This window comes from Pinus tabuliformis, chromosome 5_1 (genome assembly GCF_031772625.1).
Source record: "Pinus tabuliformis cultivar Carrire ecotype Pingquan chromosome 5_1, CPIR1, whole genome shotgun sequence".
Lineage (NCBI taxonomy): Eukaryota > Viridiplantae > Streptophyta > Pinopsida > Pinales > Pinaceae > Pinus > Pinus tabuliformis.
The window spans coordinates 99378804-99516808 of record NC_142305.1 but is presented as its reverse complement, the minus strand read 5'-3'; the positions used below and the strand labels follow the sequence as shown (position 1 = coordinate 99516808).

Here is a 138005-nt window from a genome sequence, read left to right as displayed (position 1 = left end):
TGGTGGCTTGAAGTCAAAATGGGGAGCTCAAATCTCACAGAACTTTAATGAGGACGATGAGAATGGTCATGGTAAAAAATGAGGAGAAGACCCTCTATTTATGATAAAATATTAGGATAGATAGAGATTTAGGATAATAATAAAAAATGTTAGACAAAATCAAGATCTAGCCATTGGGAATATTGTATTATATTTTAAAGAGGGAAGATTAATTGAAATGATCAAATACCGTTTAAAGTAATTAAAAAATACAAGATGGACTATTAATTACTTTATGGGGATAAAATCAAAGATGAATTAAAAATAATGGTTTAATAACTATGTTGCATGAGTTTTTGGAATGTGGGAACGTTGGGAACTTGGGTATGAGTGTCGAGAACGGCTAGAGGTTTCCCCAAAATTTACAAGAAATGGCTAATCGGGAACGGTAATATTATATAATAAAAAAATAAAAAATATATAATTATATAATAATCAAAATTAATATTAAATCAAAATATTCAAATATTAAAATCAATTTAAATATATAATCTCTCTTATATATAAATATATTCTCTGGGTGTCTCTCTTCCTGAGTCTCTCCCTTTTATATATATAAAATATTAAAATGTCAAGATCATTATCAGTTCTCTGACACATGACCAGTGTTTGAAACAATCTGCCTTAAAAATACAAAGGAACAATTTTACCTATGTTTCCCTAGTTATTCTTATGAGAAAAAGTAAAGCGACTCTAATGGTTAAACATTGACTGCCACATACAATATGCACACAATCTTCTGCGATACATATACATAAACAAAAAAATAAATACTCATCAGCATGACATCCCAGATATTGCCCTTACATTGAGGTGTCACATGCTTCCTTAACCCATCAAGAGATTGCTCTAGTTTCTCAATTAAGGATATCGGTGTTAAGGATGTCTTTGGCCTTTCTTCCTGCAAAGGTTTCAACAAAGCTTCATGTTTTGTGGGAAGTTCAACATATTTGTCTACATGCTTTGTATTCCCCAACCCCAGGGAACGCGTGAACTCCAAAAAAAACAGTCTTCAAAGCTCCCGAAACTTTCCCAAGCTCCCATTGCAGCTCTCACAGAAAAGGGAACATTCCCATACAATGCCAGAGCTTTCGGGAGCGCAGGAACCACTGGAACGAGTTTCCCACCTCTAGGGAGCAGTTCCCATGTAACAAAGTTTAATAATTATCTAATGCGAAACATAACGGATAAAATTATGAAATAATAAACAAATAATGATTTATTTAATTATTCCAGAGTGTGATTAAGTCAAAAATGGTTGGAAATAATCATTAAATAACGATTTCTTTTTGTAAGCTTGGTAGGCCTACATCTTCATCATGCCCAATATATCACCCCGATTGGGGCAGGGAATTGAACTGGTGACTTCACATCAAGGATTGTCTTAACAGAGCACACGATCACTGTCTATCCAAGACCTCCTGGACCATTAAATAATGATTTAGTAATTATTTTGAGAGAATAATAAATAAATAATGATTTATTTAATTATTCTCGTGGGGTTTTTGGATTTTAAGGAGAACTAATTTAGGAAAATGGTTTACTAAATTATTTCCTAAGGTGAAAGCAGGTTTTAATATGTAAAAACCCATTCTACATGGTGTATTTCGATCAACCTAGTAAGAAATGGGTAGGTGATCATTTTTTAGGTGATAACAATTTTGGAGCTAGTGTATTCAGATGTATGCAGGCCCTTGTCTTCTCCAGATGAGACATAGGTATTATGTTACTTTCATTGATGATTTTTTTTTGAAAACTTGGATTTATATTATCAAAAAGAAAGATGAGGTCTTAGATAGGTTCATGGAGTTTAAGGTCTTGGTAGAGAAGCAGACCGAGAAGAAAATGAAGCAATGAGAAGTGACAATGGTGGAGAATATATCTCCAATGCCTTCAAGTAATTTTGTGCAAAGGAAGGTATTAGGAGAGAGTTGATAGTACCTCACAACCCTCAACAGAATAGGGTGGCGGAGAGGAAGAACAAGAGCATTTTTGGAGCAACTAGGGCTATGTTGCATGATCAAGATGCCTAGGTTCTTGTGGGCAAAAGCATGCAACAATACAGTATTTCTGCAGAACAAGAGTCCACACAAGGTGCTTGGATGAGTCACACTAGAGGAGGGCTTTCACAGGCAAGAAGCCCGATGTTTCACACTTCTGAATCTTTGGCACAAAGGTTTACTGTCATGGGTCCAATGATAGTAGGAAGAAGTTGGATCCCAGAGCAGAAAAAGGAATTTTTGTGGGATATAGTATGAGCACAGGCATATAGGGTGTATCTTCTAAGACTCAATAAGACAGTTCTCAGGCGAGATGTGAGATTCCAAGACGATCAAGCTCTGAGGGTTTCCTTAGAGTGTAAGAAAATTGCAGTACCTGAGGAGGAGCTACTCACTCCCAAACAGAGGTCACAGCTAGCACCTCAGAGTCAGCCACAACCACAGCGTAGTGGCAAGAGGGTGTTGGGAATAATACTGAGAGGGGGGGTGAATTAGTATTTACAAATCAATAACTTTTTCATTTCCATAATCAAATTTACATACGCTACTTCAGTGAAGGGAACTCGCGTGTCCACGCAATTATTCTTAAGGCAACCAGCGTATATCCAGCAAGCTTATGATTTAGTTAATTCATCATATGTTGATCTTTAATCAGTGCATAAGTACTTTATTTAAACATTAAACAGTAACCATGTACAGTAATAACAGAATAAACCATCACACATAAGCAACACACATGAACACCAAGATTTAAGGTGGAAACCCAATGCAGGAGAAAAACCACCTATTGTTGTTGTCTCTGTCTTCTTTTAATATAAAGAATAATTTGTTTACAATCTTGTACTGGTGTAGGCTCATACTAGTACGCAGGGACCCACCTGCAAAAGGCTACAACCTTCTCTCATTTTCCAACTTCTACTGGAAAGGAGCTACAACCCCCTAGCTCTTGTACTAGCCAATCAGAAGGTGTCAGCCTATAGAAGGCGCATTCACTTGTTCTCCAACTGCTATTGGAAAGGAGCTCCAACCCCCTGATCAAATCACCAGCCACTATTGGCAGGAAGCTTCGACTTCCTCACTGAAGGTTCCAACCCTCAGCATCCTCCAGGGACCATGTTTCATCAAATTTTCATACTGGACCCATCAGTAACAATAAAGCTCAAAATAAATCACCACTGCAATACAACCATCAAATACATCTGCATCAACCAATCACTGAAACCCAATCATCAATCTCTGATATCACTGAAACAATCAATCACTGACACCTCTGACATACTGAATCAAACAATCATTGAACCCCTGACACAACTTAATCAAACAATCATTAACCTCTGACACAACTAAATCAAATAATCATTAAACCTCTGACACAACTAAATCAACCATTCATTCAAACTTAATCAAATTCAACCAATCAACTGGAACAAACATATCATTGTAACCAGTACACAGATCTGAACCCAGAACACTGCATCAACAACGAACACTAACTGTAACCTCAAAAATCATGTGTCACAATGTACAAGCTCTTTCAATGAAGCCAACTTGCGTGTATATGCTACTTCCTTTAGCTCAACCTGTGTATACCTCTAAAGATACTGAATCATAAAACCTCTGAACCACAAATTGTACCAATCTGTGACATTCTGAAGATCCACTGTCATATTACAGAGTTCTAAACGGATAGCAACAAGGATCACCCTTCTTTCTCAATCAATTTTAATTTCACATCTAATGAAGACATCATTGACAAACAACAGTAAAACAATAGTACTGATCAAATCGATCAGTGATCTCTAAACAACATACTTTTCTTTTGCATACGCTACTTGGAAGAGTCAAACCACCGTGTATATGCAACTTCACCAAAGCAAACCAGTGTATAGATCTGCAAATACTTACTTATAACTTTGCAACCATTCCAGACTCCAGACATACCCAGATCATGACATATAAAGGATAAAACATTTGTTAGCTTTCAAATCTAGCCTATCCATTATCAGATCACATAAGATAAGTCATTATGATCATGATCCATTCTTAGATCCCATCCATCATCAAACACTCAGGTGCACACTTAGTTCAGATCAAAGCATTAGAAACCCATAACATGCTTTTGATCTAACACTTCATCAAATATTCATTACTTGTGTGCTTAGCCTTTTGATCTTCTCCTTCTTATATACTTAAATCCTTTGTCAATACCTCGGACCAAATACCTCGGACCAAAAACCTTGAATCAAAACCTCGGACCAAAAACCTCGAACCAAAACCTCTGACCAATACCTCGAACCAATACCACTTAGGACCTGTGGTATTCTTAGACGAGATCAAATAGTCGTTACTCCACTCAATATTGTGGGCTAATACCATGGTATTGACCCCTGGTATTGTCTCCTCTTGAATTTCCTTGATTTTCCAACATATAGGCACTTTTCTTCTTGTGAAAATGTGTGTATACATATACACTCTTTTTGTTCTGTGAACCAACGTGTATACGTTGCTTTGACTAAGTGGCCCTGTGTATACTTCTTAAACTGCTTTACACCATCCTTTTCTTTCAACTTCTTTATTCTGATCAGTATATCTTAGTTCCATCTTCCTATTCTTCTATGCCAATGCCATGTTACCTCTGAATAGACCTGTTACACTAAGATTTGCCATATAACTTCTGAAATGATTCCTTTGAACTACACTGCATTTTGTCACTTTTGTAAACACAACTGTCATGCATTCTGTCACATCAGATATATCTCTTGTAGATTCATCTAGTTACGTAGATTCATCTAGTTACCATATGCAAGTGAGTTGCTCTGCTACAAGTGGGTTGCCATCAAGTACAACACATGCATCATAATGCCAACAGGATTCACAACAAGATGAGGAGGAGAAACCAGGCCGAGAGCAGACAAATCAATCAGAACCACCCACCATAGGGAGGAGGAAGGCCAAGTGGGTCGGGAGGTTGATTCAGGAGGCTCAAGAGCAGGTCGAGGCTCTTAACACCATGTTTAGGCAAAGTCAACAACCACAGAGGTACACAGGTTATATGGCACTGATGACAGAGTTGGTAGACATTGAGCGCTCTTCTTATGAGGAGGCAACTTCTCAGCAGGTTTGGCAAGATGTCATGGTGGAGGAGTATTCCTCTATCATGAAGAATGATGTATGGGAGATTGTTCCACAACCTGAAGGGAAATCAGTTGTTGGATCGAGATGGGTGTACAAGGTGAAGCTTGGAGCATGTGGGAGTGTAGAGAAGTGCAAGGCCAGGTTTGTGGCAAGGGGATTCTCACAAATTGAGGGCACAGAGTATGAGGAGGCATTTGCCCCAATAGCACGGTATTCATCCATTAGGACTATTTTGGCACTTGCAGCACATATGGGGTGGAAGATCCACCAAATGGACGTGAAGACACCATTCCTCAATGGAGTGATTGAGGAGGAGATCTATATGGAGCAGCCATCCGGGTTTGAGCCGTTCAACATAGACACACGTGTGCAGGCTAAAGAGAGCTCTTTATGGGCTCAAGCAGGCTCTGAGAGCATGGTACACTCGGATTACCTTCGAGGATTGGACTTCGCAAAGAGTGAGGCGGATGCCAACCTATACTCAATCATGGTTGAGTGCTTCCGCTCGTTCTAGTTCTCTATGTCAATGACCTTATACTGACTGGAGATGAGAGCTTAATCCAGGATTGCAAGGAGGACCTTGCAAGGGAGTTTGAGATGAAGGATATGGGGCTTATGTACTATTTCCTTGGCTTGGAGGTTTCGCAGGGTAATGGTGAGATCTTCGTGGGACAAGGCAATTACACTACAGATATTCCTTGGAGATTTCATATGCAAGATTGCAGGCCCATGGCAACACTTGTAGTCACAAACTAGAGGAAGGTGGATGCTAGAGAGGAGAGCAAGTGGATCCTACAGTATACATGCAACTCATTGTGTCGTTGATGTACTTGGTCAACACACAACCTAATATTTGTTTTGCAGTCAACCAGTTGAGTCAATTCATGGTGGAACTGACCAGAGTGGATTGGGTTGCTGCAAAACATGTGTTGAGATATTTTAGAGGCACAGCGAACTACGGATTTGTGGTACACCCAGGCCAATGGAGTGAGGCTTGGGAGCTTCACAGATGCAGATTGGGCAAAGAGCTCCACACACAAGAAGAGTAATTCAAATGACATTTTCAGCATTGGGTCAACACTTGTTTCCCGTATACAGGAAGCAAAGATCAGTTGCACTCAGTTCAGCACAGGCCAAGTACATGCCTGCTAGTCAAGCACCTTGCGAGGCTATTTGGATGAGGAAGTTACTTGTGGGACTTTTCAAACGAAGGATGGAGCCTACCGTGATACATTGTGATAATCAGAGTTGCAGTAAGCTCTCTGAGAACCCAGCGTTTCATGATTGCTCAAAGCATATCGAGGTCCAGTATCACCATCTTATAGATTGTGTGCAGAAGGGGATAGTGAAGCTATCGTACATTCCAACAGGGGAGCAGACAACAGACATCTTGACCAAGACATTGGCAAGAAGTAGTTTTGTTCATCACATAAATAAATTGGGAGTTGCACAAAATCCCTTCCTTGCTAAGAGAGAGAGTGTTGAAAGGTAGCAAAGGAATGGATTCCCTATTTGTACCTTAATGCAAGGAATCGAATTTGTGTGCTCCTTGGTCATGTACGAGTTCCAGTGATGTGGACGAGTTCAAGAAGGAGTTTGACTAGTGTGATTTTATGGAAGACCAAGTTAATTGTCTTCTAGTGTGAGTTGGCTTGGGAACTAAAAGAATTTGTGGAGTTAGCCTCCTAAATTTTAGAAGACCTAGTTAACAAGTTGCGTTAACTATTGTTAACTAGAAAAGCACTAGTTCAACTTTCCAAACATAGAACTTACTAACAATAGCCTATTCGGAGTGCTTATAAGGAGATCGAAGGCACACCATGTATTCCTTCTTGAGCACGAGTTTGTGAGCCTGTGAAAGGAATGAGCCAAGAAGGTTTCCTTGTGCGAATTATTGGAGGAGAATTTCCCTTGGGAAGTGTGCACAAAAACAGGAGGAAATTCCTATTTTATAGGAGGTCGAATGCGCTAGGAAATAGCAGCCTATTTCCTAAGGAATGCGCAAGGATTTCGGGCCTTTAGTGTGGGCTGGTTGAGGGAAGCAAATCAGCATTCTCAGGGTTGTTTCAAGCCTAGTTCAAGGCTGAAAGATCAATTTGTATTCTCTATTGAAGCAGGGTTATTTGTAAGAGATCTGTAGATTATTTTTCTTCAATAATATTCTCAAGCAAGCGAGGCTTTTCCCAGTTGGGTTCCCTAGAAAAATTGTGTTGTTCTATTGTGTGAATTGTGTTGAAAAGTAGCAAAGGAATGGATTCCTTGATTTGTGCCTTAATGCAAGGAATAGAATTTGTGTTCTCCTTAGTCGTGTACGAGTTCCAGTGATGTGGACGAGTTCGAGAAGGAGTTTGACTAGTGCGATTTTATGGAAGACCAAGTTAATTGTCTTCTAGTGTGAGTTGGCTTGGAGCTAAAAGAATTTGCTGCAGTTTGGTAGAGAAATTCTGCATTTATGTGAAAAGAAACTAGTATTTCAGATTGTTCACATTAGCAGATCAGAATTTTGTGGATTTTCTACAGTCTGTTCTCATTCTAATCCAATATTTAATGTAATTCACCCCCAACTTTAGCATACTGATACTGACACTTGATACCATATGTAGCTCAACCTGTAAGACCACCCTGAGTATTTCTATTGTGTGAATTGTGATTTTATTTTTCTTCCTATTCGCCGCAGTTTGGTAGAGAAATTCTGCATTTATGTGAAAAGAAACTAGTATTTCAAATTGTTCACATTAGCAGATCAGAATTTTGTGGATTTTCTACAGTCTGCTCTCATTCTAATCCAATATTTAATGTAATTCCCCCCAACTTTAGCATACTGATACTGAAACTTGATACCATATGTAGCTCGACCTGTTAGACCACCCTGAGTGTTTGCCAGTTCAAGCCATTGGGCAGCAGCTCATAAGTTGGCTGTAGTGTTATTTCTGGGTAAATTGGAAGTGCCAATCTGCTCGCCCAAGGAGTGAGTGCTATCATAATATTCTCCTCAAAGCAGTAGGATTTTTCCAGTCATAATTGAAAAGGGATAAAATACAGGTATCTACTATCAACCCACGTGGTGAATAGGTCTTTCTGTTTGAAAAGAGTATGCATTGTCAAGATTGATTTATATCACAGAAGTAACCAAATGGGTAGATAATACCTGGTTAGAAAAACAATACCCTGGCTGTTTGCAAGCTCTCAATGAGAGTGTAGGCAAACACAATATTAATTAGATAACAAGGTGTTCAAACTCTACGAAATGAAAGAAAGAAGATCCAAGGAGAGGAGAATATAAAGAAAGGTAAATAACTGTAGGATGACATTTAAGAAAAACATAGTATCACTCATCAAGCAAGCATCAATAGCAAAATTGTAAGCACATGACAGCTAATATCTTTTTGTTAATTTTTTGCTACTTAAGGATCTGGGCAAATTCTTGATGAATTCACACGTCAAGTGTGTATATACAAAATGTGTTTGCTTTTCAATTATGAATGAAAATACAGTTTTCCTTCCTGGGGAAAAAAGAAATCATCAATAGCAACAGATGAAACTGAGAACTAATGAGTACTCACTCACTTTGAACATTTGAATATTTTGGATACTTGGAGTACATATACTCGAAAAGAACAGAAACATATAATATATATATATATATATATATATATAAATATATATATATATAATTATTATTATTATTATTATTAAATAACTGAATGATGATTACAAATGTGGGAGGCCCTGCTTAGATACTGCCTTGGGTGCCTCTTTGGATGGGCAAGATATTTGATCATGCCCTTTGCCTAATTAATTAATAATTAAAGAATTGATTAATTTTTATATAACATTGTCTTCCTCTTGAAAAGATGCTTTGTCCTCAAAACATACGAATGACAGGTGTTGTTGACGAAACACTTTTGTCTTCCAAGAAGCTTCTTCTTCTGGTAAGTCCTTCCACTTGATAAGGTATTCTTTGATTACTCGTGATCGCAATTTTTTTCCCTAATGGAGATAATACCTTTTGGTTCTAGAATGACCCTTCCTTCGTCATCTCGGAAGTGTTGTTTGTGTAGATTGATGTTCACCAAGTGCCTTTTAAAAGCAAGATACATGGAAAACATTGTGAACACGACTTTTATCAGGAAGGCTTAAACTGTATGTTACTTGGCTGATCTTTTTGTTGATCTGGTACGGTCCATAAAACCTTGCTGCCAATTTGTTTTTTCCCTTTTGCTTTAAGGACAATTGCTTGTAAGTCTAAAGTTTAACAAATACCCATTCTCCGACTTCAAATTCTCTCTCTGTTCTGTTTCGGTCAACTTGTTGCTTCATACGATTTCTTGCATTATTTAGATTTTCTTTTAGAGTTTGGACGACTTTTTGGGTTTCTTCTATCTGGTCTTTAATAGCTAGAAGTTTTGTCTCAATGATAGCAAAGTCCTTCCATTTCGGAGGTTCGTAACCATACAGAGCTTGAAATGAAGTCATTTTTGCTAACGTGTGATAAGTAGAATTGTACCACCATTCAGCGAGATCTAACCACTGAACCCACTTATTTTGTTTGTCTGTAGCATAACTTAGGTAGGTTTCTAAACATTTATTGACAACCTCTGTTTGGCCATCTGTTTGAGGATGGTAGGCTGAACTCATGTTGAGGTAGGTTCATATACGTTTCAAAAATCCCTTCCAAAAATTACCCTTGAATTTGGCATCTTTATCGCTCACAATGACCTTAAAAAATCCATGTAATTTGTAAACATTTTTGCAAAATACCTCAGCAATTTGTTTTGTTGAGTCTGATTTCTTCATTCCAATAAAGTAAGCATACTTGGTGAGTCTGTCGACTACTACAAGAATTTTATCCTTACCATCAGACACAGGTAAACCTTCGATAAAGTCCATTGATATTTCCTACCATTTCTAATTTGGGATATTTAAAGGATGAAGTAGTCCAGGTGTCATAATATTTTCGTTTTTATTCCTCTAGCTTTTATTGCATTCTACTACATATTTTTGAATATCATTATTCATTCCCTTCCAAAAAAATGACTGGTGTGCATTATAGTAGGTTTTAAAGAATCCTACATGTCCAACTAACAGTGAATCATGCGACTCTTTGAGAATCTTGGCTTTAAATTTGGAATTTTAACTCAGATAAATTCTTCCCTTGAACCAAAGAATATCGTTTTTCCATTCAAATTTTGAATTATGGGGAAGGTTATTGATTATAGCACTTGTTTCTAGATCTTTTCCATATTCACTTTGAATCTCATCCAGCCATTCGGGAACAACAACTGAAACTGCGAGTAATGACAATTCTTCGCCTTTCCTGGACAAAGCATAAGCTACTACATTATCTTTGCCTTTCTTATGTAATACATCCATGTTGAAGGCAGTGATTTTTTCAATCCATTTTTGTTGTTCAGTAGATAGCATTTTCTGCTGAAGGAGACGCTAAAGACTATTATGATTTGTTTGTATTAAGAACTTACTTCCCAAGAGATATTGTCTCCACTTGGCTAATGTGTGCACAATAGCAAGCATTTCCTTGTTGTATGTAGACTTGAGACGTTCTTCTTTATTGAGCTTCCTACTTTCAAACGCAATTTGGTATCCTGCATTAGTATTTCTCCTATGCCAAAACCCGAAGCATCACACTTGAGACGTTCTTGTTTATTGAGCTTCCTACTTTCAAACACGATTGGGTGACTATCCTGCATTAGCACTGCTCCTATGCCAAAACCTGAAGCATCACACGCAATTACAAATGGTTTTAAGAAGTTTGGAGTTGCCAATACAGGGGCATTAGACATAACTTCTTTCAAGTCTTCAAAACACTTTTTTGCTTCATCATTCCACCGAAATGAGTTTTTCTTTAGAAGGTTCATTAGGGGTGCGGTTATATGGGCATAGTTTTTAATAGATCTTCGATAGTACCCGGTCAATCCTAAGAATCCTCTTAGCTTGGAAATATTAACTGGTTTGGACCATTTCTTTATAGCCTCGATCTTATTAGGATCTACTGTTACTCCTTGGATATTATATGTTTGAGATACTCTACTTCTTTTTTCCCAAAAGTGCATTTGGACTTCTTCGCATAGAACTGATCCACTTCTAATATAGTAAGAACTTGCTCCAAATGTTGTAGGTGCTCCTTCCATGTTTTACTATAAATTAGAATGTCATCAAAGAACACTAACACAAACTTCCTTAGATATGGATGGAATAGCTCGTTCATAGTAGCTTGGAATGTTGTTGGTGCATTGGTTAAACCAAAAGGCATTACTTTAAACTCATAATGACCTTCATGTGTTCGGAACGCAGTTTTCGCTATGTCTTCCAACCTTATTCTGATTTGGTAATACCCTGACCTTAAGTCCAATTTTGAGAAGTATTTAGCTCCATGTAGTTCATCCAACATTTCATCGATAAAAAGGATTGGAAACTTGTTTTTAATTGTTATTTTGTTTAACATCAGTAATCAACATATATTCTGAACGAACCATCTTTCTTTACTAATACAATTGTGCAGCATACAAACTTCTACTTTTTGTGATAATGCCACATTTAAAAGATCCTGGACTAATCTTTCAATTTCGGTTTTTGATGATGTGGATATCGATGCCGTTTTGATGTTGATGGGATTTGATCCTGATTTGACTTCGATTGTATGCTTGATTTCTCTTTTAGGAGGCAACTTCATTGGATGGTCTTGGAACACCTTTTCATGCTTTTGAATTAGTTCTTGAACTTCAGGTGACTCTTCGCTAATCATAGTTGAAGTTAGCACTTCTAATTGATGACACGGCACTAAATAAGTCGGTGCTCCCTTCCAGATCATTTTCATCATCTGAGATGATGATACAATTTGATTCTCAGGGGGCTAGAACCCATATAACTTGTATCTTCTGATGGTTGGCAGAGTAAGTGCCTAGGGTTTGAAGCCATTGGATACCTAGGACCACATCCACTCCTCCTAATGGTACAGTGTAGAACAAGATTCTAGATTAATTAATTTGAATTATGGCATTCCCTACTTTTTCAATTTTCTTACTGTCGGCTAACATAACCTCATGTTGGGCATGGAAACGTGAAAATGTTGAGTCTTTTCGCCATAGTTGAGTCCAAAAAGTTGTGGGTGCTTCCGGTATCGATCAAAACCATTACGTTGCACTTTTTGATGTGTCCTTTTAACTTTAATGTTTGGGGTTGAGATATACCTGTCATAGCCAATAATGACACTTGCGGAATATTCTTGTTATCTGGTTCTGAAGAATCTTCAATTTCTTCTACGTCTAATTCTTCACTGTTTGAATCATTAGTTGCTTCACATTTATACAGGTTCTTGGTTTTTTTCCTTTAGCACATCTATGTTTAGGGTCCCATTAGGATCTACTGTTACTCCTTGGATATTATATGTTTGAGATACTCTACTTCTTTTTTCCCAAAAGTGCATTTGGACTTCTTGGCATAGAACTGATGCTCTTCTAATATAGTAAGAACTTGCTCCAAATGTTGTAGGTGCTCCTTCCATGTTTTACTATAAATTAGAATGTCATCAAAGAACACTAACACAAACTTCCTTAGATATGGATGGAATAGCTCGTTCATAGTAGCTTTGAATGTCGTTGGTGCATTGGTTAAACCAAAAGGCATTACTTTAAACTCAAAATGACCTTCATGTGTTCGGAACGCAGTTTTCGCTATGTCTTCCAACCTTATTCTGATTTGGTAATACCCTGACCTTAATTCCAATTTTGAGAAGTATTTAGCTCCATGTAGTTCATCCAACATTTCATCGATAAAAAGGATTGGAAACTTGTTTTTAATTGTTATTTTGTTTAATCATCAGTAATCAACATATAGTCTGAACGAACCATCTTTCTTTCGAACTAATACAATTGGTGCAGCATACAGACTTCTACTTTTTGTGATAATGCCACATTTTAAAAGATCCTGCACTAATCTTTCAATTTCGGTTTTTGATGATGTGGATATCAATACGGTTTTGATGTTGATGGGATTTGATCCTGATTTGACTTCGATTGTATGCTTGATTTCTCTTTTAGGAGGCAACTTCATTGGAAGGTCTTGGAACACCTTTTCATGCTTTTGAATTAGTTCTTGAACTTCAGGTGACTCTTCGTTAATCATAATTGAAGTTAGCATTTCTAATTGATGACACTGCACTAAATAAGTTGGTGCTCCCTTCCGGATCATTTTCATCATTTGAGATGATGATACAATTTGATTCTCAGGGGCTAGAACCCATATAACTTGTATTTTTGCCCTTCCCATTTAAATTTTATAAATTGCTTCTGATGGTTGGCAGAGTAAGTGCCTAGGGTTTGAAGCCATTGGATACCTAGGACCACATCCACTCCTCCTAATGGTACAGTGTAGAACGGAGATTCTAGATTAATTAATTTGAATTTATGGCATTTCCCTACTTTTTCAATTTTCTTACTGTCGGCTAACATAACCTTCATGTTGGGCATGGGAAACGTGAAAATGTTGAGTCTTTTCGCCATAGTTGAGTCCAAAAAGTTGTGGGTGCTTCCGGTATCGATCAAAACCATTACGTTGCACTTTTTGATGTGTCCTTTTAACTTTAATGTTTGGGGTTGAGATATACCTGTCATAGCAAATAATGACACTTGCGGAATATTCTTGTTATCTGGTTCTGGAGAATCTTCAATTTCTTCTACGTCTAATTCTTCACTGTTTGAATCATTAGTTGCTTCACATTTATACAGGTTCTTGGTTTTTTTCCTTTAGCACATCTATGTTTAGGGTCCCATTTTTCGCCACAACGTTTGCACTTGCCCTTTTTCATTCTTTGCATTTCCAAGTTAGATTTTTCTCCTTCACAAAGATGTGGCGGAACATATTTTATGTTATCCGTGTTCGCGGCTTGGGGAAATCTTTGTCTTGAATATATTCTTTCAACTTTTGGCCATTGCATCTTTTTGTGCTTCTTTTCAGTAGCTTTTGCCTTCTGTCTTGCTACTTCTATAGATGGGGTTTAAGTCTTGTGGTGTATGATTGAATGAGACGAGTTTTTGATAACCGAGGTACTCATGTAGCTAAAGTTTCCCATTCTCGAGTGTATTTGTCCACATCTCCTTTTTGTTGCAGTCTGGTGAGTGCTAAGAAAACTCTTCTTCCTTGACACCTTGGAACCTTTTAAAGAATGCATTTTTTAATTTCCTCCAACTGATAGCAAGTGTCTTTTTCCACCACATATACCAATTATATTCTTCGCCTCCCATTTGCATGGGGATGCATGCCTTATCTTCTTGTCATCATTGTCAATACCGTAAATCTCAAAATATTCTTCTGCTTTATTGAAACATGCAACACTACACTTCTCGTTACCATCAAATTTGGAGAGCTCAAGATTTGTTCTTTGTTGATATGTAGCAACTGGTGGGTGAAGAAGGGATATTGATTCCCAAGCTACATATTTGAGTATTGATTCCAGCGCTACATATTTTGAAAATTCGTGTTACTATTTTGTTGATGGGGCATAGACAATGCTTTTAGAGACTCAGGTTTCTCATGTGAGTTTGACAAGTTTGATGTATCCGGAGAATTGAGATGTTGAGTAGCTTCATTATTTTGCGGTATTTGATCGGGTGTAATCTTCAATTTGTCACAAATATAGGTCAACATCACCATTGTTTTGCTCAAGCTGACTCTCTATTCTCTTTGATGTATCTTGGAGCGCCTTGATTTGTTCGCCATGTCCAATCACCTTAGTCTCAAGATCTATCAATCTTTTATTGAAATCAGACATCGACATTGATGAAGTCATTGCTTGGGTATGTGGTGATGCATATTTATCCAACTTAACCCTTTTTCTTAACTTGATCCTAAATTTCTTTTAAGTTAACTTATATAGTTAATATTTAAATATAATTAGCTATAAAAACTATATAACCAACTATATAATAAAACATATAGATATGATTTAGATAATAAATTAAAATTAATGACTATATAGAGTGAGGGTTGGTAAGGCATGTTGGTCGAGAGGGAACAGGGCGATCGGAAGGAACGCAGATATGACAGGGAAGATATGACGAGGAGCACGACAGAACAGCGAATAAGACAGGGAGCATGACGGTCAAACGGGGTTCGAACGCAAACAGATGGTCGGGAGACAACGCAGGCAGCGCTTGAAGACAGGTGTGGTCGGGGAACAGGTAAGGTAACAACAAAAAGGGATGAGCGGCACGGTGAGGTGGAGGATTGATGCGGCGAGTAGTGTTCGGAGCCAGCAGATAGGCACGGCCACAACGGGCAAGAGAGTACAGGGACAGCGGCAGCGGAAGGAAAACAATGGCAGTGGATAGAGCAGCAACAAAGTCCCGAGGAGCACCTGCCTCTGATACCAAATGGAGTACATATACTCGATAAGAACAGATATATATATATATAATTGAATCATGATTACAAATGTGGGAGGCCCTGGCTTAAACAGACTTTAATTTTTATATAACAGTATTCCTTATAAATTGTCCCTATCCCGGGGACACACCACACAACAAGGATGCTGGTGCATCCTCCAATACACAAGGGGAATGGGTAGGCATACATGCAGTGAATGTGTGTGTGTGTGTTACATGTATATCATAGGTAGTCATTCAATTATTCATATTTTGTATGAATGTAATATATCTGTATATTTATCTTCAGCATATTATGTGGAAACCAAAAGTGACTGTTACAGCTTGTCATTGTTTGTGGCATGCCTAAAGCTGTAGCTCAATCAGTCAGCTTAACCAGAAATCTCAAAAAGAATCCATGTTTAAGCTGTGAAGCATAACAGGAATATCCAAGATGATGGCACTGAGATCATTTTTGTTTTATTTTCAGGAAATACTCTCTGTACATTCTAAGTCATCAACAGCTTGCAGATATAGGGATGAATTATTGGGATTACCTATGCCTACAGGTATAAATGGGGCAGAAGTAATCTCGCATTAGTATATTTTCAATTAATGTTAAAAAGTGTAGACACATATATTCATTCACACACACACACATATATAGAGAGAGAGTGATGTCCCCTAAAATTCAGTGGTCTCTACAGCTGACGCCAAAGATCATGCCCCATCCCCAAACCTTTGTCAAGCAATGCTTTCAAAATATTGACTTTGTGTCAAAACATCATTTAGTTGCACATGTGATTGGATAACATTATAAGACTTATTTGGGTAATCACAGCAATAAGATTTTAATAAGCTTTTCTATTGGAATTTTATAAAATTTGTAATTCCCTTTTATTATTTTTGTATTACTGCTTTAAGTTTAAACTTTCATCTGATAATATTATAACCATTATCTGAAACTACAATTATCAACATAGAAGCATCAGGAGAAAATTGAAAGAGGATATATTTCTGTCAAAATTGTACACAGCCCAAGTGGGGCCTAATGGCTAAGACAAACTATAGTGGATATAAGCTTACAGAGAAAACACATATTTTTTCTTCAAATTAAAAACATATAATACAGTACATAATCGTGCAACGGTTTTACATTTAAAGATAGAGGCATACCAGTCTAGTCATACTATCAAACTCCTTGACAACGTCAGTAAAGTTCACCACATCCTCCTCGTCAATAGCATTAGCCAAATCCTGAAAACAAGAAGTAATCTCTAAGTTCAAATACCAAGAAAGAGCCTATCCTATCTTTTGGTGTGTCTTAAGTATGATGACACTGCCATATTCAGCCAAGTTTGCAGAGAATGTTTTCTCAATAGATCAAGCAATTAGAAAAAGCAAAGAGACTTACTGCTAGGAATTTGCACTCTCTGGTACCCGAAAATGTTGGATCAAGTTCCTGCATTGGCAACCATGACACAATTGAAGAAGGAGTTTGGTTGATCAAGTAGCCATACAAGCTTCGAACTTATAGAGAAAATATCAGAAGAAACAATTTAACGAGTCAAAGCTGAACCTGATATTTCTCAAGTGCATTGTTTATTGCCACAACGTCACCCTTGCAAATGTGGCAAAGACCAGCATTTAGAAGATAACCCTTAACGCTGTACTTGAGAAGATTATTATTGATTGACTGCTGTGCTACTTCTTCAAAAATTTGGATGGCCTTTGGGTATCTGCAGGTGTCACAAACAAGAAATCAAATCACAGAGAAAAACATCACAAAGGGAATCAGGGAGATGATCCAATGGCTTTTGAATTAAGATTCCGAGGCCAGAGAACCTGGCAATTTGCTACACTAGAAACAAGCACATAAAAGCACATTCCCCCAGTGTTACATATATTCTGAATTAGATTCAAAACGTAAACAAGAAAGCCCATCAACAAAGTTGAAACAAGAATGAATGTAACCATGGACATTGTAGACTCTTAGTGATGAAAAACTTTCCTTAGGTTCAGGATTAAAAGGAATGAGCAAGAAGGAAGGAAAACTGTCACAGAAGGATTAGGGTTACAGTTCAATGGAGATAGCACAAAGGAAGAGAATTGACCTCTACGAGCAACCCCTCCAAGAGCAATATCTGAGAAAAGAACATGGTTACAAAAATAAGTTGAAGGATTAGACTGCTAGGCCACGTAAGGAGGGAAAATCTCCATTGGCACAAATCAAGACAATAAGGGAGTAATAGACCCAGTATAAAGCAAAAGATGAGAAGAAATGACAGCTTAAGGGAGGTAAGACAGCCAGATCACCAGCCAAGGATAAGAAAATCATAGCATTTCAAAGCAGGTTACAAGTCAATGGCAGATCAATCCTTTCCAATGATGACAGTGCACCCCTTTCGGATTTTCTCCCAAGCAGGCTCCTAAACCTCATTTTGAAAGGGCAAATTGTATCTCAGAATTGCAGGCTTAGATCTGATCCAGCATTTCACATTGATAAAGAGAATAGCAATAGTCAGTGAAGACACAGGAAATCAGTCTTATGGATGCAAGAAAAGAAAAACTTCAAGGTACATCAAAAAGTCAAGCAAGGATATTGTTGTCACTCACTGCTAAATGTGTTTTCAGCTGTGAAAAGGGTAAGAAAGAGCAGTGAAGTTTGAAGCCATTTCCCAAGTCACAGAAGCTCTCAAACCTTAATCTGACCCTCTCCGTTGGATAGTGCTCGGAACAAGCTTTCCAACGGTAGGTGGAAGTCCAAAAATGGCCTCCTGGATCAAAAATTAGAGCAGATTGAAGCTGCCCCTTTGAAAGCTAGAAAACAAAGGGAAAAGGCTAAGGGTCAGGCTCATCGCAAATCACAATCGGGGCTTTTCTAAAGGAGCAATTGGAGCAGACAACGAAATCGGCGATCAGCCATTCGGTGATATCGCAAATCGGCTATCAGCGGATCCAGGGCACGGCATATCGGCTTATCGGCGATGGGCAAGTCCCGCATATCACAATCGCAGCAGTCCCGCACCCCGCAGTCCCGCGATATTGGCGATCCCGCACATCAAACCCCGCAATATCGGCAAATCGGCGGTCCCAATGGACCATCCTTAAGGAATTGTGGGGGAAAAACGCCGATAGCGTTAAAGCGCCGGGGAGGGCAAAGGTTGATTTACAAAGGAAATTGACGCAAAAAACAAGAGGCAGGCGGGCCTTTTCTCTCTCCTCTGACAGGCCACGTGGCAGAATACTATTGGTCGTGATAGACTGACATGGCAGCTGACGTCAACATGACGTGGCGATACAGGAGAACACGTGGCATGCTGATTTAGCGTTTTCAGGGGTCCTTTGGGGGCATATTCAGGTGACACGTGTCACCACTTGGGAAGTGCCACATGGCACTGATGACATCAGCAATCCCGCAGATTGGCGATCGCACAGGTCAAAGTTTCTCCTCTGCCAAAGTCCCTTCTGGCTTGCGATTGCGATATGCGGGAACTTCCCGGATGCGATATTTTATGTGTTATATCTTATGAGGATTTCACGTCCAGACAAGTCGGCCAACGCTATAAAGGGAGGTTTTCTTGTAAAGGGTCTCCCTCTCCCGTATTGCGATCACAATGCCTTCGGTGGGCCCGACCCCGCAGATCGATGATCGCAAGGGTCAAGAGGAAATATCAATGGCCAACATCAGAAAACGTCGAAGTGTGAGATTTCATGTATTAAAGGAAAAAGGTCCCGGACAAGAGTCTAAAGGCTCTAGCGCCTTAGGGCTAAGCCCCAGGTCACAGCCCTCGGTCCTATTATGCAGAAACACCGAAGGGGGCTAAGTCACAGGGGGCCAAAGGCAATCGAGACCCATTGTTCTATGACGTCTTTTAGAGTAAAGGTCTTGATGCGGTAATGCTCCGGGAACAAAGTACAGAGCTTTAAAGGTGGACAAATCGACAGCTGAAGTATTAAATAAAAGCATGGCGCAGGGGCAACTCAGTATGGGGGGGCTCAGGAAGATTAATAGCTCAGCATGGATCTCCACTCAGTCGTAAATGTAAAGGACTGCCTTGATAAACTTCGCTTCTACTCCGTGACAAGTAAACCACAATCGATCGCTATCAATCCAAGAGAGTGGGGAAGTCAGACAATCAATGTGAAAGCGATGGGAACCGGCCAAGCATCAGGAAAGGCACTCCAACACAGAGACGTGGCCTGATCAAAGGCCTTCACAGGAATAGAAGAGGGACACTTCCACCCATCATCTTTCAATTTTCTCTATTTTCTGTTTATTCTGTAATTTCTGTCTGTTTCAAGAAAGGGATCAAATCTCGATTGTAATCCTTTTAAGCTGCAAAGCCTTGCACGCCGAGACAGCTAGATACTCTAGCAAAGGTATTTTTGTAACTGTAACCCAAGCTCCCCCTCTTCTTATAAATATGGGGAAGAAACACTTAGAAAAGGTTTCGGAATTCTGCACCTACGGTGAGGATTTCTGCGATTCCACTTTGGTTCTACTTGCCTGTCCATGAGGGACTTGAGTGATATCTTAATTGAATGTAAATGGACTGGTATGTTGGACTCATATTGGATTAATGAAACTCCCTAGTGATTCCAAGCAGATCAATGTGCAGTATGTTTTCCCTTCTGTAATCTCATTTCATATATGTTTTCCTTCTCTAAAAATAGTGTGATGAATCTATCGGTTTCCCTCTGATTCATGGATTTATCTAGGCTACTAAATAAGTGAATAGTACCTGTGCATAAGACAGATTTACTTGTGTTAGTCTATAACCTATAGTACCTGTGTGCAAGACAGATTTACTTGTGTTATTTGATTAACCTGCAGTACCTGTGTGAGCCCAGATTTACTTTTGTTGTTTAGCGCTAATGGTACCCATGTTATATCTGGTATGGAACCTCAATAAGCACTCTGCTCTTCCACATCCTCTCTCTTCCATATTTCTATTGGAACATCATTGCTTAGGATTTTGTCCTGTCTATAATCCTCTGCATCGAATTCCCTCCTTCCTTTCCTCCTCTTCACTTTACTACAACTTCAATATAAAGCTACCTATTATTGTGTGTCGGCCACCAAAACCAGACATTTCTCTTTGAGGTTGGCCCGATATACCCCCTGAGCATTTGGATCCATGTAACGGCTTGAGTTTACCTGCATGACAGACTATTGAACCATGCCCCCTTTATAATCTTTTTAACTACGTGACAATTGGAGTGCAACAGAAACCCCTCTCATAATCTTCCATGCACTCATCTATCTAAGATGTCCTAGGCACTGGTCTACAATCAACCCAGACGATGTATCTAGGAAGCTTTCTATGTCCCCTGAAGCACTCATGCTAAAGGTGCACTAAAAATCCTTCACATTGATAAAGAGAATAGAAAAACTCAGTGAAGACACAGGAAAGTCTTATGGATGCAACAAAGAAAAACTTCAAGGTACATCAAAAAGTCAAGCAAGGATATGGTGGACATGAAAGAGGTACTAGTGTACGAGGTTGTTAAGAAATAAAATACTCTCAACAAGCCTTCATAAGGTGATTTAAAGGAATGGAGTTTTCAGAAAAATCCTTAAGAGGATGGGTGAAAGGCTGAGAACGTTACTAAAAATAGTCAAACTCCTTGACAATGGAAAAAACAACAATTATTAGGACATGTGCAAGTAAATCTAAATGACAAGTTCCTGAAGACATCCGCTCGAAGTTTGGAACAAGAACATATTTTTAGGTCTTACTAGATCACCATTCCCTCCTGTTGTTTAATTTGCAAAGACTACAGACGTTGGAGATATAACCATTAACAAATATTGGTTAAGGGTCACTGAGATGAGGAATTCGAAATTGAGGAGACTCATTACCAAGGTAAGAGCTAAAATCCACTAACATACGTAATACCCACCTGTGGGACACTCTTCTAGCATGCTACAATCTGGGAAGTTTCCCTTTCTGGCTAATCCTTTGGTTCAACTGGAGCCACAAGGATCCCCATCTATGAGTTCAGTGGATGCCATTATGAATATGAATTAGAAAGTGTTCTAAAAAGGTTAATGCAACACTCAAACTTCAGCATATGATTAGAGGAAATAGTGACAAAGCCTTCTCAAAAAAAATAATTTATGAAACGCCAAGCAGATCATTATTGATATTGCGGAAGAAGGTAGCAAATTTGTGGTCCCCTCACCCAACTTGTCAAAATCTAAGATCAAGGGGGGCCTCCACCAGCCCTTGCTGTAAAAGAAATAATGGAAGACTTAACTACAACATCTAATTCCAGTCAATGTTTGAGTAACTACCCCTACTAATCACAGCCATGGAAGAAGATCAAAGGCTCAAAAGAGAGTTGGAGGTCTAGGAGGACAGCATGGCAACAATAAGAAAAAGCAAAACAGGAAAGCAATCCAATACAGCAAAGGCAATTTCACAAGCTGAGAAAGAGATTCTTGAGGCAAGGGAGTTAACAATCTTCAGGCTTCTCAAAGCAACGGAAGCCCCTAGGGAGCCTTCGATCTTACCCCATCGAAGCCCTCATTCAACACTATAAGACGTTCATGTAAACTGCACATTCCATGTCATTGAACTGCCCATGTATCTCATAGGTTGCAACCTCAAATTGAGCACACATAGACAGATTGGGAGCCTCTATTTGCAAACCAACAAAGGAAACACTAGGGAGTTACTGAAGCAACCACTTGCAACTAAAATGTTCCCAAAATGCTCATTGTGATCTCAAAACTGATTTTACTAGTTTGGGATTCAGGAACATTCCATACCCATTTCAAAGCTCCCGTAGTTTCCTCTTACCGAGAGAGATTCTTGTGCTACTATGGCTTTCTCCAATGTTGTAAGATTCAAACTCAGCAAATCTGTTGAAAATAGTAGCAAGAAAGGTTCCTCGATTTGTGCCTTAATCAAAGGGACCTCAACAAGCTCTTCTTTAGCATGCTCAAATTCCTATAAGTTAGGAATCAATTCCTATAAGTTAGGATGAGTTCCTATAAGTTAGGACAAGTTATAAAGCAGTTAACTAATGTGCAAAAATGGAAGGCCGAGTTCATTGTCTTCTAGTGCGAGTTAACATGGTAAAGAACGACTGACAAGTCTCTAATTCTAGATCCAGACTTAGAACGAGTTGCATGAGCCACTTCAACTTAGTTAATTCATCAATCATAAAAGCAATTCCTAAAATATAATTTGCCAGATTTAGCCATTCGAATTGCTTAAAAAGGAGGAACAAAGGCACAATTGTGATCATTCTTCTTTAGCACAAGTATTGTGTGTGAGCTTCTGAGAGAGCAGAACAAGGAGCTTGTATGTGAGTTGGTAGAGAGCAATTTTCCTTGGGAATTGCGCTAAGAAATAGGAGGAAATTCCTATTAAATAGGAGCAGCCTATGCGCTAGGATTTAGGAGGATTTGCACTAGGAAATAGGCCTCCAAGATTGTGCAAAGGAGAAGGAAAGGAGATCAGGGTCTTGCAGGTGTTTCAGCTTAGTACAAGCAGAGGAAATCAGATTGGTTTCTATTGAAACAAAGTTGTATTGTAAGAGATCTATTGCTCAGTATTCTATCAATAAAATTCTCAAACAAGTAGAGGGTTTTCCCAGTTGGGTTCCCTAGAAAAATTGTGTTGTTGAATTGTGTGGTTGTGTATTTATTTATGTTCCTATTTTTTTGCAAAGTTTAGTAGAGAAATTATGTATTTATATGAAGAGAAAATTAGTTTCAAATTGTTCATATTAGCAGTTGCGGAATTTCGTCGATTTTCTACTTGGTGTATTTAGAAAACAATATGGTATTCCCTGAAGAATACCTCTGCAACTACACGAGCTGCATATTGACCATCATCTCCTAGCTCGATCTAAAACTGCTTGTCCTTCTCCAAATTTAGACTTGGAACTCACACATGTTGACATCCACAGCTAACTCGCACTAGAAGACACTAAACTGAGCCTTCCACTTCAACCTATTAGTTAACTGCCTCATTACCCGTCCTAACTTTTAGAAAAGAATCCTAAATTATAGGAATTTGTCCTAACTTATAGGGAACTCGAGTATGCTAAGGAGAAACTCATTGAGGCTCATTGAATTAAGGCACAAATCAAGGAACCCTTTCTCACTATTACTTTCAACACTCCCTCTTAGTGAGGAAGGTGTTCCTGGAAGAACCTCGTCCACATGGATTTGTCTCCAACACTACCAAGTTTTGGAGGACTTCCCTGCTTTATTTTGCGGAACCTGCTTAAAAGACCAGTTCTTTCCCACCATGCTCTGTGAGTCCACCACTTTAGTCATAACTGCAATGTACCCTACCCTGTGTACCTCTGTGGTTGCTTCTTTATGTTGGGCAACTCAACTCTTCTTTATGTTGGGCAACTCAACCAAATCCTTTGCTCGCTTGGCTTGAACTCTCCCTATACTAAGAGTCTTTGACTGAGTTGTTGACTCCAATCGCCCTGGACTATGGTCATCATCATCCTACTGGTCAACCCAACTGCCAACTAGCTTAGACTAAAACTGAGATACTGGTTGAGGCTCCATCTTGAGAGCTCCATCCTGCTCTCACCCAACTACCACTTCTCTACTCTGAGATCTCCCTGCCATGTTGCTCATGGTTGCATTTCTCTACCTGCAACTTGTAGAGATTCTTCACCCTCACACCTATTTGCTTCTTACATCCAGTAGCTAAGTGTTAGAGGTACGCCTTATCTCTGTTGAAAATGATATCATATCCTTTGTCCTCAAGGGTAGCTACCAAAACAAGGCTTTGAATTAACCCTAAAACATAGAGGACATCTCTGAGATGAAGAGGATTACATGACTCCCTGTGAAAACTGACAGTGCCAACTCCACTAGCTGCATATTGACCATCATCTCCTAGCTCGATCTAAAATTGTATGTCCTCCTTCAGGTGGCTAAAATACTTCTTCATTGCAGTCATGTGGAAGGATGCTCCTTGAACAAATCTAGCAGGTACTTTGCCTCCTCTTCTATTGATCACTGCAACTTCTGCAACTTCAAAATGCTTGCATCTCCAGCTGTCAAATCTGCCACTATCAATATCCACAGCTGAATCTCAATCTGTAGAATACTATATTGTATTCTAAATACCTCAATATAGTATAGCAGTTGGAAGAATTTGTCAAGTCTATAGTTGTTGAATTGTATGACAGTGTATTTATTTATGATTCCTATTCTGCTGCAATATTAAGTAGTGAAATTGTGTCTATGTGAAAAGAAACTCATTTTCAGATTGTTCATATAAGCAATTACAAAATTTCATGGATTTTCAACATGGTATTAGTGCAGTGAAAAGAATCTAGACCAGCACGAAGAATTCAGTGAGAAGAAGGTTGTCCTAAAGTTATTTTTAGGCAGCAAAGTATTGTTCATAAACGAAGTTGTGATGAATGTTTCTCATGCGCGAGTATGCAATGGGTAGATGTACTTATCTGTTGTGAGAAGCCAGCATTGTTGAAGACCTCGAGTACAGTGTTCATGGAAGGAGTCATGGCTTGTTAAGAGGCATATTCAAATGGGAGCCCCAATTCACTTGATGAAAGGAGCCATATGGTTGATAAGAGGGCAGTTCCAAAAGTCCCTAAGAGTAGTGATGATGGAGCAGCCATATCAGTGCTAATGGACAATTTGTTGAAGACCCTGAGAGCTGACGATCTTGGAACAAGAGAGTAACTAGTGGCCAAATTTGTTTGAGATAGGTGCAACCGAGCAGCAAGGCAAGGAGAGCTCACAGTAGAGAAGCGGTGGTTGAGCGAGAGCGGGATAGAGCTCTCGAGATGGAGCCTCAACCACTATCTCAGTTTGAGTCTAAGCTAGTCGGCAGTTGGGCTAACCAGCAGGATGATGACGAGCATAGCCCCGGGCGAATGGAGGCAGCCACTCAGTCAAAGACCCCTAGTATGAGGAGATTTCGAGCCAAGTGGGTAGAAGATTTGGTTAAGGGAGATCAGAAGAGAGTTGAATCTTCCAGTATCACTTCCAACCAGAGGAAGTAGCCACAGAGATACACAGGGTACATGGCACTTATGACTATAGTGATGGACTCGCAGAACATGGTGGGAAAGAACATGTATTCAGATCGGGTTCTACAACAGAAAGCAAGAAAGTCTTCTAGTTCAGAGGAAGTCATTGTAGCAGCAGAGAACATGGTAAAGTTGGAGACAGATCCAAGTGGACGAGGTTCTTCCAGAAGCACCTTCCTCGCTAAGAGGGAGTTTTGAAAATAGTACTAAGTAGGGAGAAAGGTACCTTGATTTGTGCCTTAATCAAAGAGACCTCAACGAGTACTTCCTTAGCATGCTTGAATTCCTATAAGTTAGGAATCAAATCCTATAAGTTAGGAAAAATTCCTAAGATTTAGGATAAGTCCCTACAAATTAGGATAAGCTCCTATAATTTAGGATGAGTTCCTAAAAAATAGGATAACTTATGACACAGTTAACTAATGTGCAAAAGTGGAAGGTCGAGTTCATTGTCTTCTAGTGCGAGTTAAATGGAAAAGGACGAGTGACAAGTCTCTAATTCTAGGTCCAAGACTTAGGACAAGATGCATGAGCCACTTCAACTCAGTTAACTCATTAATCACAAAACCAATTCCTAAAATAAAATTTGCCAGATTTAGCCATTCAAATTGTTTATAAGGAGGAATGAATGCACAATTGTGATCATTTCTTCTTTAGCACAAGTATTGTGTGTGATCTTGTGAGAGAGGGGAACAAGAAGGAGCTTGTATGTGAGTTGGTAGAGAGCAATTTTCCTTGGGAGTTGCACTAAGAAATAGGAGGAAATTCCTATTAAATAGGAGCAACCTATGCGCCAAGATTTGTTAAAATTGGCAACTAAGGTCAGATTCCACTTTTGACAGTTTATTTGATGGAGATGGTGATTGCATTCAATTCCTCTTTTCGAGAGGACCAAAATTGACCTAAAGATCATCAATTTTGGACAAGGGAAAGTGCATTTTTACATTGTAAGCCCACATGTGCATATTCGATCAGGTCATCCCTAAAGCAAATTGGACACCCTTGGAAGGCTATAAATACAAGTGACCTCAACCTCATTTGGAGATCATCATGAGACATACTTCTATTCTCTTTCTTGGTTTTGGCTCGCACGGGTCTAAGGCTAGCCCGCGAAGATTGGTTCGCACAAAGGAGAAATTATAGGGTTTGAAGTCCGTGCACGCTTCTAGGGTTTCTGGGTCACAGTCGCAAGCTTGCAAAAGGCAGAATTCGAATGTAGTCACAAGCTTGCAGGCTCAAGGGAGCGACTGAAGCTTTTTAGTCGCACACACACCACGTCCTCCATGCGACCGGCATCTAGGGTTTGGTTTTTCAATTATCTAGAGTTTTTGCTCGTTGACCGCAGGGTTTGGCAATTGACCACAGACAGTGACAATTCATTACAGGAGTATAAGCATTGATGGGTTCATTTCATGGATATTGTTTTGTTGATTATTGTTAGATAGGTTTATAGTTTAAGATATGAATTATTGTACTCCCATTTGTTGAATCATTCAATGAAAACCTAATAAGAAGAAGAATTTGAAAGGGTTTTCCCCATAGTGGGTTTTTCCCTGGATCCGACCAATCCTGGTGTCTCTATGTGTGAATGTTTGTCTTCTATTGTTCCTTTATGTTCCGCTGCATTGATGATGTTATTGTTCTTTGAACTTTCTATATAGTTGCATATGTTGTTGAATAATGATGTAAATCTGAATAATGTTAAGATGTTATGGGGTGAATTTAATGTGTAAATGAAGAAATGCAATTATCAAAACAGATAACAATATAGCCCTAAGAAAAATTAATAGGATTTAGGAGGATTTGCGCTAGGAAATAGGCCTCCAAGATTGCGCAAGAAGAAGGAAAGGAGATCAGGGTCTTGCGGGTGTTTCAGTTTAAGTACAAACAGAGGAAATCAGATTGGTTTCTATTGAAACAAAGTTGTATTGTAAGAGATCTACTGCTCAGTATTCAAACAAGCAGAGGGTTTTCCCAGTTGGGTTCCCTAGCAAAATTGTGTTGTTGAATTGTGTGATTGTGTATTTATTTCTGTTCCTATTCCATTGCAAAAAAAAGTAGACAAATTTCGTGCCTATGTGAAAAGAAACTTGTTTTCAGATTGTTCATATAAGCAGTTGCAGAATTTCGTGAATTTTCCACAAAGTCTTGGTCAACACAAGCCTCAAAAATACTAAGCGATGAGTCAAAACTCAACTGAAGACTCATCAAAACTCTAAAAAGAAAAAATACAAAATACAAAAACTTTTGTGCAGAAAAATATAATAATGACAGCATTGGGCATGTTTCACACAGTTTTTATGACTTTCCAAAGTTTTTGATTGCTAGAAAGTTTCAAGGCAAGTCTTAGCTAAGTACTTGTTTCAAAAACAACTCATCATACTCAGCAAGACCCACGACTCTTGGTCAAGTCTCACAACGATGGTTTTAAACCTCCTTCAATGACTAATCTGAAAATTTTTGAATAGTAGCATAGCTTAAGGCTTCTTTTCAACTACAAAACTAGGTTTTTCAAATTGTTTCTTTTCCTGGGATTTAAACCCACATTCAAGGCTGGAGCATTTTTCTAGGGCTCCCTTGGGTTTAAACTCTCCTTCAAGGCATGTGCATTGCAGTTTTTCCAAAGAAGCAAGCACCTCTCTCAGCTGAGTTTCTTAAGGTGAAACTTCTAAAGACTTAACGAAGCCTTCTTCTTTGGCATTGAACCTATGGACTCACAATGGATGTTTGCCAATCAAAAGGGGCTGCATATGATATCTGGGCAGATCAAAACATTGCCTTTTTTCAGAGCAAGGGTTTGTGAGTTCACATGAAGAAAACCCACCCTCCCAATGTTCAAGACATGACTCCATCAATGTCGCATTTCCAAGTTTTTGAATAAAGTACATGGGCCCATATTCTCCTATCTTGTCTAGACTCTATAAGATCCTTCCACTCACAAGGTGATTTAAATGACAAATCCTATCTTTGATGAGGATATATGTTATAGATACTCTAGCAAGTTTCCAGTTGAAACAGCCCTACTTAAAGAAAAGCATGAGACGTGAACACAATAATATTGGCAAGAAATAGACTTCTACCAGGATTAGGGGAGCATAACAGTGCCAATGATACATGTTCAATCACAAAAAGAGAATTAAACAATGAGGGTATATCACAAATTATAAACATGACTAATCAAATTTGCAACACAAACAAATCAAACAGTATTTTCTAATGGCAAGCAGAGTTCTCCGTTTTTGCTAAAAACATTACAATTGCAAACTGAACATTGAAAACTTTCTTCATATTCAGTACAAATGGAAACACTATGGTCACTTATTATCCCACAGCAAGGTCAGTTTGACACTAATATTCATGTTAACAATCGCTCTTTCCATACTGAACTTACTGTTCAAGCTGGGCTGCAAACTGTGCAACTTTAAGTTGGCATTGGTTAGCTGTACTAGTAACTTCTTCACCTCGAAAGAGGTCTGCAGCACGCTCAAAATATTGCATAGCCAATTCGAAATTTTCTTCCGACTCATATAGGTCACCAATCTCCTACAGAAAAAATATATTATAGATTTAATGAACGGCTTGATTAAGAACAAAATGATAGAAGACATGTAACTGTGCTACATATCTTTGAACTTAATCTAAGCACATTTAGTAAAACAATAAATACGCCATTTGTTCAGACATAGACAACCTGTAATAAAAAGGTCATATCAATTGCACTACAATGAATGCATTACCTTGCAGTGCTTTGCAGCCATTGACAATCTTCCTATCTCCAGAAAGAGATTAACAGCCAAATTTAAGCATCGCACAGACTCTGCAAAACATAAATCAGTAAAATCAAAACTGGCAACCATTCAATAGCAATAAAATAGAACCATTGGTCTCAACAAACTAATACAGCAACCTAAACATCACCACTTACACCACGCATGAGACATAAATTCTAATCAAGTACAAGGGCACAACCTAAAGGACATCAAGGGTGTTGATCATCAAGCAGGCATTGGATTTAGATAGCATTAAAATCACCCATAAGTAAATTATTGTCTAAATGTCGAAATGTTCTTCCCAAGCATTGCATTATACAATGGACAACCTTCAACAACATAAAATTTCTCATTAAAACAAAAACAATATATGAATATATTTCAGCTAGATATTATTCCCAAAATATTGCTCTAAGCAAATTATTTGTCCAAATTAAGAAGTATTATCCCAAATACTGCATTTTACAACTGATGAAATTTTAAATTTGTTATTAATAAAATAATAACAATATACTAAACTATAAAAATCAAAATGAAAACTTAAACCAGCTTTGTTGAAGCAAAGTTAATGGGAAATCAGCTGGCACTCAGATGCATATTAATAAAACCCTCCAATGTGCTTGCCTATGTTGGTTAGTCTCTAACCGTTTCCTAATACGCATTTTATCAGTCAAAGCATGTCAGATGAACACATGTGTAGCTAATTAAGGCTTTTGTTCCGAAGAAAAAGAAAATATTAACGAGAAGCAAGCTTCATCTCCAAATAAAGTACATGACTCCCCAACTGGAAAACTAGAAAATCTTCAAAGATGAGATCAAGAGAGATAATTCCTTTGTCAACAAAATCTGGCACTTTAAATATATAAAACAACTCCCAGCATACCAGACTGACCAACCCTTCAGGATGCAAATCATTCTGGTGGCAATGATGATAACATATGTAATAGCAATCTTTATTCTTGCTACATCTCCAGATTATTGGGTGTCTTTTATACAATAAAATTTCAGTTTCTTCATTCTAGTTCACTGTCAATAATGACAGTTCATGAAGTTAAAAAGCTTTGCACAGACAAAAAAATGTATCAATGTTCAAAACCAGACAGATTCAGTATCTGTGGTTTAATTGACACAATATGAAGGAATAAGACTAAAAAACTGTTGACAGAAGCCTGAATCGTTATATAAGCCCCAGGGAGTGCAAAGAGGTGCTGGATATTTATATCCACCAAAATGATTAGAAAATTGCTTAATTAAAAATCAATAACCACTACAAGGAGAAGTCTGCATTTAATAGGGTATAGCACTGAAAACAATTGCTTAATTAATGGTCACAAATAACCATTCAAAAGAGAATCGTCCATTTAATAAGGTATAACACACAAGAAACAGTTTGATTATACAAAGTCTGTATCCTCTTTAAAAGCACAGTTCCATCTCTTCACAAGAAATCCCTTAAACTTATTTGTTATTTGTGGACATTAATATAATGTCTCTCTTGGATATGGCCCCCTTTCCTTCCTTGAGAGAGACTGCGCTTTCAGAACCATTTCAAGGATATCTCGTCCAAGATGCACTTTTTGGACATGATCATCAGACCCACCATCCTTCATGTTTCTAAGGCATGGGGGACTATTGTTTGCTTCAGACCGATTGGGCTAGGACAGAGGGAGTCCAAACCCTTCTTCAATGTGTCATTCGGTGTGAACAGATAATTCACCGGCCCTTACTCCACACAAGGTTTGAATCCTGTTCTTTACACTTCAAGGACATTTTTAGATTGATCTCTTTCCTTTGTACAGCAAGTCCACTGTTTGTTTTCAAAAAAATTCAGGCACTTCAGCAAGTGGCCATCTCGTCGAACCATCTCCCCACTTTTAAGTACTGTTCAAATGCTCCAAGGCACCTCTTACCATTTAAACATAACCTGAACTAGGTAATCAACAAGGACATCTACAAACAAGCATATCCAGCTCACTTAAGTATCTTGGCCATGAGATGACCTTTTATTCTGAGCATGTTCTGGAGCTAAGAGACAGCTTTAGTGTCAAACCTCTATATACACATGCACAATGGATGAATGCCTTAAGGATCCCCCATGGTTTGTTCCAAGTAGACTCTCAACAACTCCAGGTTCAAACTAGTCACCACATCTCATGATCTGATTTGATTTATCTATTATGCTACTTACAAAGTTACAAGAGACTAAAACAAAGCATCATCCCATTTTTCCATGCTCTATCAACTCTTGTATCAAAGGGAGAAATTACTTTGTCTATCAAGACTCATCGAGCTCCTTCTCCACTTTCTTTTCCTACCGCAATTAATGCTGCCTCGCTCTCTTCAAGAAAAAGAGGTTTCCAAACATAAATCACAATCTCTATGTGCAATGACCCAATAGGGAAACTTCAAGAGGATCACCCCTTTCTTCCCAGTTGTCTTGTCAAATCAAGGCAACGAGCAGTAAGAAAAGATCAACACCATTTCAAATTCTAGAACAGTGAGACTTCAAGTTTCCTCCCAACACACCCTCCCCAAAAACACACAAACTAATGGTTGACCAACCTCCCTCGGGTCTCTTGACAATTTACAGCTCCAAAACCTAAGACAAACAACACTAGTCACCAGGGTCAATCGAGCAACCAATTTTCCATCTACAGTTTTTCACCACATCCTTCAATGTTAGGAGAGTTGGACCTCCTCACTCTTGTTATGCCCCCAAGGCCCAAAATCATGCTACCAAGCCCCCTTGGCCCCAAATACTCCCCAAAGGACATCATTTGTTGAAAATGTAGCGACCAAGGTCTTCTAGCTTGTGCCTTAGTGCAGACCTTGAGTTGTCCTCAGGATATAGACTTCAATTGTGGTGAGTTAATTTCCAATTTAGGGGAATAATCGTCATGAGTTCATGTGTAGAGTTGGAGCTTCAATTAAGTGGAAGTCTTCATTAGTTTGACGACAAAATTGGTTTGCAGATTGAGTTCAGTTAGAACGAGTTGGGTCTTCAGTCTTGATTGAAGGAAGAGCGAGTTAGATCTCCAATGTTGATTGGAGAGAGCAGGAATTAATAACTCCAGTGATAATTGGGAGGAGAGCAAGTAACACTCTCAGTTAACTCGCTATCAGAGCTCGAGTTCTATATTTAAACTAGCCTAATTTAGCATGGATCAAATCTATAAAAGAAGGACGAAGGCTCAAGTAAATTACAATTGTTTTGTGCACAAAGAATTGTGACAAGACAGAGCTCACAAGCTAGTGTGAGAGAGCCTTGATTGTGGAGAGCAGGAATTGTGTCCTAAAGAATAGGGGCACAAGTGCACTAGGATTTAGGCGTTGATCAGTGGTGCATAGAAAGCAACTAGGGTCCTAAAAAATAGAAGTTCAAGTGTGCTAAGAAATAGGGCCAGAAATGCTAGGAAATAGGAGATCAGCGCAAGGGATAAGAATGAAGCAAGATAGAAGGGTTTGCAAAGCAAGTCAAGGAGGCAGTAGAGAATCAATTATGTGCAGAAACCGAGATCAAGTAGTGATCAAGGAAGGCCAAGATCAATTGTATTAGCTAAGATTTAGTGTGAGAAGTCGGACAATTTCTCAAGAGAGACAGATTGTTTTGTAATAGATTCAATTGATCCAAGGACAACCAATAAAATAGCAGTGTTCCCCGGGGATGTGTCCCCTAGGGTGGGTTGCATGCACCCCACGCTTCCCACGCACCCGAGACGGGGGGGCACTTGGGGAAACATTTCCCCACGTCCCCCTTTTCAGAGGTGCGAGGAGACATAGAGAGAAACATTTCCCTAGTGTAGGGGACGCATCTCCCCAAAAGGGGTGCTTCTGGGCACAACCCCTCAAAAGGGGGAAGCCCAAAAGCAACCCTTTTGAGGGGGAATGCCTAGAAGCACCCCTTTTGAGTTTCAAAAAAAATTGTGGGGAAGCCTAATATTCATGCCTGTGGCCCTATTATTGTTATGCAATTCATGGTAATGTTAAATTCTTAAAGTAAAAGTGGCATTCTCCTTTATCTTTCATTTCATCATTTTACTTAAATTTTTAACATTACCAAGAAATGACTCAAGTGCAAATGGTTCCGACCTCATTGGATTTCATATGGAAAAAGTAGAATTTTACATCTCACTCAAAATCCAATAGACTTTATAGTTTTTCAAGATTTCAAGATCGGGGAGATTGCAACATTTCCATTGGATTTTGTCATGTACAAGGTTATGGAAATAGTATTAAATCAAGAGCACCAAGCCCTCTATGTACCTGATGTTAGTGGCATTGGTTGTCGAACTCCTCTATTATGGCACTTCTAAAAATGTACCCATCACTCAAACAAAATCTTGACTTGACATGCTACATTTTTTCTATCTTATTTTAATGTAAGGGTGATATTGATGACAAAGATCCCAATATAGGTAATGATTTTGATGATATGTAAGTATTTGTTGTAGCATGATTCCTTTTGGATGGTAGAGGCAATCTACAACTTGTTTCTTGATGTATTTTTGGTTCAGTGATGGATTGCAATTGATTTTATTTTGGTTATGTGCACCCTTATTTTGCTTATTTGTGTATAAACGGTTTGGATTCATATGGATGCACATGAAGATATATTTTTTCTTTAAAATTTGAATATTTTAGGTGTTTTTCGTTGACTGGTTTTTTGGTCCAAGTTTTTAACAAGTTCCGACTGGTTCTCTGTTCAAAGGGTTTTCTGATTTGATCACTGGTTTGGTTCCGATAACATTGGTATCTACTATAATCTATTTTTCTTAGTACTAATTATATTATAGAATAATGAATTTAAATTTTAAATCAATTTACATTCTAGAATGATGAATGGTAAATCTAAGTTTTATGGATCTAATGATGAATATGGATCAATGTATTTCAATATTGAATCTCGCAGTGTATGGATGAATGATGAGTATGATGATATACATGAATCAATGTATTTTAGTAATGACTCTCGCAATGTATGGATAAATGATGAGTATGAATGATATACGTACCAGTATGAACGATGAATATAGATTAGTGTATTTCATTATTTAATTCAATTATGTATGGATGAACATATTTATGCTTTGAATTTTAATATATATATATATATATAAAAATTAAAAAATTAAAAATTAAAAAAAAAATTAAAAAAAAAAAGATTATATAACCCAACGTTTCCCCGTCCCCCCTAAATTTCCCTAAAATTTGAGGGTGCTCCCACACATCCCCCCTGGTGTGTCTCCCCGCACTTGCGCCCCCCCTGTCTTGGAGACTTGGTGGAACATTGTAAAATACAAGCAAGCAAGTTTTCCTTGTTTGGTTTCTTGAGAATACAAGTGTGTCAATATTTATGTGATGTGTTTTTATCTGTGTTTTTATTCTGCTGCTTATAATTTGTTAAGAGTCTTTGTATCTTGGTGAAAGTTAACTAGTTTCAGTTTTCAGTTATTCATCTAAGTAGTTGTAGAGTTTCATGGAAATTTAACATCATCCAACAATGTATTGACCATTTCACAATGAATGATGACTCCAATCAAGAGCTTGCTTCTCAATCCCCTCACTTGGGCTTGGCAGCTAATTCTAGTATACCTTGATATCATATCATTTTTATTGTACATTACTTCAGTTTTTAGCATTTTCCATGTACTTGTATCAATTGTAATAGCTTCTTTTAGCCAAAGACATAGATCTTTAACTTTATCAATTGTATTGTACATAGTTTCAGTTTTTAGCATTTATTATGTACTTTAAGCTTTTCTTATAGATTCTTTTAGCTAGAGACATAGATCTTTATTTTTATCATCTGCAATGTACATAGTTTCAGTTTTTAGCATTTATAATGTACTTTTTTTCTTATAGTTTCTTTTAGCTAGACATAGATCTTTATCTTTATCTGTTTTCAAGAGTATCACTACACAATGTCCCTACACTAGAGGTTATTTTTACAGTCCCATTGACCTACTTATTGTTATCATTCATTGTCTTGTCTTCCTTCTTCACATGCACATGTGCCATCTGAAAGCATGTTAATTAATTCCTTTGCCTACATGGATTATGAAGCACATTTCAGCAAGCAATATTTAAAGAAATGTCCAGAACCCTTCTTAAATTTTTGGGAGAGAAAATTTGCTTTCCAAATGAGCACCCACTGAATCAGAGTCAGAGAACGGATGGGATTATCTTCTAATTGAGTACATCTCTGTTAGAGAAAATAGAAAATTGAATTCCAGTAGACAACATTTTAAAGTTGTAATGTTCCCTATCGATTAATTTGTCAAAATATGAAATTTCTATGCAAAAATTTAAAAATTCTTTGTAGAAACTTAAAAATTCTATGCAGAGAATTGAATGTACTTTGCAGAGAATTGAATGGAACTTAATGTACTTTGAAGCCAAAAACTGAATAACTTTGTAGAAAATTGAATGCAATTTGCAAAAAACTAAATGTTTTATGTTGTTGTAATTACTTAGAATGCAGATTTCTTCTTCAAAACTTTTCAGATCAGCAATTGTAGATAGAACAGAAACTTAAGGATCATATGAAGTCAGTCAAGCACAAATATAAGACAGTGGGAGTTATGTCCAATGACCAGGGCAAAACCCACAAGGGGAAACCCCAAATGATTCTTCTTCTATTAGATTTTTTCAATTGTTTAGCAGAGTACAAAGAGAGAGAGAGAGAGAGATGAGAATGAGAATGAATAAAGTCACCAATGTCTGATCAACCTGTAACTAAGGTGATCTTGCTCTTTGCTTAAAGATTTCCTTCTCTTGATCAAATCTTGTCATTCGCACTTGCTCTAGCCCTTCCCTTGCTCTTACTCTTCACTCGCTCTCACACTTCTCTTACACACACTCAACACTAACTCTCCTTCACAATGAACATGCTACTCCCAACTCTCACTTGTTTTTGCTTAAATAGACAAGAAAGGAGAGGAGTTACAAAATGAATTCATGCCTTGAGCCAATAATAGGAGAATCGAATTCCATGAGGGAGGAGTTATTTGAGGAGAAGTGTAACTCATCCCAAGAATAGAGAGAGAGGTACACTTGTCTTGAAGAGCTACAATTCAAATTAGGGGGAGGGAGAGTTACATTTAAACATAAGAGAATATTTAGTGAGAGTTACAAATCGAATTGAATAAGGGAGTTACAAGTGCATTTAATGAGGAGTTACACTTTTGCCATACATTGATTTAGTGAGGGAGAGTTACATTCTCTTAAGTGTGGAGTTATTATTTTAATCCAAGAGAAAGGTTTGATTTTCCAAGTAAGAGATTTTCAATTTAATTTACTTATTCCATGAGAAAATTCGTTTTTATTAATCCATTAAAGGTGAATAAATTTAAACTATTTCATAAATAGTAGTATCATAATAATAATACTAGTAAGGATAAATATATTAATTCTTGACTTGTATAGTCATGGTTGATTTGATTTTAAAGTGGATTCCATATGTTGAGATCATCCTTGATCATTTAGACATGACTTTCTAATTTTGGAAAGTCACTTCCAAATTGAGATGTGACTTGCTATTTTTGGAAAGTCATATTAGAATTGTCAGAAATGAAATTTTATTATAGGTGGTTCAAACAGAATTGAAAGATATGATTTCTTCTAGGAGAAATTCATGCCTAAGCTGCCAAATTTTAACACTCCCTCTCAGCTAGGGAGGAATTTCTTCGAACATCAAAGATCTTTGCTTCCTCCAATCTTTTTCATTCATCTCAACTCAACTCTGCTCTATAACAATGAAGTCACAATATAAAGAAGAATCATCCACTTGACACAAATTTGGAAAGGAAATGATCGTCACATGTCACATAGACAAGGATTACACTCAACCAATTTTCATCTCAAAAATTAGGTGATAAAACACAGGCATCACGTAAACAAGACTCAAACAAGTCACACACACAAGAATTAAACACAACCAAGTGTCAAGGGGTGGAACACCTACATTCTAGACAAATCTCGCTACACATATTGGCCACATAAACTAGCACAAAGAATTTCCAGTAATGTCAAGCTATTATTCAGATTTTCAAAAGACTGAAATAAAGTTTGAAAGAGCAAAACATGTAATCAAAATCCACTAGGTCCCTCTTCTTGTGACAAAATTAACCAAGAGCAAATGGACAATCTCTCATTTGAGAATACGAGAAATTAGAAAACTCCTTGACTCTTTTGAGGCTTATGACATCAAGCACATAACCAAGTAAAAATAGTGTCCCTATATGCCAGATAACAGTTAAGGTGTGGTGCACCTTCAATCCAAACTGCAAACTAACAACTACCCAAATGGGTTATGAAAAGCTCAATCTTGTCTCAAACGAGCAAATGAACACCTAATAGGAAGCATTGAAGATGCATTAACTTAATCACTCTTTGTCTGGGAAAGGCCTCAGACTACGATGGAGGCAATATGAGGTCTCATATGGTCAGCATCCAAATTGAGGACCCAGAGGATAATTTTTGTGTTCCAGCCAGTTGAGTCAAAAATGTCAGACAGCCTAAGGCTGTGCCAATAATTCATTAAATTCTCATATATCGAGCTAAATTTCACATCAGGAGCTTGATGTTTATGCACATGTGAAAGTTAATGCACATTCAACCTCCCTTGAGATAACATACCTAAATCCAGTCAAGAGATTAAGAATAGTTTTGATTTGGGACCTGACACATACCTGCAGGAGTAGTACTGACATAAAGGCTTACAGCTAGCAAACAGTTACTTTAGCAGCAACAAGCAAGAATAGTGCTAAAAGGTAATACACATGATAACTTGGACAAAGCTATTACATAAGAAAACACACAAGAGTGATATTACTTCTTAAGTTCTTATAACAGAGACCTTGAGGAAGAAGAGAATTTTTCGGCAAAAAGCTGCATATATTAATACATGAAAAAGCATAATGGAAGAGAAATCACACACAAAACGCTCAAAGATACCTAAAGAACACTAAGATACATTTAGATCAGACAGAGCAGTGGGAGTACAATATCTTGCATCTCTCCTAGTGAGAGAGCCTTTAACTCTGAATTGTACAGCTAACTCATCAAAAAGGCATTCTCTAAACAGAAGAATAGAGAACTTGGACCATCTAATTACAGCTTCACATCCAATCTTGCAGATAGCGTTTAAAGCAACAGCACTAATGCAATGACACTACTTTGTGAGGAGCAAGAGAGTCAACAATCCCCTAACAGGGTAGTTTTTCAGAAAACCTTTATGTGTGAAATCTCTATTGAAATTAATCTGGTTATTATTCTCCAAATTTTTACAGATTATTTGTCCCAGTAAATTATTTATTGCAAATACTGAATAAAACAACTACAAATTTCACCAAATAAACAAAACCACAGGAACTAAGAAAATCAAACACATAAAATGGACACCAATATTTTTGGACAAACTGTGCCTGGAAAAAATCCAAGGTGGGGAAAACCAGTTCTGCAAATGATGGTTTTATTAATATTCAGCAAATATATAATTGAAATAATACATAAACTACTTGTTGTAAATTAGTAAAGCACCGCTTAATTATTTTCTTCACCTCTACAAGCAACTTCGACCTCCCAGAAGCTATTTGGCCCCTCTGAATCAATTCGGCCCTCGTGTACAGCCCAAAATCGACCCACACGTGCAGCTTGGAGAATCCACTGGCAACTCGCACTCCCTAGCAAAATAATTCGGCCTCCACTCCGGCAAATCGGCCTCTCCCTGTCAATTCGCACCACCTAGAGAAATTCAGCCTCTGCAGAATAATTTGATCTCCCTCAGTCACTAAGAAATTGAAAATCTCTGTGAAGAAATTCTCTCCGGCAACTTGATCGCAATCACCGCTGAACCCTGCTGCTAGTGTCTTCCACGCTGTCACTGCGCCCTTGCTCACTCAAAATTGTCTCCAAGAGCCCCATCGATTTCCTCTTACAATCTCTTATTGACGAATCAACGGCCATGATCTAATCTCAATCGATGGCTAAGATCATCTTGACAAACATCAAATCACTTTCCTAGAAGTCACGAGAGAGAAATCGACTTGTCCTAATTAATATTGATTAATTAACCCATTTCCCTACGTTAGACTTAGGAAAATAATTAAAATTGGTTAATAAATCTAGTTAAGACATTTTCCCTTCATAAAATAAATTGGGCTTGGAGATAATTAATCCAATTGTGTTCCTAACCTCATAGACACCACTTGAGACTAGAACACCTGTCCGAGCAAAACAAACGATCATTATGTACAAGATATGTTGCCAAGTGGCATATAAGCATTCCCAATGCTCTTTAGAACACTTACAGTTGCAAAAAAGTGGTGAATAGTACTCCCCGCCCCATCGCCCCCCGCAAACCACTGTGGACAGAAAGCATTAATAAGCTCTCCTCTGAGGGCAGTCCCTGATAAATCAACAGCCATGAGAAAACCCTCAACTACAAGAGAACTTAAAGGACTACACTGTCCATAGACAATCAACCAATTTTGTTTCTTCATCCATAATCCCACACTCTGTTCAGAGTTTCTTTAAAAGCATACTTTGGGTGCAGCTCCTGATGCTTACCTATATGGTTTATAAATCTAGATGGACTTATCATAAATCACATCAAATCACACCAAATAGGCCCTGGAGTGCATTTATTTAATTAATGTGTTTCTCAACTTTCATCAATTGGAATGCAATTCTGAAGCTCCAAGCCAGTCCAAATGCAGAAGTCTATACTCGTGAGAGGAGAGACCAAAATTCCGTTCCATGTGTCCCTGTCCCACTGATCCCTCTAGCTGAACAATCCTACCAGCCTCATAGGAAGAAATCTCTCAATGTGAGAAGCAACAGAAATCTATACCTTCCAAAGCCCATATGCTAACAATAATGCTATACCAATGCCTCTTCTATGCCTAGACCACAGTGAGGAAACACAGAGTACCACTATTTTCCATGATATCAATAATCTTTTAAGAATAGGGAACCTAACAATCTATTTACCTGAAAAAACAGCACCTTACCTCCAGCTTGAGTAAGGTACAGATGCTCCAAGGAATTGTTAGAAGGGATCTATCACCAGCAACTTTAGCCCACAAAAGTGCCCCCAAAATTCTTTCGAAGTGGGTGAACTAGGAGTTTGAAGAGAAACAACAAGAGGCATGATTGGCCTGGAGAATTTTCCTAATGATTGTGAATTTCCCTACAAATGGAAGCTCCAACAGTGAATTTTGTGTTGCAATTCCTGGAGGAACCATTTCCACATTGATCAAAGGGACACATTAACTCCAAATGGGACAGCAAGAAATCTAAATATCCCCTTCCCTAATATGCTAACAATGATGTCCAAGTCGGCCAATAATTTGATTTGTCAGAATTTACAACAGCCCCAGACATTACGCAAAACAAATCCAAGCATCTGAGTTCTTGCATTTGAGAAAATCAAAGGCTCATCAACCTCCACCCACTATAAAAGGGCTCTAATTCTGAATGTTGGCTCTATATTCCTCCATATATCCACGAATATGCTCCTACATAGCTGCTACTTCCTGCAAGATAACATTATATATGTCCTCCTAAACGCAATGTTTTAAAACTCCGACTTGGCCGAGGGTCGACTCCGACTCGGTATCGACTCAGCCGGCTCAATTTCAATGACTCGGTCGTTGTAAAAAATACACTAAATATTTATTTTTTATAAAAACAAATAATTTTAAAGATTTTCATTCATGTTTCCAAACACACAGCATTAGAATATAGATAGAAGACAACATATGATCAAAGTAGGCTCATGAATATATCCACTATATCAAAATGGCACCCAGTGCACTGTCCAATACATACACGATGTTGACATAGAGATCAAAACAAAAACACATAACCAAGGAGACTATAAATGGCTTCTACAACAAAAGTCAGTGACCAGTACTACTGGCAACTGCGAGAGTTGCCAACATCATCTGGCTTAGTGTTACTTGGGAGCGGGAGCGAAAGTGGGGAGCGAGAGCGAAAACGGGAGTGCGAGTGACATTTTCAGAAGCTCCTAGTTTGGGTGCGAATCCCGGAGGATTTCGACAACCAATGTCACTAACATCAAGGTACATAGAGGGATTGGTGCTCTTGATTAAATACGAGTTCCATACCCTAATACATGACAAAATTCAATGGAAACATTGCAATCCTCCAATCCTGAAATCCTGAAAAACTGATAAGTCTGCTGTATTTTGAATGAAATCTAAAATTCTACTTTCTCCATATGAAATCCAATGAGGCCGGAACCACTCTCAAACATCCTGAGTCATTTCATAGTAATGTTAAAAATTTAAGTAAAAAGATGAAAATGAAGATTAATATGAATGTCACTTTTACTTCTTAACATTACCATGAAATTTGAATAGCATATCAATACTAGGAGAGGGGAATGGACCCCAAATAGCACTTAACCAATTTAGAAAACATCTTGGAGTCCCCAACAATCAGCTAAATGTTAAAAAGTTAAAAAAAATTAGAAAAATCCCTGTTCTTTTGGGTGACTGGCCGGATTTAGTGACTCGGCCGAGTAGATGTGGAAACGGCCAAGTCATGGCTAACTCGGCCTCCCGAACCGTTTCCTCCACCGAGTCATATTTTTGGGCAATGAAACGGATCAACTCGGCCGTTTCCGTTTCGAATCGGCCGAATTTTAAAACTATGCCTAAACGTGTTTGTATATCAACCAACTTGTCATGATTGTTTTTGTCTTCAGATCAATCTAGCAAAGCGTCTTCCCCCACACTCAAAGAAACCCAACAGTTCTAATAGTCACCTCCCACCATAAGATCCTGCCATTATCACTCTCCAGTCAGGGAACCAAATTCCAAACATATAAGATCAGTGCTTACTAGTGTTTAAACTTTAGAAGCAAGATAAGACACATTCAACTTAAAAGGAAGAGCAGTAATAAAATCTACACATTCTTCCACTATCATGGTTGACACAAGGGGAAAGTGGTCGGATCCCATACATTGATAGACTAAACCAATACTCTAGCCATAGTTCTTCTCATACTGGACAAAGTAGACCAACCCCCAAACTCCAAGTGTTTTTGCCTCTGTTTCACATCAAAGATTTGAATGTTAACTTTGTCACCTAGATCATGCATCTATCTCTCCTCTAGGAAGAACAAAGATTAGCTTACCTTCCATATCTCCTCTCATTACACTATGTTATAATCACCTGAGAGGATCCAATCAACATTTCACCGTGAAATGGTAATCCAAACCACAAGCCATTCTTAGTATATAGCACAAAGCAGTAGTGAGTGGGAGCTATGAAAGTTTCAAGCTCTAGGTGATTAATGTCATTATGATCTCAATTATACAAGTAGATTGCTAAATTTAATTGATACTGAAATTAAATTTCAGAAAATCGCATCAATCACACAATAGCTAGAAATTAGACAGTGGAAGAATAAAAATTAATTTCACATACAAAGGTAATTACTCCTTCAAATCAGCTTTCATTGCTTCAAGAAAAACTTACAAGGAAAACTTCACAGGCTACCCAAAAAACAACACCACATGGAATCATGGATACCAAAAACACCCTGAGCTGAGCTAGTACAGCTTGCTGAAAAGAAAAAAACAGAAACAGCAGAAAACTGTTGTACAACCTGTGGGACAGGCTGTACAGCCTACACAGAGCTATTTGTATGACTATGAATCCAAACATATATGTATGTATGACTCTGCAGAACTTTACAGACTGTTTTGCTTCTTTTTTTCTTTTTCCCTTTTTTCTTTTTCTTAATCTTAGTTGGCTATTGGCCAACAATACGTGCCTAATATTCAAGTCTATGGCCTTACTAATGCTATGCAATTCATGATAATGTTAAATTCTTCAAGTAAAAGGATGAAAATGAAAAATCATCTTTTTACTTAAATTTTTAACATTACCATGAAATGACTCAGAATGTTTGAGAGTGGCTCCAAAGTCATTGGATTTAATGTGGAGAAAAAAAAAATTTAGGTCCCACTCAAAATCCAGCAGGCTTAACAGGATTTCAGGATTGGGGGGATTAAAATATTTCCATTGGATTTTGTCATGTACGAATGTATGGAAGTAGTATTTCATCAAGAGCACCAAACCCTCTATGTACATCATGATCCTACTAAAAATGTACCCATCACTCAAACAAAATCCTGAATTGAAATGGTAAGCATTTTCTATCTTAATTTAATGCTTAGAGGGTGATATTGATGACGAAGATCTCAATATAGGCAAAGATTTTGATGATATGTAGGTATTTGTTGTAGCGTGATTTTTTTGGATGCTAGAGGCCATCTAGGGCCTGCATTTTGATGTATTTTTGGTTCAAGATGGATTGCACTCCTGTTATTTTGGTTACGTGCATCCTTACATGCTATATAAATGAGAAACTTTGGCTTATTTGTGTATAAATTATGGCATACCCACACTAAAGATTTGCAGAATTTCCTGTCCAAGCTATAATTATCAACAGAAGCAAGAGTGTGTAAAGCACCACTTCAAAGAAATCCCGAGTGCAAAGCATCCAAGGGGAATTTTTTATATAATAAACATTTTATGTATTTTTAAACATATATATTTATAAAATGCATGCAGAGTACCAAATTGGTTGTGGAAATACAAAAATACACATTTTTGTCCTACTTGTCAATGGATACTAGATTAATATTTAGTTAGAAATGTCATCCATGGTAGATTAATCATTAAAGAACCAACCATTTAGAACACATCATTAGAGGGCCTGCATTTTGATGTATTTTTGGTTCAAGATGGATTGCACTCCTGTTATTTTGGTTACGTGCATCCTTACATGCTATATAAATGAGAAACTTTGGCTTATTTGTGTATAAATGGTTTGGATTCATAGATGCACATGAATATATATGTTTTTCTTTAAAATTTGAATATTTTATTTGTTTTTGGTTGACGGGTTTTTTGGTCCAGTTTTTTTACCAGTTTCGATTTGGTTCTGACCGGTTCCCTGTTTGGGGGATCTACTGGTTCAATGACCTGTCCAGTTCCGATAACATTGCATGCTACCCAGGAATGCCTCTTCTCTGACTATCTGCACACCCTCTGTTTTGCTCAACTGCTCAAGTGTATGTGTTAAAACTTAAAAGCCTCTGCATTGCCTGGTCTTTATAGTTTTAATTTTTAGCAAGGAATTTATTTTAAGATTTCTTCTAGTCAAAGTGCGAAGTTACCTTTTCATTAACACTCACTTTTTTAATTCAAGTCAAGCACAAAGTAGAATTACATGCAGAGTACCATGGGAATTTTTTATATAATAAACATTTTATGTATTTTTAAACATATATATTTATAAAATGCATGCAGAGTACCAAATTGGTTGTGGAAATACAAAAATACACATTTTTGTCCTACTTGTCAATGGATACTAGATTAATATTTAGTTAGAAATGTCATCCATGGTAGATTAATCATTAAAGAACCAACCATTTAGAACACATCATTAGAGGGCCTGCATTTTGATGTATTTTTGGTTCAAGATGGATTGCACTCCTGTTATTTTGGTTACGTGCATCCTTACATGCTATATAAATGAGAAACTTTGGCTTATTTGTGTATAAATGGTTTGGATTCATAGATGCACATGAATATATATGTTTTTCTTTAAAATTTGAATATTTTATTTGTTTTTGGTTGACGGGTTTTTTGGTCCAGTTTTTTTACCAGTTTCGATTTGGTTCTGACCGGTTCCCTGTTTGGGGGATCTACTGGTTCAATGACCTGTCCAGTTCCGATAACATTGCATGCTACCCAGGAATGCCTCTTCTCTGACTATCTGCACACCCTCTGTTTTGCTCAACTGCTCAAGTGTATGTGTTAAAACTTAAAAGCCTCTGCATTGCCTGGTCTTTATAGTTTTAATTTTTAGCAAGGAATTTATTTTAAGATTTCTTCTAGTCAAAGTGCGAAGTTACCTTTTCATTAACACTCACTTTTTTAATTCAAGTCAAGCACAAAGTAGAATTACATGCAGAGTACCATGGGAATTTTTTATATAATAAACATTTTATGTATTTTTAAACATATATATTTATAAAATGCATGCAGAGTACCAAATTGGTTGTGGAAATACAAAAATACACATTTTTGTCCTACTTGTCAATGGATACTAGATTAATATTTAGTTAGAAATGTCATCCATGGTAGATTAATCATTAAAGAACCAACCATTTAGAACCAATCATTAGAGGGCCTGCATTTTGATGTATTTTTGGCAATGTTGTTAAAAGCGCGATCGGGATTAAATCGGCACGGGGAACGAATCGGAAAAAAAACGGAAAAATCGGGAAAAAATCGGAAAAAAGCGGGAAAAAATCGTTTGGTACAAAAATATTCATTTTTTTTCAATTTTTTTAATATCTAAACCATCTACAACATAAAATAAATACATTGACACATAAATATGATAAAAAAAACTAATATATAAGATGTTTAATATCATTTCTAGCGCTAAAATCACACATAACATTGAATCATGTCCTGAATAGTAAGTCCTGACTCCTGAGTCCCAACTCAGCCTCAAAATATCAACAAAAAATATGATAATGTATCTCATCATGTCATAATGTCATATACAATAAAATGAAAGTCTAATCCTATTGATTTCCTCTGCCCCTCTTGCGAGAAAATGCCACAGCTTTCCCTTTCCCTCTAGATGTAGATGCTGGTGCCCGTGCAGTTGGAAATGGCAGTGGAGTCTGATGTGCTCTAGACGTTGAAGAACTAGAAGTAGGAGCTATAGGAGGTAGACCACGTCCTCTAATGGTGGCAGGGGTAGCCCGGGCAGGTGGTGTCACCTGGAAACATTACAATCTCCCAATCCTGACATCCTGAAAAACTGATAAGTCTGCTGAATTTTAAACGAAATCTAAAATTCTACTTTCTCCATATGAAATCCAATGAGGCTGGAACCACTCTCAAACATCCTGAGTCATTTCATGGTAATGTTAAAAATTTAAGTAAAAGGATGAAAATGAAGATTAAGGAGAATGTCACTTTTACTTTAAGAATTTAACATTACCATGAATAGCATATCCATACTAGGGCCTAGACTTGATCATTAAGCTACCCCACTCAAAAATAATTTGTTTCTTTCAAAAAACATTGCATGAAAAAACCCTAAAAAAGTTATAAAACTATGCTGTCCTGAGCCCCCACGATTTTTTCGTTAAAAATCGCGCTTTTTTTCGAAAAAATCGCGATTTTTTGAAAAAAGCACGATTTTTTCAGTAAAAATCGGCAAAAAAAAAAGTAGGCGATTTTTTCGTATAAAAATCGCGATTTTTTCAAAAAATCGCGATTTTAACAACACTGATTTTTGGTTCAAGATGGATTGCACTCCTGTTATTTTGGTTACGTGCATCCTTACATGCTATATAAATTTAAAACTTTGGCTTATTTGTGTATAAATGGTTTGGATTCATAGATGCACATGAATATATATGTTTTTCTTTAAAATTTGAATATTTTATTTGTTTTTGGTTGACGGGTTTTTTGGTCCAGTTTTTTTACCAGTTTCGATTTGGTTCTGACCGGTTCCCTGTTTGGGGGATCTACTGGTTCAATGACCTGTCCAGTTCCGATAACATTGCATGCTACCCAGGAATGCCTCTTCTCTGACTATCTGCACACCCTCTGTTTTGCTCAACTGCTCAAGTGTATGTGTTAAAACTTAAAAGCCTCTGCATTGCCTGGTCTTTATAGTTTTAATTTTTAGCAAGGAATTTATTTTAAGATTTCTTCTAGTCAAAGTGCGAAGTTACCTTTTCATTAACACTCACTTTTTTAATTCAAGTCAAGCACAAAGTAGAATTACTTTCCAAAAATATCTCAAACAAATTATGGCATACCCACACTAAAGATTTGCAGAATTTCCTGTCCAAGCTATAATTATCAACAGAAGCAAGAGTGTGTAAAGCACCACTTCAAAGAAATCCCGAGTGCAAAGCATCCAAGGGAATTTTTTATATAATAAACATTTTATGTATTTTTAAACATATATATTTATAAATGCATGCAGAGTACCAAATTGGTTGTGGAAATACAAAAATACACATTTTTGTCCTACTTGTCAATGGATACTAGATTAATATTTAGTTAGAAATGTCATCCATGGTAGATTAATCATTAAAGAACCAACCATTTAGAACACACAACACAGGTAACAAAGATCATATCACAATCTCCCAGTTACAAAAAATAGAATATTTTAAAGCAAATAATAAGTAGACTCTGAACTGGATTGCAGGTGCTCCAACAGCTCACTTGCAAAGAAGTGTTCAGCACTTGAAAGCATCCATGTTGCCAAGCCTTACAATTGTTGACTAGAACCCAGTGAATAATCAACATTTTTAACTTAATGATATGGTCATGTCATTTATCTAAGGAGTGTGAAGGAGCATCTCTTTTTATGCAGCAGCACATTCCCACAACAATTCCAGCAAGAGCAAGAGTGCAAGGGGGACCAGCAATTCCGGTACCCCTACCACAACCAACTACAGTCTACTACACAAGAAATGGAGCATGGCTGGAGCAAAAAGCCAACCACTCCACCAACAATAAGGCAACTAATCCACACACCCATGTTATCAAGGTCCATACCAAAAGAGACTAAGAGTTCTATTAGGGTGCTACCCCGAGGTCCAAAACATTGTCCATGATTAATGGCCCAAAAGGAATCATGCCAACAAGGCAACATTCTCAGTCAAAGATAAAAAGCCAAAAGTTTTTCCCTCGTACAAACAACACTTCAAGTCTTTGGTTCAATATAAAATCCTTGATTAAGGCCTTAGGGTCATGCACCTCACATGTTTTAAGCATAGATGTTGATATCCATTTTATTACATTGCCTTCTCTCCAATGCCTCAAAGGCATCCTCCTTGCTTTCCCTGGGGAAGAGAATGTGACAGACTCCGTACATATAACTTGAGATTTTTCAGCCTCCTTACTTGCAAAAGTTCCAGTGTTAAGTTAACCAGATTTGAGCACCCTTCTATGTGGGTAATCCTTAACAAGCATTTGGGGGCTTTAAATATCTTGAGCATTGTAGATATGTTCTACCAGTCCACATGATTAATAGATTTAGGCAATAGCTCTATCAAATCAACCTCCGTGCAAATCCACGAACATGCATCAGCCTTCCCAAACTACTGCACTATTAGTTTCATTCACATAGGTCTTGCCCTAATCCAACAAATTAGAAAACTCAATTGATAGTGGAAACCTGACACGATCAATTTTTGCCAAATCAAAACTGTAACACCATGATTAGACACAAGTAATGAATCCAGCAATATTCCAAGAACCTTGAGAACTCTATGGGAAGTATGCAATGCAGAAAATAGAAGTGATAGGCAGTGATATCCAAGGCAAGAATAACATTCCAAGAATTTATCATTCTTGTTACTCCAATGATGCTTGCACCATTTTCGAAAATCTAGCTCCAAAGGCATTTTTCTCAAGAAATATATGATTATCCCCCACTTCTATAAAGGTTGCTTCTTTCAATAAAAGTAGGAATCTAATCATGGAAACAAGCAGATCAAAAACACTATCACATTCATGTGTATCTGCATACATGGTTCTCAGTCAATCTACTACTTCATCATAATCCATCCCTTCATCGAGATGTTCTTCCAAGAACAGGGTTTGTATTTCCCTTTCTGTGTGCCGTCATCATATGAGTGGACTAACTCAGCTTCTTAATCCTACCTATTGCAATCCACCATGTCCCTTAACCCAGTGTCACCTTCATGGTCAATGAAAAGGTCATGACTCTTTCACAAATAGTGAAGCTAGGGTTTAGAGACATGATGTTTCATTATGCCAATTAGGTAAATTACGGATTGTGGGCTTGTCATGATGGGCCAGCCACAAGATTTGTTGCTGTAATTGGTCACTCCTCAAAACACCCCCTCCTGTCACAACACAAATTGCTAACATAGACCTAAAGGGCAATATGAGAATCAGAGGCCAAGCAATGGGTGAGAAACAACAACCTTGAGGAAGGATCAATTGCCAATCCAACATATATTTGGGAAAGTAGGTTAATCAAAGGTGATATCAAATGTAATCTAACGCATTATGAAGTGAAATTGGGGAAGAGATCAATCAAGGATTATTGATAAGTGAGGAGATTTCAGTGTAACTGGCTAGAGTTCCAACTCAGTCTTGTTGTTCAGTATACCGATGATTCTTTTTATGTTTTGTAACCACAGTTTTCCATCTTGGATTTTGCTCTGTGGTTCCTTAGAAATTAGAATATGCTCTAGGCCAATGGTTATTTGTACTAGGAAGTTGGCCCTATCCTTTTGTCCATTGAGACTCCCTGTTTAGTTTTTTAAAGCATGCACAGCATAAATAAACATGTGGGTCTCTAGCCTAAGGAACTCAAATTCAGCATTTTTGGATTTGACAGTGTCACCTGTGGCTGGGAATCTGACTTATGCAAATGTCTTAAATATGTACAACTAAAAAAAATATTAATATAGATAGCGACAACTTACAACAGGTACAATAAAAGTTAGTGTTAAATACAACAGGAGATGCAAATAAAGGTGTCTTATCCAGCTATATATTCTTCATCCCCACCCATAAAAATTATCCTCTTCCCGGATTTCATATTGAAAGGCCAGATAGGGGCATACATTGTGAACTTTATATGCAAATGAGTAATATATACAGTAAAATAAGAACACTTAAGGCATCTAAAGCTTGAACAGAACCTTGAATGTTAGTCTTTTTGTAGCAGTTAGCTGCATCCACATATGCTGATGCTCCCTCGTGCTTACTTTCCAGCTGTAAGGAATAGCAACATTAAAACCATGTTTGACACCAAAGTTAGGAAATAAAACTTTCAAAATTTCAAGTCAATAAGATAGACATTTTGCTAGGCAAACCTTTAAATGACAATTTGCTAGCTTGATATATGTTGATCCAGCTTTGTCCCCTGTGACATGCAAATAGTTCTCTGCATCAACATTCTTCTAAGGCATACATCCATGAACATTTAAATCATCTTCCTTTACTTTATTATTATTATTTTTAAATGAAATCTCCGTTAGCATATAAAACAAGCGAAATTATTACATGATTGATTTGACTCTCCCCTCCAGATTCCCCGCAATAGACTTAACCAAGGGTGCTATGCTATATGCACATTCCCTTACTTGATATACTAAAAAAACAATTATTAATGGGAATATCATAGATCAATAAATATTTCTGCAGCTCAAGCATTAGAAGCACTCTCAGTTTGGAGATGTGAAATCGTGGGACCCTTATGGAGTACTTGGATTCAAAAGCTGCCGCAGAAAGTCAATGATAATCAATAAGATTAAATTCTAAAAAATGTGAAATGGCCAGTTTCTTTATTGATGGATCATTCATGACATTGTCACACTACACTTCTATTCGCAATAGATCAAAAATTTAACAAAAGAGAATCAATTCACACCTGAATAAAATTTGTTAGTGTAACACACCTAAAAACACCTTTAATAATAGTTAATAAAACAATATTAAATAACCAAAGGTCACAAGTATAAAATGCATGTCTATTCAAATAGGTGACCATTCTATGTATATTTATACACTTGGATTCAAAAGCTGCCGCAGAAAGTCAATGATAATCAATAAGATTAAATTCTGGAAAATGTGAAATGGCCAGCTTCCTTATTGATGGATCTTTCTTGCCATTGACACACTTCACTTCTATTCACCATAGATCAAAAACTTAACAAAGAGAATCAATTCACACCTGAATAAAATTTGTTAGTGTAACACACCTAAATACACCTTTAATAATAATAGTTATAACAAAACAATATCAAATAACCAAAGGTCACATGTCTAAAATGCATGTCTATTCACATAGGTGACCATTCCATGTATATTTATACGCTTGTACACGTTTTTTTTCCATGTGTCATATCTTTATATTCCATATGAGGAGCATACATGTTTTGGTCCTCGGGGGACTCTGCTCAGACTCAACAATGAGGCTTGAAGCCATTACAAGTTACAACAAAGCTCATCATGTCACTTGCAGGAAGTGAATCTAGGTAGGGAGGAAAATAATCATTTCTCCCTATCACCAGAGATAAACCCAATTGACATACACTTGCAAATGCTATTGTAATCATCTATTATCATTATATATTCAATACAATGTTTTTATTTGTATGGATACATCTAGGCTATCCTATTTATTTCAGATATTCAACATATGAACCAATTTGGTTCATTACATTGGTATTGCTTGGGAAAATATTGTGGAGATTCTTCCCCATACCTTTGGTCACTTAATTTTCAGAGATTCTTTAACCTCGACCTTTGGCCATTTTCGATTACAGCTGACTTAAAACCAAAATTTTTACAAGCCACCAAGAAAGAAACATTGTTGGTCAAATTGCATTTCCCATGGCAATAAAACTGCTTCTGACCTGAATTATAACATAGGAAGAATTGTAATTTGTCAGCAATTCACCACTGCGCACTATTACCCAACCAAATACATGGGTGACCCTAGGAGCAATGTCACATGGTTCGGGTTCGAGTTCGGGTTCAGCAATGATTAGGTTCGGTTTGAGTTCGAATGTTTTGATGAGGTTCGCCATTAGGTTCGTCTATATATATATATATATATATATATATATAATGAATTATAGGATAAAATAGTAAGAAATTAACATCAGTAAACATCAAAAATGCTATCACGGACATGGAAACTGCAAGGATAAATTACAAGCTTGAGTTGTGACATGAAGTTATGAGTTTTGATCTATGGACTCGGTCAATGGCTATGAGGTTCGATGAGGTTCGCCGAACCTCAAATTTTTTTTAAGGTTCGCCAAAATTCAAACCTCAAGGTTAAAGTTCGACGAACCTTGTGACATAGCCTAGGAGGACATTTTTCTCTTACATTGCAGCTTGCCAGCCAGTAGCCCTACCATAATCCGCAGATAGCCAGCCTCAGATGCCTCTCATCCATGATCCAGTCACTGTATTCATTGATCTGGCCTACTCATCTGATGAAAGTGGGTCATCTATTGAGATGTACTTTAACCATTTTTGCATTCAAGTTTTTTCATTTAATGTTTAAGGCATTCTAGTATGGATCACAGGTCAAAATTGAATTATAGACCACTACTGGTTGTGTACTTGTTCCTCTACTTCACCTTGGTGGTTATCCTGTGTCTATAGTCCAGCAAGACCTTCCTTAAGATTTTTCTTTCACTGTCTAAAAGAAGCACAAATGGGAGGCTCTGATGGTGGTAGCGCTCCAGGTTATTCATACTCAACTTGTTAGCATTCCCATATATCCATTATCCCATCTTTTGATTGGTTGTTGCTAATCACTCATATTGGTTCACTATTGGCCTTGTCCTATGAGAAGAAGGGTTGAATATACCTAAAGTTGATGTCATTGTAACAAGATGAAGAGCATGAGTCAAATGTTAAAACGCAAAAGAATGGCAAGGGATGTAAAGCGAGTAAAAGCCAATATTAGCTTGAGCTCTACCCCCTGTTATATAACTACTCATCCTTAAAGAGTACCCATGCATATCACCCCTATCAAAGTAAATGAAACTCTTTGTAAACATCCCAACCTCAATGAAGTGATAAATTGCCCATCATTAAAGGTGATTGTAAGGTTATTATTGATAAATCCATAAAGCTTGTTAAGCAAATCATAACAAAGCAAGAAAAGAAAGGGAAAATATTGAGAGCTTGGAAAAACAAAGGCGAGTGAAGGTAACTCAAGCAGCTAAGCACTCCCTCTACAAAGGCATAGTTGCACGGTTGACATATAATCTGCCTATTTTATTGAAGAAACCCTAGCCAAAATCAAATGAATATGCATTACTATTGTGAATTTTTTGATATGTATACTGTTGTTGTGTGGTTTTTTGATATATTGGAAACCCTGGCCAAAAAATTGCCCTAGTTGATTACATCCTTTTGATGTTGACATCATCTTTAGGACATTAGACTCACAAGTGTGGGCTAATTGAGGACTGTTTTTTTGTTATTTCATTCATTTGACCATCTTTGGCTGTCAATTTGTGATCTGTCCACCTTGTATCATGGATTTTATTCATTTTTAGGACTTTTGGACTAATTTAGAGCAAACAAAGGGTATTCAATTTCCCTTAAATAAATGTCACACTTAGATCATTATGCTTGCTCATTAGTGACCTATTATCTCTAGTGGACAATGGAAGCCTCATAGAGCGACTTGTCTTGGGTGGATCTTGGATGTGATGTGATCCCTTTTCTTGGATGTTTATGGTGGATCTTGGATGTTGCTTGGTGAAGTAAGTTGGTTTATTTGCTTTATCTTGGTATTATGTTCCATATGATGTATGTTTTTGTGCTAGTATTTGTTTCATCATCCCATATTGAGCTAAACCCTTCCTCCAAGTATTTGGGGAACAAAGATAGGTTTCCCTTTCCCTTAACCATCCGAAAAATTGAAAACCTAAACTGCGAATCCTAAAGTAACTTTATTTATCCTAGTTTGTTTGTTTGAATTTGGAAATACCCCAAAAGAAACACATGATTGGTTTGTATCTTGGACTACATTTGCACTAGATTGATAAGGCACTAGTTTTTATCATTTGGGGCATTCCTTTTCTTTTTTTATTTTCAAAAAATAAAACCCTAAATTCATTTTTCTTTTGTTTTATGGTAAGTTAGGGTTAACTAAAATCTAGTGTTATTAGGATTTAATGACTCATTGATGTATGCCTTAGGGTTAGGGTTTGTTTAAAAGTGCATTACAAAAGTTAATTCAAAGTTTTTCGGCCATTTTTAAGGTTGACGTCATTCTTTACTTCTTGTTATTGACTATTCTAACCATCAAAATTTGTTGTAAATTTTCCCTTAATTTACTTTTTAATTTAACCTTCATTCCATGTCATTTTTATAAACTTTTAACAACCAAATTTGTTGTTGTAAACTTTGGTTTTGCTGCTATTTGCTCCCCAAAAATCCTAGTTATAGCAGCCTTGAGTTTTTCTTAGTTTGGTGTGTTCGGGTAACCTATTTGAGACTCCCTAGTCTAAATCCTAGCCTTTAGATTAACCACAAGCCCCTTGAACACAAACCTTGACTTTACTCACTCATCCACTGCAAACCTTAGTTTGTCATATCCTAATCTAGTGGATATTTTTATTACAAAATCCCTAGGGGTCTCTTAGCTTAAGATCCCTGGGTTGCTTGATCCCTTGGCCCTACCAAAGAAGCCCCCCTTATGTTGGATTGTGTCCTCACTAAAAGAGGGGAGTAGTTACTCAGACGACAATGGTAACACTCATATGTGTTGCACATTGTCTAGGTCACCTAGTGAGGCTAATATTCCTTTGGTCACTTAATTTTCATTCTATGATCTTGGCCTTTGGCCACTGTTCATTACATTTGGCTTATAACCAAAAAATTTACAAGCTGACGAGAAATAAACATTGTTGGTCAAATATCATTACCCATGGCAACAAAACTGCTTGTGGCCACAATTATAACACAAGAAGAATTGCAATTTGCCAACAATTTACTAGTAGGCACAAAGAAAGAACGAATTAATACAAGATGTTTAAACTCCCACTCCATTATCACCAGCCTAGATTCATCTTAATTTTGGATTTACCAAGTGTCACGAGGGATTAAATCTCTTGAGGTGAAAACCTCTTTTAAAGTGAAAAGAGATTTGATCCCACTCAACACTTGGTAGATCTAGAGTTAAGATGGATCTAGGTTGATTTTATTTTATTTTTATTTTTATGTAATTTGACTGAGTCAAAATGCTTAACAAGACAAGATAGGACAGGACATTACAACATCTCTTCCATATTGAACTGGAGAGCGCCTTTTAACACAATCACCAACATATTCATTAAGGACGCCATCGCAATAAAAATTTTGAAATCCAAGGTTAACATTTCCGAAAATAAAAACACTACACATCTATATCTTCAATTGTCAATTGAGATACATCTTTTGTGGCTTTTTTTTACTTGCCTACCTCCTCCAACTCTACTTCAACTGGATCAAAAGTTGCAACTGCTTCCCTCTGCTATTTTCGCTTGTTCCAAGTCATCCATTGCTTTTGTGAGGCTTTCTTCAACTTCAACCGATTTTGCTACTAATTTTGATTCACCTTACTCATGAGAAGCAAGTTCCATTTTTAAGCTTTGCAACAAAGGCTCTACAATTTGAAGCTTTGAGTTCAGAGTTTTAGCAAAAGGAAGGTGTTGTTGTAGCGTCTCAAGTTCCTCCTTTTCAATATTCATTACCTTATCTCTTTCCTCAACCTCTCGCTCTTTGGCCATTGAAGCAGCCAATCGATGTTCCTCTGCCTCTTGGTGTGTAGCGTGAGCCATATCTAAAGAGCCCTTTGTTGCAATCAGCTCTAGGGTGAACTCATCAACCATTTTCTTTGTTTTTTTAGATGCATATAAGGCCTCATCTGCCTTTTTGATCGCAACATCTCTAGCCTTCATCAAATGCAAGTATTCTTCTTTCATGTTTTCTAATTCATTCTTTGCAGCTTGCAATTTTGCAACAATTGTTGCATGCCTCCCCTTTGCAACTTCCAATTGTGTCTTCCTCACAACACTTACTTCATTTGTCACATCTTTCTCCATCTCCTCAACTGTCAACCTTGCAAGTTCAAATTCTTGTGTTGCTTGATGTTCTATAGTCTATGCTTTCTCCAAATTCACTATTAAATCATCTATGAGCTTCCTTGTGCTCCAACTCCTTCAGAACTTGCGCCTTTGCATCTTATGCTACATTAAGTTGTTTCTTTAACTCAAGGCGATTTTTTTGCAACCTATGAAGCTCAGCCTCAACAAATTCATGTTTCTCCATGTTCAAATAATTTTATGCTTTCCAATCAACTATTCCTCCAGACATGGTAACTACCTCTTTGACTGATTAAAACGACATTGCAATGTCTATTTCAACCATGTTTATGATCACAGTCTCTTTTGCATGATCATGCCAAGGAAGACCGTTTTTCTATTTTTCAGACAGCACAATACTCTCTATGTTTGAGAAACACTTAGTTGAGCAATAACTAGCTCAATGTTATCCACTCTGCCACTCTTTATTTTATTCAGGGAAATGGATGGCTTAGCACTTTCCATCAAAAAAAATTGGACCTCAGTAACAATCTCTTCAATTTTAAGTTGTCTAGTGGCACCCATATCTATATTATCATGGCTGATAGTTTCAACTCCATCAGATGAATTGGTGATAGAGCCAGGATCAGTATCCATATTCTGAGATCCACTGATCATTACCTACTTCAAAGACACCTTTTCAAACCCTTTGCTTGCATCTAATGGCAATACAAAGCTTGTTTCTGATACTCCCAAAGTATTCCTTTCTGATGACAACGAAACGTCAAGCACTAACGGCAACCCAACATCTATTTCATTTATGTAGCTTTCTTGAGAAGGTAAAGAAGGCACAGTGGTCTCGACTCTCAACCCCTTCCATATCCTTTCCTAACAAAGATATTTCGTGTTCAATTGAAGGAGCAGGACCTCCAATATCATTTAGATTATCAGTTGCCCTCAAGCTTAAAATAGCTTTGGTTTCGAGTTCATCTTTCATCACTATTTCTTATTGAGCAATTATAGGTTGGAGTTGTTGCACGTACATTACAGAGCCACCAGTGTATCCACCACTAAGAATTGTGTCTATTTTTTAATATAAATTTGCCATTGGGGAGACCAACTGCAAAATATGTTGCTTCTACTCCTCCATGGGTTGGAACTCCTAGATGTTTGCTTGGGTTCTTCAAGGCTCACATCTTCTACATGAAACTCCTCAGATCTTTGTTGAAACTCAGGTCTCATGTCTTGAATGCAAGATCATTCAGACATTTGATATAACCCGTTATCAAGATGGATCGAGTGTTCCACCAAAGCACCCTCTGGAATATTTTGAAACTCTTTTGACTGAGATTGGATTGGGCTACAGTCTTCTACAGAAGGCCCCCAAAAGTTGATTGCCAATGATATGCATCCACTCCTTGCTATTAAGATGAAGACATGCATGAGATTTATTGTTGTTCAAAGGTTTTGGCACCAATACGTTCAAATTTGGCCTCCCTTGCTTGATTTATGCAGGCAACCGTTTGACTCTTGTTAGAAGGTGTTAGTAATGTAAAATAATCACGGTGTGCCCTTGCCCATGTTCTAGCCTGTTCTATCCTTTTTGTTAGGTTCTTGTTACAATCTTCAAATTTTTGCCAAAACTCTATGGACTCCTCTCCCAATGGGGAAACTAATTCCTTAAATAAACCATCCAGGCAAGAGAGCCAACTCTGATACCACTATAATATCCCTTAGGGGAAATTTACCCTTAGGGTTTGAAAGAGCACATGACAAGATTTGTATTTTAACTAGTATCACAATATTCTTTCAAAACAAAGATAATATTAAATTGCAATAAGCAGTGTAACCAATATTTAATTTCACCAACTCATACATATGAAGCCAATCAAATAGTACATAATGTGTTACAAACTTACAATCCCATAGTCCTTCCAATTTAACACATAATTGCTATCAAACCCTACTGTCCTAATACTCTTGGTCTGACCTTACAACCTGATCCGTTAATGAAAAAGGTATTATAGACTATGTGTGAATTTGCTTATGTTACATAGTGCAACGGATCGAAAAGATTGCGAATAACATAAAGTTTAAACACATTAACAACTTGAAAACACATCAACACAGCCAAATACTACCCACGTGCTTAATCTGATCTCTTCATTTCTTAACTTTATTTTGCGCGACTTAATCCTAACCGTCTATCTCCCTCACTCTCGTTCGTTGATCTGACTAATCCAATGATTGTGCTTCACTGCTCTAATACCACTTTCATCTACATTTGAAGACTTTGATCCGGAGGCAAAATTGAATCCATTTTGGATCACTCCTCCCCACTGGAAGCTTTTGGTCCCCCAAAAGTTGGTTTTAGCTGTCGGGTAAGTGAGGATAAATTTCCTTCACTTTTCCAATCTCTATCCATCGTGCTTTACTTAAATTTGTACCTTTGAGTCCAACTCGAAGATACTCAACATTTCCTTGTCTCGAAGTCCTTATCCTCTTGTCAAGAACTGTGTCCTCCTGTAGCTCATTGAGATACTTAGACAAAAGATCTTCAATGGAAAGTAGCTGACCTTGCTCTTCGGGATCTTCAATCAATGAAGGCTCATACAATCACAAGTTTTCAACATTTACGACGGAATAGATTTGCATATAAGTTGGTAGATCTAGGCGAAAAGCATTTTCACCAATTTTGTCAAGTATTTTGAAAGGACCATATCTAATTGGTTTCAACTTTTTACCTTCCCCTTGCAATCTTTCTTTGCCGATGTACAACCAAACTTGATCACCAACTTGAAAACTATGCTCAACTCGATGCTTGTCATGTCGTGCCTTAAACTTTGCTTGGCTTCTTTCCAATTGTTCCTATACTACCTGGTGAATTTCCTGGATTTGTTCAATGAACTTGGTTGCTTTGTCCAGATCATTGTGTCCATCAACTACTATGTCTTTACCAAAGACAAAATCCAAGGGAGACTTTGGTATAAAACCAAAACAAGTCTCAAAAGGAGATCTCTAAGTAGAGGAATGTTTTGCATGGTTGTAAGCATGTTGCACATAACACAAATGCTCATCCCAAAGTTTGGGATGCTTGCTGCAATATCCTTGAAGCAACTGTATCACTGTCCTATTGACCACTTCTGTCTGACCATCTGTTTGCGGATGAAATGTCGTGCTCTTCTTTAACTTTGTGTCCATTAACTCCCATAGGCTTGACCAAAATTTCCCGACAAATCGAGAATCTCGATAGGATATAGTAGAAGTGGGTAACCTAAAATGAACCCATACATTTTGAAGAAAAACTTTGCAGTTTGTTCAGTTGTGACCTGTTTATTACATGGTGTCAAAATACACATCTTACTGAACTTATCCACAACTACATACAAATAATCATGACTCTTTCTAGACTTTGGCAATCCCCCAACAAAATCCATGGAAACACTTTCCCAAGGACGAGAAGGAATTGAAAGTGGAGTATACAAGCATAATTTTCTATTACTTGGCTTGCTTGTAGCACACATAGTACATCCTTTAATATATCTAGAAATTGTCTCATTCATTCGTGGCCAATAGTAGAATCTTTGTAATTGTGCAACTATTTTACTTACACCAAAATGACATGATATGAGAGAAGTATGTGCTTCTCGAATTATATTAACTCTTTTAGTTTGTGGAATGCATAACTTTCCCAAATGATATAAGAGTTTGTCCTTTATGAAATAATCCAATTCTTCTACCTGCTTGCCATGACTTAAAGTTGCATATACATCCTTAAAATCTGTGTCTTGAGCATATTGTTCAATGTAACTTTCATGAATTTAACTTTCAATGTATTGTGGATGCATTTATAATTGGTCTTGATAACATGTCTGCAACCTTATTATGTATGCCATTCTTATATCTGATAACAAGATGAAATTGATGTAGAAAACCCATCCACCTATAATGTCGTGACTGTTGCAATTTAGTTTGTGAGTGTAAATATTGAAGTGGTTGATGATCTGTGTGTATGATTGTTTATTTACCCATTATGTAACATTTCCACTTTTTAACACTCTGAACTAATGCATACAATTCCTTATCATATGTAGGATAGTTAACCACTGCTAATGTGAATGTCTCAGAATGAAAGCATATAGGCTTTCTATGTTGCATCATCACTGCCCCCATGGCATATTCACTTGCATCTGTCTCAATCTCAAATGGATGCTGAAGATCTGGCAGTGCTAGTACTGGGATTGTACTGATCCTTTCTTTCAATGTGTCGAAGGCTTTCTGTTGTTTGCCTCCCCACTGAAACACCTGTTTCACACTTGTCAAAGCATGTAAAGGAGTTGCAATCAAAGAAAAGTTAGCAATAAACTCTCTCCAATATTGTGCTGCCCTAAGAAACTTCTAACTTTTGGCCAATTTACAATGACTTCGACCTTAGAGGGATCTATCTTCAATTCACCACCCCCTACAATATAACCCAAATAATTCAAAGATGTTCTGCCAAATTCACATTTTGACAGTTTTACATAGAGATTTTCTCTTTTCAAAACATCTAAAATCTGCTTTACATGCTTTACATGTTCATCCCATGTTCTACTGAAAACAAGAATATCATCTAAATAGACTATTACAAAATCATCAATGAATGGTCTAAATACATCATTCATGACTCGCATGAATGTAGTTGGAGCGTTAGTTAAGCCAAAAGGCATAACCATCCATTCATAGAGTCCTTGCTTCGTTTTGAAAGCAGTCTTCCATACATCTTGTTCTGCAACTCTGATCTGATGGTAGCCGCTTCGCAAGTCCAATTTAGAGAAGTAAACTGCATCTTTTAACTGATCTAACAAATCATCAATATGAGGAAGAGGATAACGATTCTTTATTGTGATCTTATTTAATGCTCTAAAATCAATGCACATTCTCCACGAACCGTCTTTCTTTCGCACTAACACAATAGGTGATCCGCACGGTGATGTGCTTGGTCGAATAAACCCTTGATCGAGCAACTCCTGTACCTGCTTCTTTATCTCTACATTCTCTAACGCTGATAACCTGTACATTCCAATGTTAGGTAGTGGAGCATCTTGCTGCAAATAAATCACGTGTTCTATCTCTCGCTTGGGTGGAAGCCCTTTAGGCTCTTGAAACAGAATATCATAATCGGAAACAACTTTAACCAGATCTGCTTTCTGTTTAGGATTACAACCTTGGAATCCATCGAATTTATCAATATCCTTTGCTTTTACAATCAGAAGTAAAAATTGTTTACTGAATTTACAATTATTTTCATCTGTCCTGAATTTATGAGAGAAATTATCTTTGAGTTTATGAGCGCTCACAATATATTTAGTTCCATCCTTAGTGAGTTGATACTTATTTTCAGTTCGATAAAAGATAGCATTTCTATCGTACAAGTATGGACTTCCTAATACAATTCCACATATGTCCAATGGGACTATGTCTAACTCAACCTCATCTACAAACTTTGACCCAATAGCAAAACGAAGTTTATATTGTTTCGTAACTTGTAGCTTAATTTTATTACACACCCAACCTAATAGATATGGCTTTTTATGAGGTTTTGTTTCTAGACCCAACTTCTTTACAATTGCTTCAGAAATCAAATTAACTTGTGACTCACTATCAAATAATGTATCAATTTTAGTATGCTTGGAAATGACTCTAATATGAAATAGCTCATTTCTTTTCCTCTCATCATTATCATTATCAACAAAATGCGAAGAAGTACTTGTAGATGCTTTAGAATCTTTACCTTTTATACCTGTAGTTGTAATCGTTGTCTCGTCACCTGAATCTGATCCCAAGTCCTTTTGAATAGCAACAGCATTCTTTCGCTCTTTACTCCCAAACTTCTTAGGCTTCAATTCCGGATGCAATGACCAGTAGTGTGCCTCATCGTGTCCTTCCTTCTTACAATGAGTGCATGAAGGTTTATCCTTCACAGTGTTTGTTTTCTTCTCCTTCCATTTAAGTTTCTTCTTGCCTTTATTCTTGCTTTCAATAGGTTTGGATGATTTCCCAACATCTTGGGTTACATTTTTGCCTCTAGCTTCTAGATGAGTTGCTTGAACCGATACATCATCTAAGCTAGTTGGATTAAACATAAGTATGGTATGCCTCAAATAACTATGAAGACCACCTATGTATTTCAACAATGTCTCTGGTGAGTCCAATGATATGCCTAATGTTAAAGCTCTCTTACGGAATTCCCGAGTATAACTTTGAACACTTTGACCTTTTAATTGACGTAGTGTTTGCCAACTCATCATTGCTTATTGCATATAAGCCAAAGGATAAAATTGCTTTTTAATAACAAAAACAAATTCATTCCAAGTTGAAATGATTTTACCATGCTTTTGGAGATCTGCTTATGGCTTGCCTTCCCACCATACAAGTGCAGTTCCTCCAAGTCGAAGGCTAGCATGCTGGATCTGCTTTCTTTTAGAAACAGCTTTCTGCACCCTGCAATACACTTCAATTTGTCTTATCCAATTATAGCTTTTCAACGTTAAGTTCTCCATCATAAATTGGCAAATCAAATTTTACATCTAATTTGGTCAAAGAGGATTTCTTCTTCTTCTTCTTAGAAGGACTAGATTTATGAGAAGAAGAGGATGATGGTGATGATGGAGGAGATGGTGGAGGAAGCATTCCTCCCTTTCCCTTATCTTCTTGATCTTTAGGTGATGAAGTGCCTTCATCTTTGTTCTTCTTAAACTCGCGATACATCTCTTCCACCATTGCACGTATTGTCATGAAACTATCCAAGAATTTAGATTCTGACCCAAGTGGAGTTTCATCTGCCATCCTTCTTTGTGAAAAGACCCTTCCAATCTCTAGATTCGCCTCAACAAGTTCACCTTCACCTCGTCCGAGCCTCAACCTAGTAAGCATTCAAATCTCCACACAAACTTGTCAAACCTTAAAAACCTTGTAGCTTTGATACCACTTGATCCGTTAATGAAAAAGGTATTATAGACTGTGTGAATTTGCTTATGTTACTTAGTGCAACAAATAGAAAAGATTGTGAATAACATAAACACATAAACAACTTGAAAACACATTCAAACACATCAACACAGCCAAATTTAATAAAGGAGTTCACCAGACTTTCTGGCTATGTCTCCTAGTCCTTCCGCTTCCAGTGTTGACCTCTTTATTGTGTCTTCAAATTGTTGTTACAGATATGAGCTCAGAAACAGAGTCTCAAATAAGAAAATGAACATCCCCACTGCGTTCAGCTCGAGATTTCGAGTCAAACGAGTATAAACTCGACCATATTTGGCCATTGTGACCTCCAAACCCCCTGGAATGGTCTAAAACCACCTCTGTCCCTGCAAAACCACCCTCTGTTTGGCAAAAACCGCCTCGGCCTGCATAAAACCACCTCAGACTGCGCACTGGTGGTAGGGCAGGTTCGGCACCTGCAATGGTTTATTAAAAAACTGGTGGCTTGGTTAACCAAGTCCCACCCTTCGGCATCTTGGTTCTGTTTTGGTGATATGGTATTGATATACCATATGTAGTTGCAATCTGCGGTGAATGTGGGATAATGCGATAACATAAAATCAAAGGATCGGCGGTCGTGGGGTTGACCCCAACCGTCCGGCCTTTTTGCGGTGGAGATCCCGACACCAAAATAAATACAAGTTTATCATATCTATTACGAAATCTCCACCGTCGATCTGTCCCGCATGATCCAACGGATATCGCATCGTCTGCTCACCAACTAACCCGGACGATTTCACCGTCGATGTGATTCGTCCAATCGAACGGCTATCGCGCAATCTCGTGCAGATTCTTGCACGACCGATATCAGATCGAGAGCGCGCAAGAAAAGTGGTTTTCTCGTGCTACGTGTCGCACGCTAAGGTTAATCGCGTGAATTTTAGAAATACCATTTCCAGCCTTTAAGGCGCGCGAGATACCGTTTACCACTTGCCAAATACTACCCACGTGCTTAATCTGATCTCTTCATTTCTTAACTTTATTTTGCACGACTTAATCCTAGCTGTCTATCTCCCTCACTCTTGTTCGTTGATCTGACTGATCCAACGACTGTGCTTCACTGCTTTGATACCACTTTCACTTGCATTTGAAGACTTTGATACGGAGGCAAAACTGAATCCATTTTGGATCACAACCATCCTTAGTGATCAGCTGGATTTGCTGCCTCTTTGCTACCACAATCCAATCAGCCAGACTTCATTTGCTATAGATTATGCCACATATTACCTTAGAGAATGTTATAAAGGTGAGTCGTTGCTCCAGCAAACCTTGAACCAACTTGTCCCAAACAGACCTTCAATGCCAAAATTGTTACCTACACAAACCCATTGCCCTCAATAGAAGTTCGTTTTGACTAGGTGTGAGCCGCTGCCATTAAGACCCTTCACAAGTAGTCGCTACCACAACAAAGTTTATTCAAGCCTTTTTCTTACCTCAAGAAACTTCGCTGCCAAGGGTTTAACCTTATAAACAATTGTGCTACCACAGGAAAAACTCCCTGAAGGTGGGCACTGCCTCAGGTAGGGTTTCAAAGGCAATTTCTCTACCCAAACTTCACTTGTTGTCCCTCGACACAGATTTGTTGCCTCAAATCTAGCCCAAACTTTGTTGCCTCGGGACTGAAGCTACCAATCCTAGCTTTGCCAAAAGAGGTGATGTATTCCTGCAGATTAGTCTCAGAAACTAATGCGCTAGAATAGATAGGTACTTGAAGATGGTCATTGCTTCGAATAATGGTTAAATGATTATTTGCTTCCCGTAATTGCTTACAAAGCCTTGTTGCTAAAGATTTAGTCCCAAAAACCCTTGCCACAGATTGTGCGACAGAACCCTTGTTGCCACAGATAAATAGATGACACCTCAGAAATTACGCTAAGTAAGAAGAGAGAGGGATTGGCTAGGGTGGAACCTTTCACCACCAAAACCAACTAGAGAAAAGGGATCTTAAAACCCTCAAGTGTTGCAACTCAGAAATAAGAAAGATCAATAGTCCACAGTAAAATGATTCTCCGCTCTGCTTTTTACAAATTCCCTTTGGGGTCTTTCCTCCTAGTTTTAATTTGAGGGGCTAACAAGTTTCCCTTCATTTTGCCCCAACTTTGGCTCTTACCACAAGTTTTCCTCCAATTTCCCCAAAATATCCAATGTCACCCTAATAACATCAAATAATGTGTTTCCCCTTTACAGATGACATTACACCCCAAAAGTCTGGGAAATTTAGGGAGCACACCCACCCCCACCCCCCCCCGTGGAGGAGGCATCCACTATGAAAATTCCTTAAACCCGGGAATTCCTATTGCAACATTGATGACATTTCTTCTACTTGTTCGATTTACATGAACAAGATATTTACAGTTTCTTACGGCAAACATCGAAATACATACACTGCAGCCTAAACCATTTAAATAATATGCCGACACAAGAAACTAAACAATAGAGAAAGATACACACAAATGACACAATTATTTTTGGACAAATGTCCCCGAAAAACTCAATGCGGAAAAACCAGTGCAGCAGATCTGAGGGTTTTTATTATTAAGCTGAAGAATTTCTGAATACAACTTTTGGATGCCTTCCCGGCAATCCAGTTACAGAGAATATCACTTGGCAAAAGAAATTAGTGAGATTACCTCACTCTACACTGCAAGTCCCAGCTGATCCGGTAGATGAACCAACAAGTCCCCGGCTACTTTTGCGTTGCCCCTACGTGGGCCCTGCGTCAGCCTCTAAAGCCCTGCGTAAGCTCAACTGGGAATCCATATGCCCTCGGAAGCTTTTTCCAGCCCTCCCGCTCAGAAACATTAGCCTCCTTACCAAACTCGGACTTCTGCGCTGGAGGCCTCTGCGTGGGGCATGCGTGAGGCCTTCCTGGCTCTACGTCACCCTCTCTGTCCTCTGCGCTGCCTCCTCTATGTGTCTCTCTGCCTCTCTGCTGAGTATTCTTGGCACCGGAGAAAATCCTCCAGCCAAAACTCCCTCTACCCCTCATTGCGTGATCACTACAAATCACTGCACTACTTTTAGCTTCAGCAATTCGATCTAACTCATCAGCTCTTTGTGTGTTTTCCAAATGACCCTTAAGCCTCCTTAAATAATCTTCTCGTTGACATTCAACGGCCTAGATTAGAAGCTAATCAATGGCTAAGATCATTTTTGCTTTATCCTTGTCTTCTTCTAGAAGTTACACACACAATTAGATTAATACCCATTAATTATTTTAATTTCCTAAGTTTAGAGTTATGGTCCCATTAAAAATAATTAATTATTTTAATAAAACTGTCTCTGAGTGGAATTTCCCAAAACGCTTTCTGGGTTCTTTGGAATACATGTACCCAAGCCTCCCTGCAAAATTTGAGACTTAGATCACATCTGATGCTACCGAAAATCAACACTCCCTCTTATCGAGGAAGCTTCACCCTGACTTCATAACATTGTCCTCTGCGTTGCTGATGTCTAACATGTTATCCACCAACTACTGCGTTGCTGTTGTAACTGTACCGCTGCTGACACTGGCACTGTCAACATTGCATCCGTACTATAGCTGCCTCTGAATTTCTACATCTATGTTGTTGCTGGCACTACCACTGCCAACAGCTCCTGCACTGTAAACTAGTGTTGCTACTGCATCAACAACGGAAAAACATCCCAAATTACTAAACAGGTGTTCAGCATAGATGCATCTCGATGTTGAAGATCTAACGTTGCTAGTCCCACGCTACCCTTCTGAAGCCACTGCACTGTTGTTGTCACTGCACTGTACCTCCCTACACTGCTACAACTCTGCACTATGCTGCTCAGACTTGGCGTTCTAGCCACTACATCTGTCGCTCCAACACTCCTCTGCACCCTCTGACACTTGGTCCATCCTGCTACTACTAATCTGGCACTCGTAGCAAGGAATTGATCGGAGAGGTGGGCCCCTAAAGGATCATGCCCATTTGTAACTCTTTCGAACTACAGCTCCAAATCAGCCACCTCCCTCCTGGAGGTATCTCGGCTATCCTGGCAAACTCGTCCTCAATCTTCGCGGGTGCAGCCTTCAGATCATGCTTCTCATCTTTGTCCTTCTTCCCGAGAGGACATAGTGTTGCGTAGTGACCCATTTCACCACACCTGAAACATTTGATCTTCGAGACGTCCTTCTTCCGCCTCCATTGCGCCTGCTGCCCCTTCGATGCAAGGGTTTCATTCTCATCCCCCTCCTTGGGCTTCAACCCACTGTTGTTTCTTTCGTCAAGCTTACACTTGGCCAAGTCTCTCCTCAGCTCCTCTTGAGAGCTGCCCACATCTCATCCCAATTTGGCAAAGTCGCCCTACCTAGGAATCTCTGGACAAAGACTTGCCACTCATCTGAGACAGAATTGAGGGTCAGTCTAACCAACTCGGACCCTTGAGGTGTAGACCCCACAGCTGCTAACTCATCACAGGTCTCCTGAAGCTTCGTGAGGAACGGATCTATGTGCTCCCCCTTCTGCATCTGTGCAAATCTCAGTTTTTGCTCTAAGTACATCTTCCATTGCTCGGAAGATCCCTGATACAGTGTAGACAACGCATCCCACATCTCCTTAGCAGTCCCTCTAATAATGATGTGACAGACCACGTGATCCTTTACGCTATCAAGGATCATCCTCTTGGCCTTCGCCATTTTTGTTCGATACTTCTTCAACGGATCTAGATCTGCAGGCAGTCACCACGCTGTCGACATAGGTCTTGAGAATGCTCATCTAGAAGGAATGACATCCTTGCCTTCCAGATGACGTAGTTGGATACCCCATCCAACTTATCCTGATCTCTCAGCCCACTGGTTGCCATCTCTGCCACGAAAATGTAGGTCTTGTAGGTTTTAACCCCGTACAGAAATTATCTGCATACGAATTCTAAAACACAGAAAATAAACAATAGCGAGAGCATAACACATAAAACAATATACGCAGAGATTTTCCCCTGGATCCCAAAACCGAAACTACCAGCTTGATTTTTCATTATGTTCCTTTCAATGTTACAATACGTATATATACATGTCGAAGCATCCAATACCATGGACCGAAAATCATCGCACCCAAATCCATGTGCGAAAACCATGCACAAAACCATAGGTAGGTCTGCCCACCTAATATAGGGTCCAAAAAAAAAATCCCTGACCGTCCGCCCCCCTCAAATCCCCTGTACAAGGGGGGTTGTCGCCCCCCCCCCCCCCCCTCTAACCCCCCGGGTAACTAGGTAGGCTAGTCATGGAAAGAATATAACACAACCCAACATTCTCCCACTTGTTGTCTTCTTTCCACAAGGGGCCACAAGAGAGCTTAGTCATTTATCCAACCCTGCAACACCCATTGTTTCTCTACACCAAGAGAACTTCTCAGAGCTCATAGATTTTGTCAATGCATCTGCAGTATTCTTCAAAGTGTCCACCTTTACCAGCAACACCTTTTTGTCTTCTATCATATCCCTCACAAAGTGATACTGAACATCAATGTGCTTTGTCTTTGAATGGTAAGCAGGGTTCTTTGCTAAGAAAATTGCACTTTGGCTATCACAATCTATTCTTATAACTCCCTGTACTAACCCAATACTTGAACAGAATCTCTGCAACCAAACTACTTCCATGTTTGCATGAGTGGTTGCCATGTATTTTGCCTCTGTAGTTGATAATGCCACTACAGATTGTTTCTTACTCATCCAACTGACTGTACCTCCAAATACGTTAAACACATACCCATTTGTAGATCTTCTCTGATCCAGATCTCTAACCCAGTGTGCATCAACAAAGCCATGAATATCAAAAACTTTGTCCAATCCTGGTCTTCCTTGGTAGCACAAACCATAATCACTAGTGCCACGCAAATACCTGAAGACCCGCTTCATTGTTGTCCAATGCTCCTTCCCTGGTTTTGACATAAACCTGCTCAATACTCCCACTGCATATGCAATGTCTGGTCTAGTACAGACCATCGCATACATCAAGCTACCCACTGCACTTGCATATGGAACACGGGACATGTCCTCTTCCTCTTCTTGTGTCTTGGGACACTGTTCAGCAGATAACTTTACACCTACAAGAATAGGAACCTTCACCGATTTACTATCCTACATATTAAACCTCTACAGTATTGTCTCACATACTTCCTCTGGTTTAACTAGAGCTTCCTCTTTGCCCGATCTCTTTTAATTTCCATCCCCAAACTATAGTTTGCAGCACCAAGATCTTTCATGTCAAATTTGGAGGACAATTGGGTCTTTAAATCTAGATAATTTCTTTGTCATTTCCAACCAGCAGCATATCATCCACATACAAGACCAGATAAATAACATAGTCACCAATTAATTTAAAATACACACAGTGATCTGCTTTGCTTCTGGTGAAGTCAAGTCTCCGTATAAATGTATCAAATTTCTGATACCACACCCTTGGTAACTGTTTTAACCATACAAAGACTTCTTTAACTTGCATACCAGTTCTTTCTTACCCTTCACCGCAAAGCCTTTACGTTGCTTCATGTAGATCCCTTCTTCCAAATCCCCGTGAGAAATGTTGTCTTCGCATCCATCTGTTCCACCTCAAAATCAAAAGCAGCAGCAACATATAAAAGTAATCTAATAGAAACTACCTTGGCAACAAAAGAGAAAATATCACCAAAATCAATTCCTGACACCTAGGAATAACCTTTTGCTACCAACCGAGCTTTGTATTTCTCCACCTTTCCTTCTGCATTTGTCTTCTTCTTGAACACCCATTTGCTACCAATGGATTTCCTTCCAGCCAGCAACTCCACCAGATCCCAAGCCTCATTTTTGTGCAAAGATGCCACTTCATCAACCATGGCCTCTTTCCAAAGTTCGCCATCCTCTGAATCTACTGCTTCCTTCACAATTGTGGGATCATCATCAATAATAGATAAAGCAAAATTTAAACAGAAAGCAGATGGATTATACCTTTCTGGTTGCCTTCTTTCTCGAACTAATCTTCTCACAACCGAAGTTTGTGGCTCTTCATCTTTTGATTCCTCTTCTGCTGTAGACTCTGATTCTTCCTCCTTAAGCTCAAACTCTATCTTCTCAGGTTCCTTTGGTTGGACTTCAAGTTTAATAACATCTTTCACCTCTCTGAACACCACATCTCGACTATACACAATGTTCCTTGTCACTGGGTTCCAAAGCGCTTATAACCCTTTAAACCATCCTTATACCCAATAAAGATGCACTTTTCAGATTTACTATCCAACTTTGTTCTTTTTTCCTTTGGAACATGTACATATGCATCACATCCAAATACCGTTAGATGTGAAAGAGAGGGTTTCTTACCAGTCCACACCTCTTGTGGAGTCTTATCCTCCAACGCTGATGAAGGTGATCTATTGACCAGGTAACATGTTGTCTCCACTACCTCTCCCCAGAATTCTCGTCCTAACCCGGCACCATTGAACATGCTTCTTTCCCTTTCCATCGACGTCTTGTTCATTCTTTTTGCAACTCCATTTTGCTCAGGTGTGTATGGAGTAGTCTTATGTCATGCTATACCACACTTCTTACAGAATTCTTCAAATTCCTTCTTGCAAAACTCTCCACCCTTATCTGTCCTCAGCACTTTTATCTTCTTCTCTATCTAGTTTTCCACCAGAGCCTTAAATTCTTTAAACCTGTTAAAGACTTCAAATTTCTTCTTGAGGAAATATATCCATGTATTCCTTGAGAATTTATCTATAAATGATACATAGTACACAGACTTACCCAGTGATGGAACCTTCACAGGTCCAAACACATCATTGTGCACAAACTCTAATATCGGTTTCGTCCTCTTACCACCAGAGGGGAAACTCACCCGATTCTGCTTCCCATATACACAATTTTCACAGAAACCAAAATCCAGAGACCTATTAGTCATACCTTCTACCATACCTTTACCATAAAGTATTCGAATGCCCTTCTCTCCAATATGTCCAAGCCTTTGATGCCATAGCATGGTCTTTTCTCCGGAGACCACTAGATTTTCTGCTCCACTTTCAAGAACCACAAAATTGTTGCACCCATCAACAACAGTGCTACCTTGCAGCTTGTACAGAGTTCCAATCCAAACTCCCCGCATCAATACCAATGCTCCCCGAACCATCTTACAGATATCCTTCTTGAACACTGTTTTTATACCTACATCATCCAGCTTGCTTACAGAAATCAGATTTTTGGCCAATGTAGGAATATGTAGAACACACGGAAGTGTTCTAATCATTCCACCTTGCAAATTCAACTTAACTTTTCCGCGACCAATGATTTTAGTCTTCCTGTCATCCCCCAAGAAGACATCACCACCATCATATTTCTCATACTCACAGGACCACTCTCTATGGGGAGTGAAGTGAAAGGATGCACCTGAGTCAATCAACCATGCCTCGTGATCTACATGTGTACTTGAAGAAGCCAAATACACATCCCCACCTTCATCTGAGGTGGTTTTCGCCTCTGCAGAAGGAGCATCATCCCTTTCCTTTGTCATGAGCTTTAGATTTACAGTCCCTTTTGTAGTGCCCTTCCTTTTTGCATTTCCCCTTTTGTAGTGCCCTTCCTTTCCGCATTTCCAGCACTCCTTTACAGGTTTTCCTGGAGATTTAGATCTCCCACTCGATGACTTATTTTTGTTTCTGTTCTGGGACCTTCCTCGTACAGAGAAGGCATCACCATTCTAGCTATCCATATTTTTCCATCTCATCTCCTCCATCAATAAGGATGAGACTACTTCATCAAACTGCAAGGCAGTTGCATTGCTACCTATTGCAATAACTAGAATATCCCACGAATCTGGTAGAGAACACAACAAACTAATGCACTTATCTCCATCTCAAATTTTAATATCAACAGATAATAACTGACTTACCATAGTATTAAATGCGTTTAGATGCTCTGTCACCGAGTCTCCATCTTTCATCCTTGGGTTATACAACTTTTTTCTATAGGAACAGTTTATTCACCAGAGACTTAGATTGATACAAAGTCCCTAACTTGTCCCACAAAGCCTTAGCCATAGCTTCCCCTGATACATTCAACAATACTGAATCTGAGGCACATAATCGTATTGTGCTCTTTGCCTTCCGATCCAACTTCCATTCTTCATCAGACACCCCCATTGGTTTAGTACCCGGATCTACTGCGATCCACTGATCTTTATCTCCCAACAAATCCTCCATCTTGAGTTTCCATAACTCAAAACTCTGACCATTAAATTTCTCGAACTCTATCTTTCCATTGCTCGCCATATTCTTTCACCAACAGAATCGATCCTGCAGATCTCCCACTTAACAGGGTCTACCACAGGCCCGAGCAAAACCCCTCAGCAACAAAGATGTCCCCTTGAAGCCAAAACAGCTCTAACACCAAATGTAGGTTTTAACCCCGTACAGAAATTACCTACATACGAATTCTAAAACATAGAAAATAAACAATAGCGAGAGCATAACACATAAAACAAATATACAGAGATATTTTCCCCTGGATCCCAAAACCGAGACTACCAGTTTTATTTTTCATTATGTTCCTTTCAATGTTACAATACATATATATACATGCCGAAGCATCCAATACCATGGACCGAAAACCATCGCGCCCAAAACCATGTGCGAAAACCATGCACAAAACCATAGGTAGGTCCGCCCACCTAATATAGGGTCCAAAAAAATTCCTTGGGGCGCTGCCGCCCCCCCTGTGACGCCCCGCGGCACAATAAAGGAGGGGCTCAACCCCCCATCTAACCCCCGGTTAACTAGGTAGGCTAGTCGTGGAAAGAATATAACACAACCCAACAAAAATGCTCCTCTATTTCTTACTGTTGCTGATCAGCCAACAAGAAAACGGACTTCTTGGCGGGAAGTCTACTGAGGAAACATTTCCTCACTATGCTTCTCCTCTCTCTTCTGGCGTCTTGCTCTTAGCTCCTCTTGCTTGAGAGTTGCCCACATCTCATACTAATTCGACAAAGTCGCCCTACCCAAGATACTCTGGAGTCTAGACAAAGACTTGCCACTCATCTGAGACAGAATTGAGGGTCAGTCTAACCAACTCGGACCCTTGAGGTGTAGACCCCATAGCTGCTAACTCATCACAGGTCTCTTGAAACTTCGTGAGGAATGGATCTATGCGCTCCCCCTTCTGCATCTATGCAGATCTTAGTTTCTGCTCTAAGTACATCTTCCTTTCCTCGGAAGATCCCCGATACAGCGTAGACAACGCATCCCACATCTCCTTAGCAGTCCCTTTGATAATGATGTGACAGACCACGTGATCCTTTACGCCATCAAGAATCATCCTCTTGTCCTTCGCCATTTTTGTTCGATACTTCTTCAGCGGATCTAGATCTGCAAGCACAGCCGCCACGCTGTCGACATAGGTCTTGAGAGAATGCTCATCTAGAAGGAATGACATCCTTGCCTTTCAGATGACGTAGTTGGATGCCCCATCCAACTTGTCCTAATCTCTCAGCCCACTGGTTGCCATCTCTGCCACGAAAATGTAGAACTACTCCTCTCTATTTCTTACTGTTGTTGCTCAGCCAATAAGAAAACAGACTTCTTGGCAAGAAGTCTACTAAGGAAAAATTCTCTCACTGCACTTCTCTCTCTTTTGACGTCTTTCAGCCCAGCAAACTTTGTCCCACCAACTCTTCCTCACGCTGAGGCTTAGCACTACTCCATCTACCACAGCAAGATTTCGATTTGGAAGCCCTTCCTCTCTGTCGACTCACTCAGAGAGAGACTTTCCTCGAAAAATATCAACCCTCCTGGCTTGGATTGCGCAAACCCCTCTGGGGATTTGAACTGTTGCCTCCTGCAGCTATTTCGCTCTCCTCTTCTACTCAACGCTAGATTCTCAGGCACTGTTCTTCTTGTCTCACCTGCACTTCTCTGATACCATGTGAAAAATCCTTAAACCCAGGAATTCTTACTGCAGCACTGATGATATTTCTTCTACTTGTTAGGTTTACATGAACAAGTTATTTGCAGTTCCCTACAGCAAACATCAAAATACATACACTGCAGCCTACACCATTTAAATAATATGTCGAAGCAAGAAACTGAACAATAGAGAAAGACACACACAAATGACAGTTTTTTTGGAAAAACATCCCTAGAAAAACCCAATGTAGGAAAACCAGTGTAGTAGATCTAAGGGTTTTTATTATTAAGTTGAAGTATTTCTAAATACAACTTCTGGATGCCTTCCCAGCAATCTAGTTACAGAGAATATCACTTGGCAGAAGAAATTAATGAGATTACCTCATTCTACACTGCAAGTTCCGGTTGATTTGATCACTGAACCAACGAGTCCCCGACGACTTCTGCGTTGCCCCTGCGCGGGCCCTACATCTGCCTCTAAAGCCCTGCGTCAGCTCAACTGGGAATCGATTTGCCCTCAAAAGCTTTTTCCAACCCTCCCAGCTCAGAAACATCAGCCTCCTTGGCAAAATCAGACTTTTGCACTAGAGGCCTCTGCGCTGCTCTGCGTGGAGCCTGCGTGAGCCCTTCCTGGCTCTACGTCACCCTCTTTTCCCTCTACGTTGCCTCCTCTATGTGTCTCTCTACCTCTTTGCTGAGTATTCTTGGCTCAAGAGAAGATCCTCCAGCCAAAACTCCCTATGCCACTCACTACATGATCACTACAAATCACTGTGTTGCCTCTAGCTTCAGCAATTCAATCTGACTCATCAACTCTCTGTGTGTTTTCCAAATGACCCTCAAGCCTCCTTAAATAATCTTCTTGTTTACATTCAACGACCTAGATTAGAAGCTAATCAATGGCTAAGATCATTTCTGCTTGATCCTCGTCTTCTTCTAAAAGTTACACACGCAGTTAGATTAATACCCATTAATTATTTTAATATTTTCAGTTTAAACTTAGGGTCCCATAAAAATAATTAATTATTTTAATAAAATTGTCTTCGGGTGGAATTTCCCAAAACACTTTCTAGGTTCTTTGGAATACATGTGCCCAGCACTCCCTGCAAAATTTGAGACTTAGAGCACATCCGATGCTACCAGAAATCAACATCCACATGGAACACTAGCAGATTGGGATTGATTACATTATGCGCTTTCCAAGGTAGAACTATTTGCATCCTTGTTCTCCATGAAGAATGATAATTTCCTCAATTTAGAGTTAGGGTCCCATAAAAATAATTAATTATTTTAATAAAGTTGTCTTCGAGTGGAATTTCCCAAAACACTTTTTGGGTTCTTTGGAATACATGTGCACAAGCCTCCCTGCAAAATTTGAGACTTAGAGCACATCCGATGCTACCAGAAATCAACATTCACATGGAACACTAGCAGATTGAGACTGATTACATTATGCACTTTCCAAGGTAGAACTCTTTGCATCCCTGTTCCCCATGAAGAATGGTAAGTCTCTTGGCATTGATGGATTGCCTTGTGCATTTGTTTTTCAAGACTGTGGGATATAGTGAAGATGACCTATGTTACATGGCTAATGAGGCTCTTTCTTTGAATAACTTAACAGCCTATTGCAACAAAGGGGTTATTCAACTGATTCTTGAAAATACTTCATCTGATTATATTAGAGGATGGAAACCCATTATCCTTCTTAGTATCTCCTAATAAGATTCTGGCTAAAGCTCTTACATTTTGTATGTCTAGAGCGTCTTCACTCATTGTTTGAGATAAGCAAACTAGTTTTCTGTATGTATGTATGCACCATTGGTCAAATTAGTATGTCCTCACTTCAAAAATGGACAAAAGAAACATTACATTGCAATGTAGATTAGAGGCTGGAGCATTCTTCACTATACGCAGAATAGAAAACCATTTGGGTCATAGGCTGTTGAACCTGTGGTTTAATAGACCTTGTTAAAATCATGCATGTTGAGTCTAGGACATTTATTCTATGATTAAATTTTCATAATATTTTTTACTATTTGGGCACCTTCATATAATTAATATATATGTATGCATGTGCACATTTCATGCATAGACCACAGTTCACAAGTTTCTTTAAAGTTCTGATTATTTCCCTGTTCAGCTCTAATAATGACAGATGACTGACTCCAACCAATCATCCATTTCGGCTTCCGGTTATTTTCCCTGAGCAGGATACAGATCTTCATCATTGCATGTTGCTAAGTAGCAAAGATAGTCAGAAAACAAAGTTGCTCTCGATACTTATTTGATATCATGTAATTTTTCAGTAACCTACACAGGAGTCTGAATATTGCACGAAAATGCAACTTACAAGATTTTGCAAGCTTGTAGGAATTGCCAGCCTTCTCATATAACTCTGCAGCATCATCATATTTAGAACCAAAAATCGACCATCCCTGTATCTTCTTGTCTGCTTTCCTCTCAAACTCAGATCCCTTTGCATCTTGTTCTGCCATATTACTTATTTTGTCTTCAATAAGCTCAGTAAGCTCTGGTTGACCTCCTTAGTCCTATAAATAATTGTACGAAACAAATTACACATAATTATTTTCATCAAAGCATTATTCAATTATCCAAGCATACAAATAACCAACCACAAGATTTCAATATAGATATCAAAACATTGCCTGCATATTATTGTATACATTTAATTTGCATCACAGAATAACATTTATCATCTAGATTACCAATAAAATGAGCAAAACATGTTTCTGTCCACCGTAAGCCAAGCACGACAATAGAATGGCTATATGAAGGACCTTAACAGAAAACTCAATACATCATAGTTAAGAAGTCAAGCATTTACTAAGGCTTTACACAGAAAACTTGACACACAGACCATTCCACATATCATTCATATTTGAACCTATTCAAAGAAAAAGGAGCACAAGCACTGCACCCTGCATGACCAAAAACAAGTAGATACAAGTAAAATTATCTGCCATTATGAACAATAAAAATAAAAATGCATTGACAATAAAAATGCATTGACATTTATTCCTGAACAATTTCTTCCACAAAACTAAAGATGGATTCACAAGTTAACCATCCAGGTAAAACTAAAACTAAGAATTAAAGCTAAAAAGGGAAAGAAAAAACATAAAAATAAAAATAAATCCATAGCACTATTTCTCAATATATCTCCAACATAAGAATAGTGAATTTAAAATTAGTTTAACTTCCATTGGGACCTGGAGCCTTCACTCTTTAGTCCTAGAACACTAACAGTGATTCAGACCGACAATTTTTAAGAAAACAAAACCAGTGTTGCGAAAATCACGATTTTTTTAGTGTGGCGATATTATTGCCTGATTTTTACATTAATTTTTTTTCCGCGATAGCTTGAAATAATCGCGATGAGGAGCTGACACAACCTACCCAGGCTACCCCTGTTACTAGTAGAGGACGTGGTCTACCTCCTGTAGCTTCTAGTTCTTCAGCCTCTAGAGCACAGCAGAGTCCACTGCCAACTCCACCGGCATCTACATCTACAGGGAAAGCTATTGCATTTTCTCGCAAGAGGGGCAGAGGAAATCAGTGGTATTAGTTATTTGGTTCATTTCATTGTATATGACATTATGACTCATGATATCAGATACATTATTATAATTTTTGTTGATATTTTGAGGCCGAGTCCCAACTCAGGAGTCAAGACTGACTATTCAGGACATGATTCACTGTTATGTGTGATGTAGCACTAGAAATGATATTACACATCTTATATATTAGTTCTTTTATCATATTTATGTGTCAATGTATTTATTTTATGTTGTAGATGCTTTAGATATTAAAAAAATGAATATTTTTGTATTTTACAATTTTTTCCTGATTTTTTCCTTCACCGATATTATCCCGATAATGATAACTGCAACGTTACAAAACAATTCATTGGATACAATTCATTTGATTCAAGAGTGAAATTAATGTTACAAATGTCGTCAAAGGTTAAAAAACAGAGAATATTCTGTGCAGACCAAATTAAGTGCAAGCTAAGGGCTTACTTTTCGCTAGAATAAGGCAAATCAAGAACATCCAAAACTGATCAAAACGGTGGTGGAAGGCCATTTACATGAATTGAAGTTTGATTTTCTTTCAGTCCTATGAGCACATTTTTTGAAGCAATCAATATACAAGAGCATTGCAAATACAACAACAAAACTAATCAACCATAAACCCATCCTTGGAGCTCAGAAAAGTTCAGATGCCACAAGGGCTTGCATTTGTGCACTCTCCCAACAAAGTTCCTGCTTTGGAGGTTCGTCTAAAAGTTTCAAGATCAGAAATTCATGGAATTTCTCTAGTGTACTGTGTAATTGTCAAAAAAGGAACAAGCAATCAGGTCCTTGTGCAGAAGTTGACATAGCCATGAGAAAAGATGTTGAGCCATAGAGAGGGAAACAATTATCTTCCTGTGTAGGCTATAGCTACAAGAATTGAAACTATATGCAATGCACTTTGCGCAAAGAGACAGAGTGTTGTTTAGCTGCATACCTCATCACCTTCAGTTTACTACAGAAGAGTTCAAGTCCAGTTGAATAGATTATTTTTGTTCTTAAGAAGGAAACCCCATCAAACTTTCTCTAAAAGTTAGCAGATTCAGAAGGCCAGCCTCCCAGGATAATGAAGATGGATCCAGTTGTGAGGAGACCAAAGCCTTGAAAAATTAACCCAGGAATCAACTATCAAAGGGCATTACAAACCTCAACGAGATAAAATTTGGAGGTGCAAAAATGTCTAACGATTGTCCTCAACATCTACATTCAACACTTTTGCTATTTAAGCACCATCACATTGTTCATTCAGGCCATAAAGTTCCATCCTGATTTGTTCAATGGATGAGGAGCTACAGATTAATTTGCAATTGTGCATCTAGATTCTAAAGTGAATTCCCTGGCTAGGCAAGATAAGAATAGAAAATATCAGTGATCAACAATATGAGAAACATAAAAATTACAGTTCCCAATGCTTATCACTTCAGACTAAAACCTGGTGTGAAGTAGACATTAACTATCTGATTTGGGCACAAGGGCCACTGTGTTTTAAGCTTTTATCATGTATTTATAGCATTCTGATGTGAAGAGTGTTGTTTTAGGAAATTAAGATGTGCTTTATCTCTAAATCTCATCTTCAAGATTACTTTATCTTTAAGAATAATTTTTAGTTTCACAATTATAGCACCAGTTTGTACTATATTCACATTTATGCAATATCGAGTTGATAATATAAGTGGAGTTGAGAACACTTGTGCTCACATTCATCTCTTACCTTTATTTTATGCATTCATATTAAAACCAACATTAAGAAAAACAATGGTAACCATGATGTGAATAAATTCCACAATTGGATCACAAATTCAACTGGAATTTTGATAAATGCAGCACAAGTCTCAGGGCAAACTTAACCTGGTGGACTAGCTGACTCTGCTGCATGCCTCACTTGATGTCTCTGCCAGGTTAGGCACCGTAATCAGCACCAACAGGTTTACCCTGGGTAACATCCACAGAATATCGGGAAGTTCCCAAGGGTTTCCCAGCAAGGTTTTCCTTGAAAAAAAGTTCGACATTGTCTTACTTGAAAAACCTTGGGAGCAGAATAATCCAATCTAGAAAGTAAAAATAAAAAAAATGCAGTTCAAGAAAAAGCCACAGGGTAGACCAGCGCAGATGATTATTGAAAGATACAAGGATTATTCATAGTAACCATCACTGATGAAGAAAATATGTGGAGGGTGATTCACAGTGACCGTTGTTGATTAGGAAAAGACAGATCAGGAAGAGTCATTATGGTTTTAAAATAAATGGATATGGAAGAGCGACCATTAAATTTAAAACCATCACGCCCTTGTTTGGTATGCACTTAGAGCCAAGCCCCATGGAAGTGGCATTCCCATGTTTCAAAATAATGCTTGCTAAAATTTTCACCATCTTCTAAGCTCTTTTTATTTAGACTTGGCAAAACTCAGGGTTTATAAGTAATTGCAAGTTTATTAAGCACCCACATGCTTGTTGCAGCTTTCGAAGCTTGCACGGATCATTTAGCAGTGAGATCAAAACTCTATGATTGTGTCATAAAAATTTTAAGTAAAGGTGTATGAATACAAGAGAATTTAACTTGGATTAGTTGTGGTAAACTCCCACACGTCTATGCTAAATCGCATCCCAATTGAGTAAGTCCAAATGGCATAGTCCAAAACTCATAATGACCTTCACACAAGCCAGGGAAAGGCCCTTTACTGAGCATAGCATAGCATGGACCCCTAGGATGGCTGACAAACCTCACATCAATCAAAATCATATTCACTATAAAAGATCGCTCCATCAGTCCTTCAATGAAGGCCATCAGTATTTTTCACTCCAGCTGAATTTCATAGAAATAATGATAAATCCTAAAGAATATTTACAATGACATCAAATTTCCAACCGTTCAGTTGGGTCGAATCGTAACTATGGTTAAATATAACACAAGTGCAAGCGTGAACCAAGACTAAGGAATACTTTGAGTCGTTTGTTGAAACCAATTGAAGACGCAGATTCGAATACATTGCAATTTTGTCCTCATGTCTTGTCCAGTGAAAAGTAGCAACAAATAAAAGAGTTCTCAAATAAAGCCAAACAAAATGGACATTAAAATGAAATCGATGAATTATACAGTAAAACTAGTCATCAATAACCCATAACGATGGAATTATGTGAATACATAGGTTAAACAACCTTCTGCAGTTAAAAACAATGCAAGTAACAGACCATCAAACGATGTACATTTCAGAAAACCATAAACACTAAAACCCCAAAAAAGAAAAATGAAGGACCTAATCAATCCTAAAATCACTATAGGCTGTGCACCAATGAAATATACGTCCAAGATAGATTCATAAACCAACAAGATGGCAACCCACAATCAAAATCAGGGTAACAAGATGGAAGGGATAGATGTCGGAAACATGGGACAACCAAATTAAACAAAAATAAAAATAAATAAATAAAAAAGGAAAGGAGAACATCAATAAGAAAAACCCTCGATAACGGCCCAGATCTAAAGCCTAATTACAATTTCGAAACGACACTGAAGACAAAAGAAGACCATCTAATCACAACCCCATATGTTCAAAGATCAAAAAGATACGACCCTAATCCCTAATCACAAAACAAATGCTTCTCAGAACCCAAAATCACTCAGAAATGGAGAATTTACGGCCAAGATAGACTAGGGCTTACAATAAGGGCACAATACCATGCGGAAAAACAAAATACCGCACACTGTGCCCCTAAATCCGCCTTCTTATCAGAGACACAAAAAAACCCACAAAAATTACATAGTAAAAATTCGAACCCAGCAGGAAAATCTCCAAAGGTCAATGTTTTAATCTTCTGCGAATGAAATCTTAACAGAAATAGGTGGCAAATCGAAATTTAGGGCAAAATCAATACCTCAAAAGGCAATGCAGTGCTGCGAAGATCCGAATCAAGGTCACAGACTTTTAGAAAACCTTCACACTAAGGTCGCGGAAGAACAGAAGACGTCAATTTGATAAGCACACAGAGTCGGATTATCATAAAATAACCGCAATCATAATCAAAGCTAAGCATGAGCTTTTATGTTTTACTTTATTGATTGATTGTGTCTCTTTTTTTCTCTTCTTTAAACTTTCTTTTTCTACGGAGTTTCTTTGTTCATCCATTTTTTTGGGTTGTTTTCTTTTTCAAATCAGGGTGGATTGTCATGCCGTGCTTTCCACATTTGTATTTTATTTTTTAAATCAGGTTTTATTTTCTAATTAAACTTATTATTTTTCTTGATTGGTTGATTTTTATTTTGAAATTTAAAACCAATTTCAATTTTCAAAATTGGAGTTTTAATTATCAATTTGTATAGCATATTTGTTATTTTGAGGTTGATTTAAGTTTGGTGTTGGTGAAGCTAAGTTATGGTTATATGTAAGAATAACATTGTATTGTATTAGGGCGGGGAGTTGAACTAATGATTTAACATTTAGGAGTGCCTTAAATTAATATTTTTAAATTTGCGTTCTATTTTTTTTTTGAAGTTTGCTTCCAATTTTCAAGTGTGCTTAATTTTAAATCAAGCTCTTTCATTCTTTAATTGTTGGCTTAACTTCTCTATTTTTAGATTAGGTGGGCTCACATTTTTTTATTACTAATTTGACTTTTCAAATTTTGGCCATTAGGCCGATTAACAAGTCAAACTCTCTTAACAATTTTGATTTCTTTGAAATTTCCTTCAAGCTCTCTTAACAATTTTGATTGCTTTGAGATTTCCTTCAAGCTCTCTTAACAATTTTGATTTCTTTGAAATTTCATTTTATTTGAACTTCATGAACATTTGAAATTCATGAAGTTTTTCATTTAAACTTTTAAACTAACTGAAAGATTTCACATAATTCCTTTAAGCCAATGTTCAAAATCCCCTCAATTATTAAATTATGGCATCCCATCATAATCGTGCCTCGTGCTTGGCTTGAGTTTTTGAGTAGCACCAAAGTATGGGTATGTCCTAATTTCAAACTAGGCTTGACCTTCAAATTAAGCCCCCTTTGCCATCAACTTATATTTTTTATCCTTTGAACACTTTCATCCTTTGTTCGAACTTTTTGAATTTTTTCTTCCAAATAATGAAATCTTGCCAAAATGTGTTAAGTTTGATTTATTGAGTCAACCCAAATTCTCCAACCATGACCTCTCTTCACTAAATTCACAATTTCCTCATGTTTATTTAGTGTTAACCTCGATTGTTGAGTCAAGGCTCATCTCAAGCTTATCTTTGAACTATGATTTCCTTATCACAATTTTGAATTTGGCCCAATTGCTAAATTGGGGCATCCCTCCTCAATTAATAGTGAGAATGGGTTCCAATTTTTCAATTTATCCCAATCCTTAAAGCAGACTTCCTTAAGCCTTTGCTTGAACATGGATGCTCCTCCCAAACTTTGAAAATCCTCTTCTCAAATTTTGAGCACTTACCAAAGTCTCTGCTTAGCTCAGTTTCATAATTTATCCAGACCACCAAACCAAGGCCTCCCTCAACTACATTAATTGTTTCCTTGTCCTAATCTGGTGATCAGCCTTGATGGCCAAATTGAGCCCTCTCTTCACTTATCTACCTCTTCCCTTTGATATTGTGATTAATTTTGATTGGAAAAAATGGGACTTTCCTCCTTGAACATTGATGTGGGTAAGTCCCAATTTCTTGATTGATCTCAATACTCAAATCAACCCCCCTTCCATTGAAAGATTTTTTAATTTGAAATACCAAAAGAGTTAGTTCAATGGAATAATTAATTTACTTTACCTTGGCCTTTCTACACTAACATGTAAGAACTTTAAATGGTTATACAAAGATGTGGTAAGAGGGAGAGAAGAAGAAGCATTCTTTGGCCATGTGGTGTTGAATTTCCACGACCTTGGTGTCTAGGATAGAATCTTAAAATCTTTGACGCTACCAAACCAAGAATCTCAACAGAACTACTTTGCACAACGGAATATAAACAACAATAAATCACACATGCACATAATATAGACAACTTTTTAGATTTTTCAACCCAACTTCGTTATATTAATCAACATATAATACAACAGTCTAGGGCTCTCGTACCAGGGATAATGGACCTCATACATCCACTAGTACAAGAATACAAACTGGGGCTTGGTGTCAGTACATCGATAACCAATCTGCCCTCAAAAAGATACTCTAACCATCTGGTTGTAGTAGTCAACTCTCTTAGCTCCTCTCGGTCGTACCTTGTACCTGCCCAGTCCTTCGGCTCCCGATCTGCAGCTCCTGCCTTTATCAATGCTCAAAGTGCATCTGACCACTGAATCTCGACTATCAATCTGCTCACTAGTTGTACCTTAGTCCATCAAGGGCACAACACATTGAGACTCCTGTCGAGTTGTTCACAGCTCCACTTATGAACAACTCTCAATCTGCCAACTGTTGTTCCTCAGCTACTCAGGGACTTTAGCCAACTATGGTCTTCTTGCGCTGCTCTGATGAAGACCAACATAGGGCACGGAGGGATTCCACCTATCACTACAATATGTCCATCTCCCATAATGAACATGGGATAGGAGGGTTGCCCATCATCTGTTGTAGAAGTCCTTCTCCACACACAATTCTAGGGCTCCATAAATTGCTCCTGGTTGATCAGACCCTTAAGCTCAACAACTGCCTCTCTCGCAACTACCTTTGTCCATCAGGGTGTTGCTCATCAGGCTCCAACTTGGACACCATCAGGTTGTCCTCCAGCAGACCATAAGTGCCCAATCATGTCCACACTTGGTCCACTCTCACGCTGCCCTCCAACCGCCCATGAGTGACCAGGTCCACATTGTTGCATCTACACCTATTTAGAGCATCCTCACACCTAGGAGACCCTTACACATGGTTGCTAACATACTTATCCACATTTTCCATTTGTTCTACAATAGAGAAGCTATTGCACAAATCTACGCTACAATGTACTGCTGCAACATCTGCCCACTGATTAGGGCATCTAACAGTTTGTGTCAACCCAATCACTAGGCTGTTATAGTCCTCCAAATCTAGTCCTCTCCTAGGACATCCTCCAACTAGCATTGATCTAAATTGGATCATTATATTGTTTTTCATCCATCTCAATGCACTTGGAGTGGAAAAAGTGTAGGAATCATCTCACAAGACCGTTTTTACGGTTGTACCTAGTTCAGCGAAATGGGGCCTGAAACCTTCCAGGAGTGTTTTGAGGCATCAAACGATTTTTTTTTGGGGTAAAACTTTGCCGCTAAAATGTCACACCTTTTCATGCTATTCTACACACAGAAATATTTCCAACAGTGCAAGAATCGTGTCAATCGAAGTCCGTATGCAAAAGTTATGCCATTCAGAAGTTGACCTTCCTATTTTCACACCTATAGTTCGGGAGGATGCCACGTTAGCCCCAATTATTCATGGAAAAGGACTAACCACATGTTTTTGATGTAAAAGACTCTAGAAGAGTCTATTTTGTAACTCTAGTTAAGATTTTATGTGTCAAACTTAACCACTAGTAGGCTATCGGGCTCTGTTATAACTGGGCCACTAGGAGGTAGAGACCTTCCATTCTTTCGAGAACATTTGTTCCATAGATGAGCAAAGATAGCTAGGAGATATAGGAGGTAGAGCACACAGAGATGATCTGCGCAATATAGCAGCCCACGGGCCACAAGCATTTCTTCTTTGTACCTGCAGCCATATTTCCAAACAAAGAAAGAGAGCGAAGCGGCCTCACCTTCCAGCTAGGTTTTCTCCCAAAAGGGTTTCCCAAAGAGCATATTTTGTGTCTTATGTGTGCGTGAGCTTATTTTGTCGTTCTCTTCTTTTCCGCATAATTTAATTTTACATGCAAGCACTAATTACAGTAAGATCTACAGATCTAGAAATTAAATAAAACTGTAATAGTATAGAATCTTAACTTTTTAATATAATATTATCATATCTGGTGTGACGAACTATTGAGTGGAATATCCACGATAATTTATAGATCATTTGGTATCATAGCAAGTTTATTTGGGTCCTTTTTTGGAGATTGTAGGGATCTAGATCGGCGAGGCTGAAAATCGTAAAACCCTAATCATGGGCAACGAATCTGTAAATGAACCTCGTAATCCTATAGAGGTGAGGTTTTTGCAGCTCAAAAAACAAGTCGCGGATATAAACAGCAATTTCAACCTCCTCATGGCGGCCTTAAGAAATAATCTGGGGATATTTCGAGAAAAAGGGGGTTCGAATGCAGAGGACAAATCAGAAGGGGGATTAGGAGATCGGGAAGATGCAGATAACCATCCGAAGAAAGAACCCGGAAAATATCAACCTAGTTCGAGTGTCGTGAACCAATCCCTGTTTAAAGTGGAAGCAAAAGTCGATATCAAGCCATACCATGGCGAGATCAATGCTCTAAAGTTGAACCATTGGTTTCAACAACTGGAAGTTTATTCCAGTGTCCATTAGATCGAGGAAAGTGCATAAGATCTCATTCACGCGGCTAAAATTGAAGGGCCATGCACTGACTTGGTGGGAGAGCCACACGGAAATCCTAAGGTTGGAGGGAGAACCTCCAGTGACTAAGTGGGAGGATTTCAAAACCCTCATTAAGTCATAGTTTTATCCCATTGGGTACATGGAATACCAATGGATCCAGTGGCAATAGTTGAGGCAAAAGTCGGGCCAAAGCGTGCAGGAGTACATCACATAATTCAGAAAGATGGCTATAATGTTGGGTATCTCTCCAAAGAACCCAAATGTACTCATCAAGTATTTGGGTGGTCTACACCACCATCTGTTTGAGCAAGTGATGTTGTTCAAGCCCAAAACGGTGGACGAGGCTTGTGTACAGGCACAATACCTTTAGAACACAAGCTTGAAAAGATTGCAATCAAGTGGATCAAAGCAGAAGGAGCAACATGAAACTTCTAAGGAGTGTAAGGAGAAGCAAAAAGGGAAAAAGACAAAAAGACGACAGCCACAATACACCAGTGCAAAGATCCCAACAACGATTGCAACAATGATGGCCATACAGAGGAGAAGTGTTGGAAATTGCATCCAGAGCTAAACCCGAAGAATAAGAAGAAAGATAATAAGAAGAAGAGTCTCACAACCACTTATTCGAGCAACCAAGTTGAAAGCAACTCAAACGTGAATGAGAAGATCGTTTGTACATCAGTGCAGAAGGAGGTGAATCTCAGTAGCCTTCAGCAACATGAAGAGAAAGAAATGACCAAACTCTTCCATATAAAGATACAAGTCAAGAAGATGAAGATTGATGCTCTATTTGACTCTGGATCATAGGAAAATCTCATTGCGGCATATCTGGTCAAGAACTTGGGGCTGGAAGTTCGTGATCATCCAAACCCATATCCACCGGGATGGGTACATAAGGATGCAGAGCTGAAGGTAACAAAAAAATGTAAAATTAGATTTGTTATCAGCGTTGATTTTATTGATGAAGTAGATCTGGATGTGATTCCCCTTTATGCATGTGGAGTCATGTTTAGGAGTCCATACATGTACATGCATGATGCAATATTCATGAGGAGAGATAACCAATGTCGTCTCATCAAGGATACAAAATCATTCATCATCAACGTGCATAAAGGCAAGTCAAAAATTTCGCTAGTAAGTGCCAACCAGGCCAAGAAATTGATCAGTTCTAGCAAGAAGTATGTTTTATTTTTGTTAAGAGAAAATCAATTTGTAGAGGAGTCAATAAGAGGCAAGGCATCCCTAGAGGTGTGTACTAAGAAACAAAAAAATCAATAGGAGGAGTTGTTACAGGCATACAAGGACGTGTTTCGAGAGCCTAAAGGGCTACCCCTAAGAGGGAAGTGAAGCACGAGATCAAGCTATTACTAGACAGGTAGTCTGTTATAGAAGCAAGTGAGGCAAATAAACAACTGCAGCAGCTGCTGGAACAGGGTGTCATTCGATTAAGTACATCACCATGTGGGTTACCCATCATCAATGTGCCAAAGAAGGATGGGAATTGGCGGATGTGTATACATTACAAGGCGTTGAATAAAATAACGCTCAAGAACAGATACCCCCTACCTAGGATAGATAATCTACTAGATTAGTTGCAGCAAGCAAAGTATTTCACCAAGCTAGACTTGAAGTCTAGATATCACTAGGTTTGAGTCAAAGAAGAAGATACATGGAAGACCGCCTTCAAAACCAGGCAAGGTTTGTATGAGTGGTTAGTTATGTCATTTGGCCTTTGTAAATTCACCAACTACATTTATGAGATTAATGAATGATGTATTGCGCCCTTTTATAGATGCATTTGTTATTGTCTATTTGGATGATATATTGGTATAAAGTGCTACCTGGGAGGAGCATATACATTCAACGCAGGTGCTGGAAACATTGAAGAAGCACCAACTGCTAGCAAATCTCAAGAAGTGTGAGTTTGCGCAACAGACCTTGGTGTATTTGGGATATGTGATTGGTGGAGAAGAATTGAAGATAGATCCTTCCAAGATGGAGGCCATCATGAAATGGTCAATGCCTATTAATGTTACTGAGGTTAGGAGTTACATTGGAGTAGCACAGTACCTGAGGAAATTTGTAGCCTCGTTTTCAGCGGTAGCAGCACCACTCCATACCATAACAACAAGTGGAAAGAGTTTCCAGTGGGGAAAAGGGCAGTAGAAGGCTTTCGATGAGTTAAAGAAGAAGATCAGTGAAGCACCAGTTCTGGCATTACCAAACTTGCAATGACCCTTTGAAGTGGAGACAAATGCGAGTGGGTATGCTATGGGAGTTGTCTTGATGCAAGGAGGAAGGCCTGTTTGCTACCATTCTGAAGTATTTCATGGGGCAGTTATTAACTACCCTACCTATGATAAGGAGCTCTATGCCATGGTGCAAGTTGTGAAGAAGTGGAAGCATTATCTAATGGGAAAGGAGACAATAATCCACACAGATCACTAGTCGTTACAGTACCTACAGGCCCATAATAAGCTACAACAGACCAGGCATTACAAGTGGATGGGGTTTTTACAACAGTTTCATTTGGTGATCAAGTATAAGAAGGGCAACACAAACAAGTTGGCCGATATGCTTTCAAGGCCACCCACATCAAAGATTACAGCTTTGGGGACTCTTATGCACATGGAGCCATTCACCCATGATGCATATAGAGAGGCATATTTAGAAGATGAGGACTTCAAGGAGGTGTATCAGCAGTTGCAGAGTCAGAGTCATGTGCACGATGGCGACAACATTATTGACTACCATCTCCAGGATGGGTTACTCTACAGGCTGGATAAGCTATGTGTTCCTAAAGGTGAGCATTTGCAGCTAATTAGAGAGGCTCACACCTCCAAGGTTGCAAGGCACTTTGGTGTAGGGAAGACTGTGGCTAACTTGCAGAGGTATGTGTATTGGCTCAAGATGCAAGAACAAGTAGCTAGGTTCATAAGAGGATGCATGCTTTGTTGTACCAACAAGCCTAGCAATAGGAAATAGGGTCTGTATCATCCCTTACATGTACCTACTCATCCTTGGGAAAGCATTTCCATGGACTTTGTGGGAGGTTTACCGACAACCAGGAAGGGACATGACTACCTGTTCATGGTAGTTGACAAGTTCAACAAGATGTGTGTTCTGATGCCCTGTAAAAAGACCATCAATGGACAAGAAGTAGCAAACTTGTTCTTTGGACAGGTCTGGGTACACTTTGGGATACCAAGGAGCATCATTTCAGACAGGGATACAAGATTTCTCAGTGCATTCTGGACTACATTGTGGGAGAAGATGGACACGAAGTTGAATAGATCTACAACATTCCATCCACAGACAAATGGGCAGACAAAAGTAGTCAATAGGACTTTGGTGCAACTTCTGAGGGGTTACAACCAAAAGCATCCGAAGACTTGGGATGAAAATCTGGTATATATACAACATTATTATAATAGAGTGGTCCACACTTCTACAAGTAAGTACCCATCTGAAACTTGTTTGGGATATTTGCCACCTTCACCTTTGCATATTGCATATGGATAGCAAGGAAGAGTGAAGGAATACATTATAGGAGATGCTTTGAGGGCTGAAAAAATTATAGAGAAGATCAGGCAGATCCATCTACAGGTACAGGAAACATTGCAGAAATCGCAAGTGAAGTATAAGGCCAGGCATGATCAACATAGAACAGAGAAATCATTCAAGGTGGGAGACAGAGTATGGCTATAGTTGAACAAGAAGAGGCTGCAGGGGGCTGGTAAGAAAATCAAGGCTCTAAGGTATGGTCCCTTTGAGATACTAGAAAAGGTGGGTGATAATGCCTATCGACTCAGTTTACCACCATATATGTGCATTTACTCAATTGTAAATGTAGAGAATTTGAAACTCTATGAGCCTTCCATGTTAGATTAGGAAGAGGAACATGTCCTACCTTCTGTGGAGGATTTGACACAAGACGCTCAGGCAGAGTTGACAGAAGATGCAGTTTTATAGAAGAGGTCCAGAACTATAAGACAAGGGCAACAATACCTTTGGTAGATTGTGTTGAAGGGACAACTTCCAGACAAAGCTAAATGGTACAACAGGGAGAAGGTGGAGGAAAAATTTCCTTAACTCATTCAGTAAAAGCTTTTGGAGACCAAAATCCTCCCAAAATGGGTAGGTGTGATCCGAATTGGATCATTATATTGTTTGTCATCCATCTCGATGCATTTGGAGTGGAAAAAGTGGAGGAATTAGCTCACAAGACCGTTTTTACTCGCGGGACCTAGTTTGGCGAAACAGGGTCTGAAACCTTCAAGGAGTGTTTGATGCAACAAATAATGTTTTTTGGGGGTCAAACTTTGTTGAATAAGCATAATACTTTTACATGATAGTCTACACACAAAAAATTTTCCAACAGCGCAAGAATCGCGTCAATCAGAGTATGTATGCAAAAGTTATGCCATTCAGAAGTTGACCTTCCTGTTTTCACACCTATAGTCCAGGAGAATGCCGCGTCAGCCCCCATTATTCATGGAAAAGGGGTCATCCACGTGTTTTTGATGTAGAAGACTCTATAAGAGTCTATTTTGTAACTCTACTTAAGAGTTGATGTAGTCAAACTTAACCACTAGTAGGCTATTGGGCTCTATATAATCGGGCCACTAAGAGGTAGAGGCATTCCATTTTTCGAGAGCATTTGTTCCATAGATGAGCAAAGATAGCCAGGAGAGATAGGAGGTAGAGCACACAGAGATGATATGTGCATTGTAGCAACCCACGGGTCACAAGCATTACTTCTTTATACCTGTAACCATATTTCTAGACAGAGAAAGAAAGCTAAGTGGCCTCACCTTCGAGTTGGGTCTTCTCCCGAAAGTGTTTCCCAGAGAGCATATCTTGTGTCTTATGTGTGTGTGAGCTTATTTTGTCATTCTCCTCTTTTCTGCATAATTTGGTTTTACATGCATGCACTCCAAAACCACTATTTCCCTTATCAATGTGTCACCTAATCTGTTGTCCCTTCCTTGACTTCTAAGACACCATGGATACCTCCACAAGGCTCTCAAATATTTCGGATTGTTACAGCATTTTAGGGTTGCTTCAAAGCATAAGGAAATTACTTATTGAAGCCTACTTTACCCCTACACAAGTTGTGTTGCTCTTGTAGAGGTTGCGGCCTATAAATAGCCTTCCCCACAAGGCTTCATGGCCCTCAACACTCCATCAATCACCTGTTGTAAGCTACAACATTCTACGGCCTACTTGTAGTAGAGATCCCACCAATAAACACAGAAAACATACCTTATTTTGTTGCGGCCTACCCTTTCTTGGGTCCTACACTAGTACGTTGGGTTTTGGGCTTATTTCCAGCCCTCCAAATAGATATGCATCCCCTCACAACAGTGATCTAGGGTTGCACCCTTCAATCTAGTTCTGTGGCTCCCTTTTAGGATGACAACCATCCACCAAGACACCTAAATGTAACCCAAACAAGTCTAGAATATTCCCTTTCACTTCGGCCCTCCTGCAAGGTAATCATGGAACCAAGACAATCATGAATAATGTTGGGAATCATGATTGTTGTTACACCAAAACCCGCAGGTGTTAGTCAATGATCGCATCACCAGAGATAAGGATCCACGAGAGGCGATTAGTCCATGTTGTGAAACACACGGGGAGCATTGGCTTATCTTATGTCCAAAAATATCCTCCCCAACGCAAGTGGGGTGTGTATCAAACTCGTGACCTACGCTCTAATACCAATTGTTGGGAATCATGATTGTTGTTACACTGAAACCCACATGTGTTAGTCAACAATCACATCACCAGAGATAAGGATCCACGAGAGGCAGTTAGTCCATGTCGCAAAACACATGGGGAGCATTGTCTTATCCAATGACCAATAGATAAGCCCTATGCATAGGCTTATCCTCTTTCATTTGGTTTCTCCTTTACTTGCGGCTAAGATAGAAAGGTCATCCCTTTTCAACGAGCTCTTCTTCTCTCTTCAAGTCATGCGTTGCTCTCAAAGGATGATCAAAAGAGCTCCACAACACCTCCTATATATACACATAAAGGAGGGCATCTTCCAACATCACAACAGGGCTTGAACAACTATCACAAGCCTAAATAACGTTAGGCCAACCTTGACACCTCGTGTGCAAAACCCAATCATAACTTCAAAAATTCAAAATTCATATCTCCATTTCTACAACTCGAAATCGAATGATTCTTATTGTGTTAGATTCATCTCACTGAGAGTTATCATCCTCATCCATCACACGTTGTAATGTGCTCATGGTTTTGGACCAAATCTCCATGGGTGAAAAACCCTAAGCTTGGATTTCAAGCCCACAAGTGATCCTTATGGTGCTTTTCCCTCCAATCCCTGAACCCTAGGGCTTGGAGTACCTCCCAAGTTACAAAAAAATCAACACTCCTCTTAGTGAGAGAGGTACTTCCAAGACTAGGAAGTAATCATCATCATTTTCGACGACGACACTAGCCCATCTTGCATCCATCACTGCAACATACCCTGTAGAATGAATCTGGCAATCTCGGTAGTGCCTCTACCTCATCACATTCGAACCTAAAGATTCCAAACCTTCATAGGGTTACTCCCTCTAAGGTTAGACTCCCTCTGAGCCTACATGGTCTCCACTGGCTCAATCCTACAAGAACTCATCCTCCTAGATCAAATAGCGCTCGTGCAAATCCCACCAATCTTAGATATGAAGCATCATGATATGATGAAGACTCTAGCATGCTAAGCTATAGTCCATCACATGAATCCATCTCGACCATCCTGATCTCATCCATGCCAAAGAAACCCTCGAGTTGTCCCAACCATCCATAACAAATCAACGGAAGTCCATGATCAACAATCTGCCCTACAACAAATTGTTGTTCACCGGGCTCACCACCAATCCAACAGAACTCCCAACCAATCTCGCTATTAAGCCAGTCAAGACCACATCTCCATGTCTTCAGCTGAACCCTCTGCTCCATGATTTAAACACCCATAACTCCCTCTGAGTTGCTTCATTGTGCACACTCTGATTCACTGTCCCTCAAAGTAGCTCAGACACACTCTGATACCATGTTGAATTTCCACAACCTTGGTGTCTAGGATAGAATCTTAAAATATCTAATGCTACCTAACCAAGAATCTCAATAGAACTACTTTCCACATCGGAAAATAAACAACAATAAATCACACATGCACAAAAAATAGACAACCTTTTACATTTTTCAACCCAACTTTGTTATATTAATCAGCATATATTACAACAATCTAGGGCTCCCGTACCAAGGATAATGGCCCCATACATCCACTAGTACAAGAATACAAATGGGGCTTGGTGTCAGTACATCGACAACCAATCTGCCCTCAAAAATATACTCTGGTCATCTGGCTATAGCAGTCGACTCTCTTAGCTCCTCTCGGTTGCACCATGTACCTTCCCGGTCCTTCGGCTCCCAATCTGCAGTTCATGCCTCTATCAATGCTCCAAGTCCATCTGGCCACTGAATATCGACTATCAATCTGCTCACTAGTTGTGCCTTAGTTCATCAAGGGCAAAACACATCAAGACTCCTATCGATTTGTTCACAGCTCCACTTGTGAACGACTCTCAATTTTCCCACCGCTCCTCCTCAACTACTTAGGGACTTCAGCCCACTATGGTCTTCCTGTGTTGCTCTGATGAAGATCAACATAGGGCACGAAGGGCTGCCACCTATCACTGCAAGATGTCCATCTCCCATAATGAACATGAGCTAGGAGGACTACCCATCATCTGTTGTAGAAGTCCTTCTCCATACACAAGTCTAGGGCTCCACAAATTGCTCCTTGATGATCAGACCCTTGAGCTCAACGACTTCCTCTCTCGCAACTACCTTTGTCCATCAAGATGTTGCTCATCAGGCTCCAACTTAGACACCATCAAGTTGTCCTCCAAAATACCATAAGTGCCCAATCACGTCCACAGTTGGCCCACTCTCACGTTTCCCTCTAATAGACCACGAGTGACCAAGTCCACATTGTTGCAACTACACCTATTTAGGGCATCCTCACACCTAGGAGACCCTTACACATGGTTGCTAATAGACTTCTCCACACCTGCCCTTTGTTCTGCAATAGAAGAGCTATTGTACAAATCTAGGCTCCAATATACTGCTACAACATTTGCCCATTGATTAGGGCATCTGACAATCCATGTTAACCCAATCACTTGGCTGCTACAGTCCTCCAAATCTAGTCCTCTCCTAGGACATCCTCCAACTAGCATCCAACTGTCACCAAGGAGTCATCTGCAACCTTAACTCATTGTTGTCTCCTTGTCCTTGATTTCTGTGTATGTATATGATTAGTTAGGGCACACAACAGCCCTAAACCATAACTCAAAAACCACTATTTCCCTTGTCAAATGTGTCACCTAATTTGTTGTCCCTTCCTTGACTTCTAAGACACCTTGGATACCTCCATAAGGCTCTCAAAGATCTCGAATTGTTACAACATTTTAGGGTTGCTTCAAAGCACAAGGAAACTACTTGTTGAAGCCTCCTTTACCCCTGTACAAGTTGTGTTGTTCCTGTAGAAGTTGCGCCTGCAAAGAGTCTACTCCACAAGGCTTCACGACCTCAACACTCCACCAATCAGCTATTGTAAGCGACAACAATCTGTGACTTACTTGTAGTAGAGATACCATTAATAAACACATAAAACATACCTTATTTTGCTGCGGCCTGCCCTTTCTTGGGTCCTGCACTAGTACGTTGGGTTTTGGGCTTATTTCAATCCTTCCAAATAGATATGCATCCCCTCACAACATGATCTAGGGTTGCACCATTAAATCTAGTTATGTGGCTCCCTTTCAGGATGACAACCATCTACCAAGACACCTAAATGCAACCCAAACAAGTCTAGAATATTGATTCGTTAATGAAAAAGGTATTATAGACTTTATGTGAAGTTGTTTGTGTTACTTAGTGAAATGGATTGAAAAGGTTTCAAATAACATAAACACACAAGCAAATTGAAAACACATTCAAACACATCAACACAACAAAATTTAATAAAGGAGTTCACCAGATTTCCTGGCTACATCTTCTGGTCCTTTAGCTTCTAGTGTTGATCGCTTTACTTCGTCTTCAAAATGTTGTTACAGGTATGAGCTAAAAAATAGAGTCTCAAATGAGAAAATGGACCTCACCATTGCGTTCAGCTCGAAATTTCGAGTCAAACAAGTATAAACTTCACCATATTTGGCCACTGTGACCTCCAGACCCCCTGGAATGGTCCAAAATAGCCTCTGTCCCTGCAAAACCACTCTCTGTTTGGAAAAAACCACCTTGGCTTGCATAGAACCACCTAGGACTGCGTGCTGGTGGTATGGCGGGTTCGGCACCTGCAATAGTTTAAATAAAAATTTGTTCGGCTTTGTATCAAGCTCGAACATGTGACATGTTGATTAGCAGAGATGTGTCAAAGCGTTGGTATATAAGGTTGGAGGTCGGCGGGTCGAAACCCCCACTCGACACTCCCGTCATTTTACATTGGATATACATAGACTATGGTTCATTCCGCTATGGTTCCACTTGTTGTTGCTTGTTATGTGGTTCGGTTGGTTTATATGTGGTATATGGTTACCACTGCCCGTTGCATGTGGGATATTACATTAATGATAAATTCCAAGGTCCGACACTCGTGGGGTTGACCCCGACTGTCTAGCCTTTTTCTGGCAACCCAATCCGCTTCACAATAAATATAATCTCACCACAAATCTTAACAAGTCCCAACGTAGCCTGTCCGGTGTGGTCCTCTGGTGAAAACTCGGCCATTTCGGGAGGTCAGGGGTTCGATCCTCCCTGAACCCCAAAATTTTGGAAACAAGGCCAAATTGGGCAAAATCCGGGCTACCACGTGTCAGCACCGGATTGGCCCATATGAATCAATCATAATCTTCCACATCACCTCCTCTGCTGACATCATCTAGGACCCGTGGCTCATTCCCGGGTTGACACGTGTCCTTGCTGACGTAGGCATTGACACCGTTGGTCATTGATCGTTCACTATTGACCTTTGACTTTTGACTTTTTTGCCCTAATTTTCCATAAACTTTGACTGACTCTAACTTCTTCATCTGGACTCGGATTTACGTGTTGTTCGCACCGTTGGAATTGTATCGACGATCAATTCGATTTGATCCCACTTTCATATGCATTTGAAGACTTTGAAGCAGAGGCAAAACTGGATCCATTTTGGATCACTCCTCCCCACTGGAAGCTTTTGGACCACCAAAAGTTGGTTTTAGTTGTCAAGTAAGTGAGGCTAAACTTCCTTCACTTTTCCAATCTTTATCCATCGTGCTTTACTTGGATTTGTAGCTTTGAGCCAACTCGAAGATACTCAACATTTCCCCGTCGCAAAGTTCTTATCCTCTTGTCAAGAACTGTATCCTCCTGTAGCTCATTGAGATACTTGGGCAAAAGATCTTCAATGGAAGGTAGCTGACCTTTCTCTTCGGGATCTTCAACCAATGAAAGTTCATACAATCGCAAGTTTTCAACATTTACGACAGAATAGATCTGCATATACGTTGGTAGATCTAGGCAGCAAGCATTTTCACCAATTTTGTCAAGTATTTTGAAAGGACCATATCTAATTGGTTTCAACTTTTTACCTTCTGTTGAGCCTCAAAATTACTCTTTACCTAGCAACTCTTCTCATTACTTTTCTTTGTTTTTTCCATAAGAAAGATGCATTCTCATCACCAATAACCAGTATATACTGTCTTGAGAGGACATTTAGTGATTTACATGTTATGCTTTTATGTTTTGTTGTTTGAATAAATTTTTTTATATTAGCTACGGAACGCATCCTATTCTGCAACTAATCGGCTGTTCCGCAGCTACCTTCATGCTCTAACAGGTTCCAGGTGTCAGAAGGAGAAACTAGCCACATGGGCAGCTTGGAAATCATCATGACATGGACCCTGTCATATTCATTTAGCCCAGGTCGACAAAGAAGATGGCATAAGACTACGGTCAATGGATAAGTCAAACAGAAAGAGACCGAAGGTAACAAGACTCTGTTTCATGGTTAATTAATGCGTTTCACAATGATGGGAAGCGTTATACGGAGCAACTACCTGTACCTATGGACTCCAGCAACCACCTGTACAAACGAATCCAATAGCCACCATGTCTTGGATTTATGTCTCCAGTAGCCGAGGAAGAAATTCTGCATATCTATCTTCTACGTGTTTGGCCGTAGCATGCTTTTCTCCACAAACAATTATATGATTTTTCTTATAAATACTCGTGTAAAGGACCGAAGAAGAGAATAGTAATAGTAATAGTTTTATTGTGAAATCGAAGTTCTAGACTCTGTAATTTCTAAGCATTTTGTGTCCCTGTTTTAATATGAGAAGACCGCATGTTTTTATGAACATCTAAAGGAGTTTTCTTGGAGTTGATTGAGCAAGCATAGCCTAATCAATTGCAGAGGGCCCCTACACTGAAGAAGGTTTCATTTCATTTTATTTTTCTTCTTCTTGTTAACTATAAATTCATCATTTTCTTTCTAAAACAATGTTTATAATCATTTTCTTACTAACAATGTTTATAATGCAATTTCCATCATTTTCTTATTAATAGTGTTTATAATTTAGAAGCAATTTCCATTAGCTTGATCTCTTTTTAGTTTTTATCAGTAGTTTAGAAGATAGAACTCAATGGTGTAATCTTGTTTCTTCAATTAAAAACTAACCTTGTTTCAGGATGAGAGTAGGATTGAATAATGATAAGGATACACTGTTGGATAGTTTACTTCATTCACTGTTTTGCTAGTTTAAATTCTCAATTAAACTGATCAGTGTCATTTACTGTCTTTGCCATTTCATTTTTAGTTTACTGACTCATGGTGTTAATGAATGTTTATGGAAAACCCTTCAAGTTGATAATTCATCCTTAACTAAGTGGTTGAACATTTCATCTATGCAATGAGTTATTTCTGTATCTTTGTATTTGCTTTCTCTTAGATTAATGAAGTATAGAATTACTCAAATGTCATCCCAAGGAGACTTTCTCCCAAAATTGAGAGGCAGAGTAACCAAGTATTTCATTTAGTTTTATTTCTGTAATTAGTTAGACATCAATTGCAAATTTCACTTTCAGTTTTAATTCATGATTTGGAAATAATGGTAAAATAGGAATAGAAACTCTGTTTTCATTTCTTGCTTAGCTTTGTTTCCATATCTTTCTTAGCTCTGTTTTCATTTTTAGATTTTGAGCAGTCTTTACGAAATTTAGATTTAGTTATGATAATTTACATTGTAAATCATTAGGAATTAAAAGACCAAAAACCCCCCAAAACAACATAAAACATAAAAACAATGAGGTAAGAAGGGTTAGCTAGCACACACAATGCACTACACTTCATCATTTACGATACCCGGATTGATAATTTATGTAGAGCAATTTAGGACACTAAATTGATCAAACATTTTGGCATCGTTGCCGGGGAAGTGTAACTAGGTAGCCTTATCTCTTACATTAAAAAAAAAATGATATGCATAAAGAAAGAGACTCTAGGGGTAGATTTATAGCCAGGGGTAGTAATTCAATTCCTTTAACACCACCTACTCCACCAAGAACAAGGAAAGATACACCTCCATCCCAAACTCATACTCCTAGCCATAGAACACCTGAAATTCCAAAGGCAGAAATTCAATCAAAAGAATCTCCTACTTCATCTACCAAGTCAGTCCTAGAGGAGAAAAATCTTGAATCTCCAACAACAGGAATAACCCTTTTCACCTCCACAGGAGAGCACATTTTAGTTGAAGAATTAGGAATACCTGGTGAGGAAGAAGAAGTAGAACCTCTCTCCCATATCCCATTAATAAAAGAACCAGAGGAGGAGAAAGTAACCTTGCAGGTTGAACCTTATACTAACTCTGAGGAAACTATAATGGCAGAAGAAGGAGAAGATGGGGAATTCAGTCTGTTTGGAGGGGGTAGAGGAAGAGGTAGAGGAAACAATGGAGGAGGTAGAGGAAATAATGGAGGAGGCAGAGGAAATAGGGAAGTATATAATTCTTTTGGATTCCCTATAGTGGATGAGGAAACAAATGCCACAATGAAAAATATATCACCCTTTGTCCTCCCAAACTTTCATGGGTTAAAAAGTGAGGATCCTGAAACATTCTTATTTGAGTTTGAAGTCTTGTGCAGAACCTATGACTATCTAGAAGACTCTCAAAAACTCAAATTGTTTCCTTCAACACTAAAAGGAGCTGCTTTGAAGTGGTTCATGTAGAAATTTTGAATAATTTAACACATATTCAACAGAGATTATCCTGATCATGTACTATTACAGAATACATACATAATACATAAGCTCCTCTACGTTGATCATCAATATAGCAGCATCAATAACAATAAAACATCAAGAGCATTCACACATTAACACAGTATGTAACCCGGGGAAAGCATCTCGCTAAAAACCCCACACTATCTGTATATTAATGATTGAGACCATGTAACATTACAAAGTACAATGCTTATCACAAGCAATCCAGTACTAGCTCCACCTGTTACACACAATACAACTCATATCTGATCTCCAAATCTATTCCACTGCTTGCTTGCCTCTCTAGCTCAATACCTGCTCAAGAACTGATGAGAATGGTTTACCAAACTCGTATTTCACCTGCAAAGAATCACTCACACTGTGTTGGATGTGAGCACAGGCTACAATTCTTGATATTGGCCAATTCATTGGCATACTCAATCCCTCTGATTGTGCAAATCATCATGCACAACTATAGTCACAACTGATAGCAATCTGATCCTCTAACACCTGTCCCTGCTGAACTGAACATGCACTAACATGCGACTGAGTTAACTGATGTATTCTATAGTTGCATTATGAGTTAATAACTTGTGAATTAATTAATAACTAATTCACCCAACTCATCTCTAGTCTATTTGCCAGTTAGACTAAATACAACCAGTTTAACAAAGCTAAACTGAACACAACTCCATCAACTGCACCTCCAGTCCACTAAACTCAACTCACTTGAGTTCTAACTGAAGTCCTGCATGCAAATATTAGTCATTCCATAGGTAACCACGTATTTCCCTCTGGGATCTGCATGTACCACATCCATAGCTCATCCTGAAGTGCTCCAAGAGAATAAGATCAAGTTTATAGTCCAAATATTATTATGAGACAATAATATTTGACTTTTCTATTTTTGACAGCCAGTCTAAAAATAGACTTTGATCACTCATACTGTGATCACTCACACTGTGGTCACCCACACTGTGATCACTCATACTGTGGTCACCCACACTGTGATCATCCCTGTTGGGATCAAAAATAGAACTTGCGCCATAATTTGCCTGCGGGCCCACTTAGTGAAGGCGACTCTTTTCACTAAGCTCCATCATCTTGTTGCAATCTCAACAGTTCATGGGGTTAGTCACTCAGTCCATTAGAACATGGAATGACATGAAAAACATGTTTTTGGATAGGTACTTGGATTATTGCATGCCTACCAATCACAAAGATCAAGTGTTCAAAATGATGCAAAGAGAGGATGAAAACTTGGAGGATTTGATTGAGAGATTCAACTATAATTTGAAAAGAGCAAAGATGGACAATTTAGATGAAGATACCTTGAAAGCTCTTTTATTAAAAGCCATTAGAGATGAGTGGATAGATATCCTTAACATGATGGATAAGGGAGATATCTCTCAACTTCCATTAAAAGATATAGGAGAATTATGTGTTCATCTCTCAAGTGGAAAATCTAAAACTGGGAAAGGTCCAAGAGATCCTTCTCTTGTTAGAGTAAACAAATCTGCAACTAGATCTGTAAGTAGGGCAGAAATTGGTAATATGCTTGATGAATTTAAAACTAACATTCTAGGGAGTCTTAGTGAGAAAATAGACACCCTTAAATTACAAAACAAGCAGAAAACCGAGGCTGATGCTTTAGCCATTTTTTGTCCAAAATGAAAAAAAAAACATGCTCTAAGAGAATGTCGTTTAGATGCAAAAGTTGTAGAAACTTGTATGATTTTCTCAGAAAGCCATGAGACCAAGGGTTGTCCTTCAGTTCCAAGTCTTAAGGTTGTTTTTCAAGAGGAAACAATCCCAAATTCTGCAGAACCTCTTTGTTTTGTTGCTAGAAGACCTTGGCAGGGGCCACAAAATCAGGGATTTAACAATCAAATGTATCTTCAGCCCCCACCAAATTGGAATTCTTGGCAGAAACCTTGGCCTCAACCTCAATCTCAATCTCAACCTTGGCCTCAACCTCAATCTCAATCTCAACCGTGGGCACAAGGAGTACAAAATCCTTATGGGAGATTTTCTCAATATTATCAATATCCTCCATCATATCAGAATTATCCTCCCCCACACATTCAACAACAAAATCAGCAGCCACAACTTCAAAATCAAAACCCTCAACTTTCATTACCATTTCCACAACAATCTCCACAACAAAACCAAAATCCTCAACTCTTACTGCCATTTCAGCAGAAACCAAATCAGCTACCTGCCCAACCATTACCAAACCCCAACAATAAAAACCCTCAGAATGCTTACATGGTAGAAGGACAACAATTTCCAACTTATATGATTACTCCTCTAGATCTTAATGATGTTCAACTGAGATCTAGTAGGATATTAGAAAAGGAAAGACCTTCTATAATTATTCAGGAACATGACAGTTCTGAGGAAGATTCTCTAAAGGTCAATAAAAGTTTTGAGGGAACATCTCTCCAAAACCAAAACATTGAAAAAGAAAAACAAAAAGAATCAGTAAACACAACTCCTATCATTGAGCAACCAACATCTACTTCTACACCTCCTTTTCCTGAAAGATTACAAATTGATAGAGGAGTAGAAAAGCAGATTATGTTGCCCAATTATGATTTTCTAGATGAATTGAAGAATGTATGTATCAAAATCCCTTTGCTACAAGCCATTAAAGAAATTCCAATTCTAGCCAAAACAATAAAGGAGTTGAGCATAAAGAAACCAGGAAGAAAAACAAAGGAAACAAAAAGAATTCACCTGGTAGGAAAAATAGCAGACATAATGATAAGAAAAAATTCCATACAAAAATATGTGGATCTAGGAAGTCCAATTGTGAAAACACATATCAATGGAGTTGAAATTCCAAATACATTGATTGACTTAGGGGCAACAATAAACATCATGAGCAAACAAACTATGGAGCAACTCAAGCTTCCTAATCTTTTCTACACACCTACCTTACTGCAACTAGCAGATAGATCAGTAATCAAACGAGATGGAGTGTTAGAAGATATTTCAGTATCCTTAGATTCTTGGGAATACCCTATTGATTTCATGATCTTAACTCCCAAAAACAATCTTGGAGGACATCCACTCATATTAGGAAGACCTTGGCTAGCCATAGCTTATGCTTTTATTAGCTGTAGATCTCGTGACATGTATATTTCTGATGGTAATTCAACAAAAAATTTACTCTATATCCTCCAACAAAAGCAATCACAAAAATAGATGACATAGAATGGATTGATGATGAAGATGATATTTAGCCTCTCTCTACTATTTCAGATATTAGTGAATATAGTCAAATTTTAAATACATTAGAAAATTTTGAATCATCTTCAGAATACGACCATGAGAAATTTCAAGAAAAATCTAATGTTGAATATTTGTCATTTAGGCAGATGTCTCTCTATTCTATGGAAGAGTTTGGTAGCTCTACAATTGAATTTTTTCCAGGTTGGACATTGAACATAAACAAAAACTTGGAGAAACTACAACAAGAAGAGCTAATCAAAACATTACAAAAACATTTTGCTGCATTTGATGGGAATACATCGACATGAAAGGCATTAATCCTAAGACTTGTATCCATCACATCTACATTGAGGAAAATTGTAGACCTATCAGACAACCTCAGAGAAGGATGAATCCAAATCTTAGGGAGATTGTGAAAGAAGAGCTCAAAAAATTACTAAATGTAAACTTCATTTACCCAATTTCAGATAGCCAATGGGTTTCTCCTTTGGTAATTGTGCCTAAAAAGAATAATAAATGGAGGGTGTGCATTGATTATCAAGAATTGAATAAAGCAACCCTTAAAGATCATTTCCCTTTGCCTTTTATAGATCAAGTGTTAGATACATTAGCAGGTAAGAAGTATTTCTCATTCTTGGATGGTTTTAATGGTTATAATCAAATTCAGGTAGCACCTGAAGATCAGGATAAAACCACATTTACTTGTCCATGGGGAACTTATGCCTACCAAGTACTTCCTTTTGGGTTATGTAATGCACCTGCAACATTCCAAAGAGCAATACTAGGGATTTTTTCTGATCTAATACATGATTGTGTAGAGGTATATATTTATGATTATACAGTCTATGGGAATACATTTGAAGAAGCTTTGGAAAAATTGGAAAAAGTTCTTAAAAGATGTAAAGAAACAAACCTTTCACTAAGCCATGAAAAATGTTTTATGATGTTTACAGAAGGTATTGTTTTAGGACATCACATTTCAGGAGATGGGATTAAAGTTGACAAATCTAAAGTTGAAATCATCTCTAAATTATCAATTCCAAATTTCCTAAAGGATGTTAGAAGTTTTCTAGGATTTACATGATACTATAGAAGGTTTATAGAAAATTTCACTAAAATAGCATCCCCACTCTTCAAATTGCTTACCAAAGATTGTGAATTCAATTGGAATTCTGATTACAAATTGGCATTTGAAACCTTAAAAGCAAAAATTTCTGAAGCACCCATTTTAAGAGGTCCAAATTGGAAACTTCCTTTCCATATTTCAATGGATGCTTCAGATACAGCTATGGGGGATGTATTGGGACAAAAAGATTTGATTCCTTATGCTATTTATTATACAAGTAAGAATTTGACTCCCATTGAGTTAAATTATACTGTGACTGAAAAGGAATTTTTAGCTGTTGTTCATGCAATTAACAAATTCAGACACTATATAACAGGGTATGAAACCTTTGTTCATACAGATCACTATGCAATTAGATATTTAATGAATAAACCTATTACTAATGGCAGAGTTACAAGATGGCTTTTACTTTTGCAAGAATTCAACATTATTGTGCTAGATAGACCTGGAAAACAAAACACAATTGCTGATTTCTTATCCAGGATTCAGAATATCAAAGAAGATTCTCCGGTTGAAGATAAGTTTCCTGATGAATATCTTTTTGCAGTAACTACTCAAACTCCTTGGTTTGCAGATATTGCTAACTATTTGGTCACAGGAAAGTTACCTTCACATTTGTTTCCTAGAGAGAAAAGAAAAATTATTCAGGAAAGTGCAAGATATTCATGGATCACTAACGAATTGTATAAAACAGGCCCAGATCTTATGATCAGAAGGTGTGTCAGGGAAGATGAAATGCTGAGATTCTTAAGGCATGTCATGATGAGCCATGTGGTGGACACTTTGCTGACAAGAGGAAAACCTATAAAATCCTTTCTTTAGGATATTATTGGCCATCCATCTTCAAAGATGCTAAAGAATATGTCAAGAGATGTGACAGCTACCAAAGGGTAGGGAAACCTACTCCCTCAAATGAAATTCCATTACAAATTCAGGTACTCATCGAACCTTTTGAAAAGTGGACCTTAGATTTTATTGGGCCAAAATAATCCTCCATCTAAGCAGAAGAAGTATATATTGGTATGCACTGATTATGTCACTAAATGGGTAGAAGCCAAAGCATTACCTTTTGCTAATGAAAAATCTGTAGTTAATTTTCTTTTTGAGGACATCTTCACTCGTTTTGGTGTTCCAAGAGAAATTGTGATAAATCAGGGATCTCAATTTACATCTAACATGGTGGAAGGGCTTGTGGAAGAATACAAGATCAAACATAGGAAATCTACTCCCTATCATCCATAAGAAAATGGTCAAGTGGAATCTACAAATAAAGTGATTGAAAGAATTCTCACCAAGACTATGCATCTACATAGAAGAGATTGGGCAGAAAGGCTTCCTAAAGCCTTATGGGCCTACAGAACTACATGGAGGAACACAATGGGACATACACCCTATGAACTTGTTTATGGGAAACAAGTCTTGTTCTCTATAGAGTTTCGAATAAGAACTTTCAAGATGGCAGTCCAACTGGGACTAGATTTATCAGAGGCACAAAAGCATAGGCTGGAGCAATTAAATGAACTTGATGAAATCAGGCAAGAGGCATTTCAAAGGACTAGTATAGTCCAACAACAGAGAGCTAAATGGCATGACAAATATATCAAGGACAAGAGGTTTCAAGTGGGAGATTGTGCGCTATTGTTTGATTCAAAGTTTAAAGATTTTCAAGGGAAGTTTTAAACTCATTGGCTTGGGCCATATGAGATTGAAAAAGTCTTTAGTAATGGAGCAGTGAGGATAAGAACAATAGATGAAAGTAAAATCCTCTTCTTATGAATTGTCATAGATTAAAGATATATCAGAAACCAATTTCAAAAGATGAGTTCATTAAGATTTTCCAAGACAATTCTGAAATGAAGCTAGTGAAGAAGAATTCTTCTTCTCCACTAACTCAATCTTTATTTTTCCTTGTATATATATATATATATATATATATATATATATATTGTATAAGGTTGAAAACCAATCATTGATTGGCATACTTATACAGAAAATACAGGGTGAAAATCAAAGATTTTTGACACCCTATATTTTCCATTTTCTTTCTGTAATAAGTAGTGACAAAAAGCTACAGTCACTCTGCAGTTTAGATTCTGCAAATTCATCATCTCATCTCACCTCACTCCATTTTATTTTTGCAGTTTCACTTCATCCCATTGTCATATTTCATCAATAAATTTTTCAATTTTTCCTTTTACAGTTTTCATTCCATCTTCATTTCATTTATCATCTTGTCTTACATCTCATTTCATTTCACTTACATAGCCACTTCCATTTCATTCATGATCCATAAGCCATATTCCACTTTCTGTTTCACGTTTTGCAGCTGATTCTGTTCTGTAGCTAATCTGATTCTGCAACTACAATTTGTTTATCAGTTCAGGCACAAGTGTACAACTCATAATAAAATCATGTATGTAGGGAATTGAAGAAAAATCAATTTTTGAAGACCAACCATGCTTAAGGTACCTGTGGATCAACATAAAAAAAAATAAATTAATAAGCGAAAGGTAAAGGTTCCAAAGGTAAATGCAAAATTTATTTCAAAAAGCAATTTGAAAACATAAGTTTGTATAGTATGTATAATCACATGTCTCCTTAATCAACCATCATTTGATTTGACCGCCACTATGTCTCCGCCATATCTTCCATCTTTAATGACAAACGATCTCAATGATTCTTTCATCACAAATCTTCGCTTCAAACTCCATAACCTATACTCAAACGGTCCTCCACAACTCCACCTGTTAACGGTCAAGATGATGATGTGACCTACCTATCTACGACTCTGTAAACCCTTACCATCTATTTATTACATGCAAACTCTTAAGTTTATCTCTCGTATTCACGCAGTCTTTTCATATACACAATGTTTCCATTTTCTATATACGCAGTGATTCCATTTCCATATACACAGTCATTCCATTTCTTAAATAGCACTCGTTTTATAGACAGTGAGAGTAATTTTGAAGGTTAACCGAAAACAGGGGATATGGGGCTTATTGTCAGGACAGAGCCTATAGGGGTAAAGTATATGGAGGGGTATCCACAGCTTAAAGGGATGCTACAGAAGGCCGGATGGTTAAATTTTATTGAGAAATTTGACGGCTACCACAAGGAAATTACCAAGTCTTTTGCAAGGTCATTTGATGGCACAGAAGTGGAGATAGGAGATATAAAATTTGCATTCACAGAATCCTTCATAGCAGAAGCAACAGAGCTGCCGAGACAAGGAGAAAGATGGTTTAAAAACAAGGAATTTCTTGGTGAATCTTGGAAAGTGATCCTTAGAAACCCAAGTATGGATGTTACAGTATTTAAGAAGGGAATTCCTACTTCATCACTCAAAAACAAATGGGGTAATATGTTGTTAATATTGCAAAAATTCATTACATGTGAAGGAAGATTTGGGTTTATGTATGTTTACCATATACGTTTATTAATGAATTTTTTAGAAAATGGAACCATCAAACTTCCCTTCTTCCTTCTAAACAGTCTAAGAAGGATGGCTACAAATGTCCAAAAGAAAATTGAATCCATAGAAACAACTATTTATCATCATGGATTAGTGAAAATACTAGTTGAATTCCGTTTGAAAAGTGTAGGGGATACATGGGAAAATTTATTGGTAAGAAATTTTTTCCAGGATGCTCCAGAGTCACTTGAGGAGAGTTATGTTAAGAAAAGTAGGAGGAGAAAGATCATCATTAACATTCAAACCTCCTCACAAAAGAATGATGCAAAGACAGCTTCTAAACCAGAGGTTAGAAAGCAGAATAAACAGAAAGGAAAAATGAAAGAGAGAGCTGAAGAAATCAATGAAGACATTCCTGAACCTTCATCACCACAAGAAGATGAACAATTACTCTCCGAAAGACTGACCAAGATTAAGGAGCAAATCAAGAAAAAGAAGGAGATATGAAAGAGGAAGAAGGACACAAGAGAAGAAACCATAAGCTTCCAAAACCTGAGAAGGAGCTCTAGACTCCGAGGTAAGGTGAGGAAGGTAACATCAAAAGAAGCCCAGTTCATAAACTTAGAGGAAGAAACCCCAATTCAATCTCCTAACAGTATTCCACCTGAACACAGTCCACAAAACTCTCCTCCATAGAATTTTGAAGGTAGCCCAAGCAAAGCTTCTCCTGGCATAGATCCAGTACAACAACAAATCTATGACTACATAGAGTCATTAGAGAGAAAGGATACCTCAATGGATCTAGGATCCTCAACCAATCTAGAGCAGCCTGTCAATCCACAAGAACCTCTAACTAACTCTCTCAAATAAGAAATCTTTGAGTTAGAGATTTTGAATAGGCACATTAAAAAGAAAATGAAACCTTGAGGCAATAGAACAAGCTGGATAGAGCCATTCATGGCAACACAATGCTGCACCTAGGATTATGGTACAAGAAAAATAGGAAGTTGAGCAGAACACTTATCAACCTCAAATACATAATTCTTATGAAGAAGCCCAGGATGGCAGTCAGTGCAAGGAGAAGTAAGAAGAGGAAGTTGGATGTGCTAGCAGAAGTGTCAGAACAGATGCAATAGGAGAAAGAAGTTCACATTTTTGAAAATTGCATGGGGAAATGCAATTATTTTGTAGTGGGGGTATGTTGAGCCTCAAGATTATTCTTTCCCTAGCAACTCTTCTCATTCCTTTTCTTTTTCTTTTCCATAAGAAAGATGCATTCTCATCATCAATAACCGGTATATATTGTCTTGAGGAGGATATTTAGTGATTTACATGTTATGCTTTTATGTTTTGTTGTTTGAATAAATTTTTGTATATTAGCTACGGAACGCAGCCTATTCTGCAGCTAATCAGCTGTTTCGCAGCTACCTTCATGCTCTAACAAGTTCCAGGTGTCAGAAGGAGAAACTAGCCACATGGGCAGCTTGGAAATCATCATGACATGGACCCTGTCCTATTCATTCAGCCCAGGTCGACAAAGAAGATGGCATAAGACTACGGTCAATGGATAAGTCAAACACAAAGAGACTGAAGGTAATAGGACTCTGTTTTGTGGTTAATTAATGCGTTTCACAGTGATGGGAAGCGTTATCCGGAGCAACTACCTGTACCTACGGACTCCAACAGCCACCTATACAAACGAATCCACCACCATGTCTTGGATTTATGTCTCCAGCAGCCGAGGAAGAAATTCTGCATATCTGTCTTCTACATGTTTGGCTGTAGCATGCTTTTCTCCACAAACAATTATATGTTTTTTCTTATAAATACCTGTGTAAAGGACCGAAGAAGAGAGTAGTAATAGTAATAGTTTTATTGTGAAATCGAAGTTCTAGACTCTGTAATTTTTGGGCATTTTGTGTCCCTGTTTTAATATGAGAAGACCACATGTTTTTATGAACATCTGAAGGATTTTTCTTGGAGTTGATTGAGCAAGCGTAGCCTAATCAGTTGCAGAGGGCCCTTGCACTGAAGAAGGTTTCATTTCATTTTATTTTTCTTCTTCTTGTTAACTGTAAATTCATCATTTTCTTTATAAAACAGTGTTTATAATCATTTTCTTACTAACAATGTTTATAATGCAACTTCCATCATTTTCTTATTAATAGTGTTTATAATTTAGAAGCAATTTCCATTAGCTTCATCTCTTTTTAGTTTTTTATCAGTGGTTTAGAATATAGAACTCAATGGTGTAATCTTGTTTCTTCAATTAAAAACTAACCTTGTTTCAGGATGAGAGTAGGATTGAAGAATGATAAGGATACATTGTTGGATAGTTTACTTCATTCACTGTTTTGCTAGTTTAAATTCTCAATTAAACTAATTAGTGTCATTTACTGTCTTTGCCATTTCATTTTTAGTTTACTGACTCATGGTGTTAATGAATGTTTATGGAAAACCCTTCAAGTTGATAATTCATCCTTAACTAAGTGGTTGAACATTTCATCTATGCAATGAGTTATTTCTGTATCTTTGTATTTGATTTCTCTTATATTAATGAAGTACAGAATTACTCAAATGTCATCCCAAGTAGACTTTCTCCCAAAATTGAGAGGCAGAGTAACCAAGTATTTCATTTAGTTTTATTTCTGTAATTAGTTAGACATCAATTGCAAATTTCACTTTCAGTTTTAATTCATGATCTGGAAATAATGGTAAAATAGGAATAGAAACTCTGTTTTCATTTTTTGCTTAGCTTTGTTTCCATATCTTTCTTAACTCTATTTTCATTTCTTTCTTAGCTCTGTTTTCATTTTTAGATTTAGTTATGATAATTTACATTGTAAATCATTAGGAATTAAAAGACCAAAAACCCCCCAAAACAACATAAAACATAAAAACAACGAGGTAGGAAGGGTTAGCTAGCACAAACGGTACACTACACTTCATCTGTTTACGATACCGAGATTGGTAATTTATGTAGAGCAATTTAGGACACTAAATTGACCAAACACCTTCCCCTTGCAGTCTTTCTTTGCTGATGTACAACCATACTTGATCACCAACTTGAAAACTATGCTCAACTCGATGCTTGTCATGTCGTGCATTATACTTTGATTGGCTTCTTTCGAGCTGTTCCTGTACTGCCTAGTGAATTTCCTGGATTTGTTCAATGAACTTGGTTGCTTTGTCCACATCACTGTGTCCATTAACTGCTATGTCTTTTCCAAAGACAAAATCCAAGGGAGACTTTGGTATAAAACCAAAACAAGTCTCAAAAGAAGATCTCTGAGTAGAAGAATGCTTTGCATGGTTGTAAGCATGCTGCACATAACACAAATGCTCATCCCAAAGTTTGGAATGCTTGCTGCAATAAATGTATCACTGTCCTATTGACCACTTCTATCTGACCATATGTTTGCGGATGAAATGTCGTGCTCTTATTTAACTTTGTGTCCATTAACTCCCATAGACTTGACCAAAATTTCCCGACAAATAGAGAATCTCGATCGGATACAATAGAAGTGGGTAACCCAAAATGAACCCATACATTTTGAAAGAACAAATTTGCAGTTTGTTCAGCTGTGACCTGTTTATTACATGGTGTCAAAATACACATCTTACTGAACCTATCCACAACTACATACAAATAATCGGGACTCTTTCTAGACTTTGGTATCCCCCCAACAAAATCCATGGAAACACTTTCCCAAGGACGAAAAGGAATTGGAAGTGGAGTATACAAGCCTAATTTTCTATTACTTGGCTTGCTTGTAGCACACATAGTACATCCTTTGATATATCTAGAAACCGTCTCATTCATTCGTGACCAATAGCAGAATCTTTGTAATTGTGCAACTGTTTTACTTACACCAAAATGACCTGATATGAGAGAAGTATGTGCTTCTTGAATTATATTAACTCTTTCAGTTTGTGGAATGCATAATTTTCCCAAATTATATAAGAGTTTGTCCTTTATGAAATAATCCAATTCTTTTACCTGCTTTCCATGACTTAAAGTTGCATATACATCCTTAAAATATGTGTCTTGAGCATATTGTTCAATATAACTTTCATGAATTACCGAATTATGCTTAAGTATTGTGGATGCATTTATAATTGGTTTGGATAACATGTCTGCAACCTTATTATGTATGCCCTTCTTATATCTGATAACAAGATGAAATTGTTGTAGGAAACCCATCCACCGATAATGTATTGATTTTTGCAATTTAGTTTGTGAGTGTAAATATTGAAGTGGTTGATGATGTGTGTGTGTATGATTGTTTCTTTACCCATTATGTAATGTTTCCACTTTTTAACACTCTGAACTAATGCATATAATTCTTTATCATATGTAGGATAATTAACTGCTGTTGATGTGAATGTCTCAAAATGAAAGCATATAGGCTTTCTGTGCTGCATCAACACTGCCCCCATGGCATATTCACTTGCATCTATCTCGATCTCAAATGGATGTTGAAGATCTGGCAGTGCTAGTATTGGCGCTATACTAATCCTTTCTTTCAATGTGTCAAAGGATTTTTGTTGTTTGCCTCCCCACTGAAACCCCTGTTTCACACTTGTCAAAGCATGTAAAGGAGTTGCAATCAAAGAAAAGTTAGCGATAAACTTTCTCCAATATTGTGTTGCCCTCAAGAAACTTCTAACTTCTGTAGAAGTATTGGGCTTAGGCCAATTTACAATGACTTCAACCTTAGAGGGATCTATCTTCAATTCACCACCCCCTACAATATAACCCAAATAATTCAAAGATGTTCTGCCAAATTCACATTTTGATAGTTTTACATAGAGATTTTCTCTTTTCAAAACATCTAAAATCTGCTTTACGTGCTTTACATGTTCATCCCATGTTTTACTGAAAACAAGAATATCATCTAAATAGACTATTACAAAATCATTAATGAATGGTCTAAACACATCATTCATGACTCGCATGAATGTAGCCGGAGCGTTAGTTAAGCCAAAAGGCATAACCATCCATTCATAGAGTCCTTACTTTGTTTTGAAAGCAATTTTCCATACATCCTGTTCTGCAACTCTGATATGATGGTAGCCACTTTGCAAGTCCAATTTCGAGAATAAACTGCATCTTTTAACTGATCTAACAAATCATCAATACAAGGAAGAGGATAACGATTCTTTATTGTGATTTTATTTAATGCTCTAAAATCAATGCACATTCTCCACGAACCGTCTTTCTTTCGCATTAACACAATAGGTGATCCGCATGGTGATGTGCTTGGTTGAATAAACCCTTGATCGAGCAACTCCTGTACTTGCTTCTTTATCTCTGCATTCTCTAGAGCTGATAATTTGTACATTCCAATGTTAGGTAGTGGAGCATCTTGCTGCAAATAAATCTCATGTTCTATCTCTCACTTGGGTGGAAGCCCTTTAGGCTCTTGAAACATAATATCATAATCAGAAACAACTTTAACTAGATCTACTTTCCGTTTAGGATTAGAGCTTGGAAGGCATCGGATTTATCAATATCCTTTGCTTTTACAATCATAAGTAAAAATTGTTTACTTGAATTTACAATCCTTTTCATCTGTCGTGAATTTATGAGAGAGAAATTATCTTTGAGTTTATGAGCCCTTACAATATATTCAATTCCAACCTTAGTGAGTTGATACTTATTTTCAGTTCGATAGAAGATAGCATTTCTATCGTACACGTATGGACTTCCTAATACAATTCCACATATGTCCAATGGGACTATGTCTAACTCAACCTCATCTACAAACTTTGACCCAATAGCAAAATGAAGTTTACATTGTTTCATGACTTGTAGCTTAGTTTTATCACACACCCAACCTAATGGATATGACTTTTTATGAGGTTTTGTTTCTAGACCCAACTTCTTTACAATTGATTCAGAAATAAAATTAACTTGTGACCCACTATCAAATAAAGTATCAATTTTAGTATGCTTGGAAATGACTCTAATGTGAAATAGCTCATTTCTTTTCCTCTCATCATTATCATTATCAACATAATGCGAAGAAGTACTTGTAGATGCTTTAGAATTTTTACCTTTTATACCTATAGCTGTAACCGTTGTCTCGTCACTTGAATCTGATCCCAAGTCCTTTTGAATAGCAGCAACATTCTTCCGCTCTTTACTCCCAAACTTCTTAGGCTTCAATTCCAAATGCAATGACCAGCAGTGTGCCTCATCGTGACCTTCCTTCTTACAATGAGTGCATGAAGGTTTATCTTTCTTCTTAGTGCTTGTTTTCTTCTCCTTCCATTTAAGTTTCTTCTTTCCTTTATTCTTGCTTTCAATAGGTTTGGATGATTTCCCAACATCTTGGGTTACATTTTTGCCTCTAGCTTCTAGATGAGTTGCTTGGACCGATATATCATCTAAGCTAGTTGGATTAAACATAAGTATGGTATGCCTCAAATAACTATGAAGACCACCTATGTATTTCAACAATGTCTCTCGTGTGTCCAATTATATGCCTAATGTTAAAGCTCTCTTACGAAATTCCTGAGTATAACTTTGAACACTTTGACCTTTTAATTGACGTAGTGTTTGCCAACTCATCATTACTTGTTGCATATAAGCCAAAGGATAAAATTACTTTTTAATGGTAGAAACAAATTCATTCCAAGTTGAAATGATTTTACCATGCTTTTGGAGATCTGCTCGTGTCTTGCCTTCCCACCATACAAGTGTGGTTCCTCTTGTTGAAATGTGACAACAAGAATATTCCAATTTTAATTTGTCCTTGAATTAAAATTCGAATTTAGTCACACGAGCTGCTTTAAAAATAATTAATTAATTCATATTGAGTTAATTAGTTGGAGAAATTCAAGTTAGAAGTCTTTTTGAAGTCATGCAACAATTATCCCTTAAATTAAGGAGATTATCCCTTAATTAAGGAGATAAGATTGAGTTATATTTGAGTTGTAATTAGTTAGCTCAGTTTACTGAGTTAAGTCTAGTTAAATTAGTTCCAAACTGTTTGAGAAACTAATTGTGAGTTATTAGTCAGTTGATGCATGCATGCACTCAACTAGTGTACTCCAGATAACTGAATATTCTCTCATTAGTAACTCATGCATGTCTATTATGAGAAAGACCCAGTTGAGATTAAAGACAGGGACAATGTACTATCAGTTGCATGTGTTTTCCTATAAACAAAACTCATGCATGGAGAAGGAATATCATTCCTTGAGGATTGCGTAGTTCTGACAATGTGTTAGAGCAGTGTGTGAGATCAGTGTTACACTTGGTAACAGGAGGATCACCCAGGAGAAACTGTGCAAGGAAATAGGAGCTTGGAGGGCAGAGTAGAAGGCCTTTGTGTAATTTAGAGATATTTCCAACTTGTAATGATAATACAGATAGTGGGGTTTTTAGCTGAGGCTTTCCCCTGAGTATTTTCTATGTTTCATGTGCATTGATTCTACTTTGGTTATATGTGTTCAACTTTATCTTGCTCAAATCTTTTAAGCTTCCGCAAGTTGATAGTAGAATTAGGTTATGGTATTTTGCCTTGGTTATATTGCATTATCGGGTTAAACTGTAGATGATATACAGAGTTGGATTTGTAGACTGAATTTCTACACCTCCAAGTCGAAGGCTAGCAAGCTGGATCTTCTTCCTTTCTAAAAAAACTTTCTGCATCGTGCAATACACTTCAATTTGTCTTATCCAATTATCAAGATTTTCAGCGTTAAGTTCTCCATCATAAATTGGCAAATCAAATTTTACATCTAATTTGATAAAAGAGGACTAGATTTATGAGAAGAAGAGGATGATGGTGTTAATGGAGGAGATGGTGGAGGAAGCATTCCTCCCTTTCCCATATCTTCTTGATCTTTAGGTGATGAATTGCCTTCATCTTTCTTCTTAAACTCACGATACATCTCTTCCACCATTGCACATATCATCATGAAACTATCCAAGAATTGAGATTCTGACCCAAGTGGAGTTTCATTTGCCATCCTTCTTTGTGAAAAGACCCTTCCAATCTCTGGATTCACCTCAACAAGTTCACCTTCACCTCGTCCGAGCCTCAACCTAGTAAGCATTCAAATCTTCACACAAACTTGTCAAACCTTAAAATCCTTGGAGCTCTGGTACCACTTGATCCGTTAATGAAAAAGGTATTACAAACTTTATGTGAAGTTGTTTATGTTACTTAGTGCAATGGATCGAAAATGTTGCAAATAACATAAACACATAAGCAAATTGAAAACACATTCAAACACATCGACACAACAAAATTTAATAAAGGAGTTCACCAAACTTCCTGGCAACGTCTCTTCATCCTTTAGCTTCCAGTGTTGACCGCTTTATTTTGTCTTCAAAATGATGTTACAGGTATAAGCTCGAAAACAGAGTCTCAAATGAGAAAATGGACCTCACCATTGCGTTCATCTCGAAATTTCAAGTCATACGAGTATAAACTTGACCATATTTGGCCACTGTGACCTCTAGACCCCCTGGAATGGTCCAAAACCGCCTTTGTCCCTGCAAAACCACTCTCTATTTGGCAAAAGCCACCTCGGCCTGCATAAAACCACCTCGGGCTGCACGTTGCTGGTATGGCGGGTTCGGCACCTGCAATAGTTTAAATAAAAATTTGTTCGGCTTTGTATCAGGCCCGAACATGTGACATGTTGGTTAGCAGAGATGTGTTAAAGCGTTGGTATATAAGGTTGGAGGTTCCGCTTGCTGTTGCTTGTTATGTGGGTTTGGTTGGTTTATATGTGGTATATGGTTACCACCACCCGTTGCATGTGGGATATTACATTAACGATAAATTTAAAGGTCCAACGGTCGTGGGGTTGACCCCGACCGTCCGACCTTTTTCCAGCAACCCAATCTGCTTCACAATAAATATAATCTCACCGCGAATCTTAACAAGTCCCAATGTAGCCCATCTGGTGCGGTCCTCCAGCGAAAACTCGGCCATTTCGGGAGGTCAGGGGTTCGATCCTCCCTGATCCCCAAAATTTTGGAAACAAGGCCAAATTGGGCAAAATCTGTGCTGTCACGTGTCAGCACCGGATTGGCCCATATGAACCAATCACAATCTGCCATGTCACCTCCTCTGTTGACATCATCTAGGACCTGTGGTTCATTCTTGGGTTGACATGTGTCCCTGCTGACGTAGGCATTGACCTGGTTTACCGTTGACCAGTGACGGTTGACCTTTGACTTTGGACTTTTTGCCCTAATTTTCCATAAACTTTGACTGGCTCTAACTTCTTCATCCGGACTCGGATTTACGTGCCGTTCGCACCGTTGGAATCATATCAACAAGCACTTCGACTTGATCCCACTTTCATATGCATTTGAAATACTTTGATCTGGAGGCAAAACTGGATCCATTTTGGATCAAATATTCCCTTTCGCTTCGACCCTCCTGCAAGGTAATCATGGCACCAAAAAAATCATGGATAAGCCCTATGCATAGGCTTATCCTCCTTCATTTGGTTGCTCCTTTACCTGCGGCCTAAGACAGAAAGGTCCTCCCTTTTCAAAGAGCTCTTCTTCTCTCTTCAAGTCATGTGTTGCTCTCAAAGAATGATCAAAATAGCTCCTCAACACCTCCTATATATACACATAAAGGAGGGATTCTTCCAACATCACAATAGGGCTTGAACAACTATCACAAGCCTAAATAAAATTAGCTTGGCCTTGACACCTCATGTGAAAAACCTAATCATAACTTCAAAAATTCATATCTCCATTTCTACAACTCGGAATCAAATGATTCTAGCTGCGTTAGATCCGTCTTGCCAAGAGCTATAATAGACATCCATCACATGTCGAAATGTGCTCATGGTTTTGGCCCAAATCCCGATGGGTGAAAAAACCAAAGCTTGGGTTTCAAGCCCACAAGTGATCCTTATGGCGCTTTACCCTCTAATCCACGAACCCTAGGGCTTGGAGTACCTCCCAAGCTACACAAAAGTCAACATGTGGAACTTCCTCTTAGGCAAAAGGAATCAAATGATCAAGGAAGGAGTTTCAATAGTAAAAAAAAGGTGGCCAAATAATAAAGAAGGAAGCAATTGAATAACTAAGAAAGGGAATTGAACTATCGAGGAAGGAATTAGAACTAAAAAATAAATTAAATCCTCAGATGGCAAAATGCAACACCCCCAATTTTGAATTCTTGCTTTAGCAATGTATATTATAAATATGATGCATGGCCATGTGCCAAGCGATGTAATATGTAAATGTTGCGTATAAAAAATAATAAAATAAAATGCATTGTCGACTGGAGACAATTAAGGGTAAAGGCATGGGGGCCATGTTTCCATAAGGGAGGGGGTGAAAGGTTAATCCAAGGGGTTTCACATGCATATTAATCGAAAATAACCTTTTTGAAATTATTTTAGTATGAAAATTTTATAAATAAAATCATTAAATGTATGTGAGGGATTAGTGAGAAATGTCATCTCACATTGAATTACAAAAAGCATGGGGTTGCGTATAATTAACTTTTGGAAATGTGAGAGTGATGGGGCCAACCCACGTGGTCCCGCCTCACCTTAGCTGATGTGTAATCTACTTTATGAACTGGACAGTATACGTTTGATTGGAGTTAATTGTGGTTTGATATGCAATCAACTTGCATGTACCGGCACGGGTTATTTGGTGGACATCTGTCATCCTCGGGATCCTGGTAAATCCCCGCTTTGGTTTTCACTCGGTTCGCGCCTTTGGGTCTATTATTGTTTTCCCGGTGGTTGGCTCTGCAGTCTCTGCGTTTTTTGTTTTTGCTGGTTGTTGTTCGGCCTGTGGTGAAACCCTATGCGGTTCCAGCCTGTTCTGTTGCGGTATGGCTAGAGCTCGACTGCGCTCTTTCGCTCCTGTTTTGGTTTGTTTGCCCGACGCTTTGGTATCTCCTCGGTAAGTTGTCTCTGTTCGTTATATGCTTGTCTCTCTCTCTGCTGTAGGCGCTCTCCACTGTTTGTCGTTTACCTTAGCTCTGTCTGGTCTTGTCTTCCTCAACAGTCCATGGTTGTTTGGTCGTTATGGTTTAATGGTGCTCGGGTTCACTTTCGGCTTGACAGTCTCCAAGGTTGATGGATTCCGGGGGCTTCCCTCTTCGGCTCTCGGCTATTTGAGAAGGTATGCTTCCGTTCCCTGCTGGAATTTCTTCACCACAATTTGTACAGGTTCTAATGGCCACGGCCCCTCTGTGAGCAGGGCTCTCTGGTTTGAGGTTTTCTTGCTTGCTATCGCGGCTCACCTTCAGGTATGGTCACCTTTCTTTTGTTCTCTATTTTTGTTCTCAGCCTTTATGGTTCCGGCTTTCATTCATGGGGTTGGAAAACTAACTCCCCACCCTTTGTGTCTTTTACAGGTGAAGCCGTTCACTAGTTCGATGGCAACGACGTTCGACTGTTCTGGTTACTTCCCGGGTAGTCTTGCTCTTATTTCTTGTCTGCATTAGGTTCTCGTGTTGGTCATTTGTTCCGGTTGCTAGCCACTGAGATGCATGGCCCTAGCTGTGGTTTGGGTTTTTTTAGATTTTTTCAAACCCTTGGCCCGTAAACTAGGTAGGGTTTGGAACTGCGTTAACACTGTTTGGGTATGCTGAGATGGATTGTTCTATGAATGTTTATGCTGAGTTGAAATGTTACAAATATATGCGGAAAGAGAACTCGTTCACTGTCGGTTTTGTTTGCTTACCTGTAACGGTGTTTGTCTGGGCATTGAACCCGTAGTTGGTGCTGGTCGGTTCCACCTCTCGTGTGCTTGCTTTCTTATTCTGCCAGTTCGTAGCCTGTCAAGGACTGTAATGGACTTTTGTATATGAAAATAAAAATAAATTATTGACACAGCATTTTAATGTACAGTCTTTTGTTCCTGAGGACGCATATAAGAATTATTCTTTTTGTGCACTGTAAAATGAAGGAAATGTATCTTTATTTCTATTACTCTCTTGTTTGCTCCGCTGCTGAACCCCTCTGGGCTTGCTTTCTCGCGTTCTTATACATTCTTTCCATGCAGTTAGATAACTGCTGGCAGTTGTTCAATTTCAGTTCAACATTTATTGCATTTTGACATTTCTTGATGGTTAACTTGTTTCCCTTGGTCTATTCTTTACAATAGTAAATTACTGTTAAGTGACTAATGACTCTAACTACTATTACTGTTCCTAGTTAGAACTTATTACAGTATTTTAGGCATTCTGAACTGAAACCAAAATAACAACAGATAATAATAAAACTAACTGAAAAGAAAAGAAAAAAAAAACATAAAAACGAAACAGACTTGCTGTCCGTTCTGTGAGCTATTTCTCGCCTCCTGTCCTTTTCAGAAACCATGTCCACCTTCTCTCTGACTTCACCCTGTTAACCAGATGCTCCTGCATCAGGCTCCCGGGGTAAAAGAGAACTCATGGCTCCGTTCCATGAGCTCCTCCACCGAATAACCAGCCTTCTGAATCTGCGCCGCGTCGAGCCACGAGTTGTCCTCCATTGGACGGTCTCTCCACTTGACGAGGTAACGCAGATATTCCTTTCTGCGCGTTTTCTTGGCTACCTGGGTGCTGAGGATCCCTTCAATTTCATGGGTCCGGGCCGAAGGTAACTGCTTCTTCCAAGGACTGCTCTCTAACTGGGTGTCCCGTTCTGGCTGTACCGTACTATCATCTTCCGCCTGGGCGTGATATGGGAACAGGTCTGCCACGTTGAATATAGGTGATATGCCTATGTCAGGTGGCAGCTGAATTTCATAAGCGTTGGCTGAAAACTTTCGCAGAATCTTGCATGGACCGATTTTCTTGTATTTCAACTTGTTATATGTGCCCTTAGGAAACCGTTCCCGGCGCAGGTGCGCAAGGACCTCGTCTCCAACATCAAAATGCACCTCTCGTCGCTTTGTGTCTGCTTGCTGTTTGTATTTCTGTGTGCTGTCCTGCAATCTCAATTTGACTTTTTCATGAAGCTCGCTCATTGCTTCAGCAAAATCTTCCCCATCTGCGCTTCTCCGTTCCAGCTTTCCCAAATCTCGCAGTTCATGTATTCCCCGAGGATGCATACCATACAAAATCTGAAATGGGCTAAATCTGGTGCTACGGTTGGGCGAATCGTTATAAGCGAATTCTGCCAGGGCAAGAGCTCGATCCCATAATCGTGAATTTTCTCCAGTCAAACTTCGCAATAAGTTTCCCAAGCTCCTATTCACCACCTCTGTCTGTCCATCAGTCTGCGGATGATACGCAGAGCTGAAATTCAATTGCGTGCCCAACTTTTTCCACAGGGTGCGCCAAAAATGGCCTGTGAACTTCACATCCCTGTCTGAAACAATAGTCCTGGGTAAGCCATGTAATCTAACAACTTCTGTGAAAAACAGGTGTGCCACGTACGTGGCGTCACTAGTTTTCCGGCAAGGAATGAAATGAGCCATCTTTGAAAATCTGTCTACCACCACCATCACTGAATCATATCCCCGCTGCGTTCTAGGCAATCCTAGGACAAAGTCAATGCTGACTGAATCCCACGGCCTGCTTGGAACAGGTAGGGGTGTGTAAAGTCCAGTATTTTGGCTGTGTCCTTTCGACAGTTGGCAGACTCTACACCTGGTTACATATCTCTGCACGTCCCGGCTCATTTTAGGCCAATAATAAAAATGCCCGAGCTGCTCCAAAGTTTTGTTGATGCCAAAATGTCCCGCTAGTCCGCCACTATGTTTTTCTCTTACTAGATTTTCCCTCATCGAACAGTCCGGAATACATAGCTGCCCACCTCGAAACAATAATCCTTCCTGTAAATTATAATCTAACCATCGGCTTGTGTTCCTCAATACGAGATTTTGGCAAGCTTCAAAAGCTTCCTTGAAATCCGTGTCCATTTGGTACAAATCCTTCAGATATTCGAATCCCATCACCTGTATGCCACTTTCCTGTAAGAGCAAGGCTCTTCGGCTTAAAGCATCTGCCACTTTGTTGGCTTGCCCACTTATGTGTTTTAGCACAAAAGTAAAACTCTACAAGTATTCCACCCACTTGGCATGCTTATGGTTCAACTTGTGCTGCTGCATTACATATTGTAATGCTGAATTATCGGAAAACAAGACAAACTCATTGCCTAGTAGGTAGTGTCTCCAATGTTTTAAAGCTTGGACCACTGCATAGAATTCCTTGTCATATGACGAATACTTCTGCCGACTCTCATTTAGTTTTTCACTAAAAAACGCCACTGGTCTGTCCTCTTGACTGAGCACAGCGCCAATAGCTGTCCCGCTTGCATCACAACGAACCTGAAAAGGTTTACTAAAATCGGGCAGCCTCAAGATCGGCCTCTTCGTTATTTTCCGCTTCAAAAGTTGAAAATTGTTTTCTGCCGCCTTGGTCCAACAAAAAGGTTGGCTGGCCTTTTTGATGGTCTCTAACATTGGTGCGCAGATTTCACTGAAATTTTTAATAAATTTTCGATAAAAACTTGCTAGACCGTGAAAACTACGTACCTCAAACAAACTCCTTGGTGACGGCCAACTTATGATTGCTGCAATCTTTTATGGGTCCATCTTCAACTCGTTCTCTGCAACTACAAACCCCAGATAGACCAACTCCTTCTGCAGGAAAGTGCATTTCTTCAAATTTATTAGCAGCTTGCTTTGCTGCAACTTCTCGAACACCTTTCGAATATGCTGAAGATGCTCTCTTTTCGTTCTGCTGAAAATTAGAATATCGTCCAGATAAACTATCACGAACTTACTAATAAATTCTTTTAACATCTCATTCATCAGCCTCATAAAAGTACTAGGAGCATTACTCAACCCAAATGGCATGACCAGCCATTCATACATCCCTTCATTGGTCTTGAAGGCTGTTTTCCATTCATCTCCTTCCCTAATTCTGATCTGATGATACCCACTCTTCAGATCTATTTTCGTAAAATAAGCTGCCCCACTAAGGCAGTCCATCATGTCGTCCATTCTGGGCAAGGGAAATCTCTATGGAATCGTGATTTTGTTTATGGCCCACGAATCTGTACACATTCGCCATTCTCCACCCTTCTTAGGTGCAAGTACTGTTGGTACTGCACAGGGGCTCAAGCTTTCTCTGATCAGTCCCTTATCCAGCAACTCCTGCACTTGTTTGCGTACTTCTTCATTGTCCCTCGGACTCATCCTGTACGCTGCCTTGTTTGGCAAGCTTGCTCCTGGTATAAAATCAATGTGATGGCTGATACTCCTTTTGGGAGGCAGTTTATCAGGTAACTCATCAACCACAATATCTTGGAATTCTTCCAACAGCTCCTGAATTTCTTTAGGCAGTTCTGATTTTTCTATGTTCAGCAACACTGGCTTCATTCTCCTTACAACTGCATAATTAACCTCATTTTCCTCAACCTGTTTCACAAACTGTTTTCCTCCAATTAATAATGCCTTTGTTCCGCTCGGTTCTGCTGTGTCTTCCTCTTTGATGGGTACAAGTGTGTGTTTGATCCCATCCTTTGTAAATTTATAACAATTTGTCTTCCCATCGTGTGTCACCTTCCGGTCATACTGCCATGGTCTTCCAAGCAGTATATGGCACACGTCCATTGGCATAATATCGCAGACCATTGTGTCGTGGTACTTGCCAATGTGAAATTCTACCTCGCATTGTTCATCAACTAATAGCTGGTGGCCTTTCTGTAGCCACGACACCTTGTAAGGTGTGGGGTGCTTAAGCCGCTTCAGTCCCAGCTTTTCCACCATTTCGGTGGCAACCAAGTTGTCCGTACTTCCGCTGTCTATTATCAATTTACAGCACTTTCCATGTGATTTACAAACTGTTCGGAACAGTGCTTTCCGCTGGGTCTGTTCAGCCACCTCCTTGGCTGGTTTCAACAGTAATTTATTTAAAATCAAAGCTTCCCCTGTTTCTGCCATTTTTTCCACCTCTCGGGGTTGTGCTTCAGCTTCCTCAGGTTGTGCAACAAGTGCTCCCCTCTGGCTCGCATGTTCAACTTCTGGACATTCGAAGGATCTGTGCCCCCATTTATGGCACCTGTAGCACTGGACATTAGTCCCTCTTCCGCGGCCATTTCCTCGTCCTCGCTGATATGACCGACCTCCTCTGGTGCTTTCTCCTTTCTCTGCTGTCCCTGAAGCTCTGGAACTGCTGCCTTCCTCGCTGTTCGCGGCAGTTCTCCCTCTGCCGTAGGACTGTCCTCGTCCTCTGCCATTCCCTCTCCCTCTCCTGTTGTTCTGTTTTCTGTTGATTTTCTCTTCAGCCTTTACAGCACTCTGGAAGGCTTCTTCAATATTCCGGGGAGAGAGAATACTGATTTCATCCAATATTTCCATCCTCAAGCCATTCACGTACCTCGCTGTTTTTTCTGGAGTGTCGTCCGTATAACCAGCACGTAAATTTACTCGGTAAAACTCTTCTGTGTACTCTTTGACAGTCATACCCTTCTGCCTTAAATTCTGTACTCGCCGATAAAGTTCAACCTGGTAGTCTTTCGGCAGGAATCTGCCCTTCAATTTTGCCACCATCCTTGGCCATTTTCGTATCGGCAATTTGTTCATTCGCTTTCTGTCCGCTTGGACACTATCCCACCATAAGAGGGCGTGCCCTTTTAATTTAGTTGCAGCGAATCTAACTCTTTTATCCTCACTGACTTCCTCATTTTCAAAATACTTATCTAATTCGCTTATCCAGTCCAACAGGACATCTGCGGACAGACTGCCATCGTAGTTGGAAATCTCTGTTTTGGGTTTGCTGCTGGCTAATAGAACTGATCGCAGCAGTCTCAATTCTGGAGCTTCTTCGTCTGACCCGTCTGTAGCAGTTACCGCTTCCTCCTCACTGTCATCTCCAAGTTCCGGGTCTCTTCGGCTGCCCGCCTCCACTGCTTCCAAATGAGTTGTAAGAACTCTGATCTGTTCTCTCAATCCTTCATCTGCTCCTCTACGTGCACCTCTTCCACGTCCTCGTCTTGGTGCTTCCATCTTCTTCTATTTCCTCAAAACGCTGCTCTGATACCACTTGATGGGGCCAACCCACGTGGTCCCGCCTCACCTTAGCTGATGTGTAATCTACTTTATGAACTGGACAGTATACGTTTGATTGGAGTTAATTGTGGTTTGATATGCAATCAACTTGCATGTACCAGCACGGTTTATTTGGTGGACATCTGTCCTCCTCGGGATCCTGGTAAATCCCCGCTTTGGTTTTCACCCGGTTCGCGCCTTTGGGTCTATTATTGTTTTCCCGATGGTTGGCTCTGCAGTCTCTGCGTTTTTTGTTTTTGCTGGTTGTTGTTCGGCCTGTGGTGAAACCCTATGCGGTTCCGGCCTGTTCTGTTGCGGTATGGCTAGAGCTCAACTGCGCTCTTTCGCTCCTGTTTCGGTTTGTTTGCTCGGCGACTTGGTATCTCCTTGGTAAGTTGTCTCTGTTGTTATATGCTTGTTTCTCTCTCTCTGCTGTAGGCGCTCTCCACTGCTTGTCGTTTGCCTTAGCACTGTCTGGTCTTGTCTTCCTCAACAGTCCATGGTTGTTTGGTCGTTATGGTTTAATGGTGCTCGGGTTCGCCTTCGGCTTGACAGTCTCCAAGGTTGATGGATTCCGGGGACTTCCCTCTTCGGCTCTCGGCTATTTGAGAAGGTATGCCTCCGTTCCCTGCTGGAATTTCTTCACCACAATTTGTACAGGTTCTAATGGCCACGGCCCCTCTGTGAGCAGGGCTCTCTGGTTTGAGGTTTTCTTGCTTGCTATCGCGGCTCACCTTCAGGTATGGTCACCTTTTTTTTGTTCTCTGTTTTTGTTCTCAGTCTTTATGGTTCCAGCTTTCATTCATGGGGTTGGAAAACTAACTCCCCACCCTTTGTTTCTTTTACAGGTGAAGCCGTCCACTAGTTCGTTGGCAATGGCGTTCGACTGTTCTGGTCTCTTCCCGGGTAGTCTTGCTCTTATTTCTTGTCTGCTTTAAGTTCTTGTGTTGGTCATTTGTTCCGGTTGCTAGCCACTGAGATGCATGGCCCTAGCTGTGGTTTGGGTTATTTTAGATTTTGTCAAACCCTTGGCCCGTAAACTAGGTAGGGTTTGGAACTGCGTTAACGTTGTTTGGGTATGCTGAGATGGACTGTTCTATGAAAGTTTATGCTGAGTTGAAATGTTACAAATATATGCGGAAAGAGAACTCGTTCACTGTCGGTTTTGTTTGCTTACCTGGTAACGGTGTTTGTCTGGGCATTGAACCCGTAGTTGGTGCTGGTCGGTTCCACCTCTCGTGTGCTTGCTTTCTTATTCTGCCAGTTCGTAGCCTGTCAAGGACTATAATGGACTTTTGTATATGAAAATAAAAATAAATTATTGACACAACATTTTAATGTACAGTCTTTTGTTCCTGAGGACGCATATAAGAATTATTTTTTTTGTGCACTGTAAAATGAAGGAAATGTATCTTTATTTCTATTACTCTCTTGTTTGCTCCGCTGCTGAACCCCTCTGGGCTTGCTTTCTCGCGTTCTTGTACATTGTTTCCATGCAGTTAGATAACTGCTGGCAGTTGTTCAATTTCAGTTCAACAGTTATTACATTTTGACATTTCTTGATGGTTAACTTGTTTCCCTTGGTCTATTCTTTACAATAGTAAATTACTGTTAAGTGACTAATGACTCTAACTACTATTACTGTTCCTAGTTAGAACTTATTACAGTATTTTAGGCATTCTGAACTGAAACCAAAATAACAACAGATAATAATAAAACTAACTGAAAGGAAAAGAAAAAAAAAACATAAAAAGGAAACATAATTGCTGTCCGTTCTGTGAGCTATTTCTCGCCTCCTGTCCTTTTCAGAAACCATGTCCACCTTCTCTCTGACTTCACCCTGTTAACCAGATGCTCCTGCATCAGAGAGTCAAACTTTCATGGCAACAGAGGAAATTTGAATGGGGATGGAAGACATTTTTTACAGCTTCAACAAAATATGAGAGGAGAGTTCTAGTGTTGGAAGATTATAGGAATCCATGATAAGTACTGAGGATAACCTCTTCGATCTATAAAATGCGTGAAGAAGCAAGTTGTTAGGCTTGTACGTGATTTTCCGCCAAGAAAGTTACCCAAAAGAAATAAGTATTTTGCTATGAGCTTTTCATGTTGTAGATGAAAGTTCCGAAGTTCACAACACAAAAAATTTGTGGCTAGCCTATGATGAAGCCTTCAAGCAAAGTGGGATAGCTTGAGGGGTTGTGTGGCAGAGAATGAGATCTCATTCCTTGGGTTGTGTAAAAAGAGTCAATGAATTGGAATGGCTATAGGAATTAGTTTGTTGTGACGAGATAATAGCCACCTTTGCTTGTAGATTCATAGCCTAGCTTTGGGTGACTTGCTACTCAGAGATCTAAAACAACAATTCTATGGTTAGGTGGAGGGACCTATGTCTATAGTTGATTGTGTATCTATTTTCAAAGATAAGTGTTTTTCTCATTGATTTTATTTATGGGATTTACTTTTACTTATACTATATGTTTTGAGTGTCAAATGTTGTTGTGTTTGCTTGAATGGATTGCACCCATGAATTTTAAAAATTATTGTTAGTTTCATGATTTTTCATCATGACGCACTGCATGTATCTTCCTAATTGTTATTGTAGGGCTTAGTAGTGTGGGTGCTAAACAGAATCAGGCAACTAGATAGAGAAAACAACCAACCTTGAAGAGAATTGAATAGGAAACAAAAGGGTCCAAAATGGTTTTTCTACATCCCTTCTCATTCTTTCTTCCTCATATTTTCAATACTATCTTAGGTTTTCCATCTGCCAAAACTTTATTAAACTTATCAATAAATAAATTTATTTAAAATTATTTATAATCACGCTAAGAAGTGCTCTACAACCCAATATGGGAGAGATGTTGTCACGTAACATAACATAAAAAAAATAGCTACATTAAAAAGAGTTAAAAAAATTTAGTAACAAAAAAAATCAATATTGAACATAAATGGTTCAATGTCAACCATACATAAAATACTCCAATGTCTATCGTAAATAACATAATTCTACATCAACTTTATATATGGAGAGAAATAATGTAATTGATAATAAAAAAATTCCAATTTGCTTTCCACTGGTTTTTATGAGGAAGAAGTATAATTACTTCAGTACTTAGGATAGAGTTTACATGTGACATTCAAAATAATATTGATATTACAACCTACAATGAAGGAGATTGGATACTCCTTCGATGCTTAACATAGTGTTATGTGGTATTCTAAAAAGAAATATGAATAACAAAAAAATATTTCAGTGTTAGCCATAAATGAAATATTTCAATTTTCATATTAAGTAACATAATTTTATATCAACTTTATATAGAGAGAGATAAAGAAATTGAAAGTAAAAAAACTTTTCATATTTTTACTCCATTACGAGAAAGATGTATATTTATCAATAAAGTAGTTTGATATCATGTAAAAGGAGAGAGAAAAAACAATTGAAAGTAAAAAAAGTTAATTACTTCTTACTCCTCAGCTTGTTGGAGATGGGTGTTTAAATATACACATTAAGTAAAATATTTCAATATCAACTATATAATCCAATGCTTACTATATAATTGACATGTAGCATTTAAAAAAAAAAATTAATATATAGAGAGATCATATTCCATGGGTATATGCTTTCTACTTCTCAATAAAGGTAGATGTCTACTTTATATGTGTGTGTGTGTGTGTAGACAATGTCAACTTATATAAAATATTTCAAAGCCTATGTTGAGTAAAATATTTCAATGTCAGCCATGTATGTATTATGTTTGAACACATATTTTCTTTCAATGCTTGTGTTGAGTAAACTATTTCAATGTCAGTTGTGTATGTATTATGTTTAAATGCATATTTTCATATCACTTTATATTGCAGAAAGATTTTTGGTGTGTTACTCATGGAGAAGTAGAACTCTTTTTATACTTAAAAATGAGTTATTACATGGTGCCAACACACACACACAGACACTAGCATAGATCCATCTTAATCTTGGATCCATCAAGCCAAGGGAGGGATCATAACTCTTGAGATGCAAAGCCTTTTTCAAGTTTTGCAAGATTTGATCCCTCTTGGCGCTTGATAGATCCAGAGTTAAGATGGGTCTGCGTTGGTATTATATTATAATACTATAATTTGAATATAAATATCATATAAAATATAGATTACTCGTATAAAAAACATAAATTCATAATATTTCTTTAAATTGTAGATCATACTAATAATATAATTTAATTTATAAACAATATTTAATATTTAATATTATAAATATTGTTTTCATGTTATTATAGCAAAAATTATATATTGATACTATGAAATCATACTCATAAATACAACATAATCCTATATAAAAATATATATTCCATTTATGATCAATATGATACAAGTGGGAAAAACAATATTGTTGGGATAAGCACAAGTGTACCACCTGGATGATCGTCATGATGCAGTGGCTGCGGGTAGTTAATGTAGTAGCAATTGGATTGTGTGTCATTTTGTGTATTAAGATTTGCTTTAGCAATGACACTATAGCTCTTGTTTTCTAGGTTCTCTGTCGACAATTTATTGTGATTATGTTGATGTATATATTCCATGTCAATGCTTCCTTTCCTATATGGTTCTCCATTGGTTTTGCACGTTTTGGTTACCGTGGATATGTTTTATGGCTGATGATTGTACGTTTTGATGCATTTTATGTATTGGCGAGCTAGTTCTTTGTCGACAATTTATTGTGATTATGTTGATGTATATATTCCATGTCAATGCTTCCTTTCCTATCTGGTTCTCCATTGGTTTTGCACGTTTTGGTTACCATGGATATGTTTTATGGCTATTGTATGTTTTGATGCATTTTATGTATTGGCGAGTTACTTTAGTGGTTGTTTTTTTGTTTTTTTTTCACGTTGTTCATGGTGGTGGGTAGTTTTTCGAGACTGTGCTTCTCCATTTGAGTATGGCCAACTCCTGGCCATGTCTCTAATGTAATTACTGATGTATCTTTTTTTTGTTAATAGAAATCAATGTTGTTTATTTCAAAAAAAAATATCTAACGTATTTTATTTTGTTTGTAATGTCTCTCTCTCTCTCTCTCTCTCTCTCTCTCTCTCTCTCTCTCTATATATATATATAATCAATTCCACATAAGTTAATTCTATATATTTAATTTATTGTTGTATAGTATCTGCTTTTTCTTTTCTTTTCTTTTTTAACACAATTGGATATTGGTTTTCTATTCAAAAAAGGAGGTAGGAGCAAGCTCCCTTTAAATAGATTTTGGAACCAGCCAAGCTGAGAGGGAAGGCAAAAAGAGCGCAGTCCCGATCAAAATAGAAGCTGAGTTCATATGTTCCTAATTTGCCAACTACAGACTGCTTGTAAATTCTTACATACTAAAACAATAAAACTTGACATTTACAATTCATAAAAAAATTACTGATGCAAGGCAAATCTTAATTAAAACTATTGAAAGTCCCTAATTATGATTAACAGAAGGTTCTTGCTTTGATTTGTTTCTACTGCTTAGATGCCTAGAGTTTTCTCCAGACTGGTTGAGGAGAATTCCTTTCAGGTAGGCAATGGATTCCTCCAGGTGAGTGCACTGGTTCTTGAGTGCTTCGATTTATGAATTTTGGCTGGCGAGTCTACTCATGAGGGAAGCGTTTTCAGACTTTGACTGATACCACATATCTTTGATAGTTTCTCTAAGCTGGTCAGTCATGAACTTATTAGCTTTGTAGTAGACGCACTTGTCATTCTTTGAGACTGTTTCCAAAGGGTCCAAGATCTCTATGATGTTGAAGATGGCCTTTAAGATTTTTTTTATTAATGCTAACGAGGAAGGAGCTCCTCGACGAGGAGTGGAGTGAAGCAGGATGGATAGGCAGAGGAGATGAGAAACGAGGAGGGGAGAAGATGACAGGGGAGGAGCAAAAGAGGAAGATAGCTGAGGATGAGCTGCGATGAGGAAGAGGGGAAGACTGTGAGGGACAACAAATAAACAATAGGGGAGCGTGATTAAACGCAGAGTCTAGGTGGCCACGAGTGATCGAGGCAGGGGGAGCTAGACTTAGAAAGAAGTAAATACAAAAGAATTGACCGAAGAGAGCCGAATGGTAGATCAAGGATGCAACGATGCAAGAAGATGGAAAGTTGCGGAGAGGAGTGAGGGAAGAATCAAGGAGGAGTGAGTATAAATAGATGAGAGGGTAGAGGGGGATTGGCAAGGTGGAAGGGGATGGAGAGGAGTCATGAGAGACATGAGGGAGGATGTCAGTGTTGGAGATCAAACTTTGTCAGAGATTGAGAACGATGAAGATTTTTGAAGGATTATGGATCAAGTTTGATAAGATAGGAGCATATTTAGAGGAAGGCCAACCCAAATTACGAAAAGACTTTGATTGGATTGGCAAGAGGGTGGAAAAATTAAGGAATTGGGAGATGAAAGGAGTCATTTGCAATGCATGCTTCTCTAGGAGGCCGTGCCACAACTTTTATGTTTGGATATCTACTGCTGTATTATTTTCCCTTAGAATGTGCATGAAAGTGACCTGTCCCAAATTAATTAGATGTTGCATGATCCTTTTTGTTATTTGGCTCAATGCTGCATTTTTTGAATTGGTCTTCTTGACGATGGCTTGAATAAGGATAGTTCAATTTCCCAAGATAATTGGATTCAGAATATTCTTTTTCTTAATTTTTTTTCTCCCAAGAGGAGGCCATAAGCCTCAACCTTATTGTTTGAAACTGTGCCTATCCCCATTCAAAGGTAGTGGAATTGTGTCTGCCTTATTCAATCAGAATGCCTCTTGCACCTGCTTTCCCTGGATTTGATTTAGATGCTCCATCAAAGAAAAGGAATAGTATTTTGAGAGCGTTCATCCATAGGATGAATTATTCCTCTTTTAATTTGATTTTCCAATTCATATGAACCTCTTTCTTTATAGGAATGGTTGGCATATTAGGTCTATTGTTTGCATAGGAGATCCAAATCTGTTCCTCCTGCTGTAGCTGATTAAATTCTATTGCTTTCATTCCTTTAGCTAACAAGAATTCAGATGTTAATCCCCATGTTTTGGATAACACTTTTCCTATTTATGGAGTGTGGTTGTGGAAGATTTGTTGATTCCTAGCAAGCCAAATTTTCCAGCAAATAAAGGAGAGGATTCTAGACCAATATATTTTCATGGTGTTTTTATTTTTTAGAGAATACAGGTATTCTTTTTCCCATGCTAGATAGAACTCATTGAAGGTTCGTGAAAGGTTCACATCTAGTTCCAAGGGGCTTGCTAGCAAATTCTAGCATTCTTTTACAAAAATATAGTCGAGAAAGAGATGTTGAATGCTTTCTTCAGCCTTGTGACGCATTGGACGCCAAGAGGGCCCAGAAATTCCTTTTTTTTTTTTTTTAAGATGTCAATAGTGATAATTTTTCCTTTTAGAAGAGTCCATATAAACAATTAACTTTTGGTAGGCTTCAAGTTTTCCACAATGACTTCCAAGGAGACCAATCCTGTTTCCCTTGCTGCTATTGGGGTTTCAAGTATCTTGACTTCACTATATAATCTGCTTCAGAAGGGTCCCAAATGAAGGAATCATGGGTGTCTTAATTGATAGGGGCAACTCCCTTAATAAGTGAAGTTAAAGTTTCCCAATGCTTTTTGAGATTTTGGGGAAGATTAGGAGCATTCCAATTTTCCCAAGTGTTATCATGTAGATGCCATTTTGAAATTGACTCAAGTGAGGATAATCCTTTTCCACTCATCCACCTTCTTAATCGTTGGATTCCTAGGAGATCGGCTAAAGGTGTCTTTCCCATTATGTTGTCATTCCATACATGTATCTCACGACCATTCCCTGGCAATCTTGAAATGTTTTCCTTGATGAGAGGGAGAACCTTTTTAATGAGCTTCCACATTTGGGTGCAAGGCCTAATTGGAGTTCTTTCAGAGAGGAGGGAGAAATGAGAGTGGTTCAGGTATTTGGAATCTAGAACCTGTTTCAACCAACAGTTGTTTGTAGTAATGAGTCTCCAGGATATTTTAGCTCTGAGGGCTAGATTCATAAGTCTCGGGAGTTTGATTGAGAGTCCTCCTTTCTCATAGGGTGAAGTTACTTGTTCCCATTTTACAAGGCTAAATTTTTTTTTGTTTCAGATTTTTCTCCTTGCCACAGGAAGCTCCTTATGATTAGTTCTATTTGTTTTTGGATACTTGTCGGAGCTAAGATTGATGAAAATTGATAAATAGGTAGAGCTGTCAACATTGACTTGATTAAAATTACTCTACCTGCTAGATTTAACCAAATCATTCCCCAATTTTGGATCTTTTTTTTTTCAATGTATTTGGTCCATAATTCTGATTTCAGATTTTCTTTTGATATAGGGAGTCCTAGATATAAGAAGTGGTTCCATCGAACCTGGAGGGGGATCTCCAAAATTTGTGTAATTCCTTGAAGGGTTCGGGATGGTGCATTCCATCCATAAATTATGTACTTTTTATTGTTAAGAAGACCTCCTGAGTCTTCCATGAAAATGTCTAGAACTTTGTTAAACCTTCGAGCGACTATACAATATTCCCTCGCATTAGGAGAGTGTCATATGCAAAGAGAGAGTGATTTATCCTTTTAACTCCATAGCTTATAGATAGACCAGTTAAGGTGCGATCTCTTTTGCAGTTTTCAAGATGTCTACTTAGTCAATCTGCAAATAAAATATAGAGGAAAGGAGGAAAAGGGAAACCTTATCTCAGTCCTCAGGAGCTTTGAAAATATCCACTCGGTCTTCCAGTGATGAGGGGTGTTATCCATGGGCCGACAATACAAACTTTTATAATTTCTATTAATTCCTCAAAGAATCCAATTTTTTTAAGAACAACTGGTAGAGAGGATAGATTAACTCTATCAAATGCATTTGCCATGTCGAGTTTTATGAGAATGCCCTGCTCGTTTGTTGCTAAGCTTGAGTGCAGCGCTTCTTGAACAATCATGATATTGTCCATGACATGTCCATTGGGCACAAATCCGCCTTCATTTTCTGAGATAAGATTGGGAAGGAGAGGTTTTAAATGGTTAGCAAGGATTTTGGTAATGATTTTATATGAAGAGTTGCACAAAGAGATGGGTTGAAATTGACTGAAGGTTGAAGGTATTGCTTCTTTTGGGACAAGGGCTAGGAAGGTCGAGTTTGTATATCCTCCTATCTTATTTTTTTGGAAGACATTTCGAATCATTCTTACGAGATCTTTTTTGATGATCGCCCAGTTGAAGTGATAGAAAGCTATTGAGAACCCATCTGGACTGGGAGCTTTGTTAGGTTGGAGACTCCAAACAACAATTTGAATCTCACTTTCTTCGACCTCTTTTAGAAGATCTGAGTTTAATTCTTCTTTTATCCTCTTTGGAATGTGCTTTATGAAGTTCTCAAAGTTAGGAATTATTGGATCAGCTGTTAGAAGGTTTTTGAAATGGATGTATGCTTCTTTCTTCAAGGCTTCTTACCCTTTGATTTCATGTTCTCCTTCACCTTTTAAAGTGTCGATCTGATTTATTATTCTTCTCATCCTTGTTGTGTTGTGGAAGAATGTCATGTTTTTATCCCCAACTTGTATCTAGAGACTCCTGGATTTGAGCCTCCATTCCTCTTCCTCCTTTTTGTTATTTCTATATATTTCCCAATATAATTCTTCTCCTCAACTTGACTCTCTTCTGTTTCTTCCATGCATTCTTTCTTTTCCTGGACTGTTTCCATTTCTTTTTGCAGTTCTTTTTTCTTGTTTTGTGATTCATTATGATTGATCTTTGCCCAAACTTTTAATTTGTTGTTCATAACTTTTAGTTTTTTTTTTCCAAATGAAGTTTGGGGAGCCAATAATTTTTTGTGACCATGCTTTTGCTATTATTTTTTTCTTCTTCTTCTTTGCTGCTCTAAGATGGGAAAAATCAGAATGGGAGAGGCCCCAAATTTCCTATGATCCCTAAGCTGATTACCACAGGTTTGTAATAGGAGGCAGATGAGTGAATGATTTTTGAAATCACTGAACTGAATTTTTCTATAATGCTGTCTTGAATTAAAATACGATCCAACCTTTATTTTATGTTTCTTTGGCATATCCTTTTGTTATTCCATGTATATTTCCCATTGTTTGGAGGGATGTCCATAAGTTTATGGCTTTATATAATACTTTCAAGGGAATCTCGAGATGGGTCATCATGGAAATAACCTCCAAATTTCTCCTCAGCGTTCATAACCAGGTTTAGATCACCTCCTACAATGACATTCTTGTTCTGATCCTGAAGTAATATTTCTTTAAGGGAGTTCTAGCATATTTCTTTCTGTCTGTAGTGGTTTGGAGCATAAATGTTGAACATGAAGATTTGCTCTTCATTTACTTTGTTTGTTAACTCTGTTTTGATCAAATGTTGGTGCTTTTGCTGATGTTATAGTTCCCAATTGTCCTTTCTCCATATTGTGCAAATTCCTCCAGATGTCCCTGCTGCTTGGAGAGCTATGCCATCATAATTCCTTATTTTTTGGTTAATTTTCCCCATTTCTTGTTCATTTATTTTGGTCTCCTGGATCATAAATATGTATGGTTTCTCAGTTGATAAGAGGTCTTTGACTGCATTGAATTTAGTAGAATGTCCCATTCCTCTGCAATTCCAGGAGACTAAATTCATTATTTATTTTGGTTTGGAGCGGAGGGACCTTTCCCTTGATTAGGGTGGTGATTTTTCTCCTTGTTTCCTGTACTTTTTTCAAGGAAAGAATCCATTGGTTGTTGAGTTCCCATTGCCATTTCCTTTGATACTTCTTCGTCTCTTATTTCCTTGTTTGATTTCCTTCCTTGTCTTTTATGGAGGTCTAAGGAGGTAAGGGAGTCTCTAGACTGATTCCTAGTGAGGATTCTCTCAAAGGAGGGAGGGGGTGGGACTGAGAGGAATGTTGGGGGAGGAGGAGGGGAAAAGGGGGGGAAGGAGGATGGGCCAAGGGGGGAAGAGGCGGGTGGGGGAGATGGAGGGGATGATTGGTTCATGAAGGGCAGGAGGAGGATCAAGGGAAGGTTCGAGGGGCCTAAAGGGATTGGAGTCATGGAGGGGAGGTTGGGGAGTGGCTGAAAGAGAGGGGGTGGGATTGAGAGGAGCTGATTGGTATGGTGCTTGCTGGGAGGTTGTTTTATTCATTGTATTTTTTTTTAATTGGTTCCCATTTTGTTTCTTGGACTTCTAATTCTTCAGTTTATTATTTTTTTAGAAATCTATTAGCAAAATGACTGTACTCGTGACATACCTTACATTTAAAAGGGATTTGTTTGTAGTCCAGTTGCTGAATGTGCATACAGCTATCGACTTTAACCTTTACTACTTCTGAGAGGCCTTTCCCTAGGTCGACTTCGACACAGATCCTTGCATAAGTGTGCATATTCTCCTTTGGTTTGCTTCTATCTATATATTTTCCCACTGCGTTTCCTATTGCTTTTACTGTCTCATCTCCCCAATAGTGGAGGGGGAGGTGGGGGAGACACACCCTAATTGGAACAACACTTGGGACATCCAACTCAGGGTCAAAGTTTGGCGTCCATCTGTTTAGATAAAGTCCCCTTGTGTCCATGAAATATGACCCATTCCTGAATATTGAATCTCTGTCTTCTTTAGTTTCGAAATGGAATGTGAAGTATCCTCTTCCACAAAAATAAATGGAGATTTTTCCATTGATTGAGTGTGACCAATTCCGCTCAACCCATTTCTGCATCGATCTTGGAGAAGGCCAGATGCCTGTAAAATGAACCACCAAACCTCGTTTTGAAAGTGAGAGAGTTGCTCGACGAGGCAAAGAGGGGCGTAAAATAATTTCTGGAATATCTTCAAGCTTTTGACGAATTTAGATATAGATGGTCTTGATCAAGAAGGACCAAGAGAAGAGATCAAAGATGCGAAGGCTGAGGCAAACTCTTCTGGAGGATGCTGAGTCGAATGAGGAGAACCAAGAAGGTGATGCCCTACTGGAGGAGGCTCCGGAGGGGCCATGGCAGTGGCTGGAGGCTAAGGCAACATTTTTTTTTAGGTTTCACATAGGTAGGAGGGTAATCATCAATGCTATCCACTTTGTAGTATCTACTTATGCCCTTATAGAATTAACAGCTAATTGTGTGCATATTTGCTTTCATGAAGCAATCTTAACATTGCAAATTAGTTTATAAATTGTGAAACATTATGAGATTCATTCTCTAGAGCATGTCATATCGAGGCCCATGTATCTTATATTACAAAGATTCACATTGCAACATCCTTCTTACCTAATTTATGTTGAACCATTATGATTCTCAATGTTTATGTTGTACAAATCATATTGATTATAATTGAGCATGATCAAGTTTATGTCACATTGTAACATCCATCATTACTAACAATATTGATTGCAATGTTCCTCAATGGTTATGTCACATTATGACATTTTTCTTGACTGACTCATGTCAAATTTATAAGCTCCTTAATGGTTAAGCTACATTGTGACATTCTTCATTGCTTAAGAATATTTTAGCATGGTTTTGTTTAGTTGATCATGTTTGAATATGATTGACTTTTATTGATCACAATTGACAATGGTTCACTACATTTCACCATGGTTGGCTCCAGTGAATCATGTTTAAAATGATTGACAATGGTTTACCATATTTGGCTTTGATTAATAATGGTATTAGCATGGTTGATTATGTTTAATTGTCGTTGGACATGGTGCAAATGTTTGACCATGGTTTACCATGGCCAACCATGTTTGACCATGATTATTGACAATGGTTGAAAAAGTGTGACTATGATCATGGGAGACTATCATCGAGCAACGTCCATGATGGCTGATAATGCTTGAATATCATTGAATTTGGTTGATTGTGTTTGACTATGTTTAATATTGGTCCACTATGGTTGAGCATGTTTGAAAATGATGTGATATGATTGGTTAGGTTACATTTATTTGCTAATTTCCCTATCGCTTATGTCACATTATGACATAGATTTATGTCAAAATTATATATTTCTCAAAGGTAATGATGCATTATGACATTCCTTGTGTTGGATTTTTGTGTTCCCCATTAGTTATATTGCATTAAAATATTCCCCTAGGGTTATATTGGATTGCATTATTCCTTAATGGTTATGTCACTTTGTGACATTCCTCTTGGCTAACTTATGTCAAATTGCTATGTTCCTCAATGGTTATGTTGCATTCTAGCATTATTCAAGGTTATGTTGGATTGATGATTGGCTCTGGTTAACACTAGTTTGTTGTGGGTCAACATGTTGACTATGATTCAACATGATTAATGTTATGTCACATTATCACATTTGTCTTTGTTGACTTGTGCCAATTGAAATGTTCCTAAATGGTCATGTTACACCGTGACATTTTTGTTAGCTAAATTATACCAAATTTCCATGTTCCTCAATTGTTGCATTGTGACATTCTTCAAGGGTTTTGTTGCATTGAACCTATTTGATTGTGATTTATTATGGTGGACTGGCATGGTTAAACTCATGTGACAAACATCTTAGTGTAGTTATGTTAAATATGGTGTTCTTGAATTAGTTGTGTGACACTGCAACAATCATTTGAGCTAACTTATATGCAATTTTATGTTCTTTAATGGTTACATTGTAACACAAAAATATTTGAGGGTTATGTCGCATTGAGTTTGTTTGACTATGGTTAAATATGATTTCATTGTTGACCATGGTTTAGAGGATATGACCATGTTGATTATGGTTGACCATGATTGGTTTTATGTCACATTGTGAAATTCAGCTTCATTGGCCTATTTCAACTTGATACATGTATTAATGGTTATGTTGCAATCCAACATTCTTGAAGACATGTGTTGCATTAAGTTTCTTTGATTATGCTTGAATACAATCAACCACTGTTGACCATGATGTCCATGG

The 138005-nt window shown here is 38.3% G+C and overlaps 1 protein-coding gene across 1 annotated transcript; it reads right to left on the bottom strand.

Annotated features, from left to right (window-relative positions):
* Positions 1 to 16464: 16464 nt before the first annotated feature.
* Positions 16465 to 81565, bottom strand: LOC149163625 (alpha-soluble NSF attachment protein 2-like). Its single transcript, XM_089429213.1, has 10 exons — positions 81409 to 81565; positions 76293 to 76491; positions 50313 to 50362; positions 50139 to 50211; positions 29338 to 29417; positions 28992 to 29143; positions 17133 to 17292; positions 16968 to 17015; positions 16730 to 16810; positions 16465 to 16518 (listed from the first exon to the last, which is right to left on the bottom strand). Exons 2-10 carry the CDS (start codon positions 76435 to 76437, stop codon positions 16465 to 16467), a joined length of 843 nt encoding a protein of 280 aa, XP_089285339.1. The 5' UTR covers positions 76438 to 76491; positions 81409 to 81565.
* Positions 81566 to 138005: the final 56440 nt, after the last annotated feature.

Bases quoted from the DNA above. Each gene is read 5' to 3' on its own strand.
- LOC149163625 (XM_089429213.1), bottom strand. From the start codon at position 76,437: ATGGCAGAACAAGATGCAAAGGGATCTGAGTTTGAGAGGAAAGCAGAC. The intron at 17,293-28,991 runs GTAAGTTCAGTA...TGACACCTGCAG, and splicing joins TTTGCAGCCCAGCTTGAACA to ATACCCAAAGGCCATCCAAA. The intron at 16,811-16,967 runs GTAAGTCTCTTT...TCTTGTTTTCAG, and splicing joins GAGAGTGCAAATTCCTAGCA to GATTTGGCTAATGCTATTGA.